Source organism: Lethenteron reissneri, chromosome 34, assembly GCF_015708825.2.
Source record: "Lethenteron reissneri isolate LAM-NWPU_2019-01 chromosome 34, ASM1570882v1, whole genome shotgun sequence".
NCBI lineage: Eukaryota > Metazoa > Chordata > Hyperoartia > Petromyzontiformes > Petromyzontidae > Lethenteron > Lethenteron reissneri.
The window spans coordinates 7,227,698-7,337,386 of NC_083812.1; the positions used below are offsets into that span (position 1 = coordinate 7,227,698).

General features: G+C 43.8%; 1 protein-coding gene across 1 annotated transcript; it reads left to right on the top strand.

The window, feature by feature from the left end:
* The first annotated feature begins 50,327 nt into the window (after positions 1 to 50,327).
* On the top strand, positions 50,328 to 105,573 carry LOC133350619 (extracellular matrix organizing protein FRAS1-like). Its single transcript, XM_061565160.1, is given in 52 exon segments — positions 50,328 to 51,090; positions 58,906 to 59,065; positions 62,179 to 62,360; positions 63,100 to 63,222; positions 63,856 to 63,967; positions 65,546 to 65,683; positions 65,858 to 65,989; positions 67,174 to 67,302; positions 67,920 to 68,029; positions 68,031 to 68,171; positions 68,276 to 68,427; positions 69,180 to 69,342; positions 70,645 to 70,777; positions 71,340 to 71,518; positions 72,320 to 72,473; positions 72,577 to 72,837; positions 74,395 to 74,610; positions 75,275 to 75,394; positions 75,746 to 75,771; positions 75,773 to 75,926; positions 77,246 to 77,370; positions 79,421 to 79,561; positions 80,094 to 80,342; positions 81,087 to 81,200; positions 81,942 to 82,092; positions 82,706 to 82,865; positions 83,316 to 83,484; positions 84,357 to 84,603; positions 85,020 to 85,231; positions 85,670 to 85,802; positions 86,115 to 86,275; positions 86,678 to 86,825; positions 87,349 to 87,554; positions 87,954 to 87,968; positions 87,970 to 88,008; positions 88,010 to 88,112; positions 88,738 to 88,938; positions 89,647 to 89,834; positions 90,306 to 90,530; positions 90,532 to 90,582; positions 90,939 to 91,171; positions 92,799 to 92,815; positions 92,818 to 92,949; positions 93,868 to 94,082; positions 95,185 to 95,335; positions 95,456 to 95,563; positions 96,594 to 96,753; positions 97,675 to 97,791; positions 98,646 to 98,812; positions 100,543 to 100,748; positions 100,877 to 101,023; positions 101,367 to 105,573. Coding segments are annotated over 52 exon segments (8,181 nt in total). The 5' UTR covers positions 50,328 to 51,027; the 3' UTR covers positions 102,009 to 105,573.
* The last annotated feature ends 4,116 nt before the right edge of the window (positions 105,574 to 109,689 follow it).

Consider the following 109,689-nt stretch of genomic DNA (forward strand, 5'->3'; position numbering starts at 1 on the left):
TTTCACACTTGTTTTTCAAACTAAATCCACAAATTATAAAGTAATTTTATTAGTGTTTAGTGCCATCTCACGCAGGGTTTGTGGGTTTCACTCTGTGAACGTTGTGCCCTCTAGACCACCTGACTACTTTTAATGTGTTAAACCCTTATTATAAACTCAGTGCTGTTGACAAAGGCCTACTGATAACATTGGCCAAAGTGCAGTTGACATTTTATCCATCGGAACAAAACGTCAACTTGGAAGTTAAACACGGTTCTGTATTGTATAAAGGACAATACTGTACAGTTTTGATTGTATATCCACATCTTTATTCACATCACTATGGTGTGGAATTATTTAATGAAGTCTAAATCCGTGTAATACATACTAGGTTTGTTCCGTGGATTATGGGAAGAGCCACGGGTAATCAACTGCCACCGGAAGTGCACACTAAAATATGCTAAATTCCTTTTGATATGCAAATTCCTTTGTCAATGCGCCCAGCTTATATATATGCTCCAAGCTCGTGTGCTGTTTCATTCAGACTCTGTCGCCTCGACGGACCTGGTTTTCACCTGAGGACGGCTGCTTGCGTTGTGGCCGAAACGTCGTGAGAATTGTTTTATTATGTTTTATTTTTATTATTTTATTACTTCCCTTCTACGTGACTTTACCGAAAGAACCAAGAAGATGAATCCCTGCAGTCACGAAAGCTTTAAATCGAAAACTAAAATCATTCTCAGATTAAAAATTATTTCATGAGGAATTAAGATACGGCTGAAGAACATTGAAAAATGTTTTAATTTATATGCATTTTTTTCTACAATACAATATTACTTATTCTACCGTGATTAAATATTTTGAATGTTTACTTTAGGGGCCGTCCATAAATGACGTCACGCGATTTTGGCCGATTTTTGACCCCCCCCTCCCCCCCTCGTCACACGGCGTCACAAAAAGTCAGACCCCCCTCAAATATGACGTCACAAAGCTCTGCCCCCCCCCCAAACCATAATTCCATTTTTAAAATAAAACATGTTTCAAATCACTTTAAACTATTGTCATTGTAGTGCGTATTTAATCTTAATTTACCGAAAAAACCAAAGAATAATGCGTATTTAATGTGGCGCTGCACTCTGATGTTGTAGGAGAAAACACATTAAAAGGCGTTGTAAAGATGAAATTTAGCATAAAATTCACTTGAAAATATTCAACGTCTAACTAAAACTGCAGATGTTCAGAATATTATATTGAAATTCTCTTATAATTATAAAATATTAAAAGTAATTATAACTTTAAAAAAATACTTGAAACTTTGTAGTAGAACGCAGCAAAATGTAGAGTACAATTATAACAATTACATATTCATTCCACAGAATGAAAAGCCCTGGTAGAATCATTAAAATCAAAATGTTTATTAACAATCATTCAAATTTTTTACAAAATGTATGCTTCTCTATTTTCCAATGGATAAGCAAAATGCTCCTTCATGGAATAAATAAAAGGTGACCTTAGTCAATTTAAATAATCAAATAGTTACTAATGAAAATTAATTAAAATTAGTGTTATAACAATTCTATTGTTTATATTTATTTAAAGTTGCGCATCTTGATGTGTCGTCACATTTCTCAAAACCCCCCTCGTCACATATCGTCACAAATGTCTGACCCCCCTCCCCCCCTAGGTGTGTGACGTCATTTATGGCCGGCCCCTTATCTACAGATCAGTAGGCGTTAATTATCTGCGTGCAGCATTTGCTCTTAGCGTGTGCGTTCATAAGCCTGTCAACAGGTGGCGATCGTGTTGTGCGTTTCAATCGCTCGTGATGATGAGCACGCCCCGCTTATGATTTTGCACAACTGTCTGAATCTCTGCTAACTTTCAAATGATCTCGGCATACTTCGTGATACCAAATGCGATGTAATCTAGCCCGCTTTCTGAATACTCCGTGTGTGGCTGATACACGGAGCATTTTTCTCATTCATGGAAATACAATAATGGCAGGAGAGAGACTGACAATGAATGCATGTTGTGCAGTATTCCTTGAGGACCTTGTACTCATTCTAAACTCAACCTCACATGTTTGCCATCTTTAAGATTCTCCCATTTTGCCACAATACAGCTGATTGAATCAAATTTCCACGATTGGCCTGTGCCTACGTATTGCACTTCATAGATGCCTTGCCAAATGTATTGCAGTACCTTTTGTAATGAGTGGTGGCCTTTACGTATCCCTAGCCTGGCAAGGGAGATCTTGATTGAATTCTAGAATGATACCTTGGAGCAAATGACGTCTATAACTTCTACAACAGATTATAATTATCTGCAAATGTTATGCACAAATATGTAAATGCAATAAAAATGAGGGGTAAAACCCTCCCCGTCAGGTATTGAGATGTATAATTTTCCATAAGTGTGTAGTGTCAGTGATTCGGAGACAAGGTTTGTTGGAGGCACCTTTTATTTATCAACTTTCACGGTCTCGTCCACACAGTCGCTTAGCCCAGCCTGTACACAACACTAGCCGTCTAACGCTCACGGCGCAGACTGAGATAGCCAACAACTTCTATCAGCGAAGACGGCAGCGACGACGGCGACGAGACGACAGCGGCGACGAGACGAGTCCACTCCCAGAACCGGCAGCCTCGAGCTCCTATTCTCGGCTCCTTTTACTGGTAGCAACCTCCTGGTTACACCAGCCCACAGGGGATTATTGTGTCCGTCCGTCGTGCAGGGAGGGCTGGGTGGGGAGGGTGGGGCTGGGTGGAGAGGGGCTGGGTGGGGAGGGTGGGGCTGGGTGGGGAGGGGCTGGTCACCACGTGGTGCCCTTATAAAACTCAACGTTTAACCTACTCACGCCGGCTTGTGCCCGCCCTCACAGTCGGGCATATTTGCGGAATACACCACGCCGCCGTTGACCCTGGCCATTGACCGAGCAACCCAACGTTCCTACCAGCTCCCTCCGCAGGAATGTGTTATGCTGCCAGCGCGGCCTGGCTCCGCCCTAACCGCACCTCCCTTCTCGAACCCACTAGCAGGTTCTAGGGGCCTCCAGACGGGGTCCTCCGTGACCCTTGCCCTATTTCCTCCGCTCTGCCAACACACCCGTGCTCACGCTCACCGGCGTGTGTACTGTCTGTCCACCACAGCTGCCGCTGCTGTCCACTAGCTGGCGCTAATACACTACAATTATATGACCACTTGAATTCCGCACCTGATGATTATTTTAACGTGGTTGCGTGCGCATTGGCTTTACTAAGGATGAGCTCGGATGAACAAGTGAACTTGATACATCACTGTTGCACAATGGCAGTTTCACACCTGTGCATACCAAAGTGATCTGTGCAGAGTCGTGCATGTGTGAGATATTAAACATGGAATGGAGCCAATACCGACTAAGCTGTTTGGGTATTTGCTCCCACACCACCGATAGTTGCATAACTGAGTGGACTCTGTGAACTTTTAATGTATTTGTGTATTTTCTTTGCAATACACATCGCCACGGATATGAGAACTATTCTATTAAAACACATTTTCCACTTTCTTCACAAAGTTTACCTTGGTCTTAATGTTATTGAACGTAAATTAAAATGCAATACATTTACGATACTTTGCAATAGAGTCCTCCGTTGTGTAAACAATATAAGCGTTAACTATGTTGGGTGGTTTATCAACATTTATTCATGTATTGTACTGTGATTCAGGTTTTGTTTGTATGCAACGAAGTCACTCAGCGTCTTGTGGCTCTGCTATATGAAGATCTTGACAGGCAGCTCCTAGGGTCAGGTGTTTTAATCATCTCTGCGCTAGATGTTGCTTACATTCCCAGTTTTGACAAATTATATTTTGGTATCTAGACTAGATCTGCGCCTTTTTTTTTTACATCAGCTCAGTTTAAAGCACCTGGTGTGGTTCTGTGATCACCATCAACAAAGAGATGTTAATATGGCCTGGTGTGGTGCTAGCCACACATACCCTCATGTGCTATGCTGATCCTGACAAGTGCTTGGTGACAGCATTTACCCCAACAGTTTATAAGGCTCTTCATTAATATTTAGCCCTTGAAAATAACAATCATACTATTATAGTAGGGATTGCTATGTGATGCTGTAGAAGTATGCTTGTCTTGACAGTTGATATGGTTAAAAATATATATTGTGAGCATGTCTGAAAAATGTGTGTGCACAGTATATAGTGTAGATATATTTAAAACCTACTTACACTTTTTTGCAAACTCCGTACTGTGGGGTCCTTTTCAAAGACTAGGTCACTTAGCCTGAAGAGAGCCGCTGGGGACCAGTAAAATTAGGAAACAGAAGTCACTGTCATTCATCTCCGATATCAGCACCGTTGAAGGTTGCCCAAAAAGAAAAGAGAACCCTTGAAAGCAAATTGGTCCCACGTGAGTTCGAGGCGAATTTAGCCAGCACGAGTTAGTTACATCAGTTTTCACTCTACCCCGTCAGTTGCCCAGCGACGCAAAGTGCATTAGAGCGCGCTGAAGTTATCGATGCTAAATTCGCCCAATGCTGTGCGTGACCTCTGCTTTTGAATGCCGGGCTCAAGGGCTGGGATGGTTCATCCACTTCGTAAAAGAATTGGCGAGTTGAAAACGTGTTCTCACTACATCTTGTTGTAGTACGGAGTTAGAATGATGGCTTTAATCTAAGTTGTCTTGTGGTTGTTTGTTGTTTGACTTGCATACCACCGGGATTTTTGCACAGAGCGTTTCGTGTACGGTGCTTATTTTTCTGGAAGATTTTTTGCTGTTTTTTCCTGGATTTTTCTGTTTGCGCATAGTCACTTTAAGATTTTTCTTGTTCATGTTTTGGTTTTTTTGTTTGTTGCGGTTGCACTCGATTCAAGAGCCGAATGGCTCACAGGGCTATACCAAATAAATGAAACTTAAACTCCCTATTATTAATAATAAATGCAAGCAGAAGTGAAGAAGACAACTGTCTAACAATCCCTCGTTACCAATATAAGCATGTTTAAAGTGAAAAATTATTCTATTAACAGAGAAATATAAATACGGTAATATCCTGATTTAAGCAAACACGGCGTCACTTTATTAATACCACTTTATTTATTACTACCACTTTAATCGCCACTTTATTGATTTGCGTTGCCTCAAGCCACACGTCGCTGACAGCATCATCCATTACTTTCCCGTAATCCACCACCTCCTTCTTTTGCCTCCACCTGCCCTGTCAATTGACGTACTTTCGATATTCGTCCCACCTTTCAGGAATGCATCCGCGAAGTAAACCAGGGTATTACTGTGCTTAACGTGGCAAATTCACCTCTATATCTTTTTTTATGCACCGGGTGATGAATGCAATAAAATTAATTGCTAATTACAATATTTTGCACGATAGTGAAATATGTGTACTTTACATTTATGTAGCCTTTTAAGCGATGGTATGAAAAAAAATGCATATCTTCTGGTGGGGCTTACATGTGTTCCAAAGACACCTTGCACACTAAACACCCATCACATTGACGTGTGTTTGACATTTTTTCTCGGTCTACACACATTTCCCCCCCCCCCCAGTTGATGGGGATTCTCATCAAGTGGGGACGACGTCAGTTTGTTTAGCACCTGCTTTCAAAATGGCATTCATTTCCAACTTAAGAATTGTTTAGTTAAAAAAATAACAGAGGAACATAATCATGGTGTTTAATTTCGAAAACGCTTGAGATATTCTCACTTTTCGACCAACAAATTAGTAGAAATGCAGAGCAAAACAGAGAGCACGGAATCATATTGACAGAATAAATACCGGGTTAACAGATGCTGTGAATTATATATAAAGCTGAGAGCATGGGCGACCTGGTTTGCTAATGACGATTCAATACGCTTTGGACGCTCGCCAAGCCAAGCTGTTGGTGTCTGCTGTCACCTGCAGTGCTCGGTATAAGGACCCTGTGTTGTACGAGCCACATATTTAGTTTTATGCATCGGTGGATGGGGGGTCGAGGCCCCCCGCCAGTTTTACTCTTAAAGGCCACCAGCTGTTGTCATTTCTCAAGCGTGCCTGGAAAAGGCGTTGTCCCATCTGGTGCAGCTTTTGTGCCGCCTCAAGCACAACACGGCCGCACGCGCTCACCATCCTTGATCACAACAACTTAACAATACCAAACGTCCGTTGATCCGAATGCCTCTCCCTGAGTTCCATGGGGGACAAAAGACAATACAGTACACGTACGGCCAGGGTTGTCATTCTGTTGTTATTGCTGGAGTGGTTGTAAGGGTCATGCATGTTATGAACACTGAGCAAACAAACTCCGCGCGCTCGTAAACGACACTGCCTTAAAAGACAAACAAATCGGCGACGTTTTGGGCAATGGCCCTTCTTAATAGCACATGTTGGTGTGCGATGAAAGAAGACCTGTTAATTGTGCGCGTACACCACTGCCAATGCAGCATCACCCAAAAACATTGTTTAGTTATGAACAATGATGATGTTTTGATCGTTTTTTTACTCCCAAATTTAATTGTAATTCATGGTCCGCAATAACGTCGCAATACATTAAGCCAGTAAATGTTTTCCTGAACTACTATTTGACGGCTGTAGCATATCCAAGCTGCATTGCCGTTCGTGCTCGTGATTTTCTGAGCCTAATTTTTTCTGAAATTGTGCCTCCCTCCACGTCCCCCCCCCACAAAAGCGGTCGGCAAGTGTTCCTCATTCATGACTTGGCAAAGGTATACAGAGACGCTCGTATACAATTAATGTCAGAAACCTGCAGTGGAATGCAGTGCGGCACATTGCTAACATATGCGTTGCCTCGCAAAAAAAAACTGCTCGTGCACATGCAGATAGTGAGGTAGCATTGGTTATGGTGGTGGTCTCTTTTACAGGCCTTGCTCTTGTTCACTAGAAGTGCACTGAAGAATTAGGAGCAGCCTTGCAGTATCTCTCCCGTGCACTGTTGTTCATCATCGCAGACTGAAGAGGCGGGTTGTTCGCTCGTTGAATAGCCAAGCCCTCGCATTGAAAATATATACACTTAAAACATTCACCTGTTCCGCATTTAATGTCATCGGCAAAAAAAATGCCAAGCATTTCTTTCTGGATTTGACAAGAAGGGATCAGCACACTGGCTCAGCACAGGAATATGGGGCTCGCCTAAGCATTCACACGGGACAAATGTCGTTGCTTATACCAGTAATTTTACTTGACTGGTAGTGAGACCAGCAGGCAATGGTATATGATGTTAAGGGCCCACACACAAACAGATGGCTTACTTATTTTATGATGCAACGTGTTGTTGTTAGGCCGCCTTGCCGATTAACAAAACGAACAGAATAGCATTGGGCGTTTCTCCCACTACTCTTCGGATCTTTGACAAGTTGATTGAGTTTGGCTGTTGAAGCATAATGGCATTGACACTGCATTGCAAGATCCTAAACATGATCTCGCGTGTCTTTGGAAACTTGCAACAACCCACAGTTCTTAAATACACTGTGAAAGTATTTTATTTCTTAAACTAATTATTGTTTTCGTAGCAGAAGTTTGATTATTCATGTGCTCATGTCTTCGTGGAAACGACCTGTGCTGGCTTTCTGATTGACGCATCGGTTTTTTTTATTTTATTTCCAGACGTGGCACGAGATGGGTCCAGTGCTCATTTTTTTTATGACTGTTACCACTTTAACTCCGTAACCAGCATGTTCTCATTACTTTAGCCATTAATCTATTGTGTAACAATTTGAATGTCTGCACTTCACAACTAGAGGTCAGGAGCTTTTGTCTACAGATAATGTGTAGTGGAAGAAGATTGAGATACAGAGATGTGATCTGATGAAATATATTAATAATATCTCCCAGGAGAAGAAACTAAAAAGTAAACCGTATTATCCAGTGTCTTAGATGGGGTGATGAAACATTGGTGAGTGCACTGTTCTACGAATGCAGAATTTGATTTCTGGCCACAGCTGTGTTGGATTCATGGCCACGGCCAACATGTGATGAATTATATTTGAACTGAACCTGGACTTCCCTTTGCAAATCTGCACTGACCGTTGTGGTGAAGTATGGTCACACAAACCTGATGACTGACAAGGCATGAGTAGTCCTCCGTCCGGTAGGGGATCAACAGTGGTCTGTAAATTACAGTACTGTACAGCACATTGTCTTCAGGTCGGCACGTTCAATATCATTGATGCCACCAACATTCTATTTTGACATACATGCCATATCCCTACATAATATAGATATATTGTAAACGCAGTGACAGTCCGTTTAAAAAAAATAACATACATACGAGATGATTTGTGTAAACTAGCTTTTTATATTACGTAGTTGAAAGTTGCACATATTCAAGGCATCCAAGGCTATAATAATACATTTGTAGTTTTCACAGTGAATGTCAGAGTTCAATACCCTTTCTAGTAACAGAGTTTTCTTTGGTGCTTTCAAACACAAGTTTCCCATTTGCAATCCTCTTCTAATCTTTGTTATTATAGAAGTAGGAGTCTCTTCCTATTGGAATCAGTTGGACTTAAGCAGCATTTCTGGCCTGGCCCTCTCTAAAGTCCCAGACTTTGTTCGGTTTGTCCTGTGATTACAGCAAAGGGCAATGGAGCATGTATTGAGTGCTCCTATCAAAACCAACGTAGGCTCTGACATCACAGAGGATTTCCAGCCCGTTGTTTTTCCAACCCCAGTGTAAATATAGGTGCACTGATTGCAACAAGGTCATGCATAAAGAAAGACAAGACAATGCAAATATCTGGAAATCGAGATTTTTACCAGAGCATGTGCAGAGCATGTTTTTTTTGCATGTGATCGGCAGTGTGCAAGCGGTGATCTACAGCGTGAATACTCCCACCTCTCCCAAGAAGTCTAAGTCAGTGAGGAATAGTTACATCAAATATCTTCAAAAGGGGTTCTCTAGAGCTCCCTCTGGTGGAGTTTCTGAGCAAGTGGCCGCACAGCTGCGTCATCATGTATACATTTAGTTTAGATCTGTGCAATACCTTGACTTCTTCAAATCAGCGTCTGTCCGTTGGCTCAGGATCACATTAACGTTGCTCAATCTTCACACCCGCCCTTTAAGTCGAGTGGGCGCTTCACGCTTGCTGTGCCGACCAGACTGTTACTTTGCTGTGCAATGCGGGAACACGGCCCACTAATGCGGAATGACTGCCCTTGCTAACGAAGCAAATCTAGCACATTCCGGGTCACTGGCTGCGGGTGATTTCGTCAACACCACTGCCGGCTGGAATCCTTGTGGGGGGCGGTGGGGGGGACTCACTCTCAGTTTCTCCGATGCACAATGTGGCATACGACTCAGCGGATACAAAGGTATGGTCATGTTAATTTAGAACGATAATTGAAGTATCCTTTTGATCATATCTGCTTTGTGCACTGGGAAATCTGACCCGAATCCTTCATTTGTTTTTGTTTGCTGGAATTCCAGTTCACAGCATGCTTTGAATTTAAATAACCGATATACAGATATAGTATTAGTGTTTTATCAGTGTGGGAGGATTTGTGATTATCACCTGCTCACGGAAGTGTAGACGTGCGACGTGCGATTATTTTGCGTGTCGAATACCTGGAAAACATTTTTACTTGGCAACAGGGTGCAACTTCAGTAAGCCTCGCGCATTTTCCTCTGCAAGTCCGCCAACGACACCGTGAAGTGCTCTCAGAACTGCTTTTTCCTGTTCTCAGGAATGGCATATGTTTGTCAGTGCTTTGGCTTGAACACTGAGTAGCTTTCCAGTTGACCAACCCGGTGGGCCTTATCATTTAGCTTGCTTACCTTGGCCTCAGCGTATTAGGGCTTTCCTACAAATTCAGCCCGTATGTCCAAACTAATGAGATGTACCTACCTGCTGCTCTTGATTTGTATTTTTGGCAAGAGATTGAAGCTTAACATCATGATTCAGTAGAGGTTCCTTGCTTAAGGAATACATATGCACAGGTTATAAAAGGTTCTCCACTGTGTACTTATTGATGTCTGTCAATAAATATACTCTGATTTTAATTCACATAATCCGATGTTTATATTACAGCACTGTGGACAATGTTTCAATAATATTTTAAAGGAAGCATTCTGTTAGAATTATGCTCACATTTATATCATTTTAGTAATATAAGGGGTACGGTATAGTAGTTGTGAAGTTGTGTCCAGTTGTATACATTGATTAATACAACCTGTTCATACGTTTCAAACTGACCAAGTTGGCAATAAAAATTGAAATTTTAAATTTTTTTTATCAGTGCTGCAACATTCATTTAAGTGTAAATGCACCGCCGTGAACAGAGTCTTTGTTGGCGTCCAGCAGCAGTGTGTAGTAAAGCTGTAAATGGTATCTGGCTTCAGGCAAGACAGACGGGTGGGGCTCAACAGGCATCTTCCCACTGCTGCTGTGTCTGCAGATGCTCGCGTGTGGAATTTTTATGAAGCCACTTGGAGCGTGTCAATAAATACAAAACTACAGTGCAATGTTATTGTTACGGTGAAGGAGAAAAATCAATTGAAGGAGCATTTTCATTCAGATTAAAACACAAAGTAAAGTAAAAATGTCACTGTTCGTGTAAATGTCGCTGGCGAACAGAATGGAAGACCATGAATGTCCAGAATAAACACGTCAATCAAGACCCAAACATAGCATATCTCCTGGATTAGACATCCCTCGACGACATTGTAACCGCCAACGTTATCAGAACAACAACAGACCGATGTGCACATGTCCTTCATAAATGAAACATTAAAAACACAATAGAGTGCGATTGTGGCCATTCAACCCAAACTATGGACCACAGCAGTCTGCGCTCATTCAATTGAGGATAAACAAAACTTAAACTCTGGTCAACAGACCTTGACATTGGCATTTAGCTCTTGAACATATTGCAATAATATAATAAAACTAGCCTTTTGCCCGTCCTAGGACAGAAGCTCTAATATTTACGAAAAAATGTAGTATAATTGTATCTTGTGTAAATTTAATGGCAGTGAATCTTGCACTAAAGAATGTCATCAAACACTTTACTGCAGTTCACTATATCACTGTTTAATGGCAGTGAATCTTGCACAAACGATGTCATAAAACACCTCACTTCATGTCACTGTAGCACTGCATTTTACGCACCTTCAATTAGTTAAAAATCACTGCTCTGATACTTTATTTTCATCTGCTTTCGCTCGCTGGGGTTGTAATCAATTTAAATTGGATACAATGTCTGGAAAATCACGGAGAAATGTATAAATGTTATTTCATCTCCATATATATAAAAGGCAAAGTTTTGATTATGTATGTCTGTTCAAAATGTTTAGCGTACTTCCAGACATGCAACAAACTTGAAATTTGCCATGTGGGTACTTTCCAGACTGTACACGATGCAAAAATTATAAAAATACACTTTTGTGTTTTTTTTTTTGGGGGGGGGGAGGTCAATAATGCATTTATTGTTTGCACGGCAAGTGAGTTGTGACGTCACATCTGTCACGTGACCCGCGCACGTGGAAGCGTAACGCATTGTAGTGGAGTGGTTAGCGCGCTGCGCTACGAACCCGGCCACCCGAGTTCGATACCCGCTTACGGCCACCACCGGTGACGATTCTTTGAACCGGTCCTGGGCCTCCCCTCGGTCGACTCAGCCTCAAACAAGTAACTGCTGTGGTGTGTGAACATCGCCACTGGGGAGATAAAGGCAGCTGGGCGTGGTGAATCCAAGTCCCGGGCGAAGCCGGGTAGTCAAGCTAGTTTTATCATACTTGAGAAGCCAACATTAGACTTACCTTTTGTTTCAAGTGCTGAAGAAATAAAGACACAAAATACACTGTGTTGCTGCGTAGAGCTATTTATTTGATTAACTTTCAATAAAGAAACGTCAAATTTAAAGCGAATTTGCGTAAAAAAGTCTTGCTTATGATAGTAAAGGGCCGTCCATAAATGACGTCACGCGATTTTGGACGATTTTTGACCCCCCCCCCCCCTCGTCACACGGCGTCACAAAAAGTCAGACCCCCCTTAAATATGACGTCACAAAGCTCTGCCCCCCCCCAAAATAAAACATGCTTCAAATCGTTTTAAACACTTGTCATTGTAGTGCGCACTCTGATGTTGTAGGAAAAACATTTATTAAAAAGTATATTTAATTAAGTAGAACGTGTGCGCATTTTGATGTGACGTCACATTTCTCACCCCCCCCCCCCCCCCCCCTGTCACACATCGTCACAAATGTCTGACCCCCCCCCCTAGGTGCGTGACGTCATTTATGGACGGCCCCTAATGACGGTAGGGGGGGCCTCTTTTGCAGTGACGTCACGTACGGATGTAGCACTGTGCAGCGTATATTTATTTTATACTGTCACTTTCTGTAAAGAAATGTCGTCATATTTGAAGCAACTTTGTGAGAGAAAAAAACACATGTGGAGTGACGTCACGCGCGTTACACACATTTATGGGCTATTATAGTACTAAATACGTATGCACGGTTTGTTTGTAATTATATTTTTATATGTTTGTAAATTAAATGACCGTACTCTGAATGTAAGGAGTTGCCAGTTTGTATTTAATTAAAATTAATCTAATGTAACCCAATAAGTTATAGAACATTTATTACAAAGGTGATGAGAGAGGGATCTCCTACCGACAGCCATGAATTCTGGCTTTGTTTTCGATTTAAACTCTGCTCTTTCATACATTGCCAAGTGAGGATTAATTATTGTTGGTCGAGCAGACTGCAGAAACTGTGCTTATCTCAGTTATCAAGCAAACCCCCTTTATTCCTGTGTGAAACGTTGGCACGTAGAATTTGGAGCCAGTCCAATAACTGTGGTTACTGTGCAGATCCGAAATATGCAGGTTGTTCGTATAAATTATTAAGGCCTGTGAAATGATAATAATTTAAATTGTGACTTTTCCCTATCATATTCTCTCAAACGTTTTCTAACAGGAATATGTCCATCATAAATTACTATGAACCAAGTGGTGTTTGGCTTCAAACTTCAGCCAGGGTTAAAAATCTGGATGTGAGATCTCATTTTTGGCAAAGTCCTGTGGTTGCTAAGGGTTCCCCATTATTATACTGGAGCGAAGTTAGTTTGTTTGTGTGATTTTTTTTACATTTCTTGTACCTTGCACGACTATTATTTTTTTGTACTGTTGTTGTTGAAACGTTCTTACCCGCCCCTACTGGACATCTGTGATGAAGAGCTTTATATATTATCGGATTCCTCCAGTATAAGTACATTTCTGATTCTGAATTGACAGGACACGTGTGGTGGGGTAAAGTGTGGGTAACTCCCACCTCTTCTAAAACATCTGGCGACCTCTATTGGATATCTGTGAAAAAGAGCTTCATAGCTCATCGGATTTCTCCAGGATAAATGTTGTGGATTTGCTCTCCAACACACCGGTGTGCTGTACTCGTAACGAATTGGCATGTTCTGTTTACGTGACAAACCTTAATAATTGGCTGTGTCTGGTGGTGGCAGATTTAACGACAAATTTATATTTACGTGATCTAACCCAAAACACCACCTATATTATGGATAAATAAAGAGTCTGATTCTGATTAAAAAAAAATTGGAAGGGTAGATGTAATACTCCCAAGAAGGGGGAATGTTTCAGCTCCCTATACAAGAAGTTCTTCCACCATCTTGTAATTTGAGAGCATCTCATTTAAGGCTACATATTTACCTTCATTCTTTGCACTATAAGATCCTGTATTTGCCTCATTTGCTTTGGTCATTATGGTCATGTGAGTGAATGTATGTGTCTTTGCAAAGCGAATATAAACTAAATGTTACGACAAAGCATCACAGTTCGTGTCCGCATGTAGAGATGGCACTGCGTCAAATAGGCTATGCCGCTCAATGTTTGAGGCTGCACATTTGCCGAATGAATCGAGGAGGGCCTCCATTCTCCACACTATCAGCCGCACCCCACCACTTTTAAAATATTTGGCACTACATCAACAATTGCAAGCACTAAAATCCTATTCAATGACATGGGAGAAAACTCCTCCACAAAAGCTCATTACCGGAATGATATTAAAATGCTGATCTATGTTGTTTTTTTCCATGGGCCTTCAAACTTATTTAGTTAGGAAGCTAAGCCCCTGCTTTCCCGCATTCACCCGTGTGTCCTCCCAATGTGCTCCGTGTGGACCTGCAGCTTTTGTGTATGTGACTCGATCAGGTGAATTATGTCAACATTGCAGTCCAGGTGAGATCACACCCTGTGTGAGCATAAGGCTTCAACATTTGTTATGAGCAGCACTGAAATTGTAACAAACATTCGCTCCATAGTTTCAAGCAGTTGCTCAAGGCAGAATGTCAAAACAAGTGCAACTTTTGCCCCCATGGTTGAGCATTTTCTGGAGAAGGCAAGGGAAGATGAGTTTTCGTGCCAAATCGCGTAGCTGTCTTTGAGTCAACGTGTGTTCTGAAAACAATATCCCATGGCATGTTGACATTTTTATCCGTGTATACACCAAGAAAGCTGTATATGTGCTTTTGAAACGTATGGAATGTTGACTTATAGGTTGACTATAAGGTTGCAAGAAGTGTGCATTCAATCGTTCTGTTTTAATATGGGTCTCGCAGTAATAATTTTTCTTCATCTTTACTGAATGACTTTAGCATATTCTTGGTGTCGAGTACAGAAGCAGATTTCATAACCTTACGTTTGTTTTAAGAAGGTGGAAAAACTTCACCGGTCAAACCTTGATTTGTCCTTTGGCTGAACGTGAGTGTGGTCTTTGTGTAAGCACGCAATCGCAGTCACTGCACCCTTGACAGAGCACTCGTAAGAACAACTCTTTTGAGATGCTGTATCCACGCATCTACAAATATACATATTGTTTGCATTTTTATAAACGTGTTAAATGTCCATGCTACATCACCCCTCCAAGATGGAAAATAGAAATGCGTAATTAGTTTAACAATGATTTACAGCCCTTTGTCAATCCACTGCTGGATGAAGGCCTCCCCTGGCACTTTTTCGGTCATTGGTGTTGTTTGTCCATACTTCATCATGTTGGTCGGTGTGTGTTGGTTAAGTTGGGGGGGGGGGGGGGCGGCGGGAGTGATATCACCACGGTGGAGAGCGTTGTGTAGCGGTTAGCGCATTGCGCTATGAACCTAGCAGCCCGAGTTCGGTTCCCGCTAACGACCAATACCAGTGGCAGTTATCTGCTGTCCACCCACCCACCCCCTTCTGTGCCATGATGGCCTTCATACTCACGTTCTGTCTTCATGGATTGTCTTAATAGAATGATGTACTCCTACTACTCATTGTAGTAACTAGAAGCTGACTTTTAGGGACTGTTATAACTTACCTGTAAGAGCTTATGTATAAAAGTAACTTGCTTGCATGTGCACACCATTCATTATGTACATTTGGCACCGTTACAAAGAAAATAAATCAGAAAAAATGTAATGGTAATGACTTCATTTCCACAGCTTAAAACTGACCCAAAAGCTTACAGTTCATTACCGGTCTTTTAAAGCTTGTTGTTACATTCCATGAGGATTAAGGGTTATATTGTATATAATTTTACCCACAAGACTCATGTTTCATAACTTTTTAGGTGTTTGGTGTTTTTCACCCGTTTTCCATCAGGAGATCTCTACAGAGGGTTTTTTTTGAATGTCTTAAAGACTAAGTTATGTATTCTTGGTTCTTTCGGTAAAGTCACGTAGATAGAAAATAGAAATAAAATAGATTTAAAATTTTAAAAATAAATTACAATTAAAAAGAAAAGCAAAAAACCACACTAAGTTATGTACCGCATCTTGAGGTGCATTTACATGTGAGGTGTTACGTACATGACGTATTGTAAGTTGAACGTTGCATACTCTATCACTGAATACACCGAAATGTGCCCATCTATAAGACTTTTGGTGCTATGTGATGAATTGAATAGAATAATAATTTTATTTTTTAAGGCGTATTTCATCCAAGAATCCCAATGTGCTGTGTATGGAAAGCAGGGAACAAGACAGAGCCAGCAGCGTTAACAACCAAAGCTATGGGGGGAAGGCCATTTTAAAGCGGTGAGATTTCAGGGCAGATTTAAATAGCACTAAAGATTTTGAATTGTCTTATTATCGGAGGCAACGCGTTCCATAGTCTTGGAGCTGCACTGGCTAAAGCCCGATCACCACAAGAACAGAGCCTTGAATACTAAGAAGAAGGAGATTAGAATATAAGAAGGACCTCGTTGGTGGTGTATATAAGTGGATCAGTTCATGTAAGTAATGTGGTGCTAGCCAATTGACAGCCTTATACATCAATACCAGGACCTTATAAGAAATTCGATATTGATTGGTCCCCAATGCAAAGACAAGAGAACGGGTGTGATGTGCTCACGAAATGGGGCAGTGCAGGAATATATATTGTACTGTATGTCTATGCTTCCCTGTTTTCACTGAACGGCATGGTGAGATATGGTAAAATAACCCTCATGGCACAGGGAAGCCTTCATCCAGCAATCTTTAACGAAATGGCTGTACATTTGCAGAAAAAGTACTGTGAGCTTGTATGTTACGCTTGCTTGTGCATCCAAAACATGTATGACACTACAGAGTCGATACACCAATAGTCACCTGTTCTGTACCATAAACCAAAATACTATAATCTTGTTTTCATGTCAATAACTGTGTTAATTCATCATGAAAATCCAATGCAATCAAAAACTTTAATGGGATTGTATGCACCTATCCGCTCTTATGAAATACTCCACCATGATACTTTCTCGCTCAAGCTCGAAGGGCGTGTGATACAGTGAGAACAATAACTCTCTGTTAGTATATTGCCCCATATAGTGAGTGGGTCACGTTTCTTTGGAAATTAATTGCAATGTCAAGTTGAAAGTATGCTTTCAAGTACTAGAGATAAACACAGAATGACGATGGAATGACTTTTAAAATGCATTGTCTTAGATTTAGTGGAAAAAGGTAACTATCGTGGATAAGATTAGTTTTCGTAGCCATTTTAGTTATTGCGATGATGGGAATGGTGTTGGCATTGTTTGTGATGTGGTATTGCATAGTATTGGTCTAAGGAAGCATTCATTATATTTGATTCAGGTTGTCAAGATGTTTGCCGGTTTCTTAAAAAGAGTGCATTTTCACAAATTGCCCATTATGACTGAAATGTATGTGTAAGAATAAAAGCTCATACCAAGCTAAAAAAGCAACTACACTACCGCACTCTTTTCCCACATTTCTATCTGTCCCATCGTGTTACTGTGAGGACTTTGTTCAAGGGTTATTGGTAACGTTTTTTTTTATAATCTGTAATGAACTGTAGCTCTCCAATGTGTTTTACGGATGTACCTTGTGCTGCGGTGAGATGTTAACTACCTCGCCTGGTACGCCGCTTAGTGAGAAGCACGATGGAATATTTTACCAGACACTATCCCTTGACTTCGTGTGTAAAATGTCACGCAGTCATGTAAAACAACGAAGCAGACAAGCTCAGGATGCATAACACTAAATATTATAGTATTTCCGTGAAGTCTTGGATCACAACAACGTCTTGTTAGCACCTGTACGCGCAGTGTGAAGGCGAGGTCTGACAGCGTCTGGCTTGCCCGCATGCATTCACGTTTGATGTGTGTCGGGAAAAGGTAGCGTATACAAGACCCCTTTGTTGATGAAAGGGATTATGCTTCTCTAAGCCTGTTTCCCCCATGTTTTCCCTTTGGAGAATCGGCTTGGGTTAGGTTTCCAGGCTGGATAAAATCCGAGCTCCTTGACTACGGAACAAAACAACCTGGCATCACTAAATCCTGCATTTCTGTGGAATTTGGGCTGCTGGACATATAATGGCCGCCTCGGAAGTGACTCATCGGTTAGCTGTTTAGACAAATCAGATAGCAATACGTATGTAATATAATGTGTGTTCAATATTAAACATATCCCAGTGAGATAATTGCAATGATGGGCAAGTTTCTTAATTGCCCCACCTCTGTCCCCTCAGCAATCGAAACGGGCATGGCAGAGTTAGTTTATCGGCAGATTACATGTGATGCGTACTCCTACGTGTTGCAAAATATCTGGCCAGCGTTGAGCTCTTAATCTGTCGTGAATTATTTGGTAATGCTACGTTGGCAGTGGCCCTTCGTGAGCTATGAAGAAGAGCCAATGCCCAAAACGTTACCTATCATATATAGTTTTCCATTTTAAGCATTTTAAGACCACAGCCTTGTTCAAGAACGTTCGTTTTTTAAATAATCTATAGTAGAGGCATTTGTTCCAGCAATGGTGTGAGCAAGAAATTGGTCTAAGTTTTTACCGTTGGCATATCTGCGTTCATGTGCACAATAGATATGGAAGAGTGCCACTTATTTGCAAGTATATGGCACATTACAAGCACATGTTACGTGTACATATTGTGTAAATCTATACAGGATGATTGGCTATGTTAGGTCTTGTAAGGTATATCGTTCCTTGTACATAAACATGCCATATGGTGGCTAGTCACTACACAAACACAAGCACACAATCAGTTGATGTTTACCTATTGGTAACGACTTATCAAGCACCATCAACTTCAATTCCTTACATTCCACACCTGACCTAAAATTGCCAAAAAAGTCCATTGTCAACATGTGTGTCTACCACACATATAGCACCCAGCAAAAGTTCTAGAAATGTGAAACATCTGTGAAATGTTAAAGTGGAACAATGTGCGTAGTGTTTCTTAGCCGGTCCAGTCGGCTAGGTATTGTACAGCAGCTTGTGAGACCTTCTGGGGCGTGATAGGCGTCCATTTGCAAGGGGGCCCATACAAAGGAGTGGTTGTTAAGCATCTGTTGAGAGTGGCAATGTTCTTCATAAGGCCGGATCTCCACAAATATCTTGCAAAGCTTCACCTGTCTGCCCTTTTACCTTCCACACAAATAACTCTCCCTTGTCTCGTGGCCGCACAGTGGGAATTCTGTTCCTTTCCTCACAAAATGAATTCAGAAGAAAGTAACAGACGTTGCCTTGTGCCTTAAAATCGCACCACCGATTTGCACGGTTGGCTATGTACAGTGCGAACGATGTTCACACATACATGCATACATACAATTTAAACAATAAAGTTGGCTAAGATTTAACATCACTTTGTGTCCACGGGGACATCTGTCACTACGGGTGCCCTTTTCAAATGCATCAAGACACCCCATTTATCAAAAACAAATCATTATTACCATGCTTAATCAGACTGGTTAGTGGAGGTTGGTGAAATCAACACAACGTTTAATACTTTAATTTTCATAATTCCTGATACATGGAATGGTGGTACTGTGGATGGCACCCGAGTGACCTGAATTTGCTTCCCAACTATAGCCAACATCAGTGGCAAGTGGTATCATCTAGCAGTGGATTAACACATTGCTATAAATTAATATAATTTGCATTGTTAATGTCTGACGTGATTCCAACTTATTTTATATTGCTCTACTGTTTAACATCTGTACCGTTGCAGAATATCCATAAAATATAGTATAACAGCTCATTGGGCCCTTCCTGATGACGTAAATATCTAAACCACGCATGGATTACCCTGTTAAGGCTTAACTAGCTGGACCCCAGTCTTCAGAAAGAGGTTGACATGTCCGTTATCAGATTCGAGTTTAGTGCATTCCAACCGAGCCTTAGTACCACGGAATGGTGTCATGTTTTTCTGTCTGCCATTATCATCATCGTCATCGTCAATAGCCAGCATCTCTCATCCATGTCATTGACATCCCTCATGATTTTACGGTGCCAGAATCCACGCCGCTCCTGCATTTGAGATAACCTCATAGCTCCAACGCCTCGCTGGCCGACCTTCCGGGCATGATGTCTCCTTCGGCTGCCGTTCCATCACCAAGTCTTGTCGATCTTCTCATCATTCCTTCCATCAACATAACCTGCCCAAGATCACTTACTTTTCTTCACAGCAAACAAGATGTCTCTATTTTGAACGTTTTTTTCTTTGATCCATGTGTTCGTCTTTTTCTCTCTCCCTCTCAGTGTATTCCCAGCATGCATCTTGTATTATTCCTTTGTGTATCTTTTAGTTTTTATTACATTTTATTTGTCTATTTCCATTTTTCTTATCCATATGTCACAGGAGGAAATATGCACTGGATGAAGAGTTTCCTTGTAGGCATATTGTTACGTTATGATACATTTTCAATGTTCCAAAAGCGCTCAAACCTGCTGAAACTCAGCTCTTTATTTCATCATTCAGATGCCAGTCTTCCTGCAATAATAGCTCTACGCACTCTTTTGTGTTTTCCAATTCTTCCTCCAACAATAATTTGGTCATCGAACTTTAAGTACGAGACTTTTATTTCGTGCAAATGTATCTTGACCTTACATTTTCAGCCTTGTCTTGTAAATGCCTTAATCGTTTCCTTTATTCAATTACCATTCGTTGTTAAAACGATAATGTCATCAGTAATTCTGAGATGGGCATTTTTTCTCTCTTTAAATTGTATAAATGTATTTCTTCAAACACGTTCGGTAACATATTCTAATTTTGATGTGAATAGACTTTGCGAGAGTGAATATCTCGTTGCCCTTTTCTCACGTTTCAAGTTTAAGTTTCAAGTTTATTTTGTTTAACCAGGTGAGAACTGAAAGGGACCAGGATAGTCAAATTTTCAAGAGTATTTTGTTGATTTAGCTCTGTAAATATTTGAACGAATCTCTCTATTAGTCATCGCTCTGAGTAAATCTTGTTTCACAGCAACAAGTAACAATTTTAACGCATTAATACTATATATTTGTAACCTGAAAACTTTAGCTGAAGTTAGATTATATTTAAGCTTCTAACGCATACATAAATGTCAAAGACGACAAAAATCAGTTATGTCATAGCATACCAAAATGTTTAGCAATATTTGACTGATTTCAATGAAAATAGGATATTTTTCAATACACATTAGTAAACATGACATTTTTATTCACGGTTTATAATGTGTGTTTTAATGCCCAATAATTTACTTTCAGAAAAAAACACCTCGCATGAACATAAAGCTGAAAATGAATTTTCTTACATATAAATCAGTGATCTTTTGCCCAATTAGGTCAAGGTAAAACTTTCATCCGATCTTTTTTGACCAAATTGTGTCAGTGTCTCCTTGATCATGTAAACCACGTTTCAGTTTTTTTTTCATCGGCTTGTGACTCTCGACCCATTTGTTTTCTGCTCATCTGAACGTAATCAAGACAGAATTAAACTATGGTTACAAAAGAAAATAAAGGGAGTCCAATATCAAACGGGCAGCCAATTCTCTGAAAGAAATGTGTGGCGAATTTAATGCAGGGATATGTTTGCATGCAGTACTTTTGCTGGTAAGGGCGACGTGTAATTATAGAGCTATGCATGCAAAGAGATGCTAGTGGCTTCTGATCAATATCATCAGAGGATACGTTTGCAGCTCATACTATGATTCATCCGTAACAGATACAAAAATAATCTCAATGTGTTCACAACACTTGTAAGTCTTTGCTACTATGAGCTATCCTAATTTGCATGTTATGGTATTGTTCCTTAGAATGTGTTAATCATAGTCACTAAAACGTTTGCACGATGGGTTATTGGTCCCAGATTTAAATCCAAATTTACCTTCTTCAATGTGCGTTTTCAGGGATCTACTCCTGTATGTATGTATATATGTTGAACTTATTTCGCACCGTACGTAGCCAACCATGCGAATAGGAGCTTGGTGATTGTTGATACTCAACATGCCCCGCATATATATATTCAGTTGTCCCTTTTCTTTGCCTTTTTGATCAACGTTTTAGAACTAATTGGCCTCTGCTGAGGATGCCGGAACCCCGTGTAAGCCCCTGGATCATGATTATTATGATGTCATACATGATGTACATGTACAGGATGGTATATTAAATGCTATAAAAGTTGTTTTGGACTGGATACTAAAAACATGTGCGAACTCGCATTTCATAATGTAATTACCCTAAATAAGATTATCTCATGTCCTATATGTATTAGTATATAATACATGTAATGTTTCTTAAGCAGGCCTAGTACACTATTGCATTTGCTGTTTTGAGAATATTCAGGTGTAAATTTGTGAAAACATTTGCGTGATAATGTCCTTTATTGATAAACATTTGGGCAATATGGTAATAAGAAAAGTATATAATTAACAATACTTCTATCATTTAAAGGATATTTTTAAGAAACCAACACTTGGACCATATCTAATAATAACAAGTATATTTGTCCAGATCCTTGAAACATTGAATGTTAAATCCAGCAATTAGAATACTGTCATTTTATTACATTTTGCATTATGTATCCGTCCACTGGTAGACTCAGACATGGAATGTTAGGAGCAGCCAGCTGCACACTTAACATTTTTTTGAAGGAAACTGAGCAAGTGGGACTGGCTTCCAGGGCAACCCAGCACGCATATTGGTATGCACCAATTCCAGTGGAAAATATTCATTGTGTGTGTGTGCTTTTTGTTCAAGGCAAATGTGTTATGAATCGCTTTAAATGTGTCACATATTTCTGCTTGTCCCATAACGGACATCCTTAATCTTAATGCCGATTGATGGGGTATTACATGCATCTGTGGGCTTACACTCAAAAAAATATTCTGGCAAAATTTTCCACAAACTGAGAAATGTCAGAAACCTATGACAGCAGGTCACAGCAAATTGCCTGATCCTTCCGTGAATGTAATCGATGAATTGTAAACTATTTGGCGTTGGAAGATGCCAGTAAAATATATTAAATAAACAAATCAGAATTGGCTGCAGTGAAAGATGCTTCAGTCACTGGAGTCAAGTGACTCGTCTCTCCAATCCTCTGGACTCACTGGGGGCAGGGATTCTTTGCCAATTGTAGGACTTGTCTTTCTTCAAGAAACGTCCTCAGCAACAACGTTGATGGATGTCGTTGACCTTCCACAGTCCTTCCCTCGTCCCTGAGCGCGTGACTGACATGTGCTGAGCTTAGCATGGCGTGACGTTGTGTGGCGTGGCATGGCTTGCTTGGCAGGGCTGTGCTCCCGACTGACTTTTGGATTGTACCACGTGCCACTCAGATGTGCGTGAAGGGATACCCCTATGCTGATTGAGCACAGGATTAGGCTGGTGGACATCGCTGGAATGCCTTTGCTGAGGACAGGACTGTCACATGCTCTTGAATTCTGAGAGCCCCATGTGCCACTTCACATCACAATACTCGTGTACGCTTGGCTTCTCTCGCACTAGATTTACTGTTGGTTAGCGTCGCAATTGTCCGAGCATAAAAAAATAATAACACTTGAACGTAAATTGGTTGTTAACTTTGCATTATAATTCGTTGATGTTAGATTAATACTGAAACTGTGAAATGATGAATCGTGGACTAAGACTACCAATTTCCTTTAAAAGTTATGAACTAATTTTGCTGAACTTGTAGTAATGTTTTGCTTGAGAATTCAACCATGTTAAAGATGTTGAAAGATTGTTTGTGTATGACCTCTGAAGCCCAAAATAAAGGCAAGTCTAGTGATGCTGCTTTTGGCCAGTACTGTATATTTAGCTGCTTGATCCTTCCTAGCCCTGGGTAAGTCAAACCATGGTCCATTGGGTATCTCTGCAGCTATTTGAAGCTCAAGCAACATCACTTTACAAAGTTGCATTCTAAAGCACTTGTATGGCTAGTAGTGTATTAGATGAACAAGTATTTTCCATGAACTCTGGTTAAATGCAGTACGCATTTTTTTTACAATTGTAACTATATAGTCACTAACTTTCAAGCATGACATTTCTGTGCAACTCTCTAAACCACCAAGACCTCACCTCCTTTGCCTGCCTGAAACCCCAAGTTTCTATCTTTTCTTTGTAGCAATGAAGCCACATTTACATAATTAAGTAACCAAATTTGTTATGTGGTGTCACATTAATAAAATATGAATACCACACTCGTGCATATTAAAATTATGCATCACATGAACCCGTGGCCAGTCAAGTGCTTGGGCACATACGGTGTAGACAATTACCGACTTTACACGTAGATGTATACACAGAGTAATATACCACATACAGTAGTGTTTGTATTTCACATATCAAATTTGTGTCTAGTTTTAGAAAATCAAGTAGACATTAAACGACTCTTTTCTGCAGCCCGATGATCTGTGATGCCAAATATCTGTAGTGTCTGGTCGATATATGATTTATTCTGATATAGGCATATCGGTGTTCCTATTGCCTGCTATTTTAAAAACAAGAGCAAGAGCTTGGAAGGAAATGTGAACGAGTACTCGGTGGATCCCGTTATTCTACTCTGAGTGCCCTGATAACGGCTTGTCATGTTACGGAGAAATGGACATTATTATTGTCCATGGATAGTCGAGCAAATGATGATGGAAAACCATGATGACAAAAATGATTATGAAGATGAATACCCTTGTCACCCTCCACTGCCATCGTCGCTGCCACCGCCGCCCCCATCAATGGCAGCTGATGAGGAAGCTGATAATGGTCGTTGCCATCACAGCCACGATTGTCCAGACGTCTCACTGGGTTGAGAATTGGAGTTGGCACCCAGAGAGGTTGGCCACTGCATGAGAGATGAACCCATGTAGTGAGATCCAGCATGAGAAGACTTCAGATAACAGATGTGGGATGATGAAGATGATTATGAAAACAGTGCTGAAAGTGGATGATTATGATGATGATGACGACGATAAAGAACATTAAGTTAATGGTGTTCGATTATATCCTGGAGACTGCTAAAATACTCTCTATTATGGAGAGTATAAACTTAGCCCGCTTTCCACGACCATGCTATTAATTGAGTTTGAATGTACACTATGTTGTATAATGAACATATTTGTCATCCCTGGCTTTTTTGCTCGTAAGCATGAGATTAATTTTTTGAAACAAATATTGAACCACAAATCATATACTATACATTTCAATTCGTTGATCGGCAATCCAGTGTGGTGGGGTAAATAATGGGTACTGGCATCTCTTCCAAGACGTCTGGCCAGCTTGGACGAGTAGGCCAAGTACCCTTCTAGACGGGCTCTCTAAAGCGTCCTCCAGTGGAGACACTTCTGCCAGCAGTGGTGATGCAAGACATTGCAGGGCCGCTCCTTTATACATTACCCATCAGTGGTTCCAAAAACATTCTGACTACACCTTGGATATGAATACATTTCACAAGTACAGTTGCTTGGGTTGGCATCCAAATACATTTTTCTGCATTTTTTGCCCGAGGGAGAAGTAAAAAAAAATTACGCGAGAAGGCAGTCATCGCTGATTTACGTGAAATTTGCCTCCACACTGAAAAATGTACTTCATTGACGAGTAATGAGAGTAGACATTTTTTTTTTGCTTTGAAAGGTATGGAATGTATTTTATAGATGTATTCATTAATTTGAGGCATTTGGTTTGGTTTCTTTTAATAACGAGCGTGTATGAGTCAAGAAAACACACTCTTAACACTTTTTCTTGCTATTCTCAGCGACAAGGTTTCCAAAAATACGAACCAAAAGAAGGTGGAAATTGTTGGGACGCTGCTGTTGCATAATAATTATTTACATTATTCGTGCAATTCTCCTCTTGCAAGTGTGTACACTGAGGCTTGCACCAGGGTTTTAGCCAGTTGCATTACAGCATGCAGCTTGGCTTACATTTGACATTTTAAGTGTGAGCACAAACCTGGGGAGATGGACTGAAACAATATACACGGAGAGACATCTGTGCAAATGGATGTTTCCTGATAAATGTCTCTGCGAAAGGCATTGGAATGTGTGGGGTTTTTTTTGTAACTCATAGAGCAGTGGATTTAAATTGATATGGACACAAAGTGAAGCAGCAATTTCCTGGTGTCTGTTGCCTAATGACAGGTTGCGTCACCCGATGTCAGGCTGCTCTAATGCATACGGTAACGCGTGTGCCCTCTCCACGGAATTAATGTGTCCCCTGCATGGAACGAGTGTGTCCTTCCAACAGCTGTAACTTTGCCGAGTTCCCCAGTGGCGGTGCACTAAATCATATGACTGTCGCACGTATTAATTTTAGCTTTTGTGTAACTTCTCGTATCGGCTAACGAGTGACTTTAAATGTATTAATTCGGAAAGAATTAGCATCTTATAGCATTTTACGCATGAGCTCTACATTCGTTTTTTTTTTAAACATTGTTCATCAGCTATTTTTTAAAATTAATTATTAAACTACATTCGTCTTCGGAATTATAATTAGGTATCAGCCTAAGTGCAATATCCACATGGTTTCTAAAATATGATTGAAATTACTTTTAAAAAGCCAAACCACCAAGTTTTATCTTGCACACGTACTCAGATCCGGTGACAATGCATGCCTGTATCAAAATCGGCATCAAATATTAAATTAATTGGCTCCTTGAAAGCAATTAACTGTTTGTATGGACGACTTATTAATTATAGATATTTGTGGTGGTCAAAAACGCCGCGGTCCCTAAACTCTGGAATCGCCTCGCCCCAGAAGCTGGCGCCACGTGTCTCAGTATCAATCCTAAATTTTGCACACGTACTCAGATCCGGAGGCAATGGATTTTGTATCAACATCGCCATCAAATAGGCAATTAAATCGCTCGTTTAAAGCAATACATATTTTGTATAGCACTTTAAAATAAAACCGTTCTTTAAAAAAAAATACGATTTTTAAGGAGTTTATTTTTACATATTTCAGTTTATGTGGCCGAGTAAACTGGCTACCCGGCCATGTATAGCATCACCTCTTGAAACAAGCACGCGGCAGGCACACGGAGCACGCTCGGTGACAGCAAAGAGGGCCAGCACCCAGCAGGAATGGCTCATTGGAATATTTTGGCAAAAACTGTGCCCCGCTATATTTATATGGCCTTCAGTTTTAGATGACCTCCATAAAAAGAAAACCCATTAAAGCCTCCACCACCCCCTCCCCCCCTGACAGTACAGTGTGTTATTAGATGAGCATTAATTTAGCGTGCCATCCGCTGGAGAGGATTACCACCCCATCTCCACCGGCTCTTTAGTCGCTAGAGAACTTCGTGATGGATCTCAAGTGCAGTCCACTGCATATTTGGGCTAAATGCTGCGTTGTGTGCGCGCGCACGAACGCAGGCTCCGATGCGCGTGTGCCGCGTTTGCATGCGGCGACATTGTGCATAATTCAGATAGAAAAATGCGGATTTATTGTCGTCAGGTCGATGCTTTCTTTTGGACTGTGAGCAGCTCCGAGTTTGTACAACCTAAGGGTCGTGCAGCTGTTTATCCCGCTATGCCAGTTTGCGCAAGATGATATTGATTCGTTCAAGTAAGACAAATGGGCTGCCCTGTGACCTCCTTATGGCAACGTGCGTTGTGCCACACACACTTTATGCTGTATGCTGTGCTTGTGGTGCTCGTGTATTGCACTCTGGATGAGCCCAGTCGGACTGCATTGAAATAGTATCGATTACAATGTCATATATTGGTAGTCTTTATCAAAACTAGAGAAATGTTAGTTTAAAGTGTAAAGTTTCAAATCACTGAAAAAGTTGGAAGGCAGGTTCAGAGGCTATTTATACAATCTTTAGACATTTGTTTTGCACATGTATATTTTTATTACATTTATGCACATGCAATGAAATGTAACACTAAGTGTCTAAGCAGATGACTGAAATGAAAATAGTACTTTCATGTCATGACGGATATATTGTTAAACAGCACTAATGTGTTTGTAAACCAGAACATAATGACCCTACGCCCTTGAATTGAGCGTTGTGGGATCTTTACCATCTGCACAGCTAAACAATGTTTATATGAGCTCGGTAGAATCCTGGTGGTTAGTACAGAGGCCAAAAACTGCAAATTGAGTCTCAGTCTGCAACTACAAAGTGAAGCCAAATAGTTTTGAGAATAAATATATTGAAAACACGTGCAAGCTAATGCTCATTACTTTTATTTCATGTAACAATATGGAAGCACCATTGCGATGAAATAGTTTACGTTGCTTTTACTTCATTGGATCGAGTGTTGGAAACTATTTAAACGTCTCCGTGTAAAAGACTGATGAAGGAATGCGGCTCTTGGTCTCAAAAAAACAGAGCTCTGTTATACAGCATATGCACTACCGAAAGAACCTCACCACATTGCTCTATATCAACACTGCCTTATAACAGGAATATATATATATATATAAAGTAGATTGACTAACAAAATTGGGGATATTTCGGGTCACTTGGCCGTAGTTTGTGGAATAAGGGTGCCACGGTGGCGAGATGTTAACTACTTTGCCTGGTCTGCAGAAGGTCGTGGGTTCGACCCTGACACGTGGAGTTGCGTGGATTTTTCTCCAGGTCCTCCCCTTTTCCCCTCTACATTTAGAAACATGATTTTAGAGTATTTGGCTGTTATAAATGTCCTACATGATAAGCCACTTAATTTGGCAATCATATGTGGCCAGGTCGCTTCTGAAAAAGAGCTATATAGCTCAGTGGGCATTACCTGGTAAAATAAAAATAGTTTATAGCTTAGTTTGTACAGTAATCGAAAAGTCGTGAGAATTCATTTATTTTATTTTTTTATTTTATAATGTTTTATTTTTATCATTTTATTATTTCCCTTCTACGTGACTTTACCGAAAGAACCAAGAAGATAATCGAGAATTGTACGAGTCATGTCTATGCAATTAAAGGTTTAAAACACTAGGGGTGCTCCTGAGCGCAAGGAAATGTCACCACCCGTTTTGATCGGCGTTTCTCTGCAGACGCTCATCTGGGGGAATGCAATCCATCACAAGCTGGCAAGCCAGTCCATTAAGGGAGCATCACTTTGGTTTGGGGAATTTCTAAAAACAAAAATGCTCGTACGGAAACACTCGAGCGTACACTAAAACGAATAGACGGACGCACTCGGCTTGTGGACTCACACTCGCACGCGTTTTGTGTTCCTAACGCGGCTCGAGCGCGTACGCAGCATAACATTGTCCCAAAAATAGCATGTCGATGGTTGCAATTGAGTTAGAGGTCTTGTAACTTTCATGAGAACATGTGAAGCGTCTTCAGACACGATGCGTGGATGATCAGACCGGCGTAATGTTTTCCGGATGGAGAAAGTAGTGCATTGGCTCCTTTCATACAATAAATTTCTGTATTATGTGGTTGGATGCACAAAAAAAACTCTGCTGTGTGTGCCTGATGGACTTAACGGTGGAGTTTTCCCCCCCTAAAGGCTCACATTACAGTGGTGTCTTCAAAAATGCACTCGTAGTCAAAATATATGTGCACTGCATTGTGTAATAGCTTTCACAGCCATACAAATGCATAGGATCGTATCTTTCTAAAGTGCTATCTGTTATCTGCATGATTTCATCCACATGTCTGGCTGGCTGATAAATAGGGCTAACATTCTACATGCAAACATTGTTTTGTTCGCAGTTAACTGCTATTTTACCTGCTGGCAATGCCAAACAAATGCATGTTTTGTCTGCAAGTGAAAACAACCATTGGATAAGGGCTCTGTTATTCCGTGAAACGTGTTCTTATTATTTGCTTTCACTCTTTAAGAAACTGCTTTAAGAAGTGACCCAGGGGAACGTCGCATCATGCTTGGCTATTGCTTTGTTTTTTACAGTTACCTGGACGATACCTGCCAAGACGCTGGGTGTCTCAGATGACAGTGGGAAGGAGTGACAGTGGGAAGGAGTGACAGTGGGAAGAAGTGTCAGTGGGAAGGAGTGACAGTGGGAAGGAGTGTCAGTGGGAAGGAGTGACAGTGGGAAGGAGTGACAGTGGGAAGGAGTGACAGTGGGAAGGAGTGACAGTGGGAAGGAGTGTCAGGCCGTCCGAGCCGGAGTTAGCCGGTGCAGCTGAACCAAGTTGGCGTGGCAGCAGTCTGTCGTCGGAACTTCCGCTCAGGCCAGCAGAACGATGCAGGTCACTGGTAGATATTTAGCTTCCCCTAACGGCAGCTCGCGAACAGAGGCACGCTGTATCCTGAAGGGTCGAGAGTCGGGTGTCCCTTTAATGTAGAAGAGTGTGATGGGGCTTGTCTGTCACTGAGCAGTGCATCTGAGGGAGCGTCCATGAGCGTGACATTACTTCGACGGTATACATTTAGAGGCGGCATTCCCATATCAGCATTGTTCCCTGCTAACTTTGGACCTCACTGTTACATGAGCGTGGCTGGTAGCGTTAAGGTGCTGTGGATATGTAAACACAGCCGCTGTTGGTCTAAGGACTTTTGTTTAAGAATGCGGTAAATATCCACAGGCTAAACAAGCTTGTTGTGTTAGTGCATTGTGAGGGGGGGGGGGGGGGGCAAAAATGCCTCGTATAACCGGTGTGCCTAATTTCACGTGAAAAAAATCAACTTTGGATTATTTCCAATTGAATGTGCATTTTGAAAAATACCTCAGCTAACAAAATTAAATGAAACCAAATGTCACAGGAGCATAAAACGCATGGCTTTAACGTTTACCAGTCAAACTTGATTTAGTTTATTTTTTACCTACGTGACTTTACCGAAAGAACCAAAAACTATACCAGTCAAGTTACTGCAGTCAGTCGTCCAAAGTATATTTGCTCCAGAATGCAACACAGGTGGTTGCTATCATTTATAACGATGCGCATAGGCGGCTGTTTTACACAGCAATAAAGTCCTGTACATTCAAACACGTGGTGGCACATACCTGCAATCCGGCACTGTGGAGGCCAGGGTTGGTAGATCACACACACACACATGTTGTGAAAGTCCCCTTCTCGCGTGCATCGATGAGGTTACCGTACCCTGGGCTTGTCAGTAGAATTCATTGAAGCAAAAATGTGGCCTCCACCTGGTCCGTTTGCATGGCATTGGGTGTTTTCTCCTCGCGCGCGTGTGGGCTTTCTCCAGGTTCTTCGGTTTGCTCGCCCCATGTTAAACACTCATTCATGGCCAAGAAATAAACTTGCCCGTTGCTTCCACTGGTGACCTGCGGATGGCAATTCCAATGCGCCAACCAATACACAACAGCAGCCCGCCCTATCTCTCCCATCCCCTTCGAGGATCTTAAACGAGCACGGATGGAATATTTTTTAGGACCGTGATATTTTCAGACGTAATAGTGTACCTTGCGCGGGCCTGTAAAAGTGTGCATCAGCAGTGCGCTGTATTCATTCAGCGCCGTGTGTTGAACGATTGTTCACAAAACGATACCGCAGGCTTCTTTTAGCGCCCCGACATTTCGTTCGTCTAAAACAAACATTTGACCGCATCCTCAAAAGTGCCTTTCATCGACTGCTGCATATTTGTGAACAGAGAAATTCCTTCATATATGAGGCCTATCCGTGCACTGTGAGATAATGGGATAGACAGTTTTAGGTTGATGGACAGTGCTGAATGGTTTATGCCAATGCCTCGGATTCTTTCTTGAGGAGGAGATGTGATTCCTGTCAGGTGAACAGCTGCCAAAATATTATTTTTGCACAGTACTATTGTTTGTCCCCTCTGCACATAGCACTTAAATGGACAAGGGGTGTAATTTATTTCCATGTGGCGCACAGTAAAAATTATACATTTTATTACTTGTCTACTGACACAGTGCTAACAAAAAAAACTAATTTACCTTCATAAGGTCAGACCACAGTACATCAACCCTTCCGTTGCATCTGTTTTCCTGTGTATCTGCAGTATTGGCAGTCCCCCCCACCCCACTCTCTATGCACCTTATGCTATCATTTTCTGCAAGACCCCTGACATGCATCACGTGACTAAAATTGCATGCGAGTTCAACAGCAGACTCCACACAAAGTGCACACCTGCGTCGAGCACTGATAAGAAGATTATTGGCTCCCTCTTATCAGCGTGCGAGGTTTCCATGACCCACATCTTCAAATTCTCGTTGAAATATGTGCAAAATGGTCCACTTTCCAGCTCTCTAAATGCAATCCACTCTGCCCGGTTGATGATAGCCATGACCTGAGCTCTGGATGTATGCAGTTTGTTTTGAATTCCAGGAACTATAGTTAAATGGAATTTTACAGGTCACCGACACAATTGACAGTAATACCTAGCCTACATTATATCCCTGCACATTGAAGGAATGTACACATTTATTTGACCATGTTTTTTACAGAATGTAATACATACCGTCATTATTTATAACAATGCGTTAAGAAATATGTGATTACAAGTTACGGCATGCATATGTAAAAAATGTTCACATTCTGTGTTTTGCACTTTGAAAAACACTACCTCATTATTCTACATCACTAATACTACGTTTAGCTTCCATACCAAAATAATAGTGTGTGCCACCAATATACTCAGAATTAATAGCATGCCAGTCGTAATGTTTGGAATTTTTATTTCCTGGAACGTTTAGTAGACAAATAAGCATAGTTGTGGATTTTTGGTCCAATACTTCTGCAGTTGTTTCTTCTTTTAACAAGTTTCGTATTATCCATGTCATTGTCTAGAGCCTTCATTTACATTTGCGAACACCACTAACAGCAGCCTCGCATTGGTCTTCATTGAATGCTCTGCCTTTAATTTTGCATTACAAAAAGCATTGCATCAGCGAATGCATTTTGTATCTTTTTTTGCGGACGTCCGTCCATTCAGTACTGACATGCGATCGGCTGAATGCAATGCCACGTCTATTTTTGCAGAAATCGGTATGCTTTAAACATGCAAGGGAACATGGGCAGGACAGGCTCTGATCTGGCTCGTATTTCAGCACAAAGACGGCTGTGCACAAGCGTGGCATTGTCGTGTCTCGTGCGCCCCTGGCAGCGCACGCAAGTGCGTTGGCAAACGCCCACGGCTTGCAGCACGGAATGCGAGAAGAGGGCACTTCCACAGATCTTGATGGCGCATGCTTAAACTTTTGTTTCAAAAGATGTAATTATTCCGTAGTCATGTATGATAATAAGGGTAATTTGGGCATTAGAAAGCGATTCACGAACGCAGGAGTGGGACCTTTTGCTTTTAAGATGTGCGTGACCCGAGTGTTTATAATAGCGTGCTCAATTTTTGCTATTGAATAATGTTCCCTGAGATTTTGTTAAAATATGGAGCGCGATATGAGAATAACGTATGACTCAATTATCACACTATCCTAATCCTCCATCCTGAGTTTGATTCCTGGCTGCGGCTGACATTTGTGGTAATATCTGAACCTATCCTCTCACTTTCTACTTTCTGCCTCTCCTGTTGCCACCCCCTCTCCCCCCGTGACTGACACAGCATGGGAAAACCTACATCGAGTAGTCAATTCGCAACTGTAAAGGGGAAAAAAACACTTAACCTTTTTCTGCTTCTTCTATACTTGTACGACTGAAGAATGTGATTGTGCAGGCAGCAAGTTTCATTTAATTAAACTGAATTCCCATTCGAAGCTGGTGACAATATATTCCTTAATTTCTCAAACGTGATGGAGTTTTATAAATCCCCCCCCCCCTCTTTCCACAGAAGGGTATAATTTAGACAACATTTATCTTCATAATAGAGGTTTTTGGGTTAGATTGCGTAAATATATAAATGTGTCGTTAAAACCCGCCACCACCCGACACAGCCAACTAGTAAGGGTTGTCACGTAAACAGAACATGCCAATTCGTCACTAGTACAGCACTGGTGTGTTGGAGAGCCAAGCCACACCATTTACAATCTGAGTACGACGTTTCGCCAGTAATAACAACTAGCTTCATCAGGCGACAGCCAGATTTGTGGAGAAGTCTTTCTGTTTCGTTCCTTATATAGAAGCATAGATGTGGTGACCACGCTTCTGTGCTCTTGCACAATGTGTATAATCGTTAATATACACGGTATATGGAATTATTTTAGCTGCAGCTGTCTTCAGTTTGTTGACAAAATTAATCTAAGGAAGTGATAACGACTAATACATCTATTATAACTCTCTTATTAAACACAACTTTTACGTGAGAAACTGAAACTTGACACCCAATCACGGTAAAGTGGCACAATAGGCCTATTGTTCTGTCTGCATGAGTGGCTTACCTTTCCATGGAAATGGACCAAAAGGCTTAGGAGGTGGGTCAATAGTGGAATGTACGACAGAGCTTAAAATGAAAGCATGCATTTTACTAGGTGAGAAAGCTTCCTTGGGGACATGAGTGTACACACTCAACTCAAAGAATATTCTAAACAATATTCGTAAATAAACAAGGTTAGTTTGCATTGTTTTTGATGTTATAATAATGGCATGGGTGCAGTGGTGGCGCAGTGGTTATCACACTGAACTGTGAGGGCAATCATCTGAGTTTGATTCCCGGCCATGGTTAACATCGATGGTTGACCTGATGATGCCCCCCCCCCCTACGTTCACCAATGCACACTGAACCAGTATGGTGAAGTATGGTTTAACAACTGCCATGAACGACACAGTGTGGGGGGCCTTCATCTAGCGTTGGATTGATGAGAATAGTAAACTGTAAATCATTACAGTGCTACGTTTATGAAAATGTTATGGTCAGCATTGTTAGTGACAGAATGTGATGCTTTAGCTTTTGTGGACAGTGGTATCTCTTGATTTTGTATTTCAACTGATTTCACAAGCCCTCTGTCATTAAAAGTAAAAAAAATACCACATTAGTGCCACAGGTATATTTCATAGTAGACAATGGACACTATTGTCACTCGTGTTTATTGTAAAATAATAATGGTGCATTTCTCTATATGTTAAAAACTGCCGTGTAGGAATTGTACTGTCACGCACAATTCAATCGCAGTACCTTCCAAATTAGTAACAGTGCCTGTTTGGTCGGTCAGCTATTTTCCAGGACTTAGGTTGAGTTTGAAGGTTTTTAATAGTCTGACCTGTCAGAAATAAGACCTTGAGTAAACATTTCTTTCAGGTCTAATCACAACGACTGTGACAGCTTTGATTTGTCAGCATCATTGGAACAATGTCCATTGTTTGTGTTGACCTTTAAACTGCCTTGGGCGGGAAGAAAATCCCTCGGGAGGTAAAATGCCACCCTTGGAGGAGGAACCTGGCAGGTGCTGGAGATTTGGTTTTAATTGAGAACCGGTTGAATGCAGAGGCCAGTGTGTGTTCGTTTTCATTGGCAGTGCCCCTTGAGTCCTGTTAGATCAAATTAGCCAGTGAGATGGCGGTGTCAGCTGCAGCTCACCCATCTATGTTTAGCACAGTGGCTGCTTGAAACCTATAATTGGGGCCAGACTCACTGAATAGTGCACCACTATTTATGGCGAGGATTGTAATGTAATGGGACAGGTTTAGTTTGCCAAACCGGGCTTTGAAGTCGCATTTTTGAAATTGCAGTTTTATTCGGTAAATTTGCTGAAGTGAGTTAAAATTATTTAAAATATAAGAATAGCTTTTACCCATTTTGGCAATAAAACCGGTGTTAAGATATCAACACACCAAACTGGAACCTTTATCAAGAAATTAAGTCTGCATTCACCACATATACTTGTGGTGAACATGCAAACAAAAAATCATTCTTTGTTTTTACGCATTTAATTGAAATTATATGCATTGTTGGACCTACAATGGAAGAATACGTATTTGTTTGGAAATAATTAAATTAGTATTGTATTGTGAATGCTAGGCACATGGCGCATAGCACCTAAAGCATTGTGGGGGTTTTACAAGTCTGCCTGTAGCTGGGATTATGTACTCAGTGCGGCGAGGGCGGTCGTAAATCATGGTTTATTGTACACATTCCAATTGGGAGAAAACCTCCAGAAGTATAGTGTGAGTGACTTTATAGGGTTTTTAAAGATGTTGTAGCTTTTAAACTTGAGTACAAACTTTGGCTTTTAATTTATTATGTATTCAGGTAGTGTGACATATACCTCTAAGGAAGATAAGCTGTATGTAATTTCACACAAATACAGTATAACCTTATATTTTGCTAATTAAGCTATAAAAAATACTTCTCAGTTCTTAGTAGAATTAATTCCATGTGCTTAAATATATTTACATTAAACTAACATACAAAAATATACTTTCTACCATTAAATAATGTACTCATTCATTTGAAAACGATGCAGGGAACAGGACAAATCTTCCATACTGTACGATAGCTTTCCGGATGAGCGGAGGCACAAACACACACATGCTACTAAAGTATTATTTGTCTAGCTCACTACAGTTGTTACCTCTATGAAATGATAACATGTCTTCCATACAGAGTATTTGGACAGCTGGCGGAGAGTTATGATTTGTTGACAGAAAACCATTATTGTTTTTCTTCCTTCCCACATTCGAGGAGAACAGGATTGATGGGATAGTTTCGCACCACCCACTGAATGGAATGCTAAAAAAATTAACCATGGCTGATCTTAGCAATAGCTTTGCACGCTTGCTCCATAGCCCTTGCGACAACGCAGAGGGGTGCACTTGATGTCCATTCCCCCACTCACTCCAAATTATTTAGGAGGAAATTAAAATTCACCATCGTCCACGGCAGATATTAACTCGTACGTTGGTTCCTTTGGCCAAATGGTCTTACTACAATCCATGAAGTAAAACTTGATCGATCGTATAAATAAAAGCGATTTATTGGAAGACTATGTTGGACAAAATGGAGTCCCTTGTAATGATATGCAAGTATCTGTATATCCACGTCTATCCTCGAGCCTTCAAGCCCTAATCCCTAACCCATGACCTTTACTCACATGTTTAACCATATTTCTCTAAAAACCCTTTGTTTTTCAAAACTAATGGGAATGTTTCGATTTAAAGCTTTCGTGACTGCAGGGATCCATCTTCTTGGTTTTTTCAGTAAAGTCACGTAGAAGGGAAGTAATAAAATAATACAAATAAAACATAATTAAATAATTCTCACGACGTTTCGGCCACAACGCAAGCAGCCGTCCTCAGGTGAAACCAGGTCTGTCGAGGCGAGAGACCTGGTTTCACCTGAGGACGGCTGCTTGCGTTGTGGCCGAAACGTCGTGAGAATTATTTTATCATGTTTTATTTTTATTATTTTATTACTTCCCTTCTACGTGACTTTACCGAAAGAACCAAGAAGATAATGGGAATGTATTCACATTCTTCTGCAATGTTTGTTTAGCGTTTGCTTCATTATCTGTACTCAAAGTTGAGTTAATTTTACACCAAATTTATGTTGAATTCAATTACGATTAATATAAAAGGGTAACAAACATTTATTAAATGGCAGCATTTCACTGAAAGTCATATGTTGTATATAGTATGTATGAAACAATTAAAGAGCTGCGACAAAACGAAGTACTTTCCATGCTAGGGTCTTAATACTTTAAAGCCATTTGTCAATCCACTGCTGTGAATCCAAACCATGTTGGTCTTGGGGGTTGTTGGACCATACTTCACCATGCTGGTCAGCGTGCGTAGATGAGGGCAAGGGGGTAGATTAGTTCAGATATCTCTCACAACTGATGGGAGCCGTGGCCAGGAATTTAACTCGGGTTGGTTTGGTTCATGGGGCAGTGCGCTAATATCTGTACCACCATTTCCCCCCACCGACCTCCCTGCTTTGGTAATACACTTGAATTTTGGATGTGAACTGAAAGAGCCGTCTGCTGATGAAACGCAAGCATTCACTTCTGGCACATAAACTTGCAGATGTTCCCACTGTAGCTTGCGGAGCCCCGCGAGTTTGAGCCACGTGGTTTGAAAGCCAGCGACGGACGATTGCTTCGTGTGTGGTGTGCGAAGATGTACAGCAGACGGGGTGGGATGATTACAGGTGGAGCAGTGAAGCCGTTTTGTCCCACAAAGCCATCGCTACATTTTGATTAGAGATGTGACAATCAACTGGGCAGTTGTACAAGGCCACGCAACATAAAAAAATTAAGAAACCTCTTTTAAATAATAGGTACCCGCGCTTCCACGTGTGTGTATATTTAGCCATTTGTTCAGCAACATGATAAGTACTGGGAACACATTGTCTGTATATGTTGGCATGCATTTCTATTATGTAAGGCCTTTGTAGTTACTTCTGCTTGCAATGAGGCATTTGGTTACCATTTCCACAAGTAAGCAGTTGTGTGACATTAAAATTAATAAAAGGCTTGTTTTTTATAGGACTTTGCTTTTGCCAGACAGCACCATGTTCACAATAAATGTCAGAATCGATAAATATATGAAATGTGCAATAATATGATATGTGTACAGTATATTAAAACATCTAATGAAAGTATAGAGTTTCATAGTTGCAGGAAAGTGGCTACTCTCAATATAATAAACTAAATAATGTTCAGTTACAATGCGCTGTGCAGTCCTTTGTTACAGCAGCACTATTTGACTACCTAAGAGTTACAATGCCCTGCACTTTGTTAATCCACTGCGGGAAAATGGTCTACCCATCACATGATGATGGTCGTGATAATAATAGGGTTTTCCTGGCAACAAAACTGAAACCTTTTTACAAGGAATCATGTGTGAATTAACCACAATACTTGTGGTCAAAATGCAAACCAAAAACACACTCTGATAATATATGCATTGTCCTTGAAACGGATTGCTCCACACCAGAGACGGCTTTATTTTGAGCCTTGTCACAATGGGTGCTCGACCAGAGGACGTCAAAAAGTGTACAGCTCAAAGACAATGCACTATCAAGGTAATGAGGGCTCGGGGTAAGCATCTACATCATTAGACCTCGTTTGCCAGTACCAAAATATAACAATAGGGGTTTTCCCCTTTTGTCTTTGAGCTGTACGCCTTTTGGCGTCCTCTGGTCTAGCACCAATTGAGATGAGGCTCAAAAGAAAGCCGTCTCTGGTATGGACCACTCGGTTTCAAGGACAATGCATATATTATCAGAGTGGGTTTTTGTTTGCATTTTGACCACAAGTATTGTGGTTAATGCACACATGATTCCTTGTAAAAAGGTTTCAATTTTGTTGCCAGGAAAAAGGGGAAAAACCATATTATATTTTGGTACTGGCAAAGGAGGTCTAATGATGATGATGGTCGTGGTTTTCTTTCAAGCTTACTTCACCATGCTGGACCAGTGCAGGTTGGTGCAGGGGCCCAGAACTGGTCCACATATCACTCGCCACGAATATCAAACTCATAACGCAGTGTACCAACAACTGCGCCACAGCCCCCCATAACTCGCTAAACTGAAGATAACAAATATTCCTATGATGTTGCATTGCAAGCTCTTAAAGTGGCCAGATACAAATGACTAATTGGAGATGAAGGTAAGGAGGATTGGGTTTCCAAGTGACACAACTGCACCTGTGTGTTTCGCCTTTCTTTCCACAACAAAGAGTTCATAATCCTCAAGGCTGATTGCTTTTGTAGATTCAGTGTCTGCATTTCTGCTCTTGTTGAGGGAATATTTCTCATGAGTACGTGGCGCTTTCTGTGCGGAAACCATGTCTCTTATTTGTTTTTTACTGACGGGGCATGCGTTGTCAAAATGATAAATTTAATAATTATTCCACTGACTACATTATTTTTTTGTTGCCGTCATCAAAAGTGTGAAGGCCGCACACGATAACGAGTAATGCTGTATCGTCATTAAGCAATGGTATTGCAAAAGTGTGTGCATGGTGATTTTAAGTTTTCGTGACTGCAGGAATCCATACTGTGTGGTTCTTTCGGTAAAGTCACGTAGGTAGAAAAATAAAATAATAAATCACGACATTTCGATCGCAACACATGCAATCGTCATCAGGTGGAAAGAAACAGCAGCAGAACTGCTGAATTACGTGACTTTAGCGAAAGAACCAAAGAGTATGAGTGCATAGTGTGGTGCATTATCAAGCTCGGTCCAACGTTGTCGATGGTGCAGCTGGATGTGGCTGTGGGCGAAAACAAATGTAAGCCTCCTCGAGTCTGCATTTCAAGCTCTCGCGACTTGAGCTCCCCAATCTACGCTTGAAGATGAGTGCATCCCTTCCGTCTTCCGCTTGAAGATCAGCTTCAAGCTCTTGTGTGTCTCCAAGAGGAGTGAGTTTAACTTGAATGGCATGCTTAGCCCCTTTTCGGAGCCGATTTGCCAACGCTCATTCCCGTGTACATACGGACCTTCAAGATGAAAGTGTAACTATGCATCTGTTAATTTAACACACAGTCTGTGTGTTTGCTGAAGGCCGGCGCTTCTCTGTGTTGGTGTTCCTGTGCCGTTATAACAAAAATAACACCGGTAACTTTAAAGGGCAAGGCATACCGCGAAGGCGTTCCGTTGAACGTGTTTAGCCCCTTATATGTCAAAAAGTTTGTAATGAAGTAACCGGTACCTGTACTTGTGTAACTGCATTGCAGTATGTATGTCTGTTGTTTAACTGTTTCATGTAGTAAACAGGACACCAGTATGCCCTTGTACTGAAATTGCATAATACAGTCTGGATCATTACATGATTGCTCATTCCATCGTATGACATATACTGCAGAATAACTCCTGTGCTACTCACCACTATGGTCCTGTAAAATGTGTAATATATATGCGATTTGCATAAAACGAATTGAGTACATATGTTCTCCTGCGGACATTCTGCATACACGCACACACAATGATCCTTGAGGACCCTGTACTCGTCTGTTTCTGTCTCTGTTTTGTTGTTGCTGTGCTCACGCACCGAGGCTGTGCCTTGTAAAAAAGCCGGGCAATTGGCGAAAGGGGCCCATGCGTGTAACAAACTAAATAAACTTAAACACTTGCACGCAAGTTTTACTCCACAAATTCGGCCAAAGCAGAAGAAAGCATGCGTATACATAAGACGCTGCAGCTTCGGCAGAATGCATAATGCTCAGATGTTTATTCCAGGATGATCGGCACAATTAACCCAGAGGTCATGTTTTTCTTCACTGGAGCTGAAGGAATGGCCCTCATGTTTGTGTGCTCCTGAAGCTGCAGAAAACCTGCCTAAAGGTTAAATGTTCGGCAGCTGTTTTAACCCTGGGCCCTCGAGACACGCTGGATTTTTCCCAAGTGGCTTCGTTAACACTGTGCACTTACCAGGCCGATGCGCTTTCCAGGGGCTATGTACCACCAGTGCACTGCTCTACCAAGACACGATTTATCTTAGTCTTTTTTTAATGTATATATTGTGTGTTTACACACGTTTGATATCTTTACAAAACATCCGTTTTCTTTTCCCGTGTATGGATTTCTTTGAATAGCAACACTTGTACATCTAAATGTACGTTGTAGTTTTTTATATAAAAAAATGACACGAACATTTAGTCAGGGATGCTGCCAGCCAAATGTATAGTTAGGGAAGTAAGAGCGATTGTACAACAAGGCACACTAAAAACCATTGTATACCAGGAAATGATTGCATCGATTGTCGTTTTTAGATAATCTGCAATGTGGGAGGTGCAATTGGTGAAGGCTGTTATATCTGTACTTCGTGAAAAATGTATGTATAATGGAAAGAACTTGGCACTCACAGATACCATTTCCGCATGCACCTCTACCGGCATGAATGACTGTAATAGGATGCATTTTCCATGCGGTGTCTCTTATCCATGATTTTTTGTATAATAGTAAAATTCGCAGATTGATGAAAGGTATAAGATCATATATTGGGCAGGAACCTATTGCGGTGACAAGATGTTAACATCCTCGCCTGGTATACAGAATGACGTGGGTTTGATCCCGACCCTGACGCCTGCTGTATATTTGGAGTTTTCGTGTTCTCACCGTGGTCACGTGGCTTTTTCTCCGGATTCTCCGGTTTTTCCCTCCACATTTATAAACATGCGTTTAGAGTATTTGGCCGATGTATATTTCCACATGGTAAGCCACTTCTTTGAGCTATCATTTGTGGCCAGGTTGTTTCTGAAAAATAGATATAAGGCTCATTGGGCCTTACCTGGTAAAATATTTGTAGTAAAAAATTGTCAAATATTTGTGTTGAAGTGCTTTTCCCCTCGTGGTAGCTGTTACAGGACAGTGCAGACTGTGGTAGATATGGCCCCTCAGGCACATATTTAAGGGGTAAGTAATGCTTTGCAAGAGGTGCTGTAAGAATGAAGATAATAAAAAGGTTTGTACGCTTTTACCACATTTTGTACAATTTAACGATGGGAAAGTGGAAAGGACAACAGAGTAGCTATTTACTGCATGCAAGCTTCCTGGCGGTGTGTTGCGAAACAGACGGTGTAATTTGTAAGTCAGACAAATAATTTATGGACTTTTAAAGTCTGCAGGGGTAACCTTTCTGATGTTTTCCCCCTAAATTGATGTTTTTTGTTCATATATGTGGTCACATGCATCATACTCCCTGCCTCCACTATAAAAGCAAGATGCACGTCAAGACAGTTTTTTTCTCAGGTGTTATAGACAAGTTTAACCGAAGAGAAAAAAAAATCACAGTTTTGTGAGTTTTCTCGTACCAATCTCACATTATGAATCAATCTGGCTAAACTAATTGAAGAAAGTGATATTTATAAGCACTGTCAATCATGGCTTGTATTTGAGGTTTAATTTAAAATATTATTCATCTAATAGTTCGCAAACATTTTAAAATGGCAGCATTTCATTGAAAGTCCAGTAACTTTATGTTGTATACTATACATGTGAGATAATACATATGAGATGGTGAAGTGGGTGGACCAGGACTATATTGATGACACTCGCCACTGATGTTAGCCGTGGCTGGGAATATAATTCAGATAGTTTGGTTCGCAATGTAGTGCACTAACTACTATGCCAATGCTATCAACACCGAAAATAAATATTAATCTTAAACGGCACATTCCTCTCTGTGTATTCCAATTGGACTTGTAAAGTGTAAATTTAAAGTATATCTGGAAGTAGCTTTGAATAGAGCAATTGGCTAGTGGACATATGGCTGAGAGAAAGTTTTGAGATCTGCACAACAGGTTTCTTCATGTAGAAAACACCGATTTTTTTTTATGTTTTGTAATCTAGTGTTAAGTCAAATTTAGCTTGGATCCATGGTTCACCATAAGTAGCCATTTTGATACCACTTCTAAATTGCTAACGGGAAACATTGTGCTTTGTGAAATTCAATTGAGTGGTATTGATTTGTTCATTTTACATCCTCATTTGAACGTCTTATTGCTGTAAATGAAATTTAAGTGCCATGTAATGTCACATGAAACCCATATTTAGTAGTTTCGAGGGTTTAAGCTCATAATAACCACGTGCTTCACATATCCAGTAGAACAGTTTATTTTCCCATGGTTTCTTGTATAATTTTCATCCAATGTTTATATATGTATTTCAAGTAATTTGAGTTTGTATTAACCACTAAAGTGACTTGTAGGAATTGGTACTCATGCATTGAGAAAACTATTGTTTGTTTGTGTGTGCCTGGATGTGGTTGTATATACAAACAGACACTCAAACAAAAACAAAGACCCTCCTAATAGCCTCAAAAGGATGTTGGAGCAAGTGCTGTTGGTGAGCACCTATAAAGACTGGAACAGCACACGAGGGGGGTGGGGGCCAGCACATACGCTTGGCCGCCTTTGTCTCCCCAGACAAGATACTCATTTGAGGCTGAGTCGACCAAAGACACACATAGTGTGTGAACGCTCTGTATAATGTGTAAATAAGGAGTTCCATACTTGCCATTATTTCTGCAGTGGACCTACCACTTGCATCTGAAATAATCGACCTTCAAGTCAAGTTCCTGAAGACTAACAGTTACGTTTTTCAACCTCCTAACTTCTAAGCAAGAGGTGGATTTATGATAATTGGTTCTTTACCCTTCTATCTGGCAACAAAACTGACACCTTTTTTACAAGGAGTCATGTTTGCATAGACCGCAATACCTGCAGTCATAAATACAAACAAAAGACACAACTCTGATAATGTGCACTGTCCTTGAAGTTGATTGGTCCACACCCGAGACAGCTTTCCTTCGAGCCTAGTCTCATATGGGTTGGACCAGAAGACGCCAAAAGGCGCACAACTCAAAGACAATGCACCATCAGAGTATGAGAGCTCGGGGCAAACATCTACACTATGGGGACCTCATTTGCCAGTAAAAATGGCAAATGAGGTCCCCATAGGTGGATTTATTTTAAAAAATTATCTGTGCTCATGGATAGCTCCAGATGTCATGGGGTTTCTTTATCAACAACTGATGTAAAGTCTTTAGTCATTGCTCAACCTGCCTAATTCAGAAGATGACTCAGTTATTGTTGAGCCAGTAAACCTTTTTACTTTCCATTAACAATTTAACTTGAAGATCGTATTTTGTCTGCCAGGGGTGTAACCTGGTATGCTGGGATATGTATTTATTTAAAGGCTGACACTTTTGTAATTACACTGACGCTGTGTCACTGTCACTGTGGTGATAACTAACAGGAAGTGCTGGTGTATATCCAGTGTTGTGAGCAAATAGCTCTTGACGGTGTAACAACACGCAAACTTGTGCAAATGCTATTACTAAACTGAAATCTCACACTGTTCTATATGCATGCCATTGTTTAACATTCAGATGATTGTGAAAGACTTGCTTTACAAAAAACTAAACACAAAGTATACTGTATTGCATTTCAGTCGCGGGGAAAACAATCGATGTCTTCATTGAGAAACCACACAGGAGCTCCACTAAATGTAACATTAGATCCGCTTCATGATTTCATTGTGAGAATCATTGGGGTCACCTCTAACGAGCTGGCTAGAGGTGCGGGCAGTCACTTGTGTGTGTTGGACCACCTCCAAGTCTGCCGCCATCTGATCAGCTGTTCGTGCCATCATGTGTCCCTACCGGTAGAATGAGGGGGAGAGGATACGCGCTTTGTGCAGGTTTGGCTCTGGCAGGCACGCTGCTCGTCACACGGTATCAGGTCAGCGCTGAGTGCCAGCAATGCAGCGCCACGTGCTGCACATGGCCAACTTGAGAATAATGAGTACACTCGATGTAAATGTTTAGGAGATCACTTGCAGATACCTCCATTTATAACTCCACCACTGACGTGAAGTTGTGAAGATGTATGCTTGCATGTGTTTATTTCGTAAGTTGTGAGCAAGCCTGCAATTGTCCAGGGTACACAATTACACCTTGGGATGTATTGGGTGCTTGCGTTGGGTTTTCTAATGTGTGGTGGGTGCTGTGTCTGTGAAAACTACTCATGGTGTGTTTATACTCTTAGGTTTTTTCGGTAAAGTCACGTAGGTAAAAACATTAAAAAGATGCAGCTGTCGTGGCTGTGACGGTACCACCTGAAGACGGAAGCTTGTGTTGCCTCCGAAACGTCGTGATTTTTATTTTTTTTACTTTTTAATGTTTTTACCTACGTGACTTCACCGAAAAAACCTAAGAATATGAATCATTGCAGTCACGAAAGCTTCAAATCTAGAATTGGTGTGTTTATGTTTAGCTACTTTCAGAAGCTTCTCAAAATGGCATCAACACGTGCTTCGTAATTTATGATGGTAGTATTTAACAGTGGATGGACATAACGAATAGTGGTTGTGTGTGGTTGTTTATGGGATGTGGTGTCCCTTAAGCTTTGGATATTTCTAGATTTGAGGCTTTCGTGACTGCAAGGATTGATACTCTTAGGTTTTTTCGGTAAAGTCACGTAGGAAAAAATAAATAATAAAAGTAATAGAAATAATAATTTAAAAAAACTAATAAATCACGACGTTTCGGAGGCAACACAAGTCTCTGTCATCAGGTGGGACCGTCACAGCTAAATTTACTGTATCAAGTTGACGATCGCACCTGATGACGGAGACTTGTGTTGCCTCTGAAACGTGGTGATTTATTATTTTATTTCTATTATTATTTCTATTATTTTTATTATTTATTTTTACCTACGTGACTTTACCTAAAAAACCTGAGTACTTTGGATATTTGTTTTATTGTACAGTACAGACAATAACAGTCCATTGGCAGGATGCATATGGTGGGGTGCAGTGTGGGTGCTCCCACTTCCTTCAAGATGCCAGGTCAATGTGGAAGAGTAGGCCATTGTAGCCTCCAGAAGGGCTCTCTACAGCCGCCTCTAGTGCAGGCCCTCGTGCCAGCAGTGGTGTGAGCAAGAAAATGGCAGGGCTGCATCTTTACCCCTTTTTTCTTATAAACAATAATCTCAGTAAGGCTACAAAAAATCAGGTCCGCCGTTTGTAACCTGCAAAGACTATCTTTTGCTTTTCATTGTAATTGCTGGGTGATTATAACTTAAATGAGAGCCATTATTTAAATAATGTACAAGCTATTGATTTATCATAAACGGTTATGTAAACATCCTTGTGAATGTTGTGTCACTGGGTCAGTCATTTCCATGTGCACCCCCCTCCCTCTGCATTAATTTGAACCGCGTAATTAATTCCCATTGTAAACTAGTCTGCACATGGAAATAAGGTTTCAAGCCTACGTATATGAGCAGAATTAACGGAGCTGTTTGAAATCTGCAGTAACCATGGCACCAGGCCTTTGGAAGGCTTTCATTGGTATAAGGGTAGGATCAGTGACACTTGTCACTGTGCCAACTAGTGCCAGTTCTCTGTGGTACGTCTTTAATGACAGGGCATGCAATACAGTTGCATAGAGCGCACATAATATATTTCAATCAGCAGTGTACTTTGAGATATTAAAGCACGCTTATTCCACAAGCTAGCATCTATGACGAGTGTTCAGACCACAGGAATGGCTTTTGGAACCTTGGGGAATTGTGCCAAGTCTTGTAATGTACCTTGGTTTTGACTTGAGTGGGCAGAGTGAAAGGCAGATAGATAATAGCTTTGCTGATCATTGCTATGACATGGATCACAAACATGGACCATTGACAAAGGAAATGGAACAAAGGCTTATAAGCGTTTTCAATAGACCGCTGAGAAGTGCACGCTTGGATTGCACGAGGGACAGAAAGAGGAACACGTGCATTCGAAAACATTTGCAAGTTAAACACGTACATTATGGACTGGCACGAAGATAAAGTGGGCTAGGGGCCGATATTTTGCAATTTTAAGTTAATTTTGTTATACCAGGTGAACGCTCAAGAGATGAAGGAGGGCTATGATGGCACAGTGGTCGAGACGAACGACAAAGTGGCAGGCAATGGAGAGGACGCAGCCGAGAGGATGCCCTGCTGCAGAGATGGAGCAATGAAATCAGCTTCTGTGCAGGAGCTATCGATTGATTGTTGCGTCACAAAAACATGACGGAAGGATGATACAAATCAAAAATCTTTATTTAGACTGGAGGAATCCGATGCGCTATGAAACGCTTTTTCACAGATGTTCAATATGGACGGGTCAGCATGTTCCACCAGCAAAGATTATAGCTTGGGAAGGCTTTCATCCAGCAGTGGATAGATCATGGTAGATGGTTGACTCGCCGGTTTATTTTCCAAATAATATTAAAGTCCTGTTCTGCAATGATAACATTGCCACGGATAGCCTCTTATTAACTGCTTATTTAAAAAAAATTGTACGTTGCATTTTACATCTGAGTTATTAATGCATTCATAACTCTTAAAAAATTTAATTTCCTATGTGTTAACCATTGATTTGATTGTTTTTAGAATTCTATCGAGTTTTCTTTTGTGTTGTGAAGCAATGCCCATGTTTAGTTCCTATGGCGCCGTCAAGCTAAATGTCTGGTGCGCTATTTAGACGGCGCTTATTGTGACGTTCACCCACATTTTTATGCCAAGAATCATCTGACAAATGGGCAAACATGTCTCGCGTATAAGCTCTTGCATGCAAATAATGTGAGCACCAACAGGACTGTATAAACACATTCGCAGGCCTCACGTCTGGTCTGCACAACACGGCAGTGTGTCTCAGTCTCCATTGGCAGCTGAACAACGTGCTTATTACCGCCTCGATGGGACAAACCAGGATCACCTCGCCACATGAATGTTTGTCCTCGTGCAAACTCGAGAGAGAGAGAGAAAAAAAGTTCACTTGCCTGCATTGTGTTGTTAATATTGTTTACCCTTTTATAATGTTTCAGATTTTATTTTGGAATGTTTAGCGTTTTTACGTTGTATTAACGTTGTCTGTGTGTTTGATTGTACATTCGAGCGATGCATGCCCTGTTTGTGTTGTATTGACATGTGTTCATTGACTATTTATTTGCACTTGTTAATAAACTATGTCGACTAATGTACCATTCTGAAGTTGTACATAGTGCGTCTGTTATTTTACTCAAAACGTCCTGAAAAAAATATTGGGAAAAAGATGATTATTTTTAAAAAGTCGTTATTATCTGTACAATTATGACTGACATCTGTCTGACATGATAACTTAAAACACCAAACTTTATTTATTACACAATAAGCAGGTTTTGATTTAACACGTAGGCTTTCGCGACCAATATCATCCATAATATCGTTTGTTTGGGTTAGATTGCGTAAATATAAATGTGTCGTTAAACCTACCACCACCCGACACAGCCAATTAGTAAGGTTTGTCACGTAAACGAAGCATGTCAATTCGTTACTAGTGCAGCACACCGGATTTGCTCTTCAACACACTGTTGTGCTGTACTAGTAACGAATTGGCATCTTGTGTTTACGTGACAAACCTTACTAATTTGTTGTGTCGGGTGTTGGCAGGATTAACGACGCATTTATATTTACGCGATCTAATCCAAAAAAACTATATTATGCAGGTTTTAATTGTAGCACTCAATGTGGTGAAATAGTTTAAAAGGTGCGCTTTTTATTCATAGTAATATCATCATCCTTAAATTTGCCTAGATATTTTAAACGTTTGGTCAATCATGGAGTATTTTGTGTAGGGAGGAAACTAGAGTTTCGCACGCAAATTAATACATTCTAAAACTTCCGACAGATCGTAGGTAATAAACCTTTTTTATATAGGTGCACACATAGGTCACAATGTTACTGCGGTGCTAGGGAAACGTTTGTCTGTTAGACACGTGGCGACTTCAGATGTTCATTTTCCAAACAAGGTCTGAAATAAGCATGTTTGAAGAAAAAAAACTTCTGGCCAAACCACAGTTTTGGAAGGAGACCATTGTTTCGTGTCCAGGAACACTCACTCACACATTAGCACAGCGGCACGTATGATACAAACAGTATCGCGTCCCATTTCGTATCGAGTTACCAAAAATGGTTGCATTTATTCAGCTTGGATACACCACTGGCAAGTGCACAATTACGGATCGTCTACTACTTTGTTGAACTTTCATTCCGACACACACAGATGAGGCCTGGTAGGTGTTGCCAAAGCGTGCAATATGAAGAAAAACCAACTTTGTTCGACAGAGTTGTGTGGCATTTGCTGATATGAGGTAACAAGAAACCCATCGATGGTATTATTTTTTTGACAAAAACGAAGACTTGCAGTTGTCCTGGGACTGTTCCAAGATATGAGTTTTGCATTAGATTTGTGTATTTTGTTTGGCTAACATTGCAGTTTAAAGACACATGGGCTTGTGTTGGAATGTGTCGAAAATATTTTTTTTATTCGTTGAGCGTCCAACTGTTTCATTGTGTTTATTTGCCCCGTATTTTGTTAGTTTTCCTTATTGTCTGTACGCTGCAACCATTTTTGTTTAAAAAAATGTAATTCACATGAAAAATAAATGGCTTATATTGCTGAGCGATGTATTTACGTGAAAACATATACATCCACATTTGGTTTTATTGTGATATTGAAATGGTGATACACATCCCTCAACTACATAAATTGGTTCCCACTGGACATTAGTGCTGTTAAGTTTAGAACAGTACATGTTTTTACATCGACAGCCACAAATGGAAACTCGTACACACATTCCACATTTAATAGGCACATGTGGGATCGCATGTGATGCAAAGAAAGTTGTACATTAATCAGTCTCCATAAATCATAACCGTTCTGCAATACCAGGATATTTTCTTTTATAGAAACAGCCCAAGTGCTGGCTGGACAGAGCTGCCGCGTGCATGAAAGCAAGGCTGGAGTTGGGGTGGTTGTGGAATCCTGAAGGGTATGGGGGATGTGCTGGGAGGGGGGGAGGTTTGGTGGGACAGCTCCCAGGGGGCAGTGGCAGCACCACCCAGGGGGGTCCAGGCAAAGCTGCCTCGCTTAGTGCCCTTCGGTGTCGCGTTACCGCGCCTCTGCCCTTTCACGATTGGCTAACGCCGACTTTGCGCGGGGGCGATAAGGGGGTGGGGTTTAGCAAGCGGGCTCCAATGATTGGCGCAGCTGTGGGCGTGGGGGCGGGGTTTGTAAAGTGTGCGGGTGGGTTATTCTTTGGTTTTTTCGGTAAAGTCACGTATAAAAATAAAATATTAAATTAAATAAATTAAATAATTATTTTATTTGTATACGTGACTTTACCGAAAAAACCAAAGAATAATTCCTGCAGTCACGAAAGCTCCAAAATTAAGATTGTGCGGGTGGGGCTTCATTTGAGAGTGGGGGGGGGGGGTGCTGAAACGAATACTTTGGCTGAACTTGGCAGGAATCTGGTGCGGCTCAAGAGTAGGAGGAGGGTGGGAGGGAGGGAGGGACGGAGGGACGGAGGGCCGGGCCAGTGCACCACGGGCTCTGCCCACCCTCCCCCTTCGCTAACACCGCCAGAGCGCAGAGCGCGCGTGCCCGCCTGCCTGCCACCGTTGACGAGAGAGAGAGATAGGGGGGGTGGTGCCACTTTTGCATCGCGTTGACCAAAGAGGATCGCTACACGTTTCGTAAAGACAAAGCCCCGTTTTGTTGTTTGGGGCGGCTAAGCGAGGCAGTCCCCCGGAGGCAAAGCGATGGGTGGCTAAGTGTCCGCAGCCTGGAATTATGCCGGTACCTGGAAGGAAGGCGACGAACAAAGGGGGCTGGACGAGACTTGACTCAAGAGGCTGCGGATTTCATCTCGTGTGACTTTGCTGATAGCTGCTGTTGCTACTTCCTAGGTCAGCCGGTGTGGGATGAACATGCGGACAGATTTGAGCGACTTTCAATAGGCGGAGAAGAAAAACGCCGTCTGAACTCACTCCTTGTTGGGCAAAGGATTTCTCCGTGTCCACTTGGAGCCACGAAACGCGAGGCGATAACTTGAATGAAGACAAGAGGAAACCTGTTTCTGGCAGCCCCGGGGGCTATGAAACTCGAGTGGCCACGGAGAGCTGACAGATGTGCCGGATTTTCGTCCTGCGGATGTTAGCACCTGCCTAGAGACGAGCAGCCCCCCCCCCCCTCTGATAAGCCAGTCTTCTCTGCCTCTTGTGAAATTGTTCACTTCTCCGAATTTTGCACTGGGAATTACAGAGCCATGCAGATGACACTCGTTTTGCTGTGGACACTTGCTGTGATCACTGGAGCTCAACCAAAAAAGGTATTGAATAATACGAATTGTATGATTTCTGCACAACTTCTTTTGGTTTACAGTTGATTTAGAGGAAAGCCATTGTTTAAGTTCGAATTGTTGTAAACTTTTTTTTCTAAACAAAGCACTGTGGAAAAATACAACGTAAATAAATGGTCTAGAGGAGAAAAAATTGAAACAACTGCAGGACTTCAAGTTGCATGCCTTTTAAAGCGGATATAAATCTGTCAGGTTCAGGGCAAAAAATGTCGTGACTATTCATAAGATCTTGTAAGATGTGATTTAGGATAACGGTATCTTCAAAAATACCAGCAAAAAGTAAACTGTTATTTTTTTAAAAATTTGCCAACTTAAAGCTGCCATTTGTATTTGTGATTTCAATAACTGCCTCGCAAACATTGTCTGATTAACATATATACTGTGTAGATTTTTAAAATGTAATTTAAGCACACTCTCAATATCTTCGCAGATGTATGGTATTGTTTTGAAGCTTCGTTCTCATGTTAAATGGTTAATGACAAGGGGCACAGGTTTAACTGAAAAAAATTATATTCCACTTTAGTCAGTGAGCCGATTTAAAATCTGTGTGTTTTAAGAATTTTTTTTTAACGAAAGGACACTTCATTTCAGTGGGTGCTTTGTGATATGCGAAAGTAATATTTGTAATATTGTAGTTGTGGCCCACGTGTGTCGAGGTATTATATTAAGCACAGAAGTGACACTATCACGGGGGCTTCAGTGTTTTATCTCTAAGTTGTTAAGATTGACTCCTCTCCTTTTTCACGCGGCATTTTTTTTTTCAAGAAGGGTGAATAATTAAGTCTTATTATTACAAATTGAATTTGAGATTGTTTGAATAAATAGATTTAAATTACTCTTAGTAATAAGTACAAAGAGTTGTAAAAGTTCAAAATGTACGTTGTCATCGAAGATTATAATCTGTTTTCCTCATCCATTAACTAGACAAATGGAGTGATTTAGAGAAATGTAATTGATGAATGTACGTATGAAAATATATTTATTTTATTTTAATAACTTCCGAAAAAGCTCAATATGTTTGCTCAAGTCTCTGCAATTTCCCGTTGTCAAACAATCAAGGTTGTGATTGCCGCATCATTGAGCTGTTGATCTGAAGGGAGCAGCACATTTGACAGATAACTTAATCTGGGACTGCAGAGAGAGAAAGTAATGACACCACTTTTGTTGCTGCCAGTAGCTCTGGTTTATTGGTCACGTACCGAAACTATCGGCCACAAGGAACAGAGAGAGCAGCAATGATGATGAGCATCCACGTTGGTGAGTTTAGTGGAAATGGTGATATTGATATTGTTATTTGGAAATGTTCATCACGGTGTCAGTAAATTATTACAACAAGATTGTCTTTTGGCATCAGCACTGTTAATGTCTGATGATATTGTAAGACTAAACTATAGTTACATTGCCAAGTAGATGTGCATAACTAAACCATAGGTGCCTTGCCAAGTAGGGAGGAAAGCCCTACAATTAACATATACAATTTATCATGGGACCTCCTTTGCCAGTACCAAAATATAAGAATAGGGGTTTTTCCCTTTTTTCTGGCAACAAAACTGAAACCTTTTTACAAAGAATCATGTTTGCATTAACCACAATGCTTGTGGTCAGAATGCAAACAAAAAACATACTCTGATAATAAGTTTCAGTTTTGTTGCCAGAAAGGGGAAAAACCTATTCTTATATTTTGGTACCGGCAAAGGAGGTCCCATGATGTAGATGCCCACCCGAGCTCTCATTACTCAGATAGTACATTGTCTTTGTGCTGTACGCCTTTTAGCGTCCTCTGGTCTAACACTTTTTGAGACGAGGCTCAAAAGAAAGCTGTCTCTGGTGTGGACCAATCCGTTTCAAGGACAATGCATATATTATCAGTTTATGTTTTTTGTTTGCATTCTGACCACAAGTATTGTGGTTAATGCAGACATGATTCCTCGTAAAACGGTTTAAGTTTTGTTGGCAGAAAAAAGTGGAAAAACCTATTCTTATATACAGTTTATTGTGCACACAAGCCAAATAAGCTGCAGGAATTTTCATTGCGCTAAAAATACGAAATGTTGTTTTTAATGCACATTTTCTACGCATGCAATTCTGATGCTATGCATACAGGTACAGTATTCATTAAAACATTCATTTTCTTTGAGAACCCAGAGAAGCAAAATAATTAAGTAGGCAATATCTTCATCATATATATGTATTCATCCACGTAAAATATTAAAGTATATTATACACTTCCAGTCAACCACAAGGCCTTCTGGGAGTGCACTATTTCAGCAGCATTGGTTAAATTCAAGATATTTCTGAAATTATGCACTCCCAGAAAGCCTTGCAGTTGATGGGAAGTGTAAAAAATAAACTAATATTTGTTTACGTGGAGGGACATATATATTAAGTAGATAAATTGCTCAACTTATTTTTTACCACCCTGTGTAGTCGCCCGCACTGCTCAAAAGCAGAGAACGTAATGTGCGACAATCGATTTGGTGAGAAGTGTCTACAGGTTCGTTGCGAGAATAGTGCAATGATAGATGGAGAAGCTTGTTGTTTTCACTGCAGGAATGTTCACTGGAAAGCCTGCAGGTGTCAAGTCAAATCGGACACCCCTGATCCGTGCTATCATCACCTGCGCAGCCATGCTTTGCGCAATCATCATTAGAGTTGACTTAAAGCTTTCGTGACTGCAGGAATTCATACTCGTTGGGTCTTTCGGTATCTCCGTGACTTTACCTAAAGACCCAAAGAGCATCATTAGAGTGTTCCGTGCACTATATGTGAGTTTGTTCATTGTCACTCCCGAATGGCAAACTTACTAAATTGTCAAACAAAAAAGTTACTGAGTTTATCTTTCTGTTACATGCCTCGGCAGCATATATTTGTTATATGTTAACTTAATCCGATAATGTGATGCGAGTTAACACACTCTGTATTTACACAAAATACTACGTAAGCTTGTGGTGACCTGAGAAGAAGTGTGGTTATGAAATATTTGAAAGACAGCTCCACTGAACTGTGTACAACTATCAGGCAATTCAATACAAATCAGGTTTTGTTGATACAAAACGAAATTCAATACAGCAATGGGACTCGAGACAATTGCCTACTCTAAAGCAATTGTTGTTGAGGTCTCATGACCACAAACGATCATATGATATGCCCCCTACTGGGCAAGGTGCATTGATTTTATTGTGCCATGTCTGTAATTCATCGGGAAGGTCCTGGACTCGAGATGAAGTTTCAAAACAATGGCATTCTGTAACAGGAGAAAGCGTTAAAGATAGGCCATCCAGGCCAAGGTTAGGCGACCTTTGCCATGAACTCATTCTGCTTGTAGCCCTCCTGAATATTCATTGCAAATGCTCCGAATAACCTGAATATATCTAAACATACGTTATCTCACAACACCTGTAGCCCATGCAATATCCTCACTGCTCATGAGACCAAGATCATATTACTCTTGCCAGACATCTCAAGCTCTGATTTTCATTTCACCGCGGGCTTTCGATGAGGGCGCAGATCTCTAGCCATTAGGTAACACCATCGGAATCTTGTTTTAAGTGCTTCTAGGCTAAGTCTCAAATATCCATTCTCTCTGGGATGCTCTCATTACAGTGCTATGTAAATGTCCTTTGAGATGTCAGTGTTTGGCTGGATGCTGCCATGGTATAATAATTAACACACTGAACTTGCGATCCAGAGGTCACCGGTTTGATCCCTTGGCACGACATTTGAAACAAACCTGCCTCTGTCCACCCAGCGACATAATGGCTACATCACAGCGTGTGTCCATCGGCAGATTGCATTTGGTGGGATGAAGTGTGGGCACTCCCACCTCTTCCGTGGCCTCTGTCGTGGAAGAGTGGGTAATAATGTCCTCAAGAGGAGCTCGAGGGTATGTTGGAGCTGTCGAGCAGAGGCCCTTCCACCAGCATTGGTGTGAGCAAGCAAATGCAGGGTTGCACCTTTACCTTTTGTACATATGTGCTTAGTAAAACGTAATAAAATCTCTCGAACAAAAAAAATGAATAAAAACAATCACGAAAGTTAAAGTGAAAAGCCTCCAGAATTTTTAGCATTCGGTTTCATTCAGTGTCTGCCTGCATGAGTTATGTCTCTTCAGTGAGACCTGAGGGCACTCAATGTTCAAATTATGGTGCAAATATTATGAGAAGAAACCGAGAACAACCCTTATATTTTTTGACTGTTAATCACACTCCGCTGAGCTTAGTTGTTGCAGGCAGTCAGTCATGTACCCCAGCTTTGGGTGCTGTGTTTCGTATTGGAAACTAGCAGGCCAAAATAAATCTGATAAGCATGGTAAATACCATACTGGATGGTAAATTCTGGCCCATGTATTATTTGCAACTGTGACTAAATCACCTGGTATTGCGTCAGATTTCAGAAGCTGAGCAGTTCTGAGCCTGTAGAGTGCTTGGATCGGTGACCGTCAACAAGTTGGTAAAGGCTGTGGGGCTGTGTGGCTGGCAGCAATAGGGCATTGCGGCAAAATACAATGTCATGCTGCACTTTTACTCCCCTGCATCTGCGCTCCTGCCTTTGATCACTCTACATTGGCCAGCATGCTGAAGTACGGTCAAATAAGCCCCAACGGATGGCACTGCTTGGGGAAGGCCTCATCCGGCAGTGGATTAACAAAGAGGCTGTACACAGTGGTGACTATTCTAGAAATGTGAACTTTATGTGACCTGATTTACATAGTGACCCCATGTTGGGTGAATAGAGCTCAGTCATTAATACTTCGGTTGATGTCTGAATGCAGGGGTCAAATGTAATCAGATTTGCCGGATTTCTCAGTTAAGAATCCTGGCAATTGAGGAGTGTGAAAAATTTAAGTGGAGGCATTTACATTTGTCATCATTTGACTTGGTGAAAACAATTAGCGTCGTGTTAATATTACAAATCATAACCGAACTATTCATTTCCATTACACTGTTCAATACGTACGGTGCAAACCAAGTTCAAGATACATGATTTGTTAAATAAAACCGTTTTTTTATAGAGCGTTTGGTTCTTGATTGTTCAAGGCGTTGAAGTTGGGAGTTGCTTGACCATCCATCACCATGTTGGTCAGTGGAGGTTTGGGTTTAGATCGCGTTATTTATAAATGTGTCGTAACTCTCCACCACCCGACACGGCCAATCAGTAAAAAATGTGTCACGTTGACAAAGACAAATAGTTCACTGCTTTAGCCCACCGGTGTGTTGAAGCCGCAACATTTACAATTTGAGTACGACGTTTCGCTGGTAATTGCATCCAGCATCATCGGGCAATTCGCCAGAATTTTTTACTGATTGGCCGTGTCGGGTGGTGGAGGGTTACGACACATTTATAAATAACGCGATCTAAACCCAAAAACGTTGATTATGAATAACATTGGTCGCGAAAGCCTACGTGTTAAACAGTGGAGGTTTGTGAAGGGGGGCCCAGACCAAGTAGCAGATCTCACTCGTCACGAATGTTCGATGTGGCCACGATTCATAATTCAGGTCGCCGCGTTCGTCGTGCAGTGAGCAAACCTCGACATTTAAATAATAACAGGATTTTTTTAAAATATAAACGTGGTGTGAACCTGGACTCAACCCTAAATAATCCCACGTGCAGTGTGACTTGCCTGGACTTTGTTGCCCGGACTTTGTTCACGTCCAAATGTTATACGTGCGATATATTTTTTTTAAAACACATGGACGCAATAAATTGCGTAAACTCATAACCGAAACTCGATATGTCACAGATATATTTACGTAAGTCGAGGGTAACCAAATAAGGAGAAAGGAATCATCTAAAAACTAACAACACGCAAATAGTGCTTTAATGTTGTACAGTGCAGTGCGAGAGCTGTCCCCAGGTACTTTCCAAAGAGCAGGACACAAAAATGCCGGTGGCTCGCACGCTACGCTATATTGCTCTGAATGGTGCCTGCATTCCTGGGGTGGCTCGCAAGCCATCTGGGGGAGGGGCAGCTCTTGCCGTACAGCAGATATACAGCCGTCGTCTCAGCTGGAAATCGTGTGCTTTACATTAAAGAGCCGTGACAACAATTACACCGGCTTGTTCCCCTCCCTGTTATTAATTGCCATTCGATATACGCCGACACGACTGATCATTGAAAATGCAGACGACTGATCATTGCAAATGCAGACAACTGATCGACGGGTGAAAGTTCCCCTTGTGATGTGAACAAAGCTGCCAACGTTTTTTTTAAGTGAGTGTTTTCCTGTAAATGACACTCGAAAAGAAAGTGAAAAGTTGACATTCTTTTATATGCTACCTGTTGAGAACTTGGACCGACCAACAATTTCGACACGCTTGATAAATCATACATCGAGACATGGGTTTGTGACCAATTGACTGTGTAATCTCGAATTTCAGGGCTTCTGGCAGCAGTGTGTTGATCACGGCTATAATCATGATATTGAATCAGAAATCAATTTTGCTGCTAAAAATTTCCCTTGCGTGTCTCTCCAACGAACAGCTTTGCATTTGCAAATGGTAAGCTACTTGATATTAAATCTTGATTTGAAGCTTTCGTGACTGCAGGAATCCATACTCTTTGGTTCTTGCGCCCGAAACTTCGTGATCTATTTTATTTTATACCTACGTGACTCTACTTGATCTATTTTATTTTATACCTACGTGACTCTACTTGATCTATTTTTTTTGATACCTACGTGACTCTACTTGATATTGTAATTCTAATTTAAGGTTTACTGAGATCATCCTAACCATGTGTTCTTATGGCTCACAAGCAGGTCTGTCTACCATATATATTTAAGGACAAATGCCTTTTCATTGCACTATATGTTTAACCCTTTATATTGTATATATCAACCAACTTGGAGGTCATACACGAACAATACTGCATAGCAGCTTACCGTACAGTACCGCACTCTGTGGGAATTCCTCTACGATGCAGTGAGAGTCTCAAACCCACACTCTGCACCTGAGCAGTGCATGTCTGTACTGGCATCTGTATTCTTCAGTGGCGTCCATGCAGCCATTCAATGTCTCGGGGTACAAGGAGGGGGGGGGGGGGTCACCTAGGTGTTTGGGTGCTAAGACTCAGCGTGCAGTTTGGAATATTCTGATTCCAGCGTCCACTCGGCCTGTGGACGATTTGAGTAATGTAAACGCACTGTTTGTGCAATACATGTTTACTGGGTTGTGAATGCCAGTTAAACAGCAACCATTTAATATATGTTGTCCTTCCCCGCACCTCCGCTTAGCACGTTTAGCTGTGTAGAGTGCGAAAGATGTTCAACATACATACTGTGTGATAAAGCCAGTTGCTGAAAATATGGTTCATATTATTTTTTTAGTTTTTTTTCTGTATCAGTACTTTTGACAATACTTCATTGATGGGAAGGTCTGTGGTGTTAGATTTTTTTGTGTGTCCATGATATAAATCACATTCCTCAGTGGTCAGTCAATAGACACTTCCCAGAATTGTTAGTACATAGCTATTAGAGTGTTACAAAAAAAAAACACGTGTGAGTGACAGTTTGTTTTGACGGATCGTGTCCTAGCACATTGTTTAGTACTATTAGGCACAGTGGGAAAGGAGGCCCCAGAATGGGGTTCGTGCATTCATCTGGGATCAATCCACCTGTGTAACTTGTTTGCCCACTTCCCTCCCCTCCCCACTTCGCTCCACCCGACTTGGTTGACCACCCACCAACTCCCCTCCACTGGAGCTCTGCTTTCCCGCTGTTTCCCTCCACACCTGCCACCCACCCACCCTGACCACCGTGACCACGTCTCTCCCCCCTCTCTTAGGCTGGCGATGGCCCGGTGCTGCTCACCAACGCTCTCGTACACGTGCCGGAAGGCGGCATGTTTCAGATCACCAACATGCAGCTGCGGGCCGCCTCGGGTGACGCCAGCGATTCGGAGATCCTCTTCATGCTCACCCCGGAGCATGACAACCCTCCCTTCGGTAGTAGCTTCCTCACAGAGCGTGGACTGCTCATTTAACTGCTGTGCATGACCAACCAGTACACCCAGAGCGTAATTAAAGAGAGCCGACGTTTTTACTAAACTAAAAACAAAACTGCTTTTTTATTTTATTCAGTAAAGCCCACTGAGCTATATAGCTCTTTTTCATGAGCGACCTGGCCACAAATGATAGCGCAATGAACAGATTACAAACCAATCCCGCGCCTTCCATTAGCATGGTTGGCTATGTACGGTGCTAAAGAAGTTCAACATACATACAACGAAATGGCTTATCGTGTGGATAGTTATAGCAACCAAATAGCATGTTTCTAAATGTGGAGGGATAAACCAGAGGACCTGGAGAAAAATACACGCAACCCGAGGAGAACATGCAAACTCCAAATATACAGGCGCCAGGGTCGGGATTGAACCCACGATCTCCTGCGTACCAGGATAAGTTGTTGACATCTCGCCACCGTTCGGAGATGTTACTACTACTATTACGTAGGTCTTCGCGGTTGTGCTGTGTAAGGCTGCGGTGTGTTTTATGGGTCGTACGGTACTACATGTTGTCCGGCAGAATGTTCGATGTTTCGGCTCACATCCATGGAGCTTGTACAGGAACTGAATTGAGCAGGGCCTTTCTCCTTCAGTACCACGATTTACTCGGGTTCCTAGGAAGCTTCCTGGACATGGAGCAAAATGTTTGACATCATGGCGCACAACGCACAGTACAGCGCAAAAATACTTTGAAAAGAGCTGCTATGAATTTCAACTGCTGCAGTGTTGAGGCACATCATGCCAGCACAGCTGGGCATCCATTCAACAAATCATGCACGCATTCCTCGTTGTAAAATGTAATACACTGTACTGCACTTCTATTGTGAAACCCTCTTTTGTCAACTGGGTTAACTGTTGTTACATATCAAGTTGATCAAAACTAACAATGGTTTAAACTGCGTAATTTAAATATACCATTCTCGTAACTTTTTTCCAAGGTAAATGTAAAACGGTTGACATGATGGACAGGTTTCTCCTGTAATAGAATGAATAAGAATGGACGGTCCTCTGAGCCGTTTGCTAACCTTGTTCGGTTTTGATTCGTGGTGTTTACCTCCCACACCCAGGCGTCACTTACAAACTGCTTTGTCAAATTTCTTCTATTTTATTTGTACATGTTTGCCGAGGTGTATTACCCTTTATTATTAAGCTGTGTGCCCATGTATGTATGTTGAACTTCTTTCGCACCATACGTAGCCCACCGTGCTAATCAGAGGTGCAGGAATAGTGCCTCTTGTATTTTTTATGGAAACATCTTGCTGTGGTTATGTTGTCAGCACAGAGCAGGGAAGCCAAAGCTACTTTTGTCCTCTACCATGCTCCAACATTTGTGTGTTCCCCACCTCCACCAACCTGTATTGACCGGTGTGGTGAAGTATGGTCAAATAACCCACATGACCCTCACTGCACGGGGAGGCCCTCATTCAGCAGTGGATTCCAAGAACACAGGATGAGATGTTACTATCCTTTGTGCAAGCACTTCCAAGAGTTCATGAACAGTGAGCCTGGTGAAATTTGGGGAGCGCATCGTCAGTAGTGTACCTTTGGTTCCTAGGGTGTTTCGGCCTTTCATACTATACACCCTCCCCAAAGGCAGCCAGCGACAGGGCTGATCAATCCTACGCTTGCGTCCCATTCCCAATTAGTCATAGGAGTTGCCTTGTTGTTGATAGCCAACAAAAGGGCTGCAAATAATCCTCTTTATTTGTATAATATATATTATATATATAATAAATACCTAGCATTTAAGATTTCAGGCACAGCAGGGGGTTATGAACTCCCGTAATTCATAACACATTTTTCGGAAATTTTAATTTGTGAAAGGATTTCAAAACACGCCTATGAGGGAAATTAGATAGGATTTTTGGCACAGTTTTAAGAGGTTAAAAATCATGCACGTACACTTACCAAATTACATTCAATTGGATATTTAAAGGGCTTTAATTGAAACCATATTTGTAGTCGGTGCCTGGGTGTACGAAGCAGTGGTTCGTGCCATTCCAACAAACAAGCATTGCCTCATGCATGCAGTGCTCTGCGATTTAAATTCTGTCCCGTTCTCAACAAAGGGGAGGAAAAGTGCTGATCATGAGCTAAATTACAAACTTTTAACAAGTAAAATTAACAAAAAAATTATGTTTAAAAAAGCCTTACGTGGGAATTATTTGTGTGAACTAAAAAAACAGGGAAGGAATCAAGTGCTAAAGTGCAGCGGTGTGTCTTTCAAAAGCAAACATAGACCTATGCGGGATGGAAGTTTCATGCAGGAGCATATAGAAATGTAAACTTGGAGATGGTATGGAGCTTAACCATCATCATTAATTAAATTCTAAACTTAATATGCTGAGTGGGACCCAATGGAGGATTTTATTTATAAAAAGGTGAAGTATGTTTATTCTATTTAATTGTCTTTGGGAGGGGCCTTTGGCACCATCTTGCCACTTTGGCCAGGCGCCCCGAAAGGAGACATATACACGGGGGTTCATCCCTTTCGTGCTTGCGGCTATGGAGATAAAGCAAAAATGACGGAGGAACAAATATTTTTCAGTACACCATGAGCAATGCTATAATCATGTACGGTGAAGAAGCCATCAATCAATAGTTGTCTTCAGTGAGCAGCTAAAATCAACCAATCGCACCATTAAACATTTTTATCTGCTGTCCCGGAAGGGTCATGCCCTCTAAAAAAAAATCACACCTGCATTTGTTCCCTTGGCTTTCCGTGTATTGATTGCACTTCAACGTTAGGTTAAGTGTTCGCGTTAGGGCTCGGCTTAGTGTTATGGCTAGTGTTAGTGCTATTGTTATTGTTAGGGCTATCGCTCGGGTGAGTGTTGGTTATAAGTGGAAGGACATAACATTTTCCAGTGAATCAGTTTCTTTGCGATCACATGCTCACACCAATAAACTCTTGAGGGGGCCAGTGTTCAGCAGAATATTGAACACTGAATCGCGTTTCCGAATGCCACTTGGAAGCGAGAGCGACGCACTCGGCTGCGCGCACGTTGGCACCATCGCCCCGTCCCCTGCAACCCCTCTCTTTGGTGGGCACAGGCGACGTGGTGCTGCTGGTGCCGATGCCGGCGGACGGCCCGTCAGACGGTTGGGAGCTGCTTCCCGATGGACGCGCAGCCACCCCCACTACGTCCTTCACGCAGCAGGACATCAACGAGGGCATCGTTTGGTACCGCAGCGCAGCCGGAACGCTCTCCCCACGGGACGCCTTCACTTTCACGGTTGGTCCCTCGCTCGCCCTCCCACGGCACCCATGCCGCCAGTAGCCCTCTGCATCTGAGTGACGCTCTTTGGTGCACTTCATCTAATAGGGTTCCGCGGGAAGGTTTTTGGAATGCCATAGGGTAGCCATGTCCGAGGTACAGAAACCAGGGACATATTGTGGGAATAAGAAGGGAGAACTGTGGGTATTTGTCAAAAGCCAGGACTGTTAATGTTTAGTGTTCTGGGAAGTCTTACAGATTTCCCAGCACACCTACGTAAAAAAGACTGATCCTGGGAAAACCAGGACAGGAGATAAAAAATTGGACCACACATCAGGCCCAAAATATACTTTTATACTGAAGATACAACTACTGTACAGTGTATGTTAATGTGTTCATTATAATAAATGTTGTATAACATAAAAAACACAATGAACTGCATAGACAGTGGTGCACAGCAAATGGCTTGCCACATTTATCATTAACACTGCTGACAATATGGGTATTGCTCTTTCTTCAAAGCAGCTGAAGGGCCAATGCCAGGAAAGTCTGCATGGTAGATATATTTATCTGTCATAAGGCAGTGCTTATGCCGAATGTGGTCAGCTTTTTTATTGGCACTTGTAATAACGCATGTCCTGTGTACTGGGAGACCAAATTCATCATTAGGGCACATGGCAAATATTGTGGCGTTCGGGTGATATCAAAACATTTACGGAAACCCGACACTGAGAGCGAGATGGTTATACCCTGGCAGGTGACGGACGGAGCCAAGCCTCCCCACGTGCTGTCGGGCCAAGTTTTCCACGTTGGCATCATCCCTCAGCACGACTCGCCCCCACAGCTCTCTCCCGGCGTGCCCTCCCCTCTCCGCATGCTGGTGAGGCGGGGATGCCAGCAGGAGACCACATCGGACCCGTCGCGCCGCACTCCTTTCTCTTGTTCCCCCCCACTTGCTGTGACATTTTTATTCAGCTGTTGACATCCACGTTTCACTACGCTGGTGACATGCAAGCGCTTCTCCGCGTGTGTTTTATATCTCCCGAAGCGTTTTTGTTCCATTTGTTAACTCTGTGTGCATGCGATTTTATTTTGCCTCAAATGATAATCGTGGTTATGATGTTGTCATTGTTGTTGGCGTGTAACTTCCCACTGCAGGCCAAAGGCCCCTTTCTTTTCCTTAGTTGTTCTTGTCCAGTCGTGGCCTCTGAACTCTCTGATGCCATCTCTGATTTCATCTCTCGTCATCTCGCCATCTCTTCCCCTGACTTCCTCTGCTTGTTTTGCCTTCTCTCAGTCTACATTTTGTAGTTCATTTTGTCTCTCATCTCTCATGCGGCTAGGATGTAATACAGTAAATAATTACCAACTTTAGTCATTTAATGTAAAAATATCTTCATTGGAGACATGCCATTTAAGGTTTTTACATTTATTATTTTATAAATTCAAACGACTGTTGTAACATCCTGTAAATATTTGCTCGTTAAAATGGTTTCTTTGCTTCTTCCCTTAGGCAGCGAAAGACCAAATCACTGTCATTCAGTCAAACTACCTCTCCTTTGTGGATAACTCTGGCAGTGAATACTTGCTGTACAACGTAACCCAGCTCATCCCACCTGAGTATGGTAAGCCTCAAGTGCAGGGGACACTAAGCCGGCAGTATTTACCTCGAAGCTGCTGATGTGCCAGGCGTGTCATCACGATGTAAACTGCAGCTTTTTGTTAACCCGCTAGAGTGTAATGCATACCTTGGTTTTTGAGAAGCACGACTTTTGCGCGTACATCTGCAGTCCTTTTGTCAATCGACTGCTTGGTGAGGGCCTCCCCACGTCACGTGGGTCGAGGTGGTTATTTGACTCTACTTCACTATGCTGGTCAGTGTGGGTTAATGAGGTATGTATGTTGAACTTATTTTGCACCGTATGTAGCCAAATGCCAATCGGAGGTGCGGGGACAGACAACAAACTAAACACACAAAGCAGTTCTAAAGAAATTCGTTTTCAATCGGCCTGTGCGAAGTGTGGAGCATATACGTGAGGGCGTACAAGTACAGCACAACAATGGATTTATCTCCACTGCTTTCTATTGACCACCACGTAGCACATAACCACAGCCTCCTGTGACAACCTGGTGTGCATGGTGATCTAATGAGATCAGAGATCTGATCATATTGGCATAACTTGGTGATTTAGTCCAATGAATCGTTTACATTAAGGAATAATATAACCTTGAATTACATGCTGATATATATGCATATATAAAGCTGGCTACTAAATGGTAGGGAAACGATTTCACAAATACACAACAGTTTTACTCATGTGCTGAACTGATCTCATGATTACTTTCCATGTCCTCTTAAATGCATTTGAAATGACATTCAAGCTCAAAATGCTACTGTGATACTTGCGATGGCAGCATAATTATGGTTTAGAAGGAGACTACACTACTTTGCCTTAGGCTTGCAGCTATCTTAGGATTTACTGAATATGTCTTTGGTTCGCAAGGTCAACCTCAAGAATTCGTAAAGAACAAAATGAGAACTCTCTGAAGAGATGTAATTATGATAAGGAGAAGGGTATTTTTTTTGTTATACTTTCTTTTCAAACATGCCACATTTTACATTTTTCTATTTATTTCATAGCAGTGTCACGCTCTGTGAATGTTGTATTCGAGTAAAAGCACTGCATAGAGACACACACAAACTTACATTATTCACATCACCAGCTAAGTTTTTAATGAGCCATTTTACCCTTTCAAAGGGAAAAAGGTACAGCCATGAAATTCCTTTCCCAAGCAACTGCTGGCAGAAGGGCCCCCACTAGAGAGAGTTCTAGACAGCCCCTCTGGACCGTATTTTGCCCTAATCTTACACACCGGCCTCATATCTTGGAAGAGGAAGGTGTACCCACAGTTGACCCCACTACACAAGACCTGCCAATTGACTAATTATGGTGTACTCATTTACACAGATACTGGGAAAGATTTAATAAATATTCCCATTGTTTCCACTCCAACGCCGGGAGATCTAACTGGTAACGTCTGCATTCCAAGTCTAGTGTGTCTAACATTACACTACGGTAGCTTCCTTTTACCCTTATAATATTGCATTTTTAGATGTTATTGCCATAAGGGCATATCTGCGAAGCAAAGCGAGCGGGCGGTGTGAAATGCTGCGAGTTAATCCTGGCTGTGTGGGCACGCAGGGGCGCTGGAACATGCAGACAGGCCGGGCCACTCCGTCACGCTCTTCACGCAGGCCGACGTCGACATGGGAAAGATTGTGTACCGTCCTGGATATGCACGGACCGTCCCAGGGCCCGCCACAGCCTTCCGCTTCACCGGTGAGACAAGCAGGGCCTTTCTGAGATGGCATCAATGTGACCTGCTACAGCATCAAGTGGCAGTGCTGCATTTAATACATTGCTCGTGTTGCAACAAATGTAGAATTATGATAGTGTCATGACACTCTGCGTGTTCGGTTGTGTCTGTGCTGTGCCCCATGTTCTGTGCTACAGTGTCTGACGGTGCTAACACCTCCCCGGAAACCGAGTTCACGTTACAGCTCTACACTCCCAGCAAGCTACCGCCAGTGTTCCAGCAGGCCAGCCCCGCCATCCACCTCTCACAGGGCGGCACAGCACCTATTGGTAAGCACCGCAAATCTAAATGTCGCCTGTTGGTGAGGATTTGTATGGGCACTTGGTCCGTATCGCGTTGACGAATGGGGCTCCATGAACTAATGTTTTGCACTCGATAACAATAATGTGATAATGCAAATTATTTTACTCAGGAAAGCGTCACTGAATCTCCAAGCTGCTATTTCAGAGGGGGTCCTAAATTGGAAAGCTTGGCCAAAACGATTAAGATGTGTTTGGTATGTGGGAGGGAACCAGAGTACCCAGAGAAAACCCATGCATATTGTGAGGGGCGACACTTAGTCATCTTGCCTTCTCTTGGCCTCCTTGCACTCTCACTCCTACAACAGCTGATAAGCCCTGGTGGTCACCCATCCAGGTCCTAACTGAGCTCACACCTGCTGAATTTCGGAGATCTGACATTGGTGTACAACTGGATGATACGTTGATTTATATGTGTGCTGTAAATGGATTTCAATGTAAGCTCTGTTGAAAGGGTAAAGGGAACATACTGTTGATAATAATAGTGACCATGAATCGTACGCCTATTTCACAGCAGAGAGCACATTTGATTTAAATGGAATAAAATAATTATGTGGCTGGGTTTAGCTTAGAGATATTTCAAGAGGTTGTGTTCATATTTGTGTGTGTTGAGCGATTTCACGTGAGAACCAGGATTTAAACTTGTCAATCCACTGCTGGATGCTTGGCCACACCTCGTCACACTCGTCAATGTGGGCTAAGGATGAGGTATGCAGGACTGGTTCAGATATCAATCCCCACGGATGCTTTCCATGGCTGGGAATTTAACTCATGCCATCCAACTGTGCTAATCGGAGGTGCGGGGGAAGAATAACAAACTGAACACAAAAAGCAGTTCTAAAGGAATGAGTTTTCAATCTAGATTTAAATATCCATAGCTTCATTGGCTTCCTAATAAAGGAAGAAGGAGCTTTTCAGATGGCCGTAGAAAATGCGCTAACCGCTGCACCACCAGCATAAACGACTACAGTGAGTGACTGCTGTGTTGCAGTGCTAAAGCAACACCTCCAGTGTGAAAGTGACAATCGCACATTACGTTGGTGCCTATATTTTCTTCTTGTGCTGTGCTGCCAATAACCAGTTTCCCTCTGATGGAACATTCCCTAGGCTACTCTGACCTATACATGGCATCTTTGTCTTTATGTTTATGCTAGGCTTGGAGCAGCTGTCTGCAGAGGATGCTGACTCGGGTCCGGAGGAGCTTCTCTTCTCCGTTCTCGAGGCACCGAGCCACGGACTTCTGACTAAATACACAGCTGGCAGGCATCTCACCCTGGCTTCAGGCAAGCGCTCGGGACAGTCCATACATGGCCACGTGCCCCACAGTTATTCGACATAGCGGCTTGAAAAGGGACCCCTGTATTTATGGAGCCGCGTTGTAGTTCTGTTGATAAATTTGCCTTTATTTTAACTGCGTAAGAGCCCATAGATGTAGTTTCCCTCATGAGGGAGGTCTGAGGTAAATAACAACATGGAAAACACTTTGTCCGCAAAAAAACAACAAATTGTGCAAATCAAGAGCAGAAAGCAGTTCTATTTATTCTTCCAAAAACATGTGTATGTTCGTATGATATAAATAGTTAGCACATGTTCTGCCTTTTTGCCCATCTACTGCTGGATGAGGGCGACCCAAAGCCGTGCTGGGATTAATTGACCATACTTCACGACTCTGGCCAGTGCGGGTTGGTAAAGGACGGATGCGCGGATGTGGTAGTATAGTACAGTGAATAGATTTTTGCTGAACTTCACCTCCCTGCCAACCACGCAGGCTTCACCACGCAGGTGACACAGCAACCTGTTATCTATATATGGTGTAGCTGGGTAAATATTCGAAAGTAACTTTCGTTTTATGCGTCTGTTATTTTGTTGCTGCCGTTGTTTGTTTGGTTTGTTTCTCCAGGCGACGTATTTACCCACGACGACCTCGCGAGGAGCGCCCTGCACTATGTGCACGACGGGAACGGCGTGAGCGGCGACGACGCCGCCTCGTTCAGCGTGTCCGACGGCGTCGGCCACGGCGACTGTCGCGGTGACTGTGGTCGTCGCGCCATCCGACGGCCAAGGACCACGGCAGGCCCCCGGAACACAGCTGTCGATCACGCTGCCCGAAAAAGGCACCGCGACCATCACTGCGGCGGAGCTGGCTTACTCCGTACGTCGTGGCTTAAAATGTCGTCTTTGGAAGCTCGAGAGACGCGCGCTTGAACGCAGATTCCGAACGTTACCTGACGCAATTTTCAATTTCTTTAAACGCAGGCGGGCGACTCTCCAGCAGGCCAGGTGCGCTTCATGCTCACGTCGGTGCCCATGTACGGGCTGCTCGTGATCAGCGCAGCCCCCGGTGTGGAGCACGAGCTCTCAGACTTCTCCATCTTCTCCATGGAAGACATCAACGGCAACAGAATCAAGCAAGTTGTGTGCAGCCCGTTGTAAAATAAGTCAAATGCTGTATGTGGCTGTGCTGTTTATAAGGAAAAACAGACGCACAAAAGATGTTCCCGATTTTTGGGGATATATCTGTACAAATCCACAGAACGGGCTTAGATACTGCATTTTTTCTGACTCTCCAAAGAATAATTGTTTTGAATTGATCTGAAAATATCACGTGGAAGGAAGTGATGTCACTTATCTGGCATCAGGTCTCTGTGTTTCCTGCCAATAGTGGTGTCACGTGCAGCTTTTGTTTTCACAAAAGTTGTGTCTAAGCCCGTTTTTTTTAAATCTAGTAATGTTAATTAAATTATATAATGTAAATTCATTTGAAAATTCAAATAAAGATCCAACATTATCCAAAAATATAGAAAATGTTTGTGTTTGTAATTTGACACTCATCCATAATATGCACCATATGTATGTGTAATATATAGTTCTCAAAATACGATTGGCAAATATGCATCTACCATCACCATCACACAGCAAATATATGCCTGTGGGTTGTTTGTCCAGCTTGGTATAATAACAGTAGAAAAGTAGATGACATAAAATGACTCTGGAATTCTAAATCTATAATTGACGTACTTATTCTGTCGTATAGAAATAGCACCATTTGAAGCTACTACTCATGCAGTATTTGAACAAATAAATACAACGTTTACATTGACACTCACATGTTTGGTTCAACATTGTTCTTACGTGTCTTCGTGTTTTTCATTAATTCCAGGTACAAGACTGACTTTGACCTGGGAGGGGATCCCATCACAGACCTGTTTTACTTCTCAGTGACAGACGGGCAGGGGAATCGGCTTGAGAATCAGATCTTCACACTCACCATCACCCCTGGAGGAAACCAGCCGCCCAGCTTGACACTCACACCCTCGCTCAAGGTACACGAAACCATATCCCTGCCCTGCCTAGGCTGTTCCATCATCCGCACTGCTCTCGTCTTGTCTTCAGGTTTTCCCATGTTCTACAGGGGATTACTTTTATGTTAGGAATTAAGCAAGCAAGCGCCGTTTAAATGATAGCATTCATATTAACCTGGAAGACTTGCGTAAAATACGTTCAGTGATTTCAATCCACTGCTGGGTCAAGACCACCCCACGTCAGTGCGAGTTGGTGAAGCCAAGGACCGGTTCAGATGTCACACACCACTGGAGTTACCCATGGCTGGGAACAGTGCAGTGTGCTGCAGTGCTTTAAATTACAAAGTAAGGTCAAATGTCACTTGATGGTGTTTTATGCAAGTGGCCTTTAAGTTTATACACCTGTCGTGACTGAGTTGGAGGCACTCTGCTTATTAACACGGCCTTACGAGTTAACACTTCGAATAATCCGTCTATAGCCGACTACGGTTCCCAGTCAGGACAGTCGGTAGACTGCCTGACTGGCGACGCCGAGATGGTGAAGACAGAGACGATGAGAGAAGAACAGCGAAGACTCGAGCAGCACCACGGGGATCCTACTCCACACGACAGCCCCGAGGTCTCCTCTCGGGGCCCCTCTTATACTGTCAGCGTGGCCTGGCTCCGCCCCTGGCCACGCCCCCTTTTTAGAACCTACTCGTGGGTTGCTGGTGTGTCCCTTCCGTGACCTTTCCCCTAGATCCCCCTCTGGTCTATCACGTGGCCTGCTGCTGTCAGGGCTGCTGTAAGCTGCAGATCCCCTTCCCCGCCAGCAGCCAGCGCTATGCTGCTACATAGCTAATTCTATGTCACTACACACCTATTCTCAAGATATAACTTTACTTGAACATTTTAGCTAAAATATGACACTTACTACAACATGGTGCCCCATAGTATCAAGTTAAAGTTCATATATAAATATTTCCATTCACATGTGTACATTTTAATGAGGTGCATTTTGCATTCATGTATTACACTCATTACCTCGTATATTACGGGTGTATCTCTTTTTCCAGTCATATTTACAAACTTTTAATAGTTAATCCACTGTGTGTGGCTTTTATCAAATTAACAGCACAGTGCGTTGATGAGTATCCTTCTTTCTGGCTGCTCAAGAGGATTGCCTTTTTATCTTTTTATTCCCAAAGTTATTCCGGACGTACTATTAGGATCGTGACGAACTTGAACTTAGGGTTTCGTGCGGTGCTGGCTCGGTGCTCTCTGGCCTCTTCATCAACATGACCACCTCGGGGACGGCTGTTGTTCTTGAATGTGTGACTACAGGTAGATGAAGGAGGCAAAGTCATGATTTCTTCGAATGACATCATGGCAACAGATGCCGACACTCCCAAGCAGGAACTGGTGGTGAAGATCACTGATGCTCCGAAACTTGGCTATATCGTCAACACGAAATCTGGTATGCCCCGCACACAAACAGTGTTCTGAAGGGTATAAACTGATGTGTGTGGCTTTAAGTGTTCATAATAGAGCATTTGTGAAGACAAGGTTTTATCGGCAGTGCGTCCAGGTCTGTCCATCCAAAGTGTGAAGCTTCATTAATGTAGGGAGTACAATAACCACGGTTCGGGAGTGCTCGAGTGACGTCACTCCAGTGACATCGCCTTAGAATGTACTCAGGTGATGCCACAGTGCATTTACTCGATCCCTATTTTTCTCATGAACAAAGCTTCCAAGCCACACAGTCTAGTAGTATGTCAACAAGATGACAGCATTTTTTTTTCTAGGTTGCGTCTTAAATTGAGGCTGGTGTTCAACAGCCCTGTTTAAAAATAAAAAAAATACTATTTTGTGGGTGTTTGCTGCCAGGGTACATTACTCTTTTATCAGTGGAGACTCCCACAAACGGCTTTCTTCGATGATCATGTCCCTTTCGCTGCAATTAGCACGGTCGGCTATGTACGGTGCGAAAGAAGTGCCTTGTGTGCATGCGTGCGTGCGTTCATTCGTGCTGCTCCCAGGACCGGCGAGTGCCCGCCGCTCGGAGAGCTCTTTCTCCATGCAGGACGTGATGGACGCCGCGGTGTTCTACGTGCAGAGCGTGCACCGTGAGACGGAGCCCGTGTACGACGCGTTCCGGCTGCACGTGACAGACGGGCACAGCGCCTCGCCCTCGTACCTCTTCAACATCTCGATACAGGCGAGCGGCGGCCGCGGCGAGGAGAGCCACGTCGGGACGTTTGGCAGGGGTGGAAAAAGCTGTGACGAGGCACACGGCCGATCTCACAAAATATATAAACTGCGGTTACCTTTTTTTTGCTTTTTTTTTACGTGCAACTTTGTTAGCCAAAAATGATGAACCAATTAGGCTCAGGAATTCAAAAGTACAATACTTTTGGGGTTTGTAAAGCATCTCAAGATGCTGTATTTAAAAGAGGAGAGGTGATAGGTTATATTATCAGAGAGGTATGGGGAAGAAGACCTCGTTACTGAATGGTTTCATATTCATTAGCTCAGAAGAATGCCAAAAGATCCGATATAATTTAAATATGGATCTGTTATCTTGATAATATGCAGGTCTTATTTTATGATTATGTATTTTGTCAACAATTTTGACCATATATATTGGAGGGGTCCAATTGCAACTGTATCCACCATGTGTGTTTTGTATCCAACCGAATGCATTCAGATCGATTTTAACACGGTGACTTGTAACACTATACTGCATAGGGTATCATGAAAACCTGGTCAATGCCACATGAAGATGGTGTCACTGGTGACTCAACAGTGTGGCAGTTAGCGCGCTGCGCTACGAACTCCATTCACAGCCAACTCCAGTGACGATTGTCTGCACCGGTCCTGGGCTTCCGCAAAGTCGACTGAGCCTCAGATTAGTACAATACCTGGTACGGTGTATAAATACCGCCACCCCTTTGTGTGCCAGTGCCGGCCTTCGGTCTGTTCAAGCTTATATGGGGGATCTTTGTCTTTCTACTTACAGCGCAGTAACGATGAGCCTCCCAAGCTGGTGACGGGGACGGTCGCCTGCCGCCCCGGCGAGGCCATCGTCTTGCGGGAAGACGCGATCTCCGTCAAGGACATGGACACACCGGGCCCCGAGCTGGTGCTCACCATCACCCACAAACCCCAGCACGGTACGCTCGCCAGTACACTTGCTTCTTTCATACCAAACCCTGTCCTCCCGGCCATAGCCCAAGGTGACACAAACGCGTTGTTGTTGTTGCTGCTGCTGCACAGGCAAGCTGAGCCGCAAGGCTCGGCGGTCGGAGAGAGCCGGCGATGGGGAGCTGGCTCAGGGCTCCACCTTCACGTTCCAGGACGTGGTGGACGGGCTGCTGTCCTACACGCACGACGGCACGGACGGCGCGGTGGACGAGTTTCGGCTGTCCGTGTCGGACGGAGCGCACTCGCAGAACGGCCGTGTCGCGGTGTCCGTGGAGCAGTCGCGCTCCGAGATCCCGCGCATGGCCATCAACCGTGGGCTGCAGATCCAGGCCGGTGAGAAACGGTGCTGGTGGGCCTCACGCGTGGGCTTCCTGCGACCTGTATCTGGCAGTGTGTGTGCGTGTGTTTGTGTGTATGCTACATTCCGTTTACATGGTGTGTGGGAGGCCCTGCCTTTCCCGCTTCGGCCGAGGTCAGGGGTCAGCAGCCTGCAGATCCGGAGCCGCGTGCGGCTTTTTAAGGACTGCTTCGTCACGCTATTCACATGCATTGTGGCTTGGAAATATTGAGGTTTTTTGTTTTTGTTTTACCGAATAAAAAAAAAATGGCTCTTCTTGTTATTTTGGTTTGGCGACCCCTGGCCAAGGTGGACTTCAGAGAATCCCCAGCAACAAAAACGGCAGCCACTGTCCCGGCAAGGATCGTCGATATTGATGGAGACAGAAAGATGTGTGTTGAAATGTTTGGGGGAGGCAGGGGCACAGTAGTTGACGTGCTGCACCGCAGATCTGGTGACCTGAGTTTGATTCCCTGCTGTGGCTAATGTCAGTGATGAGCGATATTTAAACGAGTCTTCGGGCCTCGTGCAGGTCAACTCAGTCTTGAATGAGTAACTGGTTTTATGTGCAAACATCAGCTCTGGATAGAAAAAGGCAGCAATTTGTGGCACTGGTCACACCACCCTTTTGTGTGCTGTGCCGACCTTCATAGGTGCTCACTTTAACAATACTTTCCCTGACAGTGTATGTAGGTTATATGTGGGATCTTTGTGTTAGTTAAACTTGTAGACGTAGATTAAGAATGTTTAATCTAAAAATGTATATTGTCATTGCAGTTTGTTATGCTTAGAAGTGCTGTCTTCCTTGTATATATGAATATGGTTTCATGGAGAATTCGTATTTAATACCAATGCATGACTTCTTCTATCTACTTTAATGTTAAAGCAACAGATGTATTCTTGGCATTGACTATTACATTACTCATATGGGTCTTATTTACTGGTTTATTTATTTAAGTGTAATAATAATTGTAATAAACTCTGATTATTTGCATCTATAGAGGGGTGCTGTTGATGCATCATATCCATGAAAATAACTCCTGATATCCACAAAGGTGTCCAAAAATAAACACGAAAAGTAAGATTAATCTGCTGCATTTTCTGAGTCTTATCTGCAAAACACCTTCTATAATAGATTTATTTGATCACTTCTGACACACTTCTTCTGGGCAGTTGTTATTCATGGTTAGAAACCAATAATATAATTAATTCCCATCAATTCCAAGTCTTTTCTTTGGTCCGCAGAAGATGTGAATAAGAGGAAGAAGCCTTGACAGACATTTGTATTTTTTTAACAGATCGATTGCGACCACGGATAATGGACATTGCAATGTATACCATTATACTTCATAGAGACTGGTGCTACTCCACTAGCTCACTGGAGCCCTCGCAGTAGCTTGCGTTTGTCAACTCGAAAGCATTCCCGGAATGAACACCTCCAGTAAAGCTTCTGCACCCCCCCCCCCACTCCCGACCCACCACCCCCGTGTGCTACGCGGCGTGATTGATGTTGGTGCTCGTCTGTAAGCGCTGCCGCTGCTCGCATTCCCCAGCTTCGGCCACTACAATCACGGCCCAGCAGCTGCAAGCCACGGACGTCGACTCGGACACTCTGCAGCTCAAGTTCTTCGTGGTCCGTGACGCGCCCGTGGGCCATCTGCTGCTCGCCCAAGCCGGGCCCAAAGCTGGCTCGAAGGGCCAGCAAACACAACAGCAGGTCTCTGTCAAGGGCCCCGTCAAGAGCTTCACACAGGCCGATATCAACAAAGGTATCAGCGGGAAGGCATTTGCGACTCAGTGATTTTTTGATATGCACATCTATCCCAATACAACTGTGGAGTCGTTCGCTTATGAATGCATTGTAATTGCGGTCATGGTCATGTGTTTTTTTGGAGTTGTGTTGTTTTTAAATCCTTTATTTTAAGTTCGCTTGTTTGCATGCTTGCTTGCTTGCTTACGACCGTGCAAATCTTTCGGTCGTTTTTTAACCCACTTCCCGTGATCCAATCGAGCTGACATTTTGCACACAGACTCGTTGTGCGAGACAATTAATGTTTTTGAAAACATTTTTTCAAAATTTTACACTGTTTAGGGAAAACAAATTAAATATTTAATTACCAATTGCTTAATACTGGCAGACAATCATCTGACCCATAGGTGGCAGCCATCTCAAGCCAGAGGACGAGAGGACTCTAGCCGCCACGCATATAAAGGATTTATAGTGAAAAACGTTGTTTTTACGGGTTTACTTGTTTTTATCATTACTATCATCACCATCAGCAACACCATTGTAATGGTCATATTTAGAGAAACCTTCTGGCCAGATTATTGAAACATTCATTTCTCAGTATAATCGATTGCTCTCAGTTGATGCGACACGTTGCTCAGTTAGTTATTGCCATTGTTGGTGATTGTGCTTCTCCTCTCTGGCAGGGCTGCTTGAGTACAGACACAACAAGGGGGAGGACGGTGGAAGCTTTGCCTTCAAGTTTGACATCGTGGATCAAGAGGGAAACAAGCTCATCGATCAGTCCTTCCACATCACCATCCTAGGTCTGAGATGTTTATACACATACATCCCTGATTATTTGGTCTTGCAAATCAGCACTACAGCCTATTCACACCATGTTTCAACGAACAGCGATAGTATCGGCAATTGCATTTTCTTTATGTCAATTTTTTTACGAGCAACTTTTTGGACATTTTTCAAAGACGTAGGGTTCAGTTATGCAATGATTCACTCCCCATTCTATTTGACGTTGGTGTTCACCTCTTGGTGCCTTGACTTAATTTTTTATTATTTTGTCTTTAGGGTGAATGTAGAAGCTCCGGCGGCTGCCGGGGTTCCACGTGAACCGATCGCGTAGAACGTATACGAATCGACTAAATAATCTATTCTCACAGAGGACCGCCTTCCGCCCGTGGTGGAAGGTGAACAAGGAGCTGGTGGTGGAGGAGAACTCCGTGGCCAAGCTGGGCACGGAGGTGCTGTCTGTGACTGACGCGGACACGGAGCCGGGACAGCTGCTCTACCGCGTCGCTCGGGGGCCTTCGCTCGGCCGCCTTGAGATGCTCGCCAATCCGGGTATGGAGACACTCGGCGGAGATGGGGGGGGGGGGCCTTGTGCTGTGCACAACAACAGAGGCACGAGCCAGTTAACCCTTTCCCGTTTTGAGATGTCTGCAAATTGCAAGGTGGGTCCCGTTCACCGCTGAATCTCGGAATCCGCAAACGGTTCGCGTACATTTTACTTAGAGGGGCATGGCACCGTTGTTTTTAAAGGCATTGTATTTGCCGCAGAGAACTGTGGCGACATGACCGCAACTCTGTTACCTGGCGCGAAACTGTGCCACACACCCTCCCACATGGCATTGTGGGAGCCTCGGTACGTGTTTCAACCTGAAGACATACTGATAAAGTTATTTTATATATAAAATGACGTACGTGTACGTTACAGGAACGGAATCAGAAGAAAAAATGATGACATACATGCACGTACATGAAATGGGAAAGGATTAATTAACATGGACAGTTGATTCACGTGGCCGCGCTCACAAGAAAACAAAACAACTAGTAATTGATACTCTTTGGTTCTTACGGTAAAGTCACGTAGGTATAAAATAAAAATAAATCACGACGTTTCGGGCGCAACACAAGCGTCCGTCATCAGGTGGGAAAGCATGGTCTGCTGCTGAGGCAGACTGTTTAATCCAGAAACGTCGTGATTTATTTTATTTTATACCTACGTGACTTTACCGTAAGAACCAAAGAGTACGTATTCCTGCAGTCACGAAATCTTCAAATCAACTAGTAATTCACACCTTATATTAAAACATGCATTCAACAACAGACACAGTCGCTTACTCGGGTGACAGAACGTTGTGGCCATACATTCAAGCTTGGCGAAACACTGAAGAACAGTTTACAACTGGAGGGGGAAGGGGGTGTTAAGGGAAGACAAGATGGGAGGGTTGTGGGGGGTCACGTGTGTGCCTTTGTGTGTGCGCCTGTGAGTGTGTATATTGTGTGGAGTAGTCGGGAGGTGGATAGCGCACTGTGCTACAAAACCCGGCGACACGAGTTTGAATCCCGCTCACAGCAAATGTCGGTGATGAATATCTGAACCGGTGCTGGGCCTCCGCTAGATCGACTCAGCTTTAAAAACGAGTGCCCGGTGCGGTGTGTAAACATCAGTACTGGGGAAACGAAGATGGCCGGGCGAGGTGTTGGTCACCCACCCCCTCGTGTGCCCGTTCTCCGGAACTTCATGGGTGGTCGCTAACAGCACTTTCCCCAACAGCTTGTTTGGGTTGTAAGAGGGGTGAGGGGGTTGGGGGAGGAATCCTTGTTTTTTTGTGTACACACGCGAATTAACTGTGTGCATGTGTGGGCTCTGTCCGTAGGCCGGGCGATCACGTCGTTCTCGCAGGCGGACCTGGCGGCGCGGCGCGTGCAGTACGTGCACACAAGCTCGCAGGAGAAGCACGATGACGACTTCACCTTCACCGTGTCTGACGGCAGCAACGAGGCGAGCGGCAAACAACACACCCCACCGTGGCCCACCGTGGCCCACCGTTGCCCACCGTGGCCCACCACACCCCACCACGGCCCATCGTGGCCCACCGTGGCCTACCGTGGCCCACCGCGGGGAGCAGGGCCGTTGGGCACTGAAACCGCCACCTATTCCATACACGTTCGCTCGCAAGTAGTGCGTTGGCTCGGATGATGGGCGATTTTTTTTTTCTCGGATGTAGCAAATAACAAAAAAACGAGGAGACTTTCAGTAACGAAGTTACCCTCTCCCCCTTTTTAAAATAGCCCAGGCCTGGTGTAATTGATCATTTACAGAGTATTATTATTATTCACAAGTATAAACCAACGTAAATATACGTAATATATTAGGATGTAAACACATTAACATAATCATAATTATATCATGTATATTTGTTGTCCCATGAATACAAACTGCATTACATAAATCGGTGTAGTGCGTAGGCATCAGATAAAATAAAAATGAAATGAATATACCGATCAAGTAAATTGTTTTTACGCGTGTTGCCAAGCTGTTCCATTTATAACCAGCTGGCACTATCCAGAGGGTCATTGAGGAGTGACACATGACGTGAGCGAAGTGCACCACAGTCATCACCGTAGTATTTATATCCTGCAGCGCAAAGCCTTTGATTTACACTACGTGGGAAAATGTACAGCGGCCAGGATTTTTGAGATGCTGGGGCTGCCTTTTCACAAGACCCTTTCCCAATAAACCTCCGCCTGAAATAGCCGGATGCGTAACCCAAGCAGATCCATGACCTCAGCGTCTTAAAACCAATCCAGCCCTTTCAGGTGGTATGCAAGTAATCTCACGAATTTCGTTTACTAAACTAATTGTTTATGCTGGATCAAAGGATATATATCACGTTTATAGTGTAGCACGTTCGGTTTGAATGGCTAATGTTACAATTTTTGCTATTTCGTACTTGCAATTTGGCCTGCATCTCCGACTTAAACACTTGAGTTTTTAGTTTCATTTCCTTGAGTTTCTTCCGTCGACGTCTCTTTACATCACTCGCATCTTCCCACAGATTGGCTATTTTCAGCATCGCACCGGGAGTCACACTTGGTGATGTTGCTTGTGACTTGAATCCCATGTAAGGATGCTAATGTCCAACTGCATGTGCCAAACGTATCGGTGGCCACATTTTTAAATACATTTTATCACACGATCCTTTACTGTTTTAAAAGGAAAGCAGCTGTCATAGTATATTGGGGGGTGGGGGGTTTCTGATTTTCTTTTTTACACATTCGTTCAAGCGCTTCAAATTGCGCTTATTGGTGGAGTGGGGCAACGCAAATGCAATTACACAGGGTCCCCGTTTGGAAAGTGGTCATGCAATGCATGCTGCTAGGTAATCATGTCATCTAGTGGAGTCAGTGAATTCACGATATCCCTTCTCTTTGCACATGTGGTGAGCGAACGCCCGCGCAATGTGGTGTTATACTTCTGATATGCACTAAACATCCCTGCACGTGTGATTGGTGGACTCGGTGTGACTTGGTGCTTCAGTATTGACGCGCATTACCCGCCAGTGTGTTACTTGATTGGTGCATTACTTGAATGTTGTTTTCCTCAAATGCGTTTGCGACTCCGTGTCTGCAGTGTTATGATTTATGTGCTGAATTACTTTTTTTTCTCACCAAGGTCTTCCGCGGATCATTATTGTTAAAGAGCTGATGGCAGAATGTTTTTATCTGCGTCAACAAATAAAATCAACAACAACAACAGTGAAACATAACCAAATGCGAACACGTCTTGCAAAAGTGGCAAGAGGCACGGCGAGTGCCAAAACAACACGAGCAGTGCGCTACAAATCCCGAGTTTGATAATACCGGAACCAATCCTGGGTCTCCTCTAGGCTGACCCAGACATAAAATGAATACTTGATATGAATGTGGTACAGTGCGGTGCTATTGCTGGCTTTAATAGGTGCTTGCTAACAGTGTTTGCCCTATCAAGCCTGCCAACGGTTTTTTGGGGGGGATCTTTGACTGTGTGTGTGTGTGTGTGCGTGCGCCAGGTGAGGCAGACGATGCAGATCCGCATCGCGCCCGTAGACGATTCGCTGCCCGTGGTGCAGAGCCTCGGCATGCGCGTGCAGGAGGGCGTGCGCAAGCCCATCACCGAGTTCGAGCTCAAGGCCACAGACGCCGACACGCAGGTTGGCCCCGCTGCCCTCCAGCTCCAGTAGTTACCATTGTGGTAATGTGGTGGAATTGAAAAGTACGAGCTGTTGCCGTGTGTATGTATGTTGGACTTCTTTTGCACCGTACGTTGCCAACCATGTTAATTGGAGCTATCCAATGGTAATAAGCAGTGGTGTAGCCATCAAGGGTGCAGGAGGTGCAATTGCACTTGAGCTCACGAGGCAGATAGGTCCAGGTTACCAGGTTATGATGAGGGGGGTGTATTTTGACAGGTGGGGGCCCCCTTTCATGACTTGCACCAGGGCCAAAGCCAACCACGCTACGCTACTGCTAATAATTATTATTGGACCATTCGACAATTGTATTTACGCACGAGAGGATTTATCAAACACAATGGTTGCACATTTCGGTGAATTAACTAACACGGCAAACACTGGAAGTCGAGTATAACCCACGTACATTTTTCCACATCCATATACTACATTTAAAACGTGACCATTTTTTGTATTCATTATTAACGGACACCCGCGTTGCATCACCCGACAGCCGGACTCCATCACGTTCACGGTGGTGCAGCCACCGCGACACGGCGCCATCGAGCGCGGGACCGGAGGAGGGGCAGGGGGCCTGGCCGGCGCTGGCTGGCAGGCGGCCTCCATCTTCACCATGGAGGACGTGTACCAGGGCCGTGTGAGCTACAGCCACGACGGCTCCAACACGCTGCGCGACAACTTCGCGTTCACCGTCGGCGACGGCACCAACCCCTTGTTCGTGCTCAGGGAGGGCAGTGCTGAGGTGGGTGGATCGGTCACTGCGGGGCCGCTCTTCGCTGCGTCGTCGTAACCGCGTTGTTACGTTTCCATCGAGCATAACCGTTTATTGAAGGGTTCTGTTGAGGCGCAGGATACTGCCCTGGTGTAATGGTTTGCACACTGGACTTACGCTCCAGAGGTGGCCGGTTCTTGAAACAGTGGGGCAAGTTTCTTAAATCCTTCCGCCTCTGTTCACCCAGCATCGTAAATGAGTACACCGCAGTCGATCGCTAGGTCTCGTGCAGTGAGGTAAAGGGTAGGGACTCTGACCTTTTCCAAGACATCTAGCCTGTTTGGAAGAGTAGGCCTCACTAAGTGGTGCACCCTCCTGCACGCCCTGTCTTGGGTGTTTGTTGCATGGCAATCCAACTGACATAGTGCGAGGCCAAGAAGGCAGTTATTATATATATATATATATATAAGGCCTGGGCCTTAGTTTCAGTAGCTTTCTGTACAGTACATTTTTTTATATTTAAACATATGCAACAAAAAAAAACTCGCAGCAAATGTAGTAATCTCTTTGTATGCACATTATTTACAAATCCTTGTTTTATGAGCTCACTGTCCTGCTTTTAACTCCCACAGCCACTGATAAATATGATGAGGACAGACCAATACAATTGACCAGTGATAACTCGGTGTACTGACGTTAGTGCGTTTGACAATTATCAGCGAGGAGAGGATTGAGTGTGACTGCTTGTGGTGAACATGTGTGCCGTTGTTCCAGGTGGTGACGGCCTTGCCTCAGAAGTTCCAGATTGAAATCCTCCCGGTGGATGATGGCACACCCCGCATCGTGACCAACCTGGGCCTGCAGTGGCTTGAGTACATCGAGGGCAAGGTGAGGGTCTTGAAGGTTTCCACCTTTTTGTGGAGGCTGCTCTTAAGCCACATGTCGACCACCACTATGAAGGGTGCTGGCTAGGTTCACAGGCTGCCTTAATCAGAACTTTTCTCTATAGCCCTCACCTGGCTGACGGATTTTCAGGCTTTTATCTGGGCCACCCTCAGAACCAGTTGTGATGTCAAAGGGTCAATGTAGAACTGAGATCCACAGTGGGTAGTATCCCTCGCTAAGATCAACTTCAGGGTTGTGTTTTTGTATTAATAAAACACATGCTGGAAAATTACAAAAGTTATAGATTTTCGCGAGAGATAGCAAAGCCTCACCCGAGCCGGCGGGGGAGAGACCGAGGCCACGATCATTTTCGCTTTGATCTTTGAACACTATGTGAGCCATTCACTAAGTGGGCTCTGGAAAATGGTTGGGGAAATTTAGCAGAAGGCACCAATTACCACATAATTTACATGCAAGTGCTTGCCTTGTTTTGAGTTCACGGAGGGGTAATGCCGCCAGCTCAACATGGAGGCATCTCAATGTAACACAGAGGCATCTTGGCCATTATCAACATTGCATAAATTCGTAATTGCAGGTGATTTTAAAATTGTAGCTTTTTGGGTCAAAACAAAACTGTGTGCTCTTGTAAATTATTCCATTACCAGCTCATTTGCGGGTGTGGAGTGTGGACAGGAGTTAATGGAGGTGTTATTAAAATACTGTGTATATTTTTACCATTGACAGGCAGCCAATCACATCACCAAAAAGGAGCTGTTGACCCTTGACCCTGACACGGATGATACCCAGCTGGTGTATGAAGTGACCTCTAACCCCAAGCATGGACACCTAGAGAACAAGTTGAAGCTCGGCGTTCCCGTGAAAGCCTTCACCCAAGGTGTCATTCTTACTCTTGAACATCAACACAAGCTTAGTGTGCAGAGAGCATCCTTGAAAGAAAAACACAGCCCAAAATGTACTTTCTTGTAGATGGATACATACGCTGTGAGTTCCAGGAAATCTGACGAGTGCGGGGCTTCGTTAGTGAGGATAAAAAGAAACGAAAATCTCGGTCAGGTGTACTCTCCTGTCACCACTGCTGGAGCATGTAAACATTTTAACGCGGCAATATCACCCCAGCGACATCAGAAGGGTACAGACGACTGTGATTTAAATTTATTTTTTTAACTAACGAAGCTTTGAACTGGCGATAGACATTCCCGAACAGACATTCTGGGTACGTATCTACAAGAGTTATTTGTTTTTACTTGGTTCCATCTTCTCTTTAGAAAAATATACACGAGTCATTGTACGAGATAATTTTCAGTGTTTGCCTGCAACTAAGTGGGTTAATGTATCTGCCGCTTTGCGTGAGCCCGTGTTGTACAATGCCGCTGTCATTGGCAATGGACACTACACTACGTACATACAAACTCGGCGAGCGAATGCATGTATCCCTCGAGTTGGAGGTGCCACCTGCCTGAACCCCAGCTGTTTTCTCGGCCACACAGAGGAGGTGAACCTGGGCGTGCTGCGCTACGTGCTGGAGGAAGGCAAAGTTGAGGAGACCGTGGACTCGTTCCGCTTCTCTGTGCGCGACAGCAAGCCCAACATGGTCAGCGACAACGTGTTCCACATCCAGTGGTCCATCATCAGCTTCCAGCACCGCAGGTTTGATAAACAAAGACAAAGATCGCTCCTCCCCCCCACCCACATAGCCTCAGCAGACTGTCGGGGCAAGTGCTGTTAACGGGCACCCGTGAAGGCAGTGGGAGGTGCTCTTTGTACAGAAATGTAGTCATGTCATTATGTGGGTTAACTCTAAATCAATTACCAATTGTAATATTGGTGGTGAAAACTTACATTTTAATTGATGCGACTGGAATACCGTATTTAAGTAGACTATAGTGATATATATGAAGTATGGTTAAACAGCTTCCATGAATGATGACGTCAGAGGGCTTCCATCCAGCATTAGAAGTGCTGCAATTTTTAAAAATATTATTTACATGATCTTTGAAGAAGAAAAAAAGTCTTCTTAATGCGACATTAAAGCCAATTAGATTTCTCCCGCGTTAGATGTTAATCGCTGCTCGCTGACTCCGTCTTCGTCTCGTCTAGGTACAACACGAGCGAGACGGCGGGCACGGTCAGCGTGACGGTGAAACGGCGAGGGAACCTCAACCAGTACGCCATCGTGCTGTGCCGCACCGAGCCCGGCACGGCCACGTCCTCCTCCGGCGCCGGCTCACGGCGCGGCGCTCACGACTACGTTGAGTACGCGGCGCAGGTGAGGAAACAAAACAAAAAAAATGAACAATTTTATTTATTTTACCAGGTGAAGCCCACTGAGCTGTACAGCTCTTTTTCAGAAGTGACCTGGCCACAAATGATAGCTCAACGACGTGGCTTATCACGTAGAAATTTATAGCCAAATACTCTGAATGCATGTTTATAAATGTGGAGGGGAAAAACCGGAGGACTGAGGAAAATCCACGTGATCACGGGGAGAACATGCAAACGCCAAATATACAGACGTCAGGGTCAGGATCGAACCCACGACCTCCTGTATACCAGGCGAGGTAGTTAACATCTCACCACCGTGGCGAGGATCCCGCAGCACGGCACATGGCAACATCAGCCCCCCTCCCAGTCATGCACGCACAATTCGGATTAAGTCTGAACGCTGGTTAATCGTGCACTCTTCGGAGTCCAGTCCATCACGAATGCATGTCGATCACAAGTCGTATGCTCTTTGGAATCACACTGCTTTAAGGGGATTGATAAAACTTACTCAGACTTAAGGATGGATTCCAAAAATCTGCCAGTGACCAGTTATAGGTCTTTGGGCCGGAGTGCCTGAAACTGCGGCTGGCCGTACAAGGTTTACTGCACAGGTTTACGCTCGGGTACAGCAGTACGCAGTAAATCACCATGGGCTGCGGATCATAGGCGGCGTCAATTGGGGTTCGTTGAGGCTGGTACATGCAGTGGTTGTGGGATCCATCATTGCATCGCTACCACACAAAAAGCACCGACTCAGAGCTTGCATCCGAGATGCTTGGCCCGGCGCGTAAAGCTGAATAATCCCTGAAACGCGAACACGGGAAGATTTCTCACACGGGTGCGCCCGCCACCCCCCCACCCGCTCAACGAGTGCAGGTGCAGTTCGAGGAGCGCGAGGACACCAAGACGTGCACCATCGTCGTGAACGACGACGCCGTGTTCGAGGGGGAGGAGCGCTTCGGCGTGGAGCTCAGCATGCCGGCGTACGCGCTGCTGGGCGAGCGCACACGCGCCGCCGTCGCCATCAACGACACGGAGGACGAGCCCACGCTGCAGTTCGACACGCGCCTCTACCGCGTCAACGAGAGTGACGGCACCTTGCAGGCCACCGTCATCCGCAAGGGTGCGCCCGTTGTTGTTGTTGTTGTTGCTGCGCTTGTGCGCTCCCACGTCTACGCTTTCCGCCTTCATGAACTTGCACTGACCGGCATGGTGAATTTCGGTTAAATGACCCCCCCCCCCCCCCACCTCCTCACGAACCACGTGGTGTGGGGAAGCCTTCATCCAGCAGTGGATTAACAAGGGATGTACATGTACGTGAACGTTAAGGTAACCAGGAAAGTCGGGCTACAGTACGTACGTATGTAGAGCTTCTTTTGCACCGTACGTAGCCAACCGCGCTCATCGGAGGTTCGGGGTGGGGGGGGGGGGAAGGACAACAAACTTACGACAAAAAGCAGTTTGGGAAGGGAGTGCGCGAGACTCTGACCCTCGTGACGCACCGCAAATCTTCGGCCCCCCCTCCGTCTCCTGTCACAGGCGACACGAGCAGCACGGTGTCGGCCGTGTGCCACACGGTGTCGGGCTCCGCGCGCGGCAGCGGCGCGGGGCTCCTGGCGAGCGGCTCCGACTTCGTGTCGCGGCAGCGCGGCGAAGAGTCGCGCCTCGTGCTCGCGCCCGGCGTCACGGCCGCCTCCTGCGCCGTCACCATCGTGGACGACAGCGAGAGCGAGCCCGAGGAGGACTTCCAGGTACGGGGAGGGTGGCCCCCGCCGATTTCGGCCTCTCCCTGTGCACGTTACATTGGCGTGCGTGTTTTGTCTATTAGTTGACGACAGAGTAAATGATCCGCACATATGTGTTCATGAACCCACATCACTGGGCCACTACACAGCCCAGTGTGTGTGTGAGTCACATCTCCTCCAACACGGGACCCATGACATTGATGAGTGCAGTCCAACAGAGTGGATTGTGTTCTTGGAACGAGTCGTTTTTCTTTGTGCAGCAGGTGTTCATTCTCATTGCGTGTGTGCTATCTAGTGCTGCACCTGTGTGTCCATGTGTAAATGAGAAATGCATTGGGGCCCCCTCTCTTTATCTCTGTGTGTGCACGTACGCGTGTGGAACTTCTTTCGCGCTGTACGTAGCCAACCGCGCTAACCAGAGGGCGTCGCTGCCTCTGTTGCTAGGTGGCTCTGGCGGAGCCGTCACCCAACGCGCGTCTGGGAGAGCGCACGACGGCTCGCGTCGTCATCGCCGGCCCCAACGACGCCTCCCTCGTCCACCTGGGAGACTCGGCGTTCAGCGTCAGCGAAGACGCAGGTGCGGTAATTAATAATTAACGAGTAATCTCCGATTGCTAATGAGTACTGTATTCCTAGGGGATTCACACCTGGCAAAATTAAACTGTGTAAAATTGTTTAAAATATTCCTCTATGATAAGTAGTTATAATTAATAACAACAGTTTTGTATATCTCAGCTGGTGACTCACTCGTGGTGCCTGTGGACATAACCTGCACGTCAAGGATTGGACCATTCTCCCACTCGCCCATCGCTCGCCGACCCTTTTGTAATTTTATTTCTGTCTCGGCGACGACGATGATGATGACGATCTGCGTGTCACCACCACGCAGGCACGGTGGACATTCCTGTGGTGCGGGAGGGATCGGACCTGTCGGCGGCCGCCTCGGTGTGGTGCGCCACCCGTCCCTCGGAGCCCCTCTCTGCCACTCCGGCCATCGACTACGTGGCCACCTCACGCCAGGTCCTCTTCGCTCCCGGGAGACGGGACGGGGTGAGATTCCCATTTACACACCCCGTCGTAGTGCAACCAGACGCGTCTCGGTCGTGTTACCAGCAGAGAATGTTTCGAGAAAGTGTAGTGATGAAACGCATTGGCGATGCGCGGCAGATCTAATGTGTGCGTTGTTTGTTGATAGAACATTAGCATGGGAATGATGTACAATGCTTTATTGTACTGTACCGGAAATTGCAGGTTCAATGCAAGTACATTTGAAACCTTTCCAAAAAGACATTTAAATGTGTTTTGTTATTACGGATATGGAAACTGTTTCATTCATTTAGTATAGTTAAACATTAAACAATATGATCAACAGTTTTACTACCATCGTTATTTTAACTTTGACGATGTGCTGCTTTTGTTTAACTCTAATGAGTTATGTTAACGCTCCTTCAGACCTGCACAATCACGATCCTGGACGACACGCAGCACCCGGTGATCGAGGGCGGCGAGACGTTTGTGGTGTTCCTGAGCTCGCCGCAGGGCGTGCAGCTCACAGAACCGTCCCACGCTACCGTGCTGATCAATGACACCTATCAGGACAGTGAGTTCCTTACCTCGAGAGAGGCCCACAACCACACTTCTGTGCACACGGGCACGCACATGGACATGCACATGGACATGCACACGGACATGCACACGAGATCCCAATCCAGCCTGCGTCAACCCCATTCCAAAAGCACCTGCACTCATCCTCCTGTTTCGCCTGCGTGTCTCTGGGGCGTTTTCCGCTTGTTGGAGATATTTGCTGTTCGAGCCGAGCGGCTCCCCCCGGTTTATACTGCGGGTGTATTAACCGAAAAGTACGAGCCGTCTTGCTTTGCAGCGGTCGTTAAGGACCTCATGACATTATTTGAAAAAATGTGCCAGCGTCACGGTCCGATTTTGTCAACAACAAAAATTGCATGCAAATGACCTAATTTGGTAAAAAAAATTCAACCATGCAGCAACATTGCCCCCTACTGTGCAACTACTTCATACTCATCCTCTGTGACAGCACCTCCATGGTAGCCCTAAGTATGGCACCGATACGAAATGTGTTAACGATTTGATTTTATTCGATTTAGTTCCCAGCGTGCAGTTTGGCAAAGAGGGCTACGCGGTGCAGGAGAGCGAGGGCTCCATCTCGGTGCCTGTGCTGCGCAGCGGCGATCTCAGTGCGCAGTCGTCCGTGCGCTGCTTCACACGCCGTGGCTCGGCGCGCGTCGATCACGACTACACGGAGCGGCCAGACACGGATGCCTCCCGCATCACCTTCCTGCCCGGCGAGAAGGTGGGTAACTCGCTAGGCACTGCCGCCCCGGAGCCAACCGCTATACTGCTGCGACCTGTTGAGTCTCGAACAAATGCACTGCCACGGGTGTACAATGTGGACGCAATATGTGAATAGAGCACCAGTGGCAAGGTTGATCAAAACCTTCGTGAGTAAATGGATGTGGGAATATGGCTGGTTCGTGTGCAAAGTTGAACTGTCTTGTGCATACTCTTTGGTTCTTTCGGTAAAGTCTTGTGCAGCCTGCAGAACTGGCATATTGGATCTTTGATATCTGCAGTCGCTATATGTAAATGTATTTTTTATGGAGGTGCTATTTTATAAATACAGTGAGAGTTATTTGATTATCCCATGAGACTGTGAGCTAAAACACTCTTCACCTTTCTGTTTGGTTTTTAGACCAAAAATTGCACATGTGAGAATTGTGGACGACACGGAGTTTGAGGGCGATGAAGGAATTCCGTTTGCACCTCGGCTCGGCGCTTGGCTCACAATCGTCCGGTGCCAAGATCGGCAAGAACGATGTCGCCATCATCACCATCACCAACGAGGAAGATGGTAAGAAGTTTCCTTGCTTGATTGCCAAGGATCTATCACTTATGATTTTATATATTCAGCCTGTTTGGAAACGGCTGAATTTCATGCAAACTTTACTTAAAACAAAAATCAAGAGACCACTTATTAATATACGTTTATGGTAATTCAATATTTCTTGCTAATAGTGAAAGTTTAGCATTCAGAGTGCATTTTGATTCATTGTTAAAATCATTGTTGATTTCTCACCAAGCAGTGCTTATTTTATGAACCACTGGACGATGACCATGGGACTGAGTTGATCCTGGCCGCTTTCTATGAACCAGCATTTGACAAACAGTTAATGGCAGAGATGACTGGACCTTTTAAAATGGTTTTGCTGTCAGCTGACTAGATACATTATCTGTGCAGTGTTTGCAATTCGGTTTGATTGGCCTAACAGTGGTGTCATAAATTGAAACTTAAAACATCCATAACGTTCACAAATCAAGAAAAATAGAAACGTTTCCCAAAAAGGCCACCAAGGGGTCCAAGTGCATTATATAATCACGTGCAATAGCGTCTCCTAACTGTTCACGAATTTGAAAAAATCCACAGTCCCGGTTAATTTGTTATTTCGACTTTTTCCGCCGTGTTTTCTTCGACGCAGCTCCCACCATTCAGTTTGAAGAGGCGAGCTACCAGGTGCGCGAGCCGTCCGGCCCAGACGGCATGGCCATCCTCACCATCCTCGTGTTGCGCTCGGGCGACCGCAACAAAACCTCCAAGGTGCGCTGCAGCACCCGCGATGGATCGGCTCAGTCCGGAATGGACTACAACCCCAAGAGCCGCATCCTCAAGTTCCTGCCTGGTGGGTCTTCACGAGTGGCCAAGTATGTGTCAGATAACTCTATCGGTGGTCTTTGTTGATCTTTCATAGTTATGTCTACAAGCTTGACTGTAGTGGGTGTAAAGTGGTTTTGCGAAAGGCATCATTATTTATGTTGTGTGAGAGGCTCCCCAAAGGTTGGCATTTTATTTAAGATTCTTCTCTGACAAATACTTTCCAATGTAAAACATTTGCTGATATGGTCAATTCCATGGCAATGGAATCATAGCAAAGAACACACAACATTGACAATCACAAAATGTAACACAAGTAACATATGAGCTTTTATAGTTTATGAAAGTACCCACAAATCAGCCTGCTGTCACATATAAACTACAAAGACAAAGATGCCTGTATAGCCTTAACAGACTGTTGGGGCAAGTGCTGTTAGCGAGCACCTCAGGAAGGCCTGCACATTGAGGGGGTGGGTGGCCAACACCACGCACGGCCGTCATCGTCTCCCCAGTGGCGATGTTCACGCACCACACCGAGTACTCATTTGAGGCTGAGTCGACCCAGGGGAGGCCCAAGGACCAGTAGAGATAATCGTCACCTGGTGTTGGCCACGAGCGGGAATCGTAATCCGGACGGCGGGTTCGTAGCGCGACACCACCGCTGCTGCCCACCCATATAAACTGCAATCCTGAAGAGAGCTCTCATCCTCGCTTTTCGTCGCTCCGCGTGATGCAGGCGTGGAGCAGATGGAGTTCCCCGTGGAGATCCTGGCCAATGAGGACCGCGAGTGGCACGAGTCCTTCTCCGTGGTGCTGGGGCCAGACGACCCCGTGGAGGCCGTGCTGGGAGACATCACCACGGCCACGGTCACCATCCTGGACCAGGAGGCCACAGGCAGCCTCATTCTGCCAGCCCCACCGATCGTACGTGATGGACCGAGGCCTCCCTGCTAGCCATATTTGGTCGTGCACGAGACTTTTAAGTCACGGGTCAAGCGCGTCATAAATGGCACTTGTAACGCACGGCTTGCCATGTTATGGCGCTGTAGAAGTTGCCGTTATTATTATTATTATTGGTGAGAGCACTGAGATATCACTCCCTGACATTTAATGCATTGTCAATGCAGTGACCTATCTGCAATGCTATGATGGAGCATCCGACTGATTTTAAGTGTTTGGTTTTTGTCATGAACAAACCTTTACATTCACATTGGATAGGCAGAACACAGTGATTGGCGTGCATACACCAGATAACAAATACCTGCTGTTTTGATTTTTTATCACGATTCGTAGATTGCTATGTATTGATCATCCTCTTACAGATAAAGCGCTGCTGCCCTCATATAACTTTCACCGAGTAACACCTTCCCTGCCCGCCCACCCTCGCCACCCTAGGTGGTGTCCCTCGCCGACTACGACAGCGTCGAGGAGGTGATGAAGGAGGGCTCCAAGAAGGACCCGTCGCCGGGCTACCCGCTGGTGTGCGTCACCCCGTGCGACCCGCACTACCCCAAGTACTCGCTCACGCGCGAGCGCTGCGAGGAGGCGGGCATCAATCAGTCGGCGCTGTACTTCAGCTGGGAGGTGTCGTCCCCCACGGACGCCAACGGAGCTCGCTCAGCCCTTCGAGACGGTCACCGACCACACTCCGTTCACGAGCGTCAACCACAAGGTGGGTGAGGGGGGGTAGGATACCCAACACAGAGGCCGTTCCCTGGGTGAATCTGCTCGCTTTTAACCCGTGCCTTTTGGTGACAATTGAACATCTATCAGTAGCAGTACAACGTGCTGTCAGTCCACTGCCGGATGAAGGCCCCCCCATGATGTGCAGGGATCATGGGGCTGTTTGGCCATGCAAGACCCCGATGGTCACTGAGGGTTGACGGAGGCAATGGGCATTACCGCTGCTTCATTACTTAGTAAAAATTTTGTTAAAATGTAATCAGCTGCTCCTACACAGTGCGACGTTCCGGTAAAACGGAACCTACAGTCGTCGTCCTCTTGCGTGTCCCGCGCGGGCGCGCGCAGGTGCTGGAGAGCGTCTACTTCGGGCGCCGCTTCCACGTGCGCTGCGTGGCGCAGGCGCGCGACAAGAAGGGCCAGGCGGGCACGCCGCTGCGCAGCAACACGGTCACCGTGGGTACGGACAACAGCATCTGCCACACGCCCGTGTCGGCCGGCTCGGCGCGCGCCCTGCAGGCGCAGTCCTTCATCGCCAACCTCGAGTACCTGGACGTCAAGCACAAGGAGCACCCCAACAGGTGCAGCGCCGCCGCCACCGCCCCCTCGTGTTTATACGATGTCAATGCAGCTGTCGCCACATAATTAGTCATCATAGAGGTTTTTTTTTGGGGGTTAGATCGCGTAAATATAAATGTGTCGTTAAACCCGCCACCACGCGAAACAAGCCAATTAGTAAGGTTTGTCTCGTAGGCAGAACATGCCAATTCGTTACTAGTACAGCACACCGGGTGCGTTGGAGAGTAAATCCATAAGATTCACAATCTGAGTACGACGTTTCGTCAGTAATTAAAACCAGCATCATAATTACAAGCAGATGATGCCGGTTGTAATTACTGGCGAAAACGTCGTACTCATGTTCTGTTTACGTGACAAACCTTACTAATTGGCTGTGTCGAGTGGTGGCAGGTTTAACGACACATTTATATTTACGCGATCTAACCCAAAAAAACCCTATATTATGGATGATATTGGTCGTGCTGTATACGCGTAATGTACGTATGTAGAACTTCTTTCGCACCCGTACGTAGCCAACCGTGCGGACAATAGACATCTATGAAATGTCCTCATTTTCCCTACATGCCGTTCATTTTGGTTTACACGATTGGGGGGGGGGGGGGGGAACCACATCAACATATAGATCGAGGGCTATTTTTAAATCCTTTATATTAAGTTGCTTGCGTGCTTGCTTGCTTACGACCGTGCAAATCTTTCGGTCGTTTTTTAACCCACTTCCCGTGATACAATCGAGCTGACATTTTCCACACAGACTCGTTGTGCCAGACAATTAATGTTCGTGAAAAAAAATTCCCAAAATGTTACACTTTTTAGGCAAAAATTTTTTATTTTACATATATTCAAATAAAACTCATTCATGAACGTCACAGTATAAGAGTCCAGAGCGTAACCCCTCCACAGGCCGTGGCGGAGTAGCGCAGTTGGTAGCGCCCTCGCTTCCCATGCCAAAGGTCGCGGGATCGATCCCCGCATCCTCCACAGGCGAATATATTTTTAAATCCTTTATATTAAGTTCGCTGCCACGCATATAAAGGATTTATAGTGAAAAACTTTGTTTTTACGGGTTAATTTTTTGAAGGTTGGCCATGATCAAAAATGGTAAATTAAAGGTAGTGATCAAGAGCAGACAAGCGCTTTCAGATCGGTGAATTCGATAATGACAAGCAACATACCGATGTGCCGAAAGAAGACCGTTTTTATCATTGTATATTACCCACTATGACAGCTAGAGCACAAGCATAGAGGCGTGCATGCTCTGTATTACACCAAGGAAACGATGGTGATGACTTGGGGAGGCCTTTAGCCAACAGTGGATAGAGCATGGCTGACGATATCCCAACACAACGAGGTGCAGTTTTGGGAAGCAGTGGAATGTTCTACCTTAACAGAAGAGGCACAAGCAGTTGTTGACAACCAAACATCCCTGTTTCTGCATCCTACAAGTCGTAAGAATAACGGTAACAGCGACAATATACAGTACATAGCAGCACAGCTGAAGTATGGCTCACACAACCCCTATGACTGGCACGGAGGTGAAGCCTTCATCCAGCAGCGGACAACAAACGTGCCTGCAAATCAATCATCGGCAACAACGAGTGTGCTCATGTTGTCCTTCACGGCGCGCCGCAGGATTCACATCTCGATCCAGATCCGCACCAGGACGGGATGCTGCCTCTCATCTCTACCATGCCCATTCACAACCTGCACCTGCTGCTCTCCGAGTCCATCTACCGCCAGCAGCACGTGTGCTCCAACCTCGTCTCCCTGCGCAACCTCCGAGGTGCCACGGGTTTCGCATCGCACGCACAGCCCCGCGCGGCTCGGAGGAGGGGGGGGCGTGCCTGTTGAAAATCAAATCATCGGTGCTATTCTCATAGCACAAGGCTACCATGATGCCGTCGTTTGGCAGACGAGTTTGGCCTTGCAGTAGTTTCACAGTCGGGGTTTTGTTGCTTTGTTGGCTTTCACCCAACTCGGTAACCTACAAGTACGTGTTTTACCGTAACGCCGGCACGCATCGGCCAACCGTGTTTTGGATAAACATCACCGGATCTTTACCATCCGCTCTGAAGCAGACTGCATATTTTCCAGGTTATTCACCCGCGGTATTTATCAGTGTGGGGAGGCCTTAATTCCAGTGATGGATTGCCAAAGGGCTGACCAAATATTATTATGGTACTTATTTTTTATCAATGGTAATAATATTATGTATGTTGTAAAAACACAGCAGGATCTTATTCAATGGTTAGAATGGTAACAAACTATTGACAGTCATTCTTTGCAGTTTATATCCTTGTATGATGTGTCATTGGAAGGTAATCTGTTTGCACACAATGCTATATGGTATGATATTTTTTATAGTGATGTCTAGTAACAATACAGTAATAGTGCAATAGGTCAAGGTGCAGCCCTGCAATTGCTCACTCACACCTCTGCTGGTAGAAGGGCATCCCACTACAGGGGAGCTCTAGAGGGCTACTCTTCCACATTACTTGTGGTATACACTATCATTATTCATACACACATCACTTTTCTGTACTTGTATTACTTTGGACTTATACGTCCCATCACGTTAAGTGCCTGTTAGCGGGCTTGCCTTCGTGGCCGTTGAGACAATGGGCTTGGCGATGCTGACTGCGTTGCACGTTTGTGACCAACCCCTCCCTGCCTCCCCCCATACTGTGCGCCGACCCCACAGAGGCTGGATTCCTGGACGAAGAGAAGGCAGAGACGCTGGTGCTGGGGCCGGGCTTTGACCGGCCGTACCAGTTCGACGGGAGCGTGCGCGAGCCGCGCACTATCCAGCTCTACCGTCACCTGAATCTGAAGAGCTGCATCTGGACCTTCGATGCCTACTACCACATGACGGAGCTCATCGACGTGTGCGGGGGCTCCGTCACCGCCGACTTTCAGGCACGATGCTCGCCGCCGGGGAGTCCGCGTCGCGCTCCGGCCGTGCCGCCCGGAGCGCGACGCGGACTTCCAGGATTCTCCGGTTGCGCAGGTCGCAACGATGAGGAAACCCCCTGATTTGAATCGAGTCCATGCGTCGTGTTGTTGCGGTCCTTGATTAACAGGCTGTTCAGATGCAGTCTCTCCTATGAATACATCCGCACATTAATTATTGTAGAGATGTTCATTATATAGATGTTAATCGCATGGAAAGATATAAGATGATAGATTAATACAGGACTATATAAGTAGATTAAATAGATATAATATATAATTGAGATGTTTGACGTTAATACGTAAAGGAACAGATTCATAAATAGTTAATTGTCACCAACTAATGCTTTCAAAATACAATAATTTTAAGGTAAATACTACAGCATACCAATACAACTTTTACAGAATGTGGCCATGCTTGATTGAGATTGAGTTTAAAACTCACGTCACGAGGGTGTCCCATGCACATAGAGTACACCAAATCCTCGCTTAATGCATTTTCACACGACGCGTTTTCGCAAAAAATCGAGTGGTTTTATTCTTTTAGGGAACACTTTTTGCACAATGCGGAATACACCATTACAGCTCAGGATGTTCCCGGTGTAACGCGGTTTCTTGAGCTGCACGGGTGAGCGGTGTGGGAATTCTAGGGGTGACGTATATGCCAAAATGGGGCATCATCCTCCCAAATTGACCGGATCATACTTTTCTACAATTCCTGATCTTGGAAATCTGATTTACTGAGCTCTATGTATAAGTAACTGTCTTCTTGGTTCTTTCGGTAAAGTCACTTAGAAGGGAAATAATAAAATAATAAAAATAAAACATTATAAAATAACATTTTCACACGACGTTTCGGCCACAATGCAAGCAGCCGTCCTCAGGTGAAGAACAGGTCTGTCGGAACTTTACCGAAAGAACCAAGAAGATGAATCCCTGCAGTCCCGAAAGCTTTAAATCGAAATATAAGTAACTGATTTGTAGTCAAGATATAAGGTGCTCTGGTCTGAGTCCTATGAAAATGATGGAAAATATTTAAGGCTTTCCACGCGTTGAATTATTCTTGCAGGTGCGAGACTCGGCACAATCCTTCCTGACGGTCACAGTGCCTCTCTACGTCTCGTACATCTACGTAACTGCTCCACGCGGCTGGGCCTCGCTGGAGCACCACACCGAGATGGAATTCTCATTCTTCTACGACACTGTGCTCTGGAGGACCGGTGCGTATCAGGGCATCGTGAGATACATAAATTGAACTTTTAATAAAAACGTCATGCATAACGTACCTGTGCCGTGTCTTGGATGTGCAGGCGTGAAATGCTCTGCTGTGCTTGCTTCAGGTATCCAGACGGACAGCGTCCTCTCTGCAAGGCTCCAAGTCATCCGCATCTACATCCGCGAGGATGGGCGACTCGTGATTGAGTTCAAGACACACGCAAAGTTCAGAGGTCAGGTTCTCAATTTCCCTGGGCTCTGGCCTATTGACAGTTGCAGAATCAACATTGATGGGAAATCCTTTGATCACCAACTGCAAGAAAATGCTATTCTATCGATGGGTTAATATCAATTATTGACCATATAACATTTGTATCTTTGCCAATCGGGACTTGATATGATAACAAGAGGGATGCACTGATCAATTCGGATTGGAATCAGATCCGGGTCGTCATTGGATCCAACTTGATTGGGTCTCATCGGTAACATGCTACTCTGTTCCAGCAGTCCCGAACCGTGCACCTCTAGAACATAAATACAAAGTAACATTCAGAAATTATATTGATTAATGAAAACTATTGTAATTATACTCATTGTTAAAACTATGCACTCATGATTGTCATATTAGGTCATGCCCTTTTAAAGAAAAATGTGTGGATAATAGAAGTGTATTTGGCAATTTTCGACAGGTAAAAATGCAGATAACCACAGATAATGGAAAAATTATGGGCATGGATTAAATGATTGTTTCACGGATAAAATGATTGTTTGGTCCCTACAGATAATAGGAGTCGCGTGCAATACGGCCATACATAATTGGAGTTGTGATGCATATTGAATGGCATGCGAGGAGTGTTAATGTCTTTACCGCTCCAGCAGGAGGCGCTGTGTGTGCCACATTCAGCACTTTGCAGTCATCATGTCAGGCCACCCCTCGTTAGCAATGACCTTTCTCTATATTTAATTGAAGCCAATTTGAAGAATAATACCTATTAAAAAAATATAGGAAACCTAAAATAAGATGCACAAATTATATTTTAATCTATGACTAATAATGGTATAAATTAGGAACACAAATACCCTTAACAGCATATACCTTGATTTTTGACATTACATTTTGATTACAAGTTATCTTTACAGTTTTAACAGTATAAAAGTAAACACGAATGTAAACATATGTGATAACGGTGTTTGAAATGCAACATCTTGGAGTCCGATGTGGCTTGGGGCAGGCAGTCCAACCCTGGTGCGTGCTCTCTGCAGGCCAGTTCGTCATGGAGCACCACACTCTGCCGGCACAGAAGTCCCACCTGGCTCCACCCGATCACCTGGGGGGCATCGAGCTGGAGCTGGAGTTGGTGTGGAGTGCCCAGACCTTTGACTCGCCCTATCAGCTGTGGCGTGCCACCAGCTCCTACAACAGGTGCCCACCGCCCGGCTGTGCCTCACCGCCAGCGCCAAATGCAGCAACCATCACATGGTCATTCCACGGCAGTCTTGGCGGAGAGGCAAAGAAACGTTATTGTTAGCTTCAGGCTGTACCGTTTGCTGCCGAGGTGTAATGGTCAGCACACTGGCCTTGCAATCATCTGGAGGTCACCGGGTTTCTAAGTGTTCTCCCGGCACGTCAGTTGAAACGATGGAAAAGTTACCCGAACATTTTCTGCTTCTGTATACCCAGCAGCGTAACTACGTATGTAGAACTTCTTTCCCACCATACGTAGGCCAACCATGCTAACTCGGAGGTGTGGGAGTGTCAACGGGTGCACCGTGATCGGCAGCTCGTGTGCACGGTGGGATAAAGTGTGGGTACACCCACTTCTTCCAGGCCGTCTGGCCATGGTGGCAGAGTAGGTCAAATACCCTCAATAGGGGGCTTCTCTTGAGCTCCCTCTGGCGGATGCCCTCCGTCATTAATGGCGTTCGCGAGTAATTGTAGGACTGCACCATTACCTTTACTTGTCTTCTGCAGTGTTTTCAATAATTTCGGCTGCTTTCCCACCCTTATTATTATAATGACCCGTTTACCCCAGTGAACCTAAAAGGGGTGAACTGCGTATTCAGGGAGCAATTTGCAAAAGTGCACATGTTTTTTAAATCACAGTTGCTAAGCAAAGGCCCAGAGGCTCAAAACACCAAAGCCGAGATAAGCGTTAATCGGTTTCTTGAATTCAGAAAGTTTAAAAAAACTTGGAACAAAAATATTAGAGGAAATTCCAAATTGAGCAGTGCGAGGAATAGGGAACAGAAAGACGAGTGTTTTCCTGTTTATGTTAAGCAATGTTGGTTTTGCTATCCTATTTGTTGTCATCAATAAATTGCATTGTTTTGTTATTCTCTGCAGGAAGGACTACTCAGGGGAGTACACCGTGTATCTGATTCCATGCACAGTGCAGCCCACACAGCCGTGGGTTGACCCAGGCACCAAGGCCCTGTCCTGCACGGCACAGGCACCAGAGAAGTAAGTTGGACACTCAAAATCGAGTTCAGCCAAATGACGACGTAAACAAATGTGAAGATGAATAACCCACGCGGGATAGATGCAAAGAACCTATGGTATGCGTTTGATGCATCATCACCAACATCATCATCAGGCATGATCAATACAAAACTGGATGAAGGCTGTCCCAAGCTGTCGCCATTTCTCATCAATATGCTTAATTTAACAAACGATATTGTCTGTTAAAGCGAGCTTTGGGCAATGCTCACATAGAATGGCAGCAATGAGCCAGTACTGTAAATTCCACATGCCTGGTGGCAAAGACCAGTCCCTCCGGGAGGAAACCACTGTTGACGAATCAAGTTGCGCTGAACAGGTGGAACTTATTTCCAAGTCCCACGGGGATGACGAGCTAAATTGACACTGGCTTGGATTTGCACCTGCAATCCTCAACTTTGGGAGTGTCTATTCCACCAGCTGAGCTTATGTTCCGTGTCGTTCTAAGTAATTGTCACCTGTGCTACCCACACTTCCGATTAGCGCGGTTGGCTACGTACGCTGCGAAAGAAGTTCAACGTGCATACATACGTGCATCAGTGCATGGATTCACCTGCATGTTTGAAATAAAGTTTTCTCTCTAGAGTAGAGGTTTTTGGGTTGGATCGCGTAAATATAAATGTGCTTTAAACCCGCCACCACCCGACACAGCCAATTAGTAAGGTTTGTCATGTAAACAAAACATGCCAATTCATTACTCGTACAGCACACCGGTGTGTTGGAGAGTAAAACCACAACAGTTACAATTCGAGTACGATGTTTCACCAGTAATTTCAATGCCGTTGTTTCTTCTGCGCCGCCGTCGCTGCCGCACGCAGGTTCCTGCTGCCCATCTCCTTCCAGCAGACAAACCGACCGGTGCCCGTTGTGTACTCGCTCAACACCGAGTTCCACCTGTGCAACAACGACAAGGTGTTTCTGCTGGATCCCGGCAAGTCAGACGTGGCCCTGCCCGAGATGGACTACAAGGGCGCCTTCTCCATGGGTGAGTCTCATCGGAGGGGGAAAAAGAGGGGTGGGGCTCTCAAGCGGACGAGGTCGACCTGTGGCTACAGATGCCTTCCCCCCCGATGTGTTTTCAGGGTTGTGAGCGCGTGCTGCTTCGGCACGTTGTCTGAGGTTTTCAACTCGCGTTACAGGGAGCTTCCTCGCAAACTGGATTGAGGTTCAGTTTGTGAAAAAGCTCTCGGCACGTGGAGCTAATTGTCAGACATCGCGGCCAAACAACATTTGGTACAAGCCGCAAACACGTTGGAGAGCTGTGCAGCACAATCGTGAAAACCTGCGCAGTCGTAGCTGCTTTAGGTGTTGTTTTTATAAAAAGGTCAGGTGGTGGGAGTTATGGCATTTGTCCTTTCAACTTAAAAAAACCTATTTTAAATGATGTATGTGTCTGAATGAAGTTGTGTTATCCCTTCTTTCAGCTGTGAGATTAGATGATGGCCAGGTGTTCTCGTATAACAATATGGGCTCTTACGTTGTCTCGCCCAAAGATCAACATTTACCAATTTACCCCCTCTTTGTGACGTGCCTTACACAGATTTTGTTGATATGAAAAGCATGAAAAATAGGATTTTGATAGGCCTGCGAGTGCTGATGATTAACTGCACTGGTCTTATTAATATATCGAGCAGTGCTCTTTCTATTTGTGACATTACGGTGCTTTTCCAGCAGCTGCGTGGGTTACATTTTAAACCGTACGACTGAGCAATTTGAATGACATCATTGGACAGTTCACCCGTATTTTTGACTGCCTTCTCTCATTCCACCCATTCTGGCCCCTCCCACCCCAACGATCACCTCCACTCCACACCATCTGGTATAGTTAGAGAGATCAGGAATGCCGGCGAGCATTTAGAGAATGTCAATCCATCTCTCAGATGAAACGTTAAGCCAAGATACTGTCCACGCTTCAGACATTAAATGTTCAGTGATGCTCTTCGATAAAGTGCATGGGTGTTAACCCGAGTGTCCTGGCTAATATCCCACCACAGATCAAATAAGATTTTTTTCACCTTTGCAAATTCCTCCCATCTGCTAAACTCCCAGGAGTTAAGCCCTTCACTATGAGTAGGGGTGAGATGACCATGTCAGTGTACTCAGCTCTGAAGGTGATCCCAGCATAATTTGTATGTTATTTAAAATAATATAGTTATCGTATGGGGCAAAAAATATAATGTTGCAACTGTTATTTCTATTGAAACTACACTATACAAGCTAATAATACCTCTAATTCTGTACAACAGCCATGCAATTTTTACTTAAGAATGCCTTTGACAAATAAAAAAAGACAGGATTGCATACAAAATTTGTTACCATTTGTATGTCTCTAAATAAAATTCACATCAAGAATGTAGAGGTAATTAATAAATGGTCCATAACTTCATTCTAGATTTGAAGTTTTCGTGACTGCAAGGATCCATACTCTTTGGTTCTTTCATTGCTTGTGTTGCAATCGAAACGTTGTGATTTAATTTACTTTTGTTTATTTTTATTTTATAATTTTTTCATCTATGTGATTTTACCGAAAGAACCAAAGAGTATGGGTCCATAACTTGTTATGGTTCTATGTAAATCCCAGTGTATAGTAACTACCCAAAAGAGAGACAAAACAATCATAAATGTTTCAAGTCACACCAGAAACACCGGCTCGTCATTCAAGCTGCACTGCAAAATGGACAATGACCTTTTGTTTTTCACACATTCCTGCTGCAGGTCAAACGCTGTATGGCCGTGTGCTCTGGAACCCCGACCAAAACCTCAAGTCGGCGTACAAGCTGCAGCTGGAGAAGGTGTACCTGTGCACGGGGCGCGACGGATATGTCCCGTTCTTTGACCCGACGGGAACCATCTACAACGAGGGGCCGCAGTATGGCTGCATTCAGCCCAACAAGCACCTGAAGCACCGCTTCCTGCTGCTGGTACCTGCAGCACATTGCAATGATCACTGCCATGGCACTCCTCTTAATGCCTTTCATAAACTGCGATGCCGTCATAGGCTCATCGTTAAACTTCTTCCTCCGTGCGTCCTCGTAATGCTCGCTCGCAGGACCGGAACCACCCCGAGGCAGTGGACCGTTACTTCCACGACGTGCCCTTTGAGGCGGGCTTCGCGTCCGACGTGCCGGAGTTCCAGGCGCTGTGGGACATGCCCGGAGTGGATGGATTTAGCATGAAGGTGGATGCCCTCTACAAGGTGTGAGAACACGGCGAGGGGATGCACGCACTCGCGCTAACACACTGCGATGTTACTCGGGTCATAGGGCTTGCGGATCTCTAGTGCATTCTTGCATTATCTTCAGCAGATTCTTGAGAATTTGTTTTTACATACGTGTATGTATGTATGTACGTACGCACAATGTTGCTATTTTGTGCTATTTTGTGAATGATGCGATTACTTATGCCATGATTAGTCATGTACATTCTTCTGAGTGCACTTTTCACTCCATCATTGTGAATCGTTAAGTTCACTCTGACATGCATTTGGGTTTTACCAACCGGTTCCCATTCGTCTTCCGGTGCTCTCCCTGGCATTGCAGGTCGCCGCCGGACACCAGTGGTACCTGCAGGTAATTTACCTGATCGGGCCAGAGTCGCACGGCCCCCGCCTACGCCGCTCGGCGTCCATCGGTCTTCCAAGCCGCCGCCAACGCCGCGACCTGCTGGACCGCGACGGCAAGCTGGCGCTCCACGACTCGGTTATCTACGACGAGGACGAGAGCCTGGGCGCTGGCGACACCGACGTCCGCAACGGCACCAACATGAAGACGCTGCAGCTGCAGCAGACCGGCGCGGCCGCCTCCCTGGGGCCCGGCTCGAGCGGCGCGACGGCGGCCGCCGTTGTCTCGGCCCTGGCCGTCGCCGTGGCGGTCGCGACGTGCCTGGTGTGCGTGGCGGCGAGGCGCAGGCGCGCCAGGGCCAAGGAAGGCGGCACGGGCAGGCGCGCGAAGGTGCCTGTCGACTACCCGCTCAACACCAAGGTGGCGGCGGCGGACGCCAAGCGGGTGGATGAGTCGGAGCGCCCGCTCAACCCCGCACGCCCGAGCGCCCTGGTGAAGAACGTCAACCTCCTGAACAAGAACGACGACGTGGAGCTCGCTCGAGTCAAGGGAGTCAAGGTCAAAAGGGTCAACCTAGAGGTCAAAGTTCAGAACAACTTGCATGATGGCACAGAGGTGTGAATTATATATATATTTTCCCCTCTTTCAGGTGTGCTTGTTGTTGTGCTAAAAGGCCAATGTATTGTGCGAGCAGTAGTCTTTGTTCAACGCAGTGACAGACACCGGTCTCCACCCTTATTTGACTTCAGAATTGGGAAATTGGGAAATTCAGAAGTCGCGAATAAAGTAGCATTGATTGGTATCAATGTCAACAATTGCAAATAAGTGCTTTGACCAATTTCAGGACATTAACCTTAAATACTTTATTGTATCTTATTGCATATCAATGTTAACTTTGTATTAGTTGTATTGAAACAAAAGGGCTTCTCTGACCCTTTATAAAGTGTAAAATAGATGGTACTTATTCAACCAGGATGAACTTGTCCATCTGGAGCTTTGAGAAAAAAACTTTTAAAAGTGAATTTTTATGCAAAAATGTCAGAGGAAGAACACAAATGATGCACTTGGAGAAGTAAATAGCTTGCTGCTTCACAATGGCCTTTTTCTGCTCCGAAGTGGCATGGAGACAATGCTGACAATTACCAATAACCAAACAGTTAAGGTACACTGTAGTAAATGCATCTTGGCAATTGTTAAACTCCTGCGTGACACAAAAAAAGCGAATTTGTGCCAAGTCGCAAAAAATGTAATCTGTTAACCAGCTCGGTAGCGTTTACGTGAGCCTTGATAACTATTACTTTGAGTTTATATTATTTTAAAAGTTTGTTGTTATCAATAACTTTTCAACCTCGTCTCTAGAGAAAAAATGCTTTTAAATAAAACAAGGCTGTGTATTCAAAACTACAAAAAGTATTCCATTCATATTTGTACATTTTAATTTGGTATGGTTTAACGTAAAAAAACACACCTGGTCTTTCCACAAATGAATGCGCAAATAATGTACAATCAATGAACAAGTTAGTATTTTTGAAGGAAGAGCATGACAAACATTTCATGCTTCCATGGGGCCAGGTGATGGCTGTTTACCAGTGTTTACCATTGGTAGACCCATGCAGATCCACCCCAGTTCCGATCGGGCCTTTAAAAACATCAACACGATCGCACCTGCACAACCACCCATACCGCACTAAACTGTGTTTATTTTTTCAGGCCTGCTCAAGGTTTAGAGCAGGGGGCGAAAAAAAATCCCCATCTGTCGGGCACTGACGTTATACTGTGTGCCACCCCCTTTGACCAATGTCGCATGAAGCAAGGGACAAACTAGACTCGGGATACTTGCGTGGGTACGGCACATGTAAAGCCCCATCATGCCGAATATCTGTTCAATTTAGCAGAGGTGTGGACTCGAGTCATGTGACTTGGACTCGAGTCAGACTCGAGTCATGAATTTGATGACTTCAGACTCGACTTGGACTTGCATAACAATGACTTTGTCCCACCTCTGAGGTGTGGACTCGAGTCATGTGACTTGGACTCGAGTCAGACTCGAGTCATGAATTTGATGACTTCAGACTCGACTTGGACTTGCATAACAATGACTTTGTCCCACCTCTGCAATTTAGTGATAATTATTGTGCCGCTTCAGGAGGTATTGTACTTTAGTTTGGCGAGTTGGCCTCAAGCTATCTAATAAGCACTCAGTAAATCAAGGTTAGTCAAACGCAGAATTTCCTTCAGCTGAAATTAGTGAGCCAAATGTAATAAAAACATGAGTAACTCTAGAATTAAAAGATGTTTCCTTTGAGCTTTTCTCAAAATGGAAGATGTCTCGGGGGCTATGAAAGTACAGATCTGCACCAACTCTTGCTCCATGTAGGCTGCAGTTAGTGTTGCTCAATCTATCTACCAATTCTACACGTGAACAAAGCTCAAAATGAAATGAGGGACAAGTGTTGATGTTTGCAGAACCTTTTAATAAAACAAAATGTGTTTTTTTTCGCACAATTTCTTCCAATTGTGCTATCAGTATCATGTCACGAGATAAGGCAACTATTTGGAAATTTCACAGATCAGCATTGCTGTGTCAGAGTGCCTGGGGAAGAGATTTCACATGGTGTCTCCTGAAAACTCCTTCAAGTGGCCTTTTTATCTCTTTTTACAACCGGGGTTATACTTCCACATACACTGCAAAGAAGTTGTCTAACGATTGAAACCAATATATATTTTTGGAATGTTGCTAATCCAAATAAATAGCAAAAATATCAACGATATTTTTTGCTACACTTGTAAAACCGGTTGAAGCGGGCAGCTGCCTGCATTCAAACCCATCATCTCAATGTTACTGGACTGGGTGCCCTGGCATCCGAGCTATCGGTTCACCTCAGACCCTTTAACATTGGTTTGGTGTTTACAACGTGCCCGGCCATGCACCCCTATAGTGTACTGAAATAATGCCACATTGTGTTTTTTTATTATTAAACACGTTGCTTGTGCTTGCCAACTGGTTTTAATGCGAGTAATACCAAGCTAATGTTGCCTTTTATTGCGGGATTAAAATAACGTTTCTCATGAACTGTCGTTGATTTTAACATCTTATGCATAATCCAGTTGTGTAATAGTACATGTTTGTGCATTTAATTATAATGTCACTCACCAGATGGCTTTGTACGAAACATTATACTTTCATACTTTCGGTGCTATAATAACTTCTGAGTGTCTACTAATGTGTTACATGCAGTCCTATATTTTTACCTTTGAATGCTTATATAAGCCATGCTAAAGATTGGTTCATGTAATTTTGATGGTAATAACATTTCATAACGCATCAAAAATTACATGAGACCTTTGTTCAAAGTTTTTTTTCCAATTACACCACCAACAAAAAGATAAAAGCTCGAGGCATTTGGTACAGCAACACCATGCTGGTTAGCTTTGATGTGCACTGCTGCGTGTACAATCTTGAGGACTTTGGATATTAACTTTGGCAAATCCTACCAAGATTAATTTCCATGCTATAATAGTAACGGTCGCCAGATATTTAGCGGAAGGATTCCATGTAAAACAACTAACCCTCCTGAATTGAAGCCACTTAAAATGTTCTCAATATTTTACTCCTTGCAGATGTTTTGTTCATGTTGTTTATTTTTAATTTATATTGACTGCAGCCATAAATGTTGTATGTAATACTGTATTGTAACCACTAATTAATAGCCTGAATTTTTACTCTAAAGTCTAAGCAACCACTGAGACAAGTCTGGTCATACAATTAGGGGCGGTAAGTACCAAAGTGGATGCTCTGAGATGGAGAGAGAACAGTTTTAGAAGCGCAGCTGCAAGCAATCTAAAGACAGAAATGTCTTGCCCTCATTACCTGAGGTAACAAGGAAAATTGTGTTAGCACAGCTTGCACCATTGTCTCTCACTGCCCCATATCCTGGTGATGTATATGCCATCGAGAAAATCCCATATGCCCTTGTATGCTCCTGCTCATTACAAAGTAGTGCAGGGCTTCTATATATTTGTCAAATGTCAGACAAACTAATCAGGCATATACACTAAAAAGGAGTGTTACTAATAATGGATTTCAAGATGGTGCTAAGTTTCTAACTTTGTATATTATGTACCCACCTCCATAAACATGGGTAAAGCATCATTTAATTTGTACTGAATAAAATGTTTTGCAATATTTTGGTTTACTGGTGCATACATTGTGCGGGCATGTGTGAAATGTTGCTTCTGCGAACTCTTCATATGCAATGAAGTTATTTACATGCTCAACGTTCAGTTATCCCTGCTCATCATTGACCTGGGCTCGTTTTCAACAAGTTCCAATACTCACGTGTTACAATACAACTTGTGTCACTTCAGTTGTGGTATTATTTTGTTGTGGCACATGTAGATGCATTTATACATTAAAGGAATATTTTGTGGGTTTCTTCCTGGTGTTTTGCATTGCTTAAAAAAAACACACACTTTTAATTGTGGCTTTCATATAACGACTAGCTGTACTACCCGGCTTCGCCCGGGACTTGTATCTACCACGGCCGGCCGCCTTTGTCTCCCCAGTGGCGATGTTAATACGCTACAGTAGTTAAGTTACTCGTTTGAGGCAGAGTCGACCTAGGGGAGGTTCAAATAATCGTCACCGGTGGTGGCCGTGAGCGGGAATCGAACTGGGTTTGCCGGGTTGGTAGCGCAGCGTAGCGTTAAGCACTACACCCACCGCTCCTCACACACCACACACGCACAGACACACACACAGACACACACACAGACACACGCAGACACACACAGACAGAAACACACACACAGACAGCACGCTAACCACTACACTACCGCTCCCCACACACCACACACGCACACAGACACACACACAGACACACACACAGACACACAGACACACACACACAGACACAGGCAGCACGCTAAGCACTACACTACCGTTCCCCCTACACAACACACGCGCGCGCGTCCATAGGTACACATACACGCGCTTGCTGCAGACACACGACTTTCAGGGTGCATACGGCAGTAAACGACTGAAATAATAAAGCGGCAATGCTGTGTAAGGAACGCCTTAGACCCGCATTATACATTTGTGTAATGCGAGCGTAAACACACAAACACACACAAACACATACACAATACACACACACATACATGCAGACACACAGACAGACACATAACACACATACATACACACACATACAAACACAGAAACACATACACACACATACATAGACACACACATACATACACACAAACACATCCACAGACGTACATACACACATACATACAGGCACGCAGACATACACATAAACACATACAAAAAAACCCACATACATACACACACACATACATACACACAAACACATGCACACACATACATACACATGCATACAGACACACATGCATACAGACACACAGACATACACATAAACACATACACACATACACATGACCCGGCTTCGCCCGGGACTTGGATCCACCACGGCGGCAAAACCGACATACATACACACACAGACATACACACAAACACATACACACACATACATACACACATGCATACAGACACACAGACATACACATAAACACATACACATGACCCGGCTTCGCCCGGGACTTGGATCTACCACGCCCAGCCGCCTTTGTCTCCCAAGTGCCGATGTTAATACGCCACACCAGTTACTCGTTTGAGGCTGAGTGGACCTAGGGGAGGTTCAAATAATCGTCACCGGTGGTGGCCGTGAGCGGGAATGGAACTGGGTTCGCCGGGTTGGTAGCGCAGCGTAGCGTTAAGCACTACACCCACCGCTCCTCACACACCACACACGCACAGACACACACACAGACACACGCAGACACACACAGACAGACACAGACAGACACACACACACACAGACACACAGACAGCACGCTAAGCACTACACTACCGCTCCCCACACACCACACACGCACACACACAGACACACACACAGACACACGCAGACACACACAGACAGACACAGACAGACACACACACACACAGACACAGACAGCACGCTAAGCACTACACTACCGTTCCGCCTACACAACACACGCGCGCGCGTCCATAGGTACACATACACGCGCTTGCTGCAGACACACACGACTTTCAGGGTGCGTAAGGCAGTAAACGACTGAAATAATAAAGCGGCAATGCTGTGCGAGGAACGCCTTAGACCAGCAACACATTTGTGTAATGCGAGCGTAAACACACAAACACATACACACACATACATACACACACATACACACAAACACATACACACAGACATACACATACACACAAACACACACGTACATGCACACAAACACATACACAATACACACACACATACATGCAGACACAGACAGACACATAACACACATACATACACACACATACACACACATACATAGACACACACATACATAGACACACACATACATACACACAAACACAAGCTCACACGTACATACACACATACATAGAGACACGCAGACATACACATAAAGACATAAAAAACCCACATACATACACACACACATACACACAAACACATACATACACATACATACACACATACATAGAGACACACAGACATACACATAAACACAAACACACATACACATGACCCGGCTTCGCCCGGGACTTGGATCCACGATGCCCCGCCGCCTTTGTCTCCCCAGTGACGATGTTCACACACGACAGCAGTTACGCTTTTGAGGCTGAGTGGACCTAGGGGAGGGCCAGGTCCGTTTCAAATAATCGTCAGCGGTGGTGGGCGTGAGTTGGAATCGAACTGGGGTCGCTCAAGCAGCTTAATGACTGTTTGTACAAAGAACATATAAAGAATCGATTATAATAACCAGGCAAGAGTCCACATTATAGACTGCCAGTACACGCACTCAGCTGCATAAGCAGGCTAGAGTGTACATGATAGAGTGGCAGTACGCTCACCGAGCTTAATAAGCAGGCTACAGTGTACATGATAGACTGGCAGTACGCTCACCCAGCTTAATGAGTATTTGTACAGTGAACATTAAAGTAATCGATTGTTGGCGCGTTGGGTTTAAAAGTAATATTAATAGCACACATTGTGGTGGGGGTGTAGTGAAGAGTAGGAAAAACTTTGATGAATTTACCTCAGAGTGGCGTGGTGGGTGTCGAGGCCTAGTAGCGTGCAAAGCCTGCGGCCTTGCCTAAAATTGTCGGCTTGGAAGAGGCAGGGTACGGGTGGCGTTCCTTCCCCCCCCCCCCCTAGCGCTCCAACAATACTGTGTAATGGCTATTATTTAATTAAATACGGAGCTTATGAAAGTGGCGAAGGCGTGGCTAGCCGTTGGCAGGGGCAACCGCCGTCCAATGAAACTGCAGCCCTTGGCGAAGGCGTGGCTAGCCGTTGCCAGGTCCAATGAAAGCGGCGAAGGCGTGGCTAGCCGTTGCCAGGGGCAACCGCCGTCCAATGAAAGTGCGTATGGGCCAAAGTCCACACACACACACAGACAGACATGAACGATTTTATATATATAGATGGTGCATAGTTTTCTAAGGTTGCTGTTTTGCTTTAATAACAATTTAAATGCCTTCTGCCACAATGGCAAAGATTTGCATATTGTAGAATGACGGTCGATTCAACGGTCGAGTTTGTTCACGTTATTTCAGACCGGTGTCAGGTGCCGAATCTCAATACAGTACATTAACCAATTCGTGCCTGCAGTTTTAATTTGGATTCAAAAGGGTGTTAGATATATAGCTACATTATTTACGGTTAACAGGAATGTGTTTGCTTTAAAATGCTTTCTAAATCTTTTTTTTATTTTACTTACACAGGTGACATTTGCACCTCACCGTTTTTTTTCTTTCTATTCTCACAAAGCTTCTATTATGGGCACTGCACAGTAAAAGCTACAGACGCCACCAGTCCTTACAACAGAGATGCCCCGTCTTGCTTTGAGGCAGCTCCAGCCCACACATGAAACTCGGAGAGACATTAAAATGCCAACAAATTGTGCGGTCATTTTTTGTTGTTTTGTCCTCGTGCAATTCCTGGTGTGCGGGAAAGCGTGAATAAGCAAGGCAGCCACAAATCCATTTGGCACCCACGAGGCCTTCACACTGGGCTCCCTTTTGATCCATTTCTCATTATCCTCTGTGCCATTTCATAATCGGTGTATAACATGATTACACGTGGTTGCAAATCTGAAAACGCAAGTATGCTTTTACAATAAAAATGTTTCATAGGATGCGCTTTTGCTCATTATGTGAGAAGTTGTTATGGAATGCGTAGACAGGGCGAAT